The sequence below is a fragment of the Amblyomma mixtum genome, chromosome 2 (assembly GCF_055824585.1).
Source record: "Amblyomma mixtum isolate Tamu chromosome 2, ASM5582458v1, whole genome shotgun sequence".
Classification (NCBI taxonomy): domain Eukaryota; kingdom Metazoa; phylum Arthropoda; class Arachnida; order Ixodida; family Ixodidae; genus Amblyomma; species Amblyomma mixtum.
In genome coordinates, this window is record NC_143013.1 from 226,639,730 (window position 1) to 226,756,043 (window position 116,314).

Here is a 116,314-nt window from a genome sequence, read left to right on the forward strand (position 1 = left end):
TACATTTCTATGAACACTTAATTCTGGTAGAAACGCACACCGTTCAAAACAAAATATATTTATTTTTGTTTTGGGATAAAACGTATTTTTCTATCCTCGGCAGAAGGGCTACAGCGACTTCGCGAACACTGTAAAAAATTACCGGCGACCACTGAAATGTGGGACCACCATTTCATTATCGTGGCTTGGGTGTCAGTAGTGGAAATTGTTCCACCAAGAAATAAGTTCTACTACGAAAACACGCGATCCGAAATTTGTTTTAAATCTTGGCAATTTAATATAACTACGCGTGTGCGTAGTTAACACTGCGTATTATGTTTTTGATACACTAAAAACAAAAATGAAGAGCAATTTTAAACGTTTTGTTTACGTGAATCATCATCCCACTCCGTCTCGGAATAAGCTACTTCTAGCACTGAATCCTCCTACTAATCATTGCCTCCAAACACATGGCCCTTAGTATTGGGAACAATTCATCTGGATGTTCCACGAAAATGCCATGTAAAGAGGAATTCTCCGGCTCGTACCATCATCACCAAATAAAAGTTCCTTTCAGCTGTTGCTTTGCAGGACACATCTGCCGGGTATACATGGAGCCCGCCGAAGTGAAATAACGAGCATGTCCTATGTCTACACCAGCGCAGGCGAGCATCGCACACGTTGCTTACTAATTCACCACAGTGAAGAGCAAGCTCTCCGTAAAAGTTGTCGGAGCTTTTTAAAATGTGGCTGTGTGCGTCACAGAACTGCTGCATTTCGTCACAAACGTCAAGGGACGCGATTTTATTTGATGGGGCAGTAAATAGCATTGCAGTTTCAGCAAGGTGCATAGGTTTCCCGGCTAAGGCTTCATTGCAGGCGCTACATTGTGTTTCGATGATTAAATAAATTACCTCTACGGGCTCTGCGTGAAATGATCTGCATGTAGCGAAGTTTGCACGGCTATGAATCTCACTGATAACCAGCCACGGGCACCTCAGTGAAAAAAAGGGGTGTGCAACGCCGCGAGAAGTAACATACGCATTCCAAGGCAGGCTGAGGCATACCTTGCATCCTTTGATCGCTTTTTAATGTTACATGCTTTGCTAATATCTGCAGCAAGGCCGGCACAGTGAACAAGGGAGGTCTCACATGTTCATTATGTGATAGCAGAGGCGCCACAACCGCAACAGTACCTGCAAAAACAGTGGAGAAAACTGCCCTTTTGCTCTCACTGTAAACAATGGAATGCGGGGTTGAACAATAAGTGCGATAAAGCTGCGCACTGTCGCTTGGCGAAAGAGCGCTGGCGCTGGCGGACGCCGGAGCCGGAGGCGGCCAGGGATATGCCGTCAGCGGCGCCGTCTGCTGTAGTACGTGGTTTATTTCATACGGTTTCCGTGGCGTTTGAGAACTGCTTTTTCAGGTAACGCTGACTAGGCTGTCTTGTTTGAAGGTTTGTGTTGGTGAGCAAATGTAGCGCACACAGCAGCACGACGGACTACACGCGAAGCATGCACTCGTTGTGGAAGCACCGAGCGAATAGAGCGCATTTTGGGAGTATGTGCGGCTTCGCAAAACACGTTTATCGTGACATATTAATGGGAAATGATTATTAGCTTAAAGTCCGTCTTTCGGAGGCTGCGTTGCCAACATTCCATGCTACCCATAAAAGATGGTGTCCTCATGCAACCTTGTAGGTGGCTGGGAAATGAATGATTGATCGCGTGAGTTTGCGCGAGACAACATGGATCGCACAAATTCCACCGGTAGCATCAGTTTCTACGATCTCAGTGCAGTGGCACACCGGTTAGCAGCTCCACCACTTCGCCAGGACTGCTATGAGGGCTCACAGGAACCTATGAATGTTAAGCAGAGTAAGTCTATTCCTTCATATATGCGCATTAGCCGGTTAGGTATCGGTACGTTAAGCCGCACCGCGGGCCGCGGTAAGGCGGCGTCTTCCTTTACTAAGTTAGCTCGCAGATCAGAAGGGTTGCAGCGGCGTCGCGATTTGCATTTGCGGACATTTGCGGATACATTGCGGCCCCAAAGAGTAATGCTTTTGTATTCTCACACGCAGGTGGCCCTAACTGCCTCTACCGAATGTTTTGAAAAGATAACTTCGAAATAACGTAACATACTTTCTGACACTCTTCTTGAAAGCACTCGCGAACTGTTAACAAACAGCCGCCTTCAAACAGCCGCCTTCATCGGCAACCTGTGAGATGAGAAAAAATATTTTTGAAAGTTTTTTTCTTTGCATGTCTTTTAATTGGTCACGCTCCCGTTACGTACCCTGAGCCCGAAATCGCCCAGACGCGCACTTAAAGCGTTGTCGTGAAAAACTATCAAACGACAATTACGATACTCCCTAGTGCGAAATTTGAGCGCAGCTCTGTTGGTGTCTCAGCTTCTGTAAGCTCACTATTTTGTTTTGCTGGGTCGTCGGCGCGTATGGCGACTGAGTTCGATAATAGTATTATTTGATGGAGACGACGATGTGCAATGCACAGCACTTGAGCCGCTCTGACCTCTCCCGCCTGGACACTCTCGCCTCTAAAGATGATGTAGTTTGTTCCATGTGTGAATGCAAAGACCTGCATGCCACAGGTAGCGCTTTAGCTACTCCGGCCTATTTTACCGAGGATTATACGCAGCATACCCATATCTTCTCCGATGGTTTAACTACTCCAGAAACTCCTTCCTGTGCCCTTCATGTGTTCTCAGCAAATCATGCGTTTTCTTAACGGCTGCAGCGGAAGACAACCTCCCCAATCGCTGAGTTTCACGGCATTAAAGAAGCTCTTTCCTTTATCCTACGCCGAGCCGCCGGCCGATGGGTTATCTTTACTGACTCGAAAGCATCTCCGCACATCCTGTTCATCATGTTGCAGAAAACCAATCATCAGACCGACCATTTCCTTGGACATCGGGTATCTACATCATTTGGATATTGTCGCAGGCCACTGCATATTTCAGTCGACACCAGCACACTGTGGTATTCTGGCCAATGAAAAAGCAGATGAAGCGGCCCGTAGAGACCATCAACATCAGAGATACATTCGGCCTTTCTTCACGAAATCTGATGCGCCCCAACTGGCTAAATGATGTGCTTCCGAAGAAAAATATCAGCTATGGAGCTCGCAAACACATCACTACCGATATCTTTGCTCAGTTTACTCAGAGTTTTTCTATCATAGGTGCAATGGGAAATCAGAAAAATGTGTTGACGCCGCAGGTGTTACACGACAAACCACAGCGTGCTGCCAAATTTGAAAATCCATCAATGCCAGGGAAGCTGGGAGTCTGCGATGGTATCGGCATTGGTATTGACAGTATCGTCATCGTGGAGCGCCAGTGTCAGGTGGTTAGATGACCTAAATAAAACCTAAAATAAATGATCTGAAATAAATCAGCACTGACCAAAAGTAATAACCTCGAATACTAAATAAATAAGCAAACAAAACACTTAATGGCTGGGAGCGGGATCTGAATCTCCAGCGGCGCGAACAGGCTAGCTTCGCTGACGACAGCATTAGACTACCACACATTCGTCGCAGCGGGGTAAACCGCGTGTTTAACTACCTTTCTCTGGTATTGTTGAATGACAAGCTGACTGTTCTCCTCACCGCTTCTCCGTTTCTCTTCTCAATCCCCTCATAAGGTGCAAGGTTGCCAACCGGAACACACTTCTCGTTGATATCTCTGCCTTCCGTCATCCCCTTTATCTTTCTCTTTTTTTTTTCTCTGGAGCTGTGCTGTGAAGGTCGTCGTCTTCATCAACGTCAATCCGTGTGACACGGACCAGAACACACCGCTATCTCAATGCACACTTAAGCTGACGTAAGCACGTCTTGATACATGACTTAAAACATACGGTCCGCTTATAACGCCGTTTTTTGCGTAAGAAATAGGATCGAGTCAAGCGTGTATTAACATAAAGTGCTTCGTAACCAGCGGTTTCGTGATCGTCGCAAAGTCCTTTCTTCTTTAGCTTTGCTTGTGTTCCGTCATGCGGGTCGTGGCTCGCGAACTCCTAAAAGGGAAGGTGGGAACCCTGAGAATTAGTTGCCCAGATATAACTAAATGTCAAGTCTAGGCACACACTCATATCTCACTAAAAAGGTTTGCCAGGTGTCGTACCCTCAAGCAGCATGTATGCCTCAAGGCATTTCAAAGAACGCTGTTAATTGAATATGTTACAGCTACAGACCTCTATCTCTCAATTATTAAGTTCTTCTTTTTTTACTTTGAGAACCACCGCTAGAGTAGATACAAAATGCACGCACGCGCAATTCAGCTTTGCGATTAAGCCGCAAATTTTAAATTTATACTTGTCTAGTCCGCAAACCCTTCCTCAGAAATAACGGTGCACCGCTGTACACTAACGCACATATCCTTACATTGGAATGAGAGCATTCCCTGACTTTAGATTTTTTACTCCCAGTTTGCATGAAGGGATTTCTTACCTGCGTTCATTGTTTCTTTTAAACAAAGGAAGAGAGGACGTTTTTAGTTTAGAAATAAGGAAATACTAAAAGTAAATAAAAATGACATCGAAACAATAACTTTGCATATCCAATGCATGTGCGGTTGCTCGGTTCTGTAACTCGGTTACTCAGTCAGATTTCCTAATAGGACATATTTTTGGTACGGACCCTTACAGTTGCATTATCTGAAAGACCTTACTACAACGCTGTGTGCAGAACCTATATATTCTATAAGTTCTTAACCAGCTCGGTTTTTTGCACACCTTTCACTCTAGAAGCTTTCTAAAAAGCTGCAAGAAATGAACACTTTAATTGCAAGAAACATTCCCGACCTCTACGATTTTGTCATATACTCCCTATGCATTTTCACTGTTTTCTTGCTGAATAAAGTTATCGGATGGTTTAAATGATTTTTTATATCATCGTTGTTTCTCACCTACTTGTGGGACAGAAACGCAGTAAGGGAGAGTTATTGATGAAAATTTGTTAGGATTAATGGGATGTTATAGTACCCAAGAGCACCACCTGTAATGGCCACATTAGTACACAAGGTATTTTTTAATACATATGAGTTACGCACCCTCTCAAAACGCTCGTTGAACTCTCTGGTAAATATATTCTCTGAGAGAGGCTACCATAAAAGTTTCTGACCTCAGTAGTAATACGGATCCAATGGGAAGTAGCCATCTTCTTGAATCATGATCGTTGACAGCGCATGACATCGCAATCACAGTAAGTTTTGACGTCCGTCTGATTCTCCTTTTGACTTCATTCGTCCCTAATTACGAGCGAGCCGTTATCTGATAGCTCGTGAACCTCTCCGCTAACACCATTTACACCTAATGTTGACTACGATTGCGCGCTCATGAAGAAGTGATATATCGTTTAGAAGCGGTTATAAGGTCGTGAGCAATTTTTTTCAGAACGGTCGTGCACACTTAAGACACTAAGAATTTCTTTAGTAGGCCCTCATATACTATAGTCTCAGTTTGTCCACGCTTCCATGGCCTCATGATGATGGCTGACTTTACATCTTCACCAAGGCGAAAACTTTCGCCATGGAGAGGGAGTCCTCATCAGCCTTCCACCTACTCAAGTGTCTTCAATATCTGGAGGGGCTAGTTAGCCGTTTAGTCTGATGTTAATTTCACAACTTTTTGCAAAGACTAGAGAGTTCAGACAAGCATTTGGAAATTTTATTCCTTTTATTTTCGGTTTCCTCTGACGCCTTAAACACCCTTGAAAAAAAAAACCGATAATTGGGACCTTATAACAAAAAAAAAATAGATCGTGGGGCTTTCTGTGGAGAGGCAGTCCAGCGCCAGCCCTTATTCGTGTTCACATACGACGACATATCATTCGCGCAGACACTAGTGCGGAACGACCTGTACAAATCAAACTTTTTGCTGAGGTTTATTTAATTAATGGATCGGTAACTCATATGGATCACCAGGTCAGAATTAAGCAACGTGTTCATAAATTCGTTGAGTAGTGTCACGAACATAAAATGCAAAAATAATAACGAAAGCCTATTCCCACATACTACAAGAAAAAAAATCCACATTCGTCCTAGTACTCTCTATGTAACTATATTCCTTCACAACTACAAATGTCTAAATATTTCGGGTAACTATTGCCCATGACAATTATTAGCATAGGCGCGTTGAATCGGTTCATCAGCAGCTTTCAAAAGGTATGTTTTTCTTTGAGAAAAATTGGAAAGCCACCGGCGAACGTCAAGCTGTCGGCCTATAGAACATTTAGTCGAGCCCTGCTGGAGTATGTTTCTGTTGCCTTGAATCCTCTGCACTACGTGCTGCAGTGTAATCGGGAGAAAAAATGCAAAAACCTGCCGGCCGTTTTGACAGTGGCAGGTATTCGGTGAGCGGAATGTTGCAGCAATGTCAATTTTAGCATCTAGAAAAAAGAAGAACGCGAACAAATGTACAAGGTAATGTACAATGTAATGTACAGGTAATGTACAGTTAGAATTTTGTAGTTAGGCGCACGGACTTGCATGCTGCGGCTACACTTAGCGCTCTATTGAACCATGATGTAACATCAGTCCTTAATTCGCGCCTGCGGTTATCTTTTGTTTCGGCTTCTTTCCTGATGCTACACAGCCGTAGAACCAAATAGGTACGCATACTGGGCCCGTTACCAGTGCGACAGCCTTTCAAACAACTCATGACGAACATTGTATTCAGAGCTAATCTTTTGTTTTCTGTGTGGCGTATTGCAATATAGGTCTCAATTTTTTCTTTATTTGTCATTAGCTTCAGCATCATAGTATTGCAAAGTTCTGCTGCCGTTACTATAACTCGAAATTTTCGTAATTTTAACATCTCATGATTGATGTTTTTTTATTTATTGGTGTAATGTCTAGATCTTTTGAATTCCCTTTGTATCATTAGCCTCCAAGGAGGATTAACTGTATGATTAATTTAATAAACATTGTGCATTTCCGCCCCTAATCACGGTTGCTGCGTGAGCCAAATATCAGTCCTTCCTCAAGAAGAACTCTAGTTTGGGCTAGTTGGTTCATGATTCAACAGGAAAATGGCGCAAAAGACGTGGACAAAAGAGACAAACACGACAGGACCAGCGCCAACTTACAACTGAATTTTATTTCGCACCAAACCCGCCTTTATGTAGGCCAACACGCCCTAACATCCGTGTAATCACGCATCTTTTCTACTGCCTGTGCGACTCGGATCCCGGTCAACCTTTTGACGGGTGTCAATAAATGTTATTTCTCTCTCTCTCTTGAATGCCCCGCCGCGGTGGCTCAGTGGTTACGGCGCCCGGCTGCTGACCCGAAAGACGCGGGGTCGATCCCGGCCGCGTCTGCTGAATTTCTTGAAGGCGAAATTCTAGAGGCCGTGTGCTGTGCGATGTCAGTGCACGTTAAAGAACCCCAGGTGGTCGAAATTTCCGGAGCCTTTCACTACGGCGTCTCTCATAGCCTCAGTCGATTTGGGACGTTAAACCCCAATAAACCAAACCAAACCAAACCAAACTGTTTTCGTGTGACCATTTGTATACATCTGTGATCATTGGTCGTGACAGTGCCGTCGTCAGTCGTGAGCGATAAACCGGTTCCTCTGCGCTCGAAAATTCTTCCCATCGCCCATCCACCACTGAAGTCGTGGTCGAGTTGTGGTATATCACTCGAAATCAGCGAACAGACAAAAACAAATATCGACGGCAGCACCCGCACCGTAAGCACCTAGCGATTGCATACTGACTCCTTCCCAAAGCGCTTGGAAATTGTTATGAAGCAAAGCGGAACTATGTTGATCCCGAATGTCATTCGAACTGTCGAATGCAATTCGACAGAAATGCAATTAAATTATCCGCGTAGCACGGACATTATAATATAATCGCAGTACTAGTAGTAGCAGAGTTACCACACTGCGCTACTACTCTAAACTGCATTATATGCTATTTATTTATTTATTTATTTATTTACCGAATACCTGCGTCGCCTCGAAGGCATTATTGCAGGGGAGACAGTTTCAAAACAATGTATTCATTTTCACACAAAAAGCAACAAGAACATTAAGCGAAGTTAACATCAATGTAAAACAAAACAATAAGTGAACATTATTAAAGGTAACAGAAATCTTGAACAATAGTAGGAAAGGATTAGATTGTCAGGAATACAGTCGACAGTAAAAATCGCGATTATCAAAGACTGAAACACACTCTTCCGGCAGCAAGTTCCAGTCTTTCACAGTTTGTGGATGATTTAGAAAAACTGTTTGTGTTAGTATTGTATTCGCGCACCTTCTTGGAGTGGTCGTGCCGAGTCGAGACGTAAGTTGCGTCTCAAGAACATATGTTTTGACGTGAAGGATGCAAGCAAAATATCTACTTCGGCAACCTATTACATGCGAATTCTACTTCAGCTAAGATGCGACAGGTTTATGCAGGTATCATGCCTCGTCGAGAGCGCAAGTAAGTTTTTACGAGATGGTGCTCGTTACAAATATAATTATTTTCTTTCTCTCTTGTCAGAGTATTTTGAAAGTTATCTTGCCAATCTAGCAGGCGATACAACGTTGACCAACGTTTGCCTGTAGACTTTCAACACAGGATTGGTGATAGCAAACCGAGGATGATATAACCAGCTTTTTAAAATAGTATATTCTATTGCATCGTGGGAGGGAACAGCGCGAACAAGACGACAGACGAAGCATGAGGACACAAAGACGAGCGCTGACTCGAAACTGAATTTTTTATTGAAAAAAGAAAACATATATGCATCATAATCATGTGAACAAACAGAGCAACGAGCATTGGTCCGATATAAAGATCACATCGACAGCTGCGGGAGAACTTAGGGCCACGCTTTGCCACCAGATTTCTAATATTGACACAATACCATGTGCTTCCTGGAGCGCTATTAGAAGATATCTCAGTTGGTAAATAATACTATTTATGGCAGTGCTCCTGCCGCATTACTGTAAATTTTTAACGACTCCCTAACACAAGCACTCATTAGATGAGAACTTCGACCACACTGCCAATTGTAATGACTACTGGAAAAGCTTAGCTAGATTTTCAGTCGTAGAGGTTTCGTATTCATAGCCTATTAATGTGAAACTTGCAAATGCTTTCAAGTTCACTTGCAAATGGTCTGCATCAGCTGCCACGGAGGAACTCCCTCACTTTGCAGTCTTTTTTTACTTCTTGATCGAAATTATATTGTGCGCTTTTTCTTATCATTTATTTTTCTGTCTGTAATTTTTCAGTACAAATTAATCCTTTATACATGTTTTTCGTCCCAACCATTTTTGACTAATGGTTTGTGCTTACTACGGCTGCCGGATGAAATATATTTAATATTCGACCATTTAGTAGCCACATGGCTCTCAGTCACGGCATTCGTTTTTCCCGCCGTTGCACGAGCTGCCAACTAACGCTACTAGATTACCTGGTCAATTTGCAAACTCCGCTGCAGTTCGGCGCCCAAACGTGGCCCCATTCGGCTCCCTTTCGTGAGGTGGCGCTTTCGACGCTGTTGGCCCGCTCCGGCCGGTCTCTCGTCACACGAACTATCGCTACGAGAAGAGCCCACCGTGTTTCACACCACTTTATGCCGGTAATTCCTGTTCAGCGAAGATATTTCCACGAAAGGACACGAATATTATTATGAATGTGCAACTGCAGTGGCATTAAGGCTACGCGAACGGTCCTGGGCGGTAGAGGTACAGCCGGCCAAATCTTTAGCTGGCGTGAGCGATGGCCGCGTTTGCGGTGGTCCTGCTGCTTATAACGGAGCAAACTTGCGAAAATATGAAATCTAAACACAGGCTCATTAAGCCTGTGCTTAATATTGAACTTTCCGCAAGTTTGCTTCGTCGTGAAGCACTGGCGCGCAGAAAAAGCGGTCGTAGCGCACGCCAGCTAAAGACTTGGCCGGCTACATGATCGCGATGTCTGATTCATTAGCTATTTCGATGAGACATCTGGTTCTTGGTCGGGTATAGTTTTTTCTTTCATTTACTTCTCTACAAACTAAATGACTCTTTGCTTACGGCGAGCCACGACACGGTAAATGAGTCGCATGTCGCCGAAAATATCGAAACCTAAGGCCAAGTACCATCGGTTTGAAGCAAGACAGCCAACGAGGCATACGTGCTTTTTAAAGGGAGATGCAGGACTACCACCGTGAAACTTCGACGTTATTAAGGTCATAAAACGCGAAAAATGACGGTAATAGCAACAGGTCAGATTGAAAGCAGTTTATTCAATTCATATAGGAAAAAAAAACATACATTTTATTGGGAGCCACTTTTAATGGGCCAGTTACAAGAGACGTGCTTTTACAAGAGACGCGCTAGAGAAGAAGTGCATTCTTGTAGCCAAAACAAAATTCAGTATCTGACAAGTGAATGCCGACACGTGCTCAGCACAACCCAAGCGAGCAAGGCTGCACTTAACTAGCTCTCCCAGCACTTTCCAGAAAATGTCTGCAGCCATGGCGATGCTCAGTGTGAACTGCGGTCGCACATTACGTAGAAAGCTTATCTTGCCTTGGTTTGGGAGCAGACAGGTCGACAGCTCGGCCGCACTGACTCACGGACGCACAGCTCGCATGCATCGGCGCTGTTGCGCTTCTGTGTTGAGTTGCAGCCGGAGCCAACGCCGCACGAGCTGCGTCGCTCGAAACGCGATTATATAAATATGGCAAGGACACAGAGAAGCAGCGATCAACTTGCAGCGCAGTTTAACCCAAAAAGAAACGCCTGGCAAAAAAACGCTTCACTGCAGTCCTCGCTGACGTGGTCAGCGCGGCTACTTTATCGAGAAGCCGGTCAAACAGCTACGAGAGCGCCCCCGATCGGCGGTACAGGCAAGGGCGACATCCAGGGCGTCGAAGTTTGCAAACTGGGAGAGTAATCTAGTAACGTTGCTGCCAACTTCCGAGACAGCTGCGAAGGCGAGGCTGTTATCGGTTTATCGCGTGGGTGTTATTCTCGGCCGGCTTGTGCGCTTTGGCAGCTATGGAGCTTGGACGCTGACAAGACGCGCCTCTGTATTTATAGGTTGGTGAAATACCTTATTTGCCTTTTAAAAGAACGTACAGTCATGGAAAAATTTGGCGACACGCCGCAGCGCCGTTCTAAAGCTGCCTCTGGGACACTATGTGATGCGGTATGCGCGTCGAGGCTGCGCTGGACGACGAATAAGCGCATTCGCGTTTCATACGCGTTCGCTTGTCTTCCTGGTCAATGGTATAGCGTGATGCGCTGCTTATTGCGCTCTTTTCCGCGGGTGGCTGCTTTTCGCTGCTCGCGTTGCCCGAGCAATGTGCCTGTCGTGCTCGGCGCGGAGCCAGTCGACAATGACCACAGCGCACATGCACGGAGATCGCTGCCTTCATATCGCGTATTTTAGAAAAGTGGAGCATGTTCTGTTTTTCTTTCGGTAATAATTTCTAACTCGTGCTAGCGATAGCGGTCTCGTTTCCGCAAACTGCCCGCAGCGATGAAAACCTCTTCTCGACGAAGAAACTCGGTCCGTATGCTTCATCTGCGAGAGTTAGCGTGCACTTAAACGCATTCATAGTTTTCATGTCGACTGAAAGCCTAAATGAGAGAAAGAGTCATAAGCAACATACCATTGTCATGAAACATAAAACTGAGAAGGAGAAACAAACACGATCCAGGCATGAGGGTCATAGGGACAATTCTTAGTACTTGGTGAAATCGCCATCAACAGCGACCAACGCTTGCCACATGGCGTGACATCGATTCAAACAGGGAACGTAGCACATTTGTTTCCGTGCGAAGCCTTTGCCATCCTCTTTTCATCGCTTCCCACAGCGTGCATGCGCTGGCATTCCAAAAGTGGGAGCTGCTTAGGTTAGCTTTCATTAGGCCCCACATATTTTCAATGGGGTTCTTGTCGGCTCCCTTTGGAGGCCCCAGTTTCATCGTAAAGAGGATGTTTTCCTCACAGTGAGCAGTTCGCACAAACGAAGCCCCTGTCACATGCAAGTAGCTAGCAAATATGAGCGAAAGAAAAAAAAACAGACCGTTCTCCACTTCAATCCTAAAACACGCGATAAAAAGCCGGCGGGCCCCGTGAACGCGGGCTTTTATCGCTGGCGACTGGCTGCGCGCCGAGCGCGACGGCCGCATGGCTCGAGCAGCGTGAGCTGTTAACAGCGACTATCCACGCTCAAGCGCGGAATAAGCAGTGCTTCACGCAAAACGATCGACCAGGAAGGCAAGCGGACGCATGTAAGACGCCTAATCATCGTCCAACGCAGCCTCGACGCGCGCATCGCGCCGCCTAGTGTCCCAGAGGCGGCTTTGGAACGGCGCTCCAGCGTATGGCAAAATTTTGTCCATGGCTGTATGTACCTGTACTCGCCTGTAGCGCTTGCTGCGAAAAGTGCGTGGTGATGTTTTTGCCCTATGTTGCTTATCAGTTGTTGAGAGTTTTGAAAGCAGAGTTCGACGTGCAGCGACTGAGCTCAGGTAGGAATGGAAAAAACCGAGGAGAGCTTGGTGACATCGCGAAAACTCTAGGAGAGAAGGAGCCTAAGAGTATAAAAGAAATTGTTGAAGTGTAACAGACCTGGATACGAAACTTGATGCATTTGCTAAAGACCTTAAAATGTGGCAGGTTTCAAAGGTGACAGGTTCCAACGCCGAAATATGAAATTTGTTGAAGCCTGTGAATCTGTTAACCACCGTTAGCCAGTTCGATGAATTTAGAAAAATGTGGAAGGCTTACGGAAATAGCTAGCTGAGGTGAGACGTCTGGGCACCAATTGCAATACGGAAATCCAATGGCTCACCCTAGAGCTTCGAGAAGCTAAGCAGGAGATTGTAGAATTGAAGCAGTATAGCAGTAGCATAGATGCCAAAATCCGGGGACTACCGGTCATCGAAAACGACTTGAGTAAAACACGTTTTTGGGCAAGTTGGTAACATTCTTGATTCATATTGCAGCGAAGAAGCACACACACACACAAAGAAGAAACACGCAAAAAAAAAGCAGCGTTCATCCGTGTTTTTTTTACGTGTTCCTTCTCTGTGTGTGTGTGTGCTACTTCGCTCCAATATGAATCAAAAACATGAAAAACGAAGGCACGAGAAAGAAGGTCGGGATCATTGCCCTCACCCTGCCTCCATCACGGAAGATATCGATGTAGTGCGCCGTCTGCGATCGAAAGATAAAGGCAAGCTTATTGTAGTAGGGAATTTCTGTACAAAGGCGGTCCGGAAGAGGTTAATTGCTGCGGCTAAAAAAAAAAAGATTGAATCCTAGAGATCTTCGCTTTGAGGATGACGAACCTGTGTACATCACTGAGCATCTCTGAGCAAAAAAGAAGCCCTTGCTCAGCAAAGCTTGTCACCATAAGAAGGGAAAGAGCTGAGAGTTTGGATAGATATGGAGAAAATCTTGATGCGGAAATCTTAGAAATCACCTATCCTAGATATCACGTCAGAAGACGAACTGGTGAGAGTGAATTGAGTTAAGCAGGGGTAAGATTTTGTTCCCGTAGAAAACAAAACAAACAAACGAACCTTACACAATTACTGAAATAGAAAAACTAATATAAAACGAAGATACACTCTCGATACTGCATTGTAATGTGCGCAGCCTACGTAAAAATTACAAAGCATTGATTGGGTATATGTGGCGCCATAACTCTAGTTTTGATTTAATAGCCGTGAGCGAAACATGGCTGAGGGACAATGAGACTGTCTTATTACCCGGCTATAAATTTTCCTCCTTCCCACGTGATTCACGCGTAAGTGGTGGTGGTGTAGGAATATACATAACACAAGACATTGCTTTTCAGGTAGTGTCTACAGCTTCAGTTAGTGACCTTGCTAAAGAATCACTTTTATCAAACTTTCAGGTGGCGCAATAGTCGCAGTGATACACCGCCTCCTAAGTTCCCCATTAACAGTCTTCACTGAGAAGTTTGAAACAAGCCTTACTGTTTACTCTAAGCCTTACTAAGCAAGCCTTAAGAAAAAAAGATAATTACTCCTTTCTAATCCAACAAGCTGATGGTAATACTGCAAAAATGCGGAATGTAGTGAATGATGCCAGCGGCCTTCGATATAGGCAATACATATTACTTTATGTAATCGACCAGGCTGTGATGGACACGTTCAACAATAACTTTACAAACATGGGGCCTCTCTTAGCAAAGCAGTTAGCTTCCATATCTGATCCTAATATTCCAAAAACCTTTGTTATAAACACTTTTGTAATGAAGGAGCTCTAGTTCAGCGAAATAGTAAATGTGGTTAACGGACTTCAAGTAAATGAAGACGTGGCACTCGAAGGTATCCCTGTAAAAATATTTAATGAAAACATTGATATTTTAGTCGTGCATCTATTACACCTGTTGAGTCACTGTATTGAGAGCTGAATTTATTCTGAAAAACAAAAGGTAGCTAATGTGATGCCTATTCGTAAAGATGGAGAACGGACGGGATCAAGTAACAATAGACCAGTTTCGGTCCTCGGTATTATCAATACAATTTTTGAAAAATCTCTGTGTGCACATGTACGAAAATTCTAAAGCAGGTATAGTACTGCAATAAGGGAGTAATTACTCCCTTATTACAAGTCTACTCCACCTTGCGGGATTCCCCTAAATATTTGACAAAAGTACAGTACTATGAGCGCCAGCCAGCACGGCTTCAGACGGCAGAGATCAAGAGAATCTGCTGTCCTGGTCTTAATGGAAACCTCGAACAGAGGGCTCCACGACAACAAGCTTGCTTTAGATAATAAGAAGGCCTTCAATACCGTTAATTTTGCCCTCGTTCTTCATGAGCTTTATAATTACCGTTTTGGAGAAAATAGCAAGCTGATTTACCACTTATCTCACGAACCTCGAATAGTATGTTCTAATGAACAACTTGATCTCGGTACGACAGGTCCTGGTGGCTGGGGTGCCACGGGGCTGAGTACTGGGACCAATCTTTTTTGCCCTATACGCAAGACGACTTTCCGTCAACCTTAAAACGTTCCCAAGCATTATTGTACGCTGATGACACGGCGTCAATATTTAGAAGAGACTCAATAGCAAAACTAAACAGAAAAATAAACGACGATCTAGTTATGGTCCTGGTGACCATAATTATGGCGGCCATTAGTCATGGTGACCAACCAGCTCACTGTTAATACTCAGAAAAGAAAATACACTGTGCTCAATTCCAGGGGAAAAATATTAACTACAACGTTATCACCTTGTATGTAAACAATGAGCCGATGCAACATGTAACAAGTTTTCAATACCTAGCCTGCATTTCGATTCTTATATGCACTGGAAATATCATGTAAAACAAGTTCTTCAAAGCGCGAGAATGATTTCATTTCCGTATTCTCTGTATACTACATTTTGCTTTTATACACAGCCAGTTAAATTAGTGCATAAAATCTTGGGCCAACAAGCAATCCACGTATCATGAACCCGTAGTACAACTACAAAATAGACGCTAAGAATTACGACATATTCGATATACACTTGCCTCTGCAAGCCACTTTTCAATGAGCCTGTATTTTACTTCTATAATATATTTATACTCTAAAAGCAGAAGAGACAAGTTCACAAAATAGTGAAATTCAATGACCCATTTCACCATAGTATCTTTGTAACTCCTAAAAGGGACACTAGAGCAGCAAGTACAAACCATTTTAATTAATGTGCGGCAACAGTTACGGGAAAAGACTGATTGAATTCAATGGTCCCCTAGTGGGGATTGGCATTCCTAATGATGTTGAAATAAAAATTTAATTTTCACAATTTTCACAATTTAATTTTCGCAGATGACACTACGCTCGTCTGAACTTACCCGAGCTTACCCGAGTTACTACCCGAGCTTACCCCAGTAACTCGATCGTCTAAGCTCGGGCAGCAACTCGGGTTGCTAGGCAACGACACAGGATCATACGTGCCGTTTTTGCCAATATGCTTGTGGTGTTAGCTTGTGGTTAAGCGGTTGGTTTAGCTCGTGCCGGCTCCCTGGCCGGCACGGCGCACGGCGCCGTTATGAGCTGTGAACCCCAGCGCCTCTGCGAAGGTGGTGCCCTCTGGGTGTGTAGGCGACAGGCAGCAGCGCCGCGGCGCCATCTGTTGGAGCGCAGCTGATGTGGTTGCTAACCAATAGCGACTGAAGGTCGTTCGGTAGCCGCACCGCCGCAAGCACACGCGACCAGCCGAGCTGGGCTCCAGTATTGTTGCTTTCGCAACAAAAATATATATGGGGGTAAAACGACATCTCAGGGCTAACTGTGCAGACGCAGTTTACCTTCAATTATCCTTTGTGTTCTCATATTGCTTCATATCAATGGCACAGGGACTGCGGGGGAAAAACGAGTAAAAATCAAACGATTAGCTAAATATCGCTTAGTCTATGATTCAGCAGCTCGTTACAGTTAGCTAGTGTCTTCATTCCTTCAGTAGATGGCGTGAGAAAATGCAAATGCAAAAATAATTCTGAACCCATTACCACGATTATAAAATAATTTACTTTCGTTCCAGCGCGCTATTTGTAAAAGTTCGTTTATAAATGTATGTAGCATTAAATATGTATTGGTGACTAAAGCTCATGCCATAAATTGGGACTCGAATGTCGAATCGGTACATCAGGAGCTTTTAGAGCCTATGTTTTTTAAAAGCATTGTTGGCAAAAGCACCTAATGACGTCAAGCGATTGGCCTAAAAAACTTTCGACCAGTGCTGGAGTAGGGTTCAGCTGCCTAGAATCTTCAACAAAGGACGCGGCGAAGCAATCTAATGAAGCTACAAACACTTTCCGCTAGTTTTGATGTAGCAGGTATAGGCGGCCCGATTTTGTTGCCGAAATACGCATGTCTGTAAACTTGAGCTGCTCAAAACTAAGAGAAAAAAAAAAACAAACATTTTATTTATTGTACAAATTACTGCGTTAGGAATTAAAGGCAAATAGGTACGGGTACTTGTATCCTTCGGTTAAATTTCGCTCGAAATTCGACTTTGATGTAACAATGCGGCCTTACTTTTGCGCACAGTGTGATATTTAATTTCTTATTTTTATTCGTGTTGTACATGTTTACAGTATTACAGCCCTTGAAACAAATCGTGAGCTACTTTTTTATCCCAGATAATCTGTTGTTCACTATGTTCCGTACTGCGATGTATATCTTTTGAATCTTTTTCATTAGCTCCAGCGACATTGCTTTTGAATGTAACGTTTGCATTACTCTAATGTCTGTTTCACATGCAAGCGAAAACGCTAGCGAATCCTGCCGCTACGGCGAAAAAACCTGTTGCGAGTCGTCGTGGCGATGAGCGCCGAGGTTCCAACAAGTTGGAAATTTTCGCTGTTACGCGCTGCTCAATCGTTCACTCGCTTTCATGTCAACCAGCGTTAAGTCTAAATTTTCGTCGTTGTCGCGTCTCGTATTTGAAGTTTTACCATTAACTACTGTTCTTGACTTTTGAATTGTTAGCTCTACTGGTCGTGTTTCCATCTTCCGAGTTATGCTGATTCCACGCATAGAATCCAAGGTGGCGGGCCCCATAGCAACGACATTGTGTTAGAGCGTTAAGCTCTATTTCTCGTGTTTCAGGTCTCAGCGTTATGCGTTAAACAGAAATCGTAACCAAGTTGTTGCCATGGTAACCGAGGTGGTTACATAGTGGAATACATTAAGGAGAGGCGGCAGCGTGGTGCTCAAGCACGACAAATAGAAATTAATTTCTGTTGATCCATTATATAGTGTATGCCTGTCAAGCAGGTATCAAAGTCGGGCCACTTAGTGCCGACGCCCGTGTAAAGCTTGTGGGCTGACCATTTGAGGCAGAATGTTCCAGATGGTTTCGTACAATTCAGCATTTCGTGCAACGTAAACTCACTCGTTAAGTTAGGACCTGGCTCGCAGCACGGACTCTAACCGGCGGCATATGTTAGTTCTATTAACGCTCGACATTCGATCGCTGCCTTGGCGTCGGCTCAATTTTTTTTGCTAGTTACATGCACAGGAAAGGTTGCTTTGCCGGAATACTTTGAAAAAAGCGCACGTACTTTGGCACGATATATCGAAATTTTATTGAGCCACAGCACTGAGGATAATTGCGTCTTAGAAATTCTAAAACTACTACTAACGACGGGGTGCAAATCTCTAATTGCAGTGAGGAGCCTAACTCTGCTAGTTAAAAAAATAATTCTTTAAAGTTAGTTAACCAGATTACTGAAGGCAATTCTCAAGTTTTCTCATGGCCGCCAACATTGCTAATACTATGCCATAATCGTCATATTTTTACCATAAAAAGCCTATTTCGAAAATTTTTGAAAGTCTTGAGTAAAACATTTGCTATATGCCAGTTGCCGTCTTCCTGGCTCCGGTATCGATAACCTACAAAGCCTCAATCGCATGACTTTTGAAAATAACTTTAGTTCTTCAGTTTTTATCTGTGTCCATGATTTTAATTCACCAGACATTCATTGGCCGCCTATGCAGTGTTCCACGAGAGAAACCAGAGTATGTAGAGAGCTTCTTAACTTCTCGCTAATCTTCGAACTTATCCAGGCAAATAGTTAAGCGAGTCGGAATTATGCGCTCCTAGATTTCGTTTTTCTATCTTCTGATCTAATTAATAAAGGTTACAAGTATGATTTATTCACGACATCTCTGATCTAAAATCAATTCTTTTCTCTAACACATGTGCCCTTAATAACGCACAGTTTTTCTTACTTCAGTTCGCTACTTTAGCAGAGCTGAGGATGTTTCAATCACTGACTATCTGGCTGATTGCTTTAATGATTTCTTGCTCTTGACTTGCTACAAATGACGTCGATGCCCTTGATCATTGCTTTGAGAAAATTGTCAAAACATGTATTGATCACTTTGTTCCCATTAAGACAAACAGAAAATTCCTAAATTGCGATAGATAAACCAAGAAATTTTACACTTCCCTTATCGGCTGCAAATACGACGTTTGAAATCGTTCAGAAAACCGGAGAGCATAAATCGTATTTAACCAGCAAAGGAAGAACTTCTCGTCTCGATCAATTCAGCTATGAACTGCTATGGCGTTGGGCTAAAAATTTTTCTAACGATTAATCCTAAGAAGTTTTGGTGTACTGTTTCGCGAAAGGCCACTCCATCCAATATGTTGATACAAAATGACTTAGATTATTCAGTGCCCTAAGAAAATTTCAGACGCCTTCACATTTTTCCAGTCCCTTTTTACCCCCCCCCCCATGTAGTGCCCGAAAGGGCCCTTAGGGTAAATAAATGAAATGAAATGATAATCGCGTATTCCCGTCGTTACTTGTACTTCTTCTCCAATTAGTAATTTAGAACTTTCTCGACAGGGAGTCTTACATTATATTAGGCTTCGGTACTATGAAATAAATTTTATGGCCATTGCGGCATTCCTAATACATTTTTATTTCGGTATTTGTTATGGACAGTTTGCTGTTTGCAAACCAAATTCAATGAATCCCTTGCTTTTGATACCGTTGTTGCCTCTTGGAAGTTGGTGTAAGTGCACCCTTTATTTAAATCTGGTGACAAAGAACTTCTATGCAACTATAGGCCCATTTCGCTAACATCCTTGTTGTGTAAAATTCTGGGAAATATCATTCACAAACAAATCACAGAGTTACAGAAACGAATAACATTTTATCTGGTGTTCAACATGGCTTTAGGCGGTGGTTTAGCACAGAAACAAAATTAGCTTATTTCGTCCATAACATTTCTTCTAACTCAGATTGTGGTAATGAAGCTTATGTAATATTTATAGACGTCTGTAAAGCTTTTGGTACTGTCATTTGTTCTAAACTCTTGTTCAATTCAAAGCTCACATAAAAAAGTCTAAGTTTGGTAAACTGGATAACTATTTTTTTTTCTGCCCGCTCTCTGTGAACGACATTCAGCGCAGGCGAATCCTAAATGGTTCCACTCTCTTCTTGTATTGACCAAAAGTTTAGGGGAATCCCCTAAGGTGGAGTAGATTTGTAAATAAGGGAGTAATTGTTCGTTGACGTCCACCCCAGCGCAGCTGTGCTTGGGTGGACGTCAATGAGTAATTTCTCCCTTATTCTCTTCTTGTGTGCCTCAAGGTTCTGTCGTAGGAACCTTACTCTTTGCTTTAATTAATGATCTTCCGAATATTATCAAATCTAAAATTCACCCGCATGCAGGCGATTGCGTCATATATGACATCATTCATTCCTCCGAGGATATCACTGATCACATTTTCACAATAGGACAAGGACTGGCAAATAAGCATTTATCGTAAGTCATATCATGACATTTTGTAACAACTCGCGCTCTGTTTTTGCCTGTTCATATGATAGCCTATCAGTAGAAGGGTATTTGAATATAAGCATTTGCGCATAAATTTTACGCCTAACACATTTCGGTGGAAGCGTATTAAGTTCATTTTGCAGGAAAGCCCTCCTGAAACTAAGGTATTTAAGAGCTACTTTAGCTGAAGCTGCAAGAGAACAAAAGTTCTCTTTGATGTAAGAATTGATGTAAGAATCCTTAATCTACCCCCTAATTGATTACGCCTACGTTACATGGAACACTCATAAACAAAAAATATTACCAAGATCGAAAGGGCTAAAAAAACGTTGCCTTCGTTTCTTATCAGTGCCGTATCAATTTTTTGCCAAGTGCCGTCCTTCCTTCATTGCATAACTGCGTATTTTATGATGTCATTGGCACTTATATTAAATAAGTTGATTGACCTCACTGAATTATAATTATTTTGTTTCTTTGCTGGAATTGTTGCATTTTGGTGGCTAATTGATTGCAGTCTTTACATATCTTTCTTTTTCTATGTACACCCATCCCTCCTGCTGCAGCTGCGAATGGAGCTGCAGGCTGTAAAAATAAAAAAAATATAATATATGCATATATTAAAGCGCACGTCACTCTGTATACAAAAGAGTCGAGAATGCCAGCCAGCTTTTTCTACAAAGAGGACCGTGTGCTGGTGTTTGCACACAAAGAGTTCTCTGCTGGGTCCTCATTTATTTTTGTAGATGAATTTCCATTGACGGCTTACTTCTGCGCTTGTGCTTCCTGTTGCAGTTATCTGAATACCAGCAATGAGCAGGACGGCCAACGAGAAGCCTTCAGACCAAAAGCTGCCAGAGTTCCTGGAGGTTAGGTTGCTTATTTATTTATTCGTCCTTTTTTAAGCAGCATGTGCTTCCAGGGCACATTCTTGGCATTCGAACGATCATCGTTCCTGACCAGCAGGCAGGCCGATGCTCGAACTTGACCCGAACCTGAAACTAAAAATTGCCGAAACATTGGAATTTCCATGAACAGAGAATTTGGGAAAGCAAATCTTCACTCCGCTAAAGCCTATTGAAGCGAAATCAAGTGCGCTGACACCGGGCATATTGTTATACATGGCTCTCTGCTCGGCACGAATATGCAAAAAAGATGTTGAGGTTTTGCCGACCACGCTGAATACGTAGGTATGTCTTACAGCGTTTTTCATGGTGAAGGTGAAGTTTCACGCTGATTCCAGCTACTCGGCATAGTTAGTTAACAACGCTAATAAAGCATTACATTTTTGGTTCGGGCTTTTTTATTCACAAAATTCGGGTGAAGTGTTCTCTCTTTTTATGACTGCAACCTGACTACCAGCTTGCAAAGCTGACGTGAGAAATGCAGACTGCGTATGCGGAAGCCAGTTCTGTTGCTGAGAAGTTATGGTCTATTCGGGTTCACAAAGATCAAATAACCGCCTTTGACTTGGCACGTGTTATGCAGGCGACCCTGGGAGGACCCGCGAACCGCCAAGGAAAGAATAGATTCCCACAGTTTCGCCAATATTTTGAAAAAAGTGCAAATGCAAATTTGAGTCCTTTGAAAACCTCCCGCCATTGTTTGCTCGTGGTCTAAGCACAATCTAATCCATGCAATGCTTTTATCTAAATCTGTAAAGGTTTGTTTTATTACTGGTTTGTGGCACGCTCTCGTCTGTAAAAAGAAAGTCAGTCGATTTGGGTAATTAGGCCAAATGCGGCCAGATGCGCTAGCTTGATGCGTTTTGGTTCTGCTCTGCTCTGCTAGGGTAAGTTGGTTGCTGGTGCATGTTCTATCGTACACAAGTGAAGCGAGGACATGGCAACACCTGTCATAGCACCTGCCTTATGCCACTCCACCCCTGCTCACCTGCCACCAGCTACGCCTTCCAAGTAAGCCACCCGGAGGTCAGGTGAGCAGTGGCACAAGGCAGGTGCTATGACAGGTGTTGCCAACACTGGGACTTGGGTTTTGTTGCGACCCAGGTTGATATTCCCGAGCAGCCTCTAGCAATTAAATGGGCGTCCGCCTGCCACGCTGGGCAGGTGAGCAGCCTGCCAGAAAACGTATTTCACACATACAGAGAAAGACAGACAAACACACAGCGGCCATATGCAGGGAATGGCCACTATAAGTGGTAGCGCACTAAAAAGCGATCTTTTTTTTCTAAACATATTCTCTTCCATGAAACATTCTCGTCCTTCTTTTTACGCACATAACCAGGCCCCGGAATGGTATTCTATCGCATTCACTGAAGTTATCTGGAATGACTCATGCCCCAGTTGTCGGATTAGAAACCGACCGCGGCGACCGCGTTTCGATGGAGGCGGAACGCAAAAGGCGCCCCTATGCTGTGCGATATCAGTGCACGATACAGATCCCCCGGTGGTCGAAATTATTCCGGAGCCCTGCATATGGAACCTATCTTATTTCACTCCTTCCTTTATATCTTTCCTTGCGGCGCGGTTCAGGTCTCCACCAAGACGTGAGACAGATGCTGCACCATTTCGTTTTATTAAAAAGCGATTTTCGCGCAGTATTTCGTGCTTAGCGCTTCTAAAGCACCGGAAATTTTTCTTTCGTCTTTGAAATCTCAGACGTGGGAGCATGGAGCTCACACTTCAGAAGCATGACTATTGTTTCTGTGTGGTGTAAAAGAACATTTTTTCTTCGGCTTTTGACAAGTGGATCAAGACAGTGTATAAGATTTTTTCGTGCCAATTTTTTCGGCTGTGTTTAGAGAGTGTCACTTATATAATAAGCACTTCTGAAATTCTCCAGATTAGCGGCGGGCAACAGCTATATTTTGGTAAAGGCTTGTATGGTATTTACAAACTGTTCTCATGCTCTTTTTCAGGAGAAACTAAAAAATCATGTACATTTCTTGGATAATTTGTATATGCAAAGCGGCTTTTACAAGGAGTGCTTAGCTTGGAATACGTTCAAGCACATGTCGCCTCATTTCCCAGTATTGCCTCTCTCTTGTGACGAACCGAAATTCGATGATACTATGAAAGAAGGAAGACACTGCCACTTTGATGATGCCCTTGGTGAGTTGATTTTGCGCTTAAGTTGCGAGTATACGGTAATTAATTTTCCTATTAGAGATATACCACTATGAAAGAGCAGGCGCTAATCTTTTCAAGAGATACTAAAACTCTTTGACGTTGTCAAATGTGTTTCTTTGTTGCAGCCACTGTTGTTTTTCACTAAATATCTGATCCTTTTGGCTATTATCTGATATATCATTACTCTCATGTTTACTATAGCGGCGAAAAAATTTATCATCTGCTGGACAGTTTTGCAGCAGTTCTTTCACATCGTTTTGTGCATGTCAAATTTCATCTCAAAAAAGCCCTAAAGAGAGTTTTTTTTTTGAAATCCGTGATAATAAGGAGTTACCCAGGCAAAGTCACTTCTAGCGGTACGTAGAATTGGATGAATTGGGGCAAAGCCAGTCATGTCAGTGAATCTGACGCCAAGTGTTTCGACGTTAAAAAGCCCTCCGCAGAAGGAATAGTGCACTTTGACCCCACCACCCCGTAGAAGCCAAGTGAATGCACCGGCGGTAATCAGCAGTTGCTGTACTTATCTCCCTTCTCACCTCTGGCTTTGCTGTCTGCTCTTGCCTTCAGCTCATTCCTTCGTTCCTTGTGCCTAACGTTAGTATTGCAGGGAAAGAAACTTTAGTGATATCGTACTGAGCTTAAGCGACGCTCATAGTTAGCAGTGCAAAAAAACGAGGACCAAAGCGAACAAGGAGACACAACACAAGCGCAGTGTAAAATTTGTGTCTCCATGCGCTGCGCTTGTGTTGTGTCTCCTTGTTCGCTTTGGTGCTTGTTTTTTTGCGCTGCTAAGTATGAATCCACACCAACTAGCCCAACTTTCTGTACTTATTAACTACATTTCTTGTTCAATGGGTTCTTTTTCTTGTGTAACTTTAAAAAAAAAATAAAAAAACTGCGCTTGTGTTGTGTCTCCTTGTTCGCTTTGGTCCTCGTTTTCTTTTGCGCTGCTAAGTATGAATCCACACCAACTAGCCCAACTTTCTGTACTTATTGACGCTCTGGAGCTCGCCTTGCGAGGACCTGAGATCCTGTCACGCTCTCCCGTTGGAATCCGTAGTGAATGGCTGCCTCTGCTGCTAATATCATTTGTCTATAGGCTGCCCCTTCTAGTGTGAAACATTGCCGCCCTCTCGAAAGTGGAACACCTGTGGAAATTCTTGGTTTTTTACAGCACCCGTTCCTGAATTTCGCGTCGTAAAAGTATGTTATGGGGGTCGGCGCAACCGGTTTTCGGTTTGCATTGGGAACCAGATGGAGGGTGGTTACAGTGCAACGAGGTAGGTATGACGTGAGCAGAGAAATGCATATTTGGAATGGGATTACCAGACGAACCATCCGGAGGTTGGTTTAGCTGGAACTGGAAAGAGTAGGGTACTAGGAGAGTGCAGGAAACTCCAACCGCAGAACTGTTGCCCTGGAAGGAGCAGAGCGTTGCAAGGATCGGTGGTTGCAACGGAAATCACCCGGAGGGTATTTACCTCCGGTTTTGGAAGGACGAGGTCGATTGCTGTGGAAGGAGGCTTTATAGCGAGAGTGTAGGAAGGCGTAGAGGATGGTTACAATGGCAATGGCTCACACGGTGGTTACCGTAGAGGGAGTAGGGTGTGAAGAAAGCAGAGATATCCCCAACCGGCGGATGATGCCCATGGAAGAAGCAGGGCATGGCAAGTGCGTAAGAACACACCACTGCTGCATGGTTGCCATGGGAAGCAACCGGACGGAGGGTTTCGTAGAGGCAGAAGGGTCGTTGCCGTTGAAGGACCGTGCGACGAGATGAGGAGAGTATGGCGAGAGTATAGGAAGCCGCACCACCGTAAAGATGCTGACCATGGTAACTGTAGAAGGAGGAGTAAGGGTGTGGTAAGAGCGGTGGAATGCAGTATTATTCATCTGTGGCAGTTGCTGCGAAACGCGTCGTCCCAGGAGAGGATCATCGGCAGCGCTGCGCTTCTAGAGCGGCGGTCTGGAGAGGGGACCTAGGCTAAAAATGACGATGTGTGGAAGACTCAAAACAGCGCCTTAGAGCTATGCAGATGTAAGGTCGCCCTCAACTTCTCTACCAGAACGTGCTGTAAACTATGGTTGCCTTAACAGCTGTCACTGAATGTCGCGTTAACTAATAGTAACTGTCCTAACAATTTTAGAGCGCAGCTCTTAGGCGCCCGTTTCTGCGTTTCGCGGCGTAGCCGTCGCCTTTGCCGTCACCGTCGCTGTTGTCCGTTGTACCCAGCAGTGGACACCCTTTAAGCTGCGAAAGCAATGGAGCGGGAGCTTGGAAAGGAGAAAGTAAAAGCGCAACCTCCTCCCCTCCTCAGCTACCGGCGCGCCAGTGGGGGGCGCTGCTGTGCATAGCAAGTGTGACGTCACACGGTGGTGGTAGAACGAGCGCACGCGCGTCGGCGGTGGTAGCTAGAGATGTGAAGGCCTGAAAAAAACATTGCAATTTTGAAAAAAAAAACGTTTTTTTTCGTTTTTTTCAGACGAGGAGAAATGGAAAGAAACATCGAAAATTTCACAATGCAATTGCAAGGTTTTATGATTGCTTGCTTTTAGTTTAGGTTTTTGTTCTTGCTTTGAAAACCATTACAGCGTGCATCGTTGAACAATTGGAGAGCAGTCGTGATCGCTGTTGTCAGGTAGTGCTTTTAAATTGTTCGTGCTGCGTACGCGGGTTGAAGGCCAGGTCACGTATAAGATCCAGGCTTGACTTAAAAACATACTAATACTTGAACTCATGGCTAAAGTAGAACAAAATGGCTGCAAATTCTACAGCGCTACACATATGGCATAAATAACATAAGCTGCTGTGCACGTAAGCGGTTTTAGCCAAATACAAGCCTAGCTTCTTGATTTACACCGCAGCAGAGTACAGGACATCTGCAGGAATTTGGTCCAGGACAGGGGTCTTCAGCGAAGCACGTGGCCCCATCTACCTGGTGGCAAGACCTTTGCACCAACCAGCCGCTAACTTGTCTGGCTTGCCGACTGCTGCAGATACCACCATCATCCGCCAGCTGCGAACGAAACTAGTCCCGTTTCGGAAACGTCCATACAAGTATTCGCTACAGGCTTTCAGGGGAACGCGTTCAAAAGCTTGTGTATGTGCAGTCGAACCTAGCTGTGGACGCAGCTTCAATCCATGCTGCTGCGCGTAGTGCCGCATCCAGCTACAGTGACTCTGAGTCCGTTATAAAGTGACTTATAGATCAGTTTTTATGTTCCCTTCTTTGGCGTAATAGTACAACAAGTTCGTTCCACAAATATGATATTTATGTCTCCATATTCGCCCGAAGTGCAAATCATTATTTATCTTCTCGGTGCAATAGAACAAGAAGTTCGTTTCACAATATTGACATCTATAACTGCATATTCGACTGAACTTTGGAGCACTAATATTGATCGTTGTGCTGTTGCAAATAAATCTGTTCTTGTCACGTTTTGCAAAATTTCCTATTTTTCATGAAAAAAACCCTGAAAAAAAAACGGTTTTTTTTTTCATGCCATTCAAAATTTCTTGAAATTTTACATCTCTAGTGGCAGCTACACTGCCGCTCATTCGGCAGACGTCTCTTTGCAGTCGAGTTAGTGAGATGCATGGCTCCGAAGCGACCCAGTGATTCCGCGCCAAGCGGTTCGGGGAAGCGGCAGTGGGTTGACCACAAGGCTTTAGCCAAGCACCCATTAGAATTTCCGAAGTGACTTCGGTATTTTTTTGAGGAAAGGAAATGCGCAGTTTCTTCCACAGCTGCGAAACCAATAGAGCTGGGGCTTGGAAAGCAGAGGTAAAATTTGTGAATTGGTGTTTGAGGTAAGGACATGCGCAGTATCTGTCTCGCACATCTCGGTGGACACCGGAACCAGAGGGAAGGCGCATGACTGCCCTCTTGGAACAGTCGAGACCTCAATCGTGCTTTAAGCTACGTGGCGGTAGTGACAGATGTTCGCTGCATGCTTTAGCATTGACAACGTTGTGCCAGAAACGCTGCCACCTGCCAGGGGGCAGGGTGGGTGAGGGCTTTAATGTAGATACAAAGACAAGCGGGAATTTCTTACCACTTATGCGTTAGAACATCCCGTTCCTCTCGCTCGTAACGGCTCCTACAGCTATGACAACCTCTCGAAATACTTGCGCAGACCTCGTCTTTGAGAACCAGGCATTGGTGCAGCAAATCGAGCATATATCCATCTATTTTTCCGACCACAAAGCTTTCTTCATGACAGCCAAGAACTGTTAGTGGAGTGTTTCTTGAAGAAGGAATATGTGTGAAAAATAGCAAGTTGTGTGTAATTGTACATACATTTCTTGCTCGAATTCTTTGCCTCAATCAATCGAAAAGCTGAAACAGCTGATGAGCTGCGCCCACATTTTGCATTAGGAAGTAACCTAATCGTCGGCATTTTTTTTTTAGTACAAGAAAACTTCCCGCGCCTGAGTTGCTTTGGGACGTTAAACACGAATAAACCAAACCAAACCATATCTCATCCACAGTGACACAGAATACAAACTTGGTAGACTTCTAAGCGTTCCTAAAATCAAAATTCCCTAAATACAGAATTGAATAAGCTTACAGGGTGATTAAAATGAGCAGCACGAATGTTCTCGTACAAGTCCGGTATCAACCACGATGCACAATAGCTTCAAAACTAGAATGCTTCAAAAACATCACAGCAATTACAAGAGGTACCCCCTTCCTCTTTCTAGTTAGAACTCAGTGAGTGTTGCCTCTCCCTCCCCCCAGCCGCTATCGCACTGGCAGCCTGGAGCTGACGGAATCAATCTTTATTATCAGCATAAATACGTCCATTGAAATACAAAGGCCATCTTTCATAACAATCAAAAAACCTTTCCACTTATCGCTGTAGACTTTGAAATCTTCAAAACAGTTCACGACTGGAAGAGTTGATACATGTCACTACACAGAGCGTTTAATTCTCTCCGCCCATTTCAATCTCTGTTACGCTTAGCCTCAGTTTTAACCCATTCTATTAGCTTAAGACATCTCCGTTTTTTTTCCTTCGAAATACATACCTTCCAATGGCAATTTCTTCTGCTTGACTTCAAGTAGTATACCACTTCGCTGCTTTTCTTTTCTTGGTGAATTCTGCTATTTCCACATTTTTGGATTTACAACCATCATTTTTACTTTGAACAGCTCACTGCGTTATCCGCCTTCTTGAGTTCAATCATTTTTCATAGCCTTCAGGTTTTTTCCCCCTAGGCAACGTAGGTAAGTACATGTAAGGTATAGATGTTAAATACTTTAATCTTCAGGCAGTAAATTTCAGGTCCTCTTTCCTCCTTCCTCGCACCAGAGGTGCCCCGCCAGAGACGGTTTGTTCCAACTGGAAAACTGAAGCGTTCCTTTGCACCAGGGGTCCCCGTCAGAGACGGTCTCAATATCAGTTGAGATGCAGGGGTAAGGCGAACACTTGAAGTTTATGTACAGCTATTTACATTGCATACAAGTTCAGGCACTAGAGACAAATTAAACAGCAAAGAGAGACAAAACATCAAAAAGGTGGAACTGGCTAACACTAGGGGAGGCCCCTACTCGGCATAGCCGAAGATGCATAGCATCTCACCTTAGCCCAGAACCCCGCTTCCGGCTCCGGGGCCCGGTTTTAAAGCCCTAAAGGCCCGGCCCACCTTTGGTAGCTTCCAATCATGTTGCACTCTTAACATGATTGGCTCTTCGAGGGCATGGCCAGCCCTCCGGCTTCTACAAGGTGAACCACCCTCTCTACCACAAAAAAAAAAACACATACACATTCGTGCCAGCACGTGCGCGAATCGGTACCGCGGAGCGGGGGGACACCCGTAGTTCCCGGCGCGTTCGCGAGCGGCCGCGTTCCAAGAAAGGAGACGCTTCGCTTTGAACGCCCCCAGCCACATTCCGATGACCCCGCGTACACTATCAATCCCTTACACGCCCTTCCCAAGATTCTACAAAGGGCTCAAATGCCACTTTTAGAATTACAGCAACCAGGGATCGGTCCAACTCATGAAATCGCCGCGAGGGCGACGTGCACAGAGCAGTTACATATCGTGTCATCACAGGCAAACAAAACCTGACGCAAAATGCACACGCGCAAGAACAAAACAAGCGAAATGCACACATTCAAGTACGCGTGTCACACAATCAAGTACAGCGCCTTGACTGAAGTCCAAGTTGCCGCGCTGCGACGAGTTGCACCTGCATGCACACACTCGTGCTCGCGAATGAGCACACATGCACACAGACACTCGCAACCGGAGCGTTCACTGGCACTTATATGGGGTCCGAAAGCAGCCACGTGAGCCTCCTTGGTCGCACCGAGCGTCCCCGTGTGCGTTCGAGCCACTACGTGTTAATCAACCCGATTAACGCCTGACGGTCACTCACTCATTAGGCTGGTGCCACAACGGGGCAAGAATTAAAAAATTGCTGCCCACTAGGATCGAAAACGTCCTGATCCTCGAAAAGTCCAAATACCTCTGCACGCGACACACTTGAGGGCAAGCTTTCTCCGGCGCGCCGGTTCGAACCGCGTACTGCGTAAGGAACATAGCCCCTGTCCAGTCTAATCATATCAGTGCGACCACTTTTGCCACACGTGATTTGGCGTTCTGCAGCACGGAACGTACTGTTCCCCGCGACGACTTGAAAGTGAATGCCACGCACCTTCCTCCTGTTACTCTGCCTCGCTTGGAGCCATTTGCACCCTTCCTGCACGGGCAAACCTTGAAATTGCCGCTCCCTGCTTGATCGGCGCTTGCCGACTTCGTGGCATCGTCTAACTCTGAGGCTGCATGAGATCCCTCGCAGTCACTTGACCCGAGCTTGCCTTGCGGCAAGTCGCCACTCATTTCCGGGTCCTCAAATGACCTGGCCGGACACACACCGGGTGCGTTCGACAACTGCGCTGCGCTCTGCCCGGTCGGCCCAGCAGGCCCACCTCCGCTCTCTGCCTAGGATGAAGGGCTCCAGCCACCAGTAACGCTACGGGGCACTTCATACCCTATGGCCGGCACAGTGTGTGTTTGAAGCAACGCCAGATTTTCACCTGTTACTAGCTCCGTGTCAGAGGTCAAAATCTTTGTCATAGAGCCTGCAGGAATTCCACCGCTGTCCTGTTTCTTATCGGACACCTTGGTCTCGATTGGCCCTAGATCATGATAATTGGGCTGCTCCTGTTCTTTGGAAGCCGCCCGCGGTGGCGGAAAAACTTTGATATTTCCGCGTCCTTCAGCAATCCTGTTTTCACTTCCTGAACCTTTTGCGGCCTTTCCTAACAAAGATGCGTTCCCGCATACCGGCTGATTGCTTTCAGCGTCCTGACTGCTATTTCCTCCACCTGTGCTTGAGAAACATAAGCCTTTATCTTCCAGCACAGGCGGCCTCACCTCTCGGTACTCAGAGCAGTTCTCTCTGGATGATTCACTGGCTCTTCTACTCTCCTTGATCTTAGAGATCTCGAGCTCTACCTGCTGGCGTCTTGCTTCTATTACCTTCAAGACATACTTAATATCCTGAGGTTCTTCCTCGCGAAGCAGCGCCTTTCCGCCATTTACTTTCGCAAGTTGAGCGTGAAGGTCCGCTAAGCGCGCCTTCGCTAACTCAACCTGGTACCTCACATCGAGTGAGGGCCGGCATGGATAACCCTCCATACCGCTGTCTGTACCCCTCAACTGTCCTACCGGCTCGAACACATAAGCAGGGACGTGAACAATGCGACGAAGGAAACTCACAGTTGCGATGCGTCGATCCGCATTGCCAGCTCCTTGGCGTCGGAGTCCACCGCCACTTTCACCGGACGCTGCGATGAGCTGTCGCACGCCGCTGGTCCTGTGCCCGCTGTCGTCACTTGCTGCTACCAGCCGGTGACCGTCGAGTTCTCGACGCGCTGCTTTCCTTGACCGGATGCAGTGCCGCGTCGCTGTACTCCTGCCGTGGTCCTTGCGTCCTTGCCGCCGTCTCTCCGCAGGTCCTTTCTCGAACGCTGCTATTGCCTGATCGTCGCCTTTCTCCCTGCGTTCAATCTTTTTCCTGCGCCTTCTTCCGATGGCCGCAGGATCCTGTTGACTGCGCCAGTAAAATTCACAGGTTCTTTATCTTCCTCGCACCAGAGGTGCCCCGCCAGAGACGGTTTGTTCGAACTGGAAGACTGAAACGTTCCTTTGCACCAGGGGTGCCCCGTCAGAGACGGTCTCAATATCAGTTGAGATGCAGGGGTAAGGCGAACACTTGAAGTTTATGTACAGCTATTTACATTGCATACAAGTTCAGGCACTAGAGACAAATTAAACAGCAAAGAGAGACAAAACATCAAAAAGGTGGAACTGGCTAACACTAGGGGAGGCCCCTACTCGGCATAGCCGAAGATGCATAGCATCTCACTTTAGCCCAGAACCCCGCTTCCGGCTCCGGGGCCTGGTTTTAAAACCCTAAAGGCCCGGCCCACCTTTGGTAGCTTCCAATCATGTTGCACTCTTAATATGATTGGCTCTTCGAGGGCATGGCCAGCCCTCCGGCCTCTACAAGGTGAACCACCCTCTCTACCACAAAATAAAAAAAAAACACATACACATTCGTGCCAGCAAGTGCGCGAATCGGTACCGCGTAGCGGGGGGACACCCGTAGTTCCCGGCGCGTTTGCGAGCGGCCGCGTTCCAAGAAAGGAGACGCTTCGCTTTAAACGCCCCCAGCCGCATTCTGATGACCCCGCGTACACTACCGATCCCTTACACAGGCACACATGCGAACTGAGATTTGTGACATCATGGCTCCTGTTGAATGCAGTCCGGGCCATTCTCATTTTCTTAGTTATTTAACTCCGAATGTCCATATCAGTGGTACTACCTCCCATAAGTTACATAACTGTTGCCGCCAGCTAAAGAGAGAACGCTTTAGTGTAAAACCCAGCAACGCCATCTGCAGACTTTTCAGGCACGCGAAGATACAGTTCGTTATCTGTTGCCAAGAAAGTTAGCGAGAAGGGTTCGTTTTTTTCCCGCCACGGAAATAGCCTTTCTACCGCAGGAGCATGGCTGAAGCTGAGGCACCACTTACTCCTATTCTGAAAGGTCTCACGCTTCCGCTACATGATGCGCAGTTGTTGTTGCTTGTGGAAGCGTTTATCCGCTTGAAGAAGTAAAGGTCACATGATGAAGTTGCAATGACCGCATGTGGCTGGATTTGAGGAAGCACAATGGCTGAATCAAAAAGACACCTTGAAAGCATGTTTCTCCTTAGCAGCTTTCTCATAATTCGTGACATACTCGCTGCTACATGTGGTTCCTATAGGTCTGGCTATCTAAATATACCTGTGCTGAATTATAACTTCGTGCCCTTACATGTTCAAAACAGAGATTATTTCCTAGTGATACCAAAAAACACCAAGGAATACTGGCTAAAAGTTTGGGCGCCAACTTTTTGCACCATATTTTCTTTTTATCCAATTGAAACACGCCATTGCTGGTGGCGTTGCGCAATTTGCTATTTGGGGCGTGTGCAATATGCATCTTGTGCATTTTGAACACCCGTTCCAAGGCTTCGCTTCTGCATCAGGGGCGATCCTTTTTCATCTTCTCTGTGTCCCTGCTGTGAATGCTTGTCGAGATTGGCTTCTATACACAATTTAAAAATTTTTTTTCCGGTATGCGTTCTTTTCTAGGTCACTTTTTATCGTCTCAAGCTCGACTTCAGGCTTTGCTTATCGGAACACATGTATATTGCCAGATCCACCAGTGAGGTTACAACTGAGCTTTGGTGGGCTAGTGGATGCACTGATTTGAAGTCGAGGTACATTCCGGAGTGCTTAGGCTTCTTATGTACACTAAACGTTAGGACAGTAGGAGTGCGTGTTATCAGGGCGTCCAACCGCAAATATATTCTTTAACCGTAAAGTTAATGGATATCTCTAGGCTATAGACGTTATTCAAGAAGCCTCGTATTTCTCTCTTTACAGGAGGCGGAAGGAGTGGTTGACATCTTTCAAAAAGTCTTTCAGTTGAGAGTCGAAGATCACAAGTGTTTTTTCCTCACTTGCGTCAATTACTAAGTTAGCTGCTATAACGGAGGTTGATGCCCGTAGCGATGCGAATTTTTGCTTGTAGGTGGGTTCATAGTATGTGAAGTACTTATTAGTTGAGCAAAAGCTGAAAAAATCGCAAGGCTATGTGACGTCAAATGGAGTGCGGGCTTGAAGAGATATTTCCTTGTTTAGACGTTCTCTCAAATGCGTTAATAGGAAGGCTGAGTGGGACGCTTGTGAAGAACGAGCACAATTTTTAGGACACTAGCATATTATCGTCTTCCAAACGGCGCCGTTTACCTTTCTAATGTAGTTAGCTGTGTTGCGGACGTGGCTGTCTGTCTTTCCGACCAACAAAGCGGGGACCTTGTGTAGATATCCCAGAGCCGTTGAAAAACTTCTCTTGTAAAGTCAACTTCTGGCTATAACGGAGTTTTTGCATTGTCGGTCTCTGGGAGACCATATATTGCCGGCGCGGACCCATTCAAGCAAAGCAGGCGGTAATAGCATTCAGCACTCAGCCTATGTATCAAGATCTGGCTTCATTCATGGCATGTTTCTGGCTGGGTCACTGAATGATACGTATGAAAAAAATTTTCGCTCCTTTATTTTTTAAAGGGGCACTGCGCAGAAATTGAAATTGATCTACATTTATAGGGTACCGCTTTCTGATATCAAAGGGACTGCCTTCAAGGAAAACAGAGCTGTGTTTGGCAGCAAAATACCAAAGAAATCAAATACAGATGTCGTCTTCACAAGCCTAGTTTGCAAGTAACTCACTTAGCCGAAAATAAATTGTTTGTGCGGATCCAAGGCTATTGTTAAAAACGATGGCAACAAGACTTTCTTAGTAAAGACGTCACGACTGTCATTATAGTGTGAGGAATGTTTTTAAGTTCAGTTTTATTGGCCACAAAATGCTTGCGAAAAAGATGCAGAGTAATAATTCTGAGAACACAACTAGATAGGGATGTCTGCGTCGTCGCCTTTAACTAGCTGATAACTGCGCTGTCTCTCTTGTTTCTTGTTTCGTATTCCTGAGCATGTTTTTACTGTCGTATGTTGGTTTGTCCTTTTGGCGAAGATTTCGATAAATGGGGGAACAACCCTGACTTCAACTGTGGCTTGGCTGTTGCTTCAGAAGAGAGATGGAAGAAAAGAAAGGAAGTAAGTTTATTCCTGTGTACTTCAACCAGTGTCTTCTCCGTGTGCCATGTCTCGCAGGCGAGGTCATAATAGGCTATGTGTATTGGATCAATTTCTGTCACCGTGTAAACACTCAGGCGTGATATCAGAAATAGGGCTGCGGAGTTGGCCGGCACAGGTCAGAATACTACGCCTTTCGGCTACACACGACTTATTCATTGCCATCGAGGTTTTACGTAACACACGCTTATCTCTGCGGACACCTGCTCTCCACTTAGGGCGCTAAAAACTGTCTCGTGATAAAGGTAGTCATACTGCTGGGCACACGCCATGTCGCGCGTGTGTCCAGCAAACATTAGACTGCGCTAGATTTTAGACAGATTTCAACTTGAATGTATGCTGATTCTTCACGTCACTACGAAATAGCTGGCAGAGAGTAGGGCGGCCGGAACTTCCAAGTATAGTTCTCTGCGTTGCCGACCTCTTTGGCAATCCAAATACAAACTGGAGTTTCAAGAATAAACTGCTTTCAGCTCCCATGGTAAGCGACCTCATTCGAACATCGCCCGAAAACAGCGTCACATTTTGAGACCCACCTTAAATCACGACAAAAAATGAATAAAGAGAATATTTTCAATCTGCAATAAATTATTATACAGAAAAGTGGGGCAAAATGCGCAAGAAGTGTGCAGAACTCTGCGAAACGAGAAATATATTTATCTATGTTTAGCTTACGTCTGTTGCTACTGGCCTCGCTTGCGCCTTGTACCTCCAGCCAGGAATCAACCCCATGCGCACTTAATGCGATGTCCTAAAATACACTGGCTTCGAAATTACATTTCAAACGTTTAAAATGTGTTCTATGATGAATTTTGCTATTCTTCACGAAGAGATGACATCGTAGACGCCGCGTGAAATCAGAAAATTACTTTGGAAAATTTTGTTTACGTGCATTCCTGTAGCCGCTGACACTATATTTCACCCCCAGTTTTCCCAGTTGCCGACCGCGGCACCACCGCATCTTGCTTCTGCCCCAGATCCGTGTTAGAGCATAAAAAATTACTCTTGGGTTTTTAATAGAAGCATAACGCTGCCCTCAAAGCCAAGCTAAGACAAATTCTAAAACACCATTTAGTAGCACTTATAATGCTCCGTAGAATGTGTGGTACCCGGGTTCAGTACTGAACCTTGAAGTTTTATGCAAAAGTGAGTGAGCCATTCGGGACTCTACCCATTTCTATATGGTAAGCGCATTCTGCTTCCAGTGGCCGTCGTGAGCTATTTCAGCGGTTGTGTGTGGTCCTTCTGCGTCACACAAACACAAAAAGAAATCACGGGAAAGAAAAGCCCGCCGAGTCGGCTTCGAAGACAGCAATTTCATGCGGGAAAAGGATGCAGAGAATAACAGCCACGAGGAGTGCCATGCTACTTAATGGATAAAGGTGAACATTGTCCGCCGGGAAAGGCAGCAGCAGAGGCGGCGGAAATTTATGTGACATCATAGTAGGTGGCATGAGCGAATAGAAGATGGATGACACGTACAAAACCCACCGCCGTTGACGTCAAGGACAGCTACCGCGCGCCGCACACTCTACCGGCCTCGAGCCAAACTTGGATCAAGAAAAAAAAGGGCAATGCCTTAGCGTGTCAAAAAAATTCTCTGAAACACGCCAGTACTGAGAATAAAAACAACAGTAGAAGAAGAGGCGGTGTGGACAAGACAGTGGTGGCAGTGGTGTCCGTGGTTCAGGAGAAGTTTTGTGAATAAAAAAATTGGCAGTGGTTTAGCTCTGGTTAAACCGGGTAAAGTGCATTAGCAATGGAGCGCGCGTTCTTCTCGCGATTCATCGGCGCGTTTTCGTCGCCTGGGAGCATTGCGGCGTTCCTAAGCAGTCAGGTGTTGAGATTCATCGGTGACCTATGAGGTGGAACCACTCTGCGAGGTAGAACGTTGTCGCCGATCTGCATCCTTAGCACGACGCCTTGCAAGACGTTCTTCACGCTGTTCTGGCGTCTCTTGTGCACGTTGTCGTCTACTCGCTTCTTCCTGTCGCTGCCACTTCTCCTTGGAGAACTGCATAGCAAAGCATATGCAGTTCTCTAGACGCTACTTTGTTCATTCCAAATCATCGAGCTGGCATGGCGGAGTGGTTAGCGTGCTCGTTTCGCACTCTGGAGACCCTGGTTTGATTCCCCAACTCGACTAATTTCCTGCTCGGTGTTATTTATTTATGTGGTGTGAATAGAAATTAGGCTAATTACAGCTGGGTTGTTTAAGAGTCACTTGACGTTCGTACATAAGCTCTGCAGCAGCGTTCGGACTGCGCGCCAATGCTGCTGACGCCGGCTTCGATGACCAGAAGTGGCGGACCTCCAGGTGGCGTCATCTGTCGCAGACAGAGCAAACTGCTCGGCGCCACCGCCGCGCGGCGCGCCGACGGCGCTGCCATCTTGCGGAACGCGGCTAAAGCAACGCTGTTTAAGGTCATCCGTCCCTGGGGCCACGCGACGAGGCGTAACCTACAGTAGTATTGGTAACGGAATAAAAGGTGTTGGCAGTAGCCAGCAAAAAGCGTTTGCAGTGGTTTAATAGATAGCAAAGTAGTCGTTAGTGTGCTCAGCTGATTGGTAGCGCATTCAAACCTTGCAAAACAAGAGCATGACGCTTTATTTGTTAGATGAACATGGTAATCTCTTTTTCTGATGTTTCATGTGCGTGTCTAAAACGCTGTTTCTTTGACACACATTAAGGCTTACAGAATGGAGCGCTTGCCGAGAGGATATTGCGTCATCATCGGTAACATTGAGTTCGGGAGCTCAATGGAAGAACGAAAATGCTGCATGGAGGACGTGCAACGCATGAAGCGACTATTCTCGGCGCTTCACTTTGACTGCATTGTCGCAGTGAACCTCACAGCTCAGGTGAGGCTCCAGACCTTTTTGTGCTCCTTAAAAGCGGTTGCTAGCTTATCCTATAAAGGCGCCCTCAATCTACATGAGATTGTTCGCAGTGAGTTTTGCAGTCTAGTTCATAAATTATTGTCGAAAATATTGGGTCATTGTTACGAACAACAAAGTACGCATGCTACCTCTGTCCAAGTACGCATACGAGTGTGTTTTTCAAAACGTGAAGCTTTTTTGTATGTTCGCACTTGGGCTGGCACTCTATGTCCATTGAATGTTTTTAGGGTAGTCATGCGTACAGGAATCTAAAGCTTTTGCAATGACCATGCGCTAGGCAACGCTTCAGAAATGTTTATATGTATCTGATGGATGTGTCGTTACACTTGCAGTTTATTGTTTCTTTTTAATTTCTTGAATTTCTCGATTTTATAACACCTACTGTGATTGGTAAATATAGGCTAGCTAATAGTTTATCCCGATTTTATGTCACCGGGTAATATAATTACGTTAGCATTTCTGGCTTCCCCGTTGTATTATTAAGGCGAGAGCCTTTAATGATGCATCGTTATCGACAAACGGTTGTCAGCAGAAGGTTGTCATCAGAGGTCTCACGGTTTCCGGTCGGTCGAAGTGGTTGGGACGTCAGAGTGCGCTGAATCGGTGTAATGAGGTCATTCACAGAAATAAAAAAAAAATTAGGAAAGATAACAAGATAAAAATTAAAAAGTCAAAGAAAAATCAAAGCAAATCAAAATAAAAAATAATAAAGATAATAATTTAAAAAAAAATTACAATAAAAATAGAAGTATAAATTAACAAATAAATGCAAAATAGTGCACCAGGAAAGGCTTTCGCTTTGCAGCATTTTATAGAGCCAAAGTGCCCCCTGGAATTTTTATCTTATGAATTGTGTTCGTTGGAGCATTGCGTTGTTCAGTGTTATAACACCAGTTCCAGCGTGTTTCGTCAGTTATGTGCAAAGGAGTACCGGCGCTATAATCAGGCACCAGCATCTCCTTCTATGTTCATATAAAAAATGCTATCTGCTACGTCAGCGCTTTGTACGAACTCTAAAAAAAACATCATTGCACCAATAGAGGTACTTAGGAGTTGAACACACTTGGATGAAAACAAATTAGACAAAACGGTGAGAGAAGAGGCTGGATTTGAAAGCACTGCACTTGATGACGTGAAACAGAACACCCTTGGCGAGACACATGCACCACATAGTATTGTCTTGAACTTTTTTATGTGTATGAAAGTAAAGAGGTTTCTTGCTAAGAACGTTCTGTTATCTTTTATGCATAGGATGCATGCCACAACTGATGGTTCATGGTCTTGTAGAACAAGATACGTTAGTACACTGACGACCTTTCTTAAATCCCTGCATAAAAGAAAAATTAAGTGCAAGCTTAATGTCATGTCACGTTATGAATGTGATGGCCTCACACTCGAAGATACAGAGAATTCTATTTTGTTAATGGAAAGGCAGCTTGGCAGGAATGCGCAATGTCTAGCACTGCTTGTCCTGCAGGATGTCCGTACAATGCGTGTGTATAGCCCACAGGTCTTAGTGCTGGCTAAAAAAATTATGGATGACTAGTATAGTTAGGTCAAATATAATTTATGTGCGCTAGCATTTCGGTCTTAGTTATTGTTGCGAAAGCAACACTACGCCCACCATTTCGCCTCTTCCGCCTGTATGCACTTTTGCCGTGGCGTCGACTCCATGAATGGCCTTGAGCCGTCGCTTAGCAACCGTAGCAGCTGACGCTTCCGTGCTTCGCCAGATGGCGCCACTGCCGCTCGTTTCGCGGCTCCGTCAGCGCTCGCTTCGCCAGATGGCGCTGCCGTCGCCGCCGTCGCCGCCGCTCGCTTCGCCAGTTGGGGGCAGTAGAGGGGGAGGAGGTGTCGTTTCGAGGGTAAATATATGGTTTGCCTCAGCTCTATCTGCACGAGGCAGCGGTGGTGGCTCGGCTTGAGCCAGTAGGCAGGCCCGTGCAATTTCCTTTTCATCCTTCTCTCAGTCACAACAACAACAGACTAGTCGTTATGGAGAGCACGGAGTTGGGTCGAGACAAGCGAAACCTATGGAACGAATCAAGGAGGAGACAACGCGCTCAAAAGGCAGCAGAAGAGCACTCTGCACGACTGGAGAAGTGCTAAACGCCTAACCACAAGCCAATCCTAAGCGTAGCCAGGCAGCCGTTGCTTTCGTAACACAGTCAGGCTTAAGTAGAGATAAACCACTGCCATTTGTGAGGAAACGAACCGGTGCAGTCAATGTTCCATATATTGGTGGACACCAAACCGCGCCACATGGGAAGGGAGGAAGGTGTGAATGAAATAAAAAAATCTCTGCCTCTCCTGTAACCGACAGTAAAGCAAGCATGAAATGTTTACGGGCATAACACGTTGGTGGTAGACGGTACTAGTCAAAATCTTGAGATGGGTCTAGTGTTCAACAAACCACACCACATCACACTGCACCCCACTCTTCTTGTTGCGTCAGAGCGATCGCCTGCAATAGGGCGGGCTTAGGTAGGCAGCTGCGAACCGTGGCGGCCTTGTCGCTTTCGGGAGCGTCCGCATAACCATGGCGTTGTCGGCAGAGGCGAGCAGTCTTCTGCTGTGCCGTATCATTCGCAAAGCCATCGCTTTCGGCAAGACGCTTCCTACCTCTCCTTTCATCAGGCTCCATTGCTCGGCTTAAGCAGCTGAGGCGGGGGCGGCATTGAAATCCAGGACGATGCATAAGCGTACGCGGACACGACGAGACGCAGGCCTGACAAGCATATATACGCAGCGCGTTCGAATACTCCGCGAGCGTGTATACATCTTCCTGCCAAAGGGGGAAACGTCATGAGCTGAAGGCCCAGCGGTCGGTCTTTTACATGCGGGAGTGTGGGACCGCAGCGCCATCTTTGGAGACGGCGCGAAAGCAGTTTTTGCGCCCAAAGCCCTTCTCGCCCTGCAGCTCCCCTCTTGCTCTAAGCGGCCCTCTCTCTTAGAGAGTCTCGTTAAATCTCGTACGGTGCCCGAATGCCCTAGTTTCAGTGCCCGGATGAGTGGAATTCAGTGCCCGAATGGTGGCTCTCGGTCTCGGCGTGACGTCACCACACTGCCGACAACGGGAGCTAAAAGCATTTCATGCTTAATAAAAAGAGAAAGAGTTGCGTTACTGTAGGGCTCCGTTATAATTTCGACCGCCTGGGGATCTTCAACGTGCACAGACATCGCGTAGCACACGAGAGCCTTTGCGTGTCACCTCCACTGAAACGCGGCCGCCATGGCTGGGTTCCAACCTAGGAACTCGGACTCAGTAGCCGAGCGCCCTATCCACTGAGCCACGGCGGCGGTTGCAGTTCGGCTTTCACTTCAGCACCAGTGTTCAGATCCGGTTTTCACGGATGGCAGTTGTTCGGGTAGCGATAACAGGTAATGTCCATATATGCGGGATTGGAGGTTCTCTACATTCGCTGATACTAGGGGGTCTTGCTACCACCCCAGACGCAGTGGCGCAGCGGTTAAGAGGTGCCCCACTGCCCTTCAATGGCAGATGCTGCCATCGGTGGGGCTTGGGTTGCGACTGAGGTTGCTCTTCCCGAGCAAACTCTGACGAACTATTGAGCTGCCGCCTGGCATACAGTTACGGGGCAGCCAGCCAAAGAATGAGGCGTGATGACTGATTGCAAAAAGATGATATCGTTGGCCGGTGGACTAGCGCGAGCGCTGCATTCCGCGCCACTGCCAGCTTTGTCTTCTTCGTGACACTATCCGGGACTACAGAGTGATTGGTTTGGTTGGTTTAGGGAGTTTAACGTCCCAAAGCGGCTCAGGCTATGAGAGACGCCATAGTGAAGGGCTGCGGAAATTTCGCCCACCTGGGGTTCTTTAACGTGCACTGACATCGCACAGTACACGGGCCTCTAGAATTTCGCCCCCATCGAAATTCAACCGCGGCGGCCGGGATCGAAGCCGCGTATTTTGGGTCAGTAGCCGAGCGCCACAGCCACTTGCCATCGCGGCGATCGTCCCGATTGTGAACGCAAGAGACTGGCGGTACAACAGAAATGGCACGGTGGTGGTGTGCTGGCCGACACGATGAAAGAGATGATCGAAGATCGAATGAGTACTATTTCACGATTCATCTGGGCCGCAGGTCACCAGGAGCTGAGGCCCTTGGACGTGCCGAATGACATGGGCAGGGGGACGGTGTCACCACATTTAATCAGCGTATCGGGTCGGTGGGGCCGGTAGGTCGGGTCATTGCGTCAACAACAGTTCGTCGTATCGGGTGTTCGGGGCGGAGGGACAGGGCGGAAGAGTAACGGCGAGGTCTGTTCGGGTGTAGCAGGCTGGAGAACGGCTGGCAAGCGCGGACCAGGAGTATAGGGCCGGCGAATTGGAGGACCAGAATGGCAATGTTACTCCGCACCTCACACGAAATGTTATGTGGCGGCCGGCCGAAGATTTTGGCGTAATGATTCACTGTAAAAGGTTTTATTAGTCGGAAAGAGTTTGGGGCTAATAGATCGCGTTAAGTGGTCGAGAGTACATAGCCCTCGACGACCTTGTCAGCCCGCTGCACCGTCAGAACTTGGTTTCTTAGGTCCGAGCTAGCCAGCACGGTCTCCTACCGCTTCAGAGAAGAATCGATAACGGGATCACCCGGTGGAGCTCTATTTTCTAATCCCATAAGGTGCATTCCTAGTTGGCTCGTTGGCCGCAGTGTATATAATTCGGGTTGTAGTGATCAGGACAAATATGCGTGAGGAGATTTGTGGTGCATACCAATCTGGTCCACAGACGACGCTACGCAACCTCTTGTTCTGTAGTCATGCTTTTGTGCGGAGGGGGGAAAGTTCTCTCTAGTTTAAAATGATTGTCTAGACCGTGATTCCTGCTCATGGAGTCCTTCGTGAAATTAAGGAGACCAGATTCATCGACTGCCTGGTCGAAGAATCCTCGAGCAAAAAAGCAGGCAACCTCGTTCCCCGGAATCCCCGAATGCGCTGGGAGCCATATGAATTCAGAGTAATTTGCTCAGAGTTTGGCACCGTTAAGAATTTAAGGAAAATGTTTGTAATCCACCCTTTTTCGAAATTATTCATAGCCATTTTAGAGTCCCTAATAATGGTGCTCTCTTGGGTGTACGCTAGGGCGAGGGCTATAGCTGCCTCTTGTGCCGTTTCAGAGAATATGGTTTTGAAGGTTGAAGGGACGATGTGGTCACCGTTCCCGTTCACAGCCACAATTGGAAAGGCATTTTTTGTTTGTGTTCCGCCGCGTCTACATAAATTGTTCCAGAGCGCTGTCCGCATTTATTACGCAAGGTTTTGGCTCGTGCTTGTCTTTCACCTTTATTGTGAATAAGGGCCATGTTTTCGGGAAGGGATTTGATTCGTAGGGCTGGCCTATGGGCGCGGGTCAAGTCTTCTTTAGCGTCTTTATTCGTAGGTTGAAAGTTCATTCGAAGCCTGGTTCAAATACTCCTGCCAGTTCCGGTATTGGCTAATCGCGTCTTTTCAACCACTAAATGGGCTTCTTTCGGTTCATAGTAGGGGTTGTGTAATCCTAACCTCATAAGCCTCTTGGTTGAAACATTTAGTGGGAGTCCTAAAGCGTTTTTGTAGGCGTGCAATGCCATGCTGTCCAGTTTGTATTTTTCCGCTCTCCCAGATTTGAGTTACGAGGTGTCATAGCGTATCCTGCTTACCGCAAAGCCCTGCAATAGTCGGCATAGATCTCTTTCCCTCATCCTTTCTCTTTGATTAGCTATACGGCGGATTAATCGCGCCGTCGCTTCTACCGTTAACTTTAGCTTAGTGAGTTGGCTGATATTCTTTATTAAAACTTCCTGTTGGGCGAGTTTGTGGTTCATCTTGAAGTAGAAATGTTATAACGCAAACAAAGACACGGACAAGAGAGACGAAACACACACACAAGCGCTTCTGTGTGTTTCGTCTCTCTTTTCCGTGTTTTTGTTTGCGCTATAACAATTCTACTTCAAGATGATGTTCTTTCATTTTGCTTGGAAACACAACCACAGTTTTCTCATGGTTTGTACCTCTTTGACGGATCATCTATTGGCATAAAGGCGTGATGACCGATGTTAAATGAATGATTTTAATGGCCGCCCTCCGAAAGCTCGTGCTGCGTCCAGGGCCACTGCCTGCTCCGTCTTATTTATTTATTTCATTTTATTTAAATGGAGCGATGCCGCGAGTGGCTGGCATTCGTAGCTCGACGACTGACGAGCACGTTTGTTGCTTACGGCGCCGCCGAGTGATTCAGTTCTTTTGCGGGCGGAAGTCAGCCCAAATAAAGAGCTTCGTTTGCAAGCCTTGTTGCTGCATTACTGATCGCTGGACTGCCGTCAATCCAAAGCGACATCTGGTGGAGGTGCGGGGTAGCCTTTCATGTTCCGGACACCCCCTACAAGTCGTGACGCCAGCCCTCTGAGTCATCTACCGCAGGACCTGAGTCCAGTCCACCGCGCAAGCCGACGCCTACAAGGGGACGCACCTGAGTTCGGGATTCTGCCCGACCATACCCAGAAGCGAAAGCCAGCAGCAACGTCTACCATGAGTTTGCCCCAGACGATGACTCCAATCATTCTTCAGCAGCCCCGGGTGCCACCAACCTTCGACGCTTCGCCTGGTGCCGACCCCGAAGAATGGCTGGAACAGTTCGACCGTGTGGCTGTCTTTCACAACTGGGACGATGCCATGAAAATTAGGTACGTCTTCTTCGCCCTTGAGGGACCAGCAAGAGTGTGGTTTGAGAATGAGGAAGCCAGCCTTGCGAACTGGGGAACCTTCAAGGAGCGGCTTTTCAAGACTTTCACAAACGTCGTGAGAAAGGAGAGAGCCCAGCTTCTGCTACACTGCAGTCTCGCATTCAACACCCAAACGAGACCGTTGCAATGTACACTCAGGAAATGAAGCGTCTCTTCCGGCTTGCCGACGCGAGCATGAAGGAAGAAGACAAGGTGAAGTTGCTTATGCGAGGAGTTGAAGAGCAACTCTTTGCCGGCCTCGTCCGCAACCCACCGAAAACCGCCGCGGAAATCGTAGAAGAGGCATCCACGATGCAAAAAACTCTTAATGCCCGAGCCCGCCAGTATGACCGCCAGCAACGATTTTTGTCAGCAAGCTGCCTGGACACCGCTAACAACGATAATCTGCGGGAGGTTATACGGCAAGTTGTGCGAGCAGATCTCTGATGATTGCTGCCAACGGGAACGCAGCCGCAGCTTACATCGCTCAGCGACGTCATCCGGGACGACGTTCAACAAGCCTTAGGTGTGGCGTCGACAGCCACGCAGCCTCTGCAGCCCCAAGCCATGACTTACGCCGCAGCAGTGCGGCGTCCTGCCCCTCGACGACGGGACCCGAGCCCTTATTGCCCTCAGCCAGCTGCGTTGGACCGCCGCCCTCTCGCCCCAACTCGCCCGTACTCCAAGCGTCGCACACAGCCGAGGAAATGCGACGAGTGGAGAACTCCCGACCAGCGCCATCCACTATGCTTCCACTGTGGTGAAGCCGGTCACATTCTCCGGTACTGCCCATACAGGAGAATGGGCATCCGAGGGTTTTTTTACGACACCCCGCGACCCCGACCCGGCCAGCGACCAGTCGAAATGAGTTTTTGCGTCGGGAAGAATGCTCGTCGACAAGCCGCCTATCACGTTCCTCGTTGCCATCGTCACCACGCTATGTATCTCCTAGCCGAGGCTACGCAGTGCGGGGACGCTCCACCAGCCCCCGAAGGTTAAGCTGAGTAAAGCAGCCTCTGGAGGTGAGGTTGCTTCTGAGCAAAATAACAAAGATCCTCCATCGACGAAAACGGAAGACCACGCCTCAACTACGGCGTCAACGCCTAAGACGACGACAACGACGACGCGGCCAGACTTGAAGCTTTTACCATCGCCTATGAGAAGTAACGTCGGAGTACGCCTACCGCAGCATCACTACTCGACGAAGCCAAGATCGTACACCGAAGACGACGTGTAATACGGAAACGCGAACAAGTAACCTTGAAGTTACGGTCGACGGTCACGCGGTTACTGCCTTCGTCGACACGGGAGCTGAATACTCCGTGATGAGCGGGCCATTCGCTGTCCGACTAAGGAAAGTGACAACTTGGGATGGCCCGCTGATCCGCACCGCAGGTGGTAACCTTATTACGCCGTCAGGACGCTTCACCGCGAGAGTTACAGTAAATGGGCGAACCTATGCTACAATCTTCCTGGTCCTACGGAAATGCTTGCAAGACGTGATTTTGGGAATGGACTTCCTGAATGAACATCGGGGATCATCGACCTTCGATCTAAGTCGATCAAGCTTTCCACGGACAAAGCCATATCTGCAGCGACGACAGCGACTCATCACGTTGCCTTAAACGTCCTCGACGAAGCATTGAGCGTGCCGCCCCGATCAAGTGTCGTTGCCTCCATAGGTACTGGAGACAGGGAAACTGCCGAAGGCGTCGTCGAGGGGAACACCCAGTTACTCCTGGATCGAGGACTGGGCGTCGCAAGGGGAGTCGCCCAAATCTGGAATGGCCAAGCCCAGGTGCTGCTAACCAACCGTAGAATACAGGCATCTAAACAAAGGTACGACGATTGTTTTTCTCGACGAGCTGGAAGGCATCACAGACATACAGGGTCTGTTCTGAAAGTAGTAGGACTCATTTTTTTAAATAAAATTTATTCATGAGAGTAGTAAAAATGATTATAATTTTTCAAAGTAGCAACCTTTCGCACATACACGCTGCTGCTAATCAGTTTTCCAATTTTCGTACGCCTCCAGTAACGCCTGGACCGGAATGCTGTTTAACTCCCCCGTCACGGCCTGTTGAACCGCCTCTACCAATCCGTAATGTTTCCTCTTGAGCGCCGATTTTATTTTAGGGAATAGAAAAAAGTCTGGCGGGGCCAAGTCGGTGCTGTAGGGGGGCTGAGGCAGCGTTGCCGCCATGTGCTGGGCAAAAAATCGAGGTGCACATTCACATGATGAATAAGATCCTGGCACATCGCTTTCCGGTTGGCCTTTTGCTCCTTTGACAGCGCTCCCGGCACCACCCTTATAAAAATGGTCTATAGACTTTCTATAGACTTTTTATAGACTCTATAGCCATCCTATAGACTTTTCCTTTTGTCTATAGACAGTCTATAGAAAATCTATGGACTAAAGTCTATAGCTGCTTCAATTTCCTTTTGTCTATAGACTCTCTATAGACTAAGGTCTATAGCCGCCTCAATTTCCTTTCGTCTATAGACTGTCTATAGACCCTCTATAGACTAAGGTCTATAGCCGCCTCAATTTCCTTTCGTCTATAGACTGTCTATAGACCCTCTATAGACTAAGGTCTATAGCTGCCTGAATTTCCTTTCGTCTATAGACTCTCTATAGACTCTCTATAGACTAAGGTCTATAGCTGCCTCAATTTCCTTTCGTCTATAGGCTGTCTATAGACATTTTATAGACTAAAGTCTATAGCTGACTCAATTTCCTTTTGTCTATAGACGGTCTATAGACTCTCTATAGACTGAAGTCTATAACTACCTCTATTTCCTTTTGTCTATAGACGGTCTATAGACTCGCTATAGCCTAGGGTCTATAGCTGCCTCAATTTCCTTTTGTCTATAGACTGTCTATAGACTAAAGTCTATAACTGCTTCAATTTCCTTTCGTCTATAGACGGTCTATAGACTCGCTATAGACTAAGGTCTATAGCTGCCTCAATTTCCTTCTGTCTATAGACTGTCTATAGACTTAAGTCTATAACTGCTTCAATTTCCTTTCGTCTATAGACGGTCTATAGACTAAGGTCTATAGCTGTCACAATTTACTTTCGTCTATAGACGGTCTATAGACTCTCTATAGACTACGGTCTATAGCTGCTTCAATTTCCTTTCGTCTATAGACGGTCTATAGACTCTCTATAGACTACGGTCTATAGCTGCTTCAATTTCCTTTCGTCTATAGACGGTCTATAGACTCTCTACAGACTACAGTCTACAACTACCTCAATTTGCTTTCGTCTATAGACTGTACACTATAGATAGTCTACTGCCTATAGACCAGTCTATAACAATCGTAATTTTATCTAACAATGTTCGATACACTGACCTTCGACTAAGTCCAGAACAATGTCAATTTCTTTTTGCACTGTATGTTGAGGGGACCTGCATCTAGTGACCGCAATTATGTCGGGATTCCCCCACCTCCTTCGCTATTACGGAAATTAAAATGTATTGCGTAAGGCCATTACAACACCCTCCTGTATATTGTTTTCAGGAGCCTTGACAAGCTCCTTTTCGTTATACCGTGACGTATATTGTCAATACAATTAAATATTTAATGCTAACAAGTAAGCCGAGGAAAAGCAGCCGTTCTTGAAGTAAGGGCACCCGCAAACTGTACTACATCGAACGAATACGCTGTCCCTTAAAGGAATCGCTCGACAAAATTCCATTCCATCTTTCAATCGTTATTGTCCAACGTGCTGAAATCAGAAACATTTTATCAACGGATCTACATTTCTCTTTAGAACGTCCTGAATATAAAGGGGGAAATACGGGTGTGAGAATTCAAGGAAGCGCCCATGCCTTAGAAACATCTTAGATTAATCTCAAAGAGCCTGGTCCTTTCTGCGATTAACATCTGCCATTTCTACATTTGCAGTTTGTATTCACGTGAATAAGTGCTGCGACGCAACAATCACAAAGCCAGTATTTTTTCGTTCCTACCCTTGCACCTGTTGCTTCGGAGCCGATGACACGCTGATGTGGCGCATATCAGTTTTCTAAACACGAACACACGCAAAAAAGACGTTATGCTATGTAACCTTATAATTATTATTTGAGAATTGTACCACATACTATTCGATGGGAGATGCGGCGCGTATACCGACAAGAAGTTAGATTTCGGTTGTGTTTTCACGAAAACAATAAAATTTTTAGGGGGAAAGCGAAGAATTTAAGCTTATAAACCGATTGCCTTCTGTGGTCTTAGATATCAGATCAAGCTGCACGCGGCAAGAGTGCGAGCGATAAAGATACGACCGTGAAATGGGTTTCTGTTTCACGTTTTACCCATTTTACCGCGAGACGGCGGAAAATCATTCGGGCTGCAAACAACCCTGTGCGTGGCTGCATCAATGGCGGTGGCGTGTTTTTCGCGGATTACGTTTTCTTCAAAATCCAGCTTCATCGTCCCCTTACGGTAAGTCTACACGTTTATATTTTATTCATTTGGTCTCCTAAACCACTCTAAGCAGAGCTGTGTGTGCAGAACAGATTATGTGCGCATGCTACAAACGTCCTATCTTCGCTTCTAAGGCGGAAGCCATCGGGCTCTCGACTAATGCCTCTTATCTCTGTGCCGCTGTCTTTACTAACGCGCGGAAAGGCAGTCTGTGCGATGCCCTTGATGATAAGCCGCTCCTCGCGAGCTGTCTACTAGATTTTTCGTGTTTCAAGGTAGATGCGCGGCCAGAAATGTCGTTTAGCCTGTGAATGACGGCCGAAATGGAACTGTGTGTTAGTTAGCGCCGTGTGAGCTCTATTTACTTTGCACCTCCGAAAACGTACTTACATACAGTCTCGTTCAGTGGTGGATTACATTTATTTTCTTATCTTTGTGTTATCGCCTGTCTGGACCATGGAGTGCTGTTCTTTTGGAGGTGTGCATTGCTTGCTACGTATGGACGCTCGCTCGGTGCGCGTCGTGGACGCCGACGTTTCAGCAAAGTTGTCTTGTAACGCTATAGACTGGAGCGCGAGACGTTTGTCAAAGTTGTAGTCAATCGGCGCTGGAGGAATGCTTGTAGTGTGATGGGTGACTAAAATTCGTTGCCGGCGCGAATGGACGGCGTGCTCAAACACCGCGAAGAACCCACGAGCTCCATCCCATCTCCCCTTCGTTGCACACGTATGGATTCGTCCGTGTCTGTCATCAGAGCCGTTGGCCGCCGCCGCTGGCTTGCGGGCACTTCATTTTGAAAGCTGGGTAAAGGTCGGCTCGACAAGAGGTGGCTTGCATTTCGTTCCGAGTGGTTCGTTCATGACTCCCGCTCACGCGTGCACAGATTTCTCGAATACCATTTGCGCGAGAGGCAAAGTATGTGTTTCTGATTTAAGACTTCTACGTTACGAAAGCGCCGATGTGACTCGCCGCTTATTTGCGCCTAAAATTAAATTAAGCTCTCGTGTTATTATAGCTGCGCCTGTAATTGTTTTATTGAAATACTTCCTACTTTGAGCACGTTCAATGCTTTCGCTGATTTTTCTAGCAGCGTTGGGTTAGGCTACCTCCATGCAATAAACACACCTCTTTACTGCGCTGTTGGGGCTGCACTTGAAGGAAAAACTAAGTGAATTTCAGACGGTATTTTATCATGACAGTAATTTGCTGTCTCAACCTCGCGACTGCTTTTGAAACGGCGCAGCTGCAGCCTCTGTGTGCTGTATTAGTATTCTGAATAATGAGCGCGGCATGGAAGCGCTGCAACCCGCTTGTTTCTAAGAGCGCGCGCAGATGTATGAGTATGCTGTTCCGTCTTTGTGCTTCAAGTTATAGGCGAAAATCTGTGGTGAACTGGTTGCTTCTGCCTGCTGGTTTTGTATAGCTTGTGCCCGTCTGAGTATCAGCTTACGTACACTCGGCCAAATCTTTAACTGGCTCAGGTGTTGCATCGCTAAATGCACCTTGTAAAAAGGTGCCTTTTGGCTACACTGCTGGCATATTCATGTTGTAATTTGACGCGTGAGATGGCATTTCATAGTTTCTTTTTGTTAATATAATGTTTGAGTGGAGTACGTGCATGTTTAGATCAAAGTTATCAGAAATATTCATCGTCTGCCGCTATACGAAGAGCCGAAACAAGCGGAATACGAAGCAATGGTTCTGGTGGCGCATTTGCACTAATCTGGCTAAACGACTTGTCCGCCATGAAAGGAGTGGTACTTTACCTAAAGAATGAGGCCATATGGACCAGATCCATTTCTGCGTATGCCGCTTGTTTCAGCTGTGCGTAGTGGCAGACGAATGTTTCTGATAACGTTGATCTAAACACGCAAGTACTGCACTCAAACATTATATGAACAAAAAGGAAGCACGAAATGACATTTCACTCGTTAAATTACAGCATGAATATGCCAGCAGTGTAGCCGAAAGGCACCTTTTTTACAAGGTGCATTTAGCGATGCAACACCCGAGGCAGTTAAAAATTTGGCCGGGTGTACCAGGCTTCACGCAGGGTATTTTGAAGCGCTTCTTCTATAGCGGTTATAAGAATAAATGCTGCAATATTCTCCTTTTTGGATCCCTGTGTGAGGTGCACTGAATCTGTATTTTATGGAGGTGGCATTCTTAACAGCTCCTTGCGAGTCAATGCAGATATGTGGCACAATTGTTCGAAGTCTTCTGTCACAAATAAAGTAAAAGGATTGCCATAAAGAGGTCAGTATTGGCTGTAACAGTATTGCCATACAGAAATCAGTATCAGTACTGGATTCAGAGTAGAGTGCTCCAGGGATTAAGGTTCTTTTTACAATGTTTTATGACGACGCATATAATCTTTCGTGTATTTACTGATATGATTGAGCCGGCGTGATAGCTCAGTGGCTATCATGTTCGTATGGCGACCTGAAAGATGCAGGTTCGATTCCGGCCTAGGCGGTCGCATTTTAATAGAGGCAAAATGCTAAAGGCCTGTGTACTCTGCACAGGTGGCCGAAATTATTCCCCAGCCTTTCACTTCAGCGTCTCGTAGCCTGTGTCGCCTTGGGTTTTTGAACCCCATAAAACCAAACCAAAAGATCAAGATTGCCTTTCTAGAATGGCATAGCCAGGATATGCCTTGCATTGTAAAGCACATGTGTAGAGATGGAATGGGAATTTTTTTTTCAGTTCCTCTTATATTATTTTTTTTCCTTTGTGCTGTACAGGTAAACGTGCCCGGACGATTTACTGCAGACAACAGGCCACAAGAATGCTTCTGAGGAAACTAGCCGGACTGTTACTTTCAACTTTTATGTAACTGTGGTGCATTCTTATGGTGCATGTATTGCATATTCCCAGCCTGGATAGCTTGGAAATAAACTAAATTTGTAAGTATATTGATTGTTTCATGTGTGAACTCTGTCTGGTGACCTTTTTCAATGATTGTAGACAGTCGATATGCAGTCTATAGATAATGGTCTACTAACAGTTTAGTAGACAGAGGTCTATAGACTGTCTATAGACAAAGGTCTATAGCACTGCCAGGCCACACACCTATGGAATGTCTATAGACAGTCTATATACATATGTCTACTGGACCAGTAGACTTTTGTCTGTAGACTGTCTATAGACGGTAATCTACAGGAAGTATATGGCCATAAGTCTATAGGTCGTCTATAGTCCGTCTATAGACAAGTGTCTATAGACGGTCTATAGACACCTCTATAGGAAATGTATGACCATAAGTCTATAGATCGTCTATGGACTGTCTATAGACCTGTGTCTATAGACTTCCTATAGACCCATAGACTTTCAGTAGACATTTGTCTATAGACTGTCTATAGACAAAAGTCTACTAAAAGTGTATGGCCATAAATCTATAGAGTGTCTATAGACCAGTCTAAAGGATTTGTCTATAGACAGTCTATAGACTTCATAGACTAAAGTCTATAGACAGTCTATGGACTGTCTATAGAAATTTTTATAAGGGCAGTTTCGCGCACACTTTCCTCATGGCTAAGTTTTCTGTCACGATCTCCAAAACTTGGGTTTCGGGAATGCGCAAGTCATCAGCAATCATTCTGATACTCATACTACAATCACTGTTCAGTAAATGTTTAACTCGCTACACAGTTTCGTTGGTCTTCCTGGTCGAAGGGCGTCCTGAGCGGTCGTCGTCTTCCACTCTTTCCTCACCTTCTCGGAGCAGCTTGTGCCACTCAAAAAATGCCTGGCCTACCCATGGCAGCTTCACCGTAGGCCTCCTTAATCATGCCGTGAGTCTCGTTGCCCGTTTCACCAAGATTTACACAAAATTTGATAGCGTATCGCTGATCCGGTAAACACTTCATGATTTTTCGTGACGAGACATTTCGACAAGGGTGCACAGTACAAGCAATCTGCTCTCTTCAACGGGCGAGAGCCGACTGGAGATTTTCCCCAGCATTCCCAATATCCCCCTTCAACGAGCCTGCACGCGTAGACCGCCTCTCGTTCGCCCGTTCCCCAAGAAAAATCCAGTCCTACTACTTTCAGAACAGACCCTGTATTTGCCGTACCCTACCAACCCGTAGAACCATCTGACCAAGGCCATCAACCCACGTTTGATATCAGCCCAGCATTAGCCCGGAGCAGACAAGACCAAATACGCAGTCTTCTTCCACAGTCTTCTTCAAAAGTACAGCGACTGCATCTCATCAGCATCGAATGTGTGACGAACCAGGCTTGCCAAGCACCACATTGTCACAGACGAACACGCCCGACCACTGCAACAGAGCCCCTACAGCGTATCGCCGATAGAACGCCAAGCTATCCGCAAGCAAGTTGAGGAAATGCTTCGTGACGATGTCATCCAGTCATCGAGAAGCCCCTGGGCTGCACCAGTAGTCCTAGTGAAAAAGAAAGACGGCACCCTTCGCTTCTGCGTCGATTACCGCCGCCTGAACAGCATTACGAAGAAGGATGCCTACCCCGCACCTCCACCAGATGTCACGTTGTAGTGACGGCAGTCCAGCGGTCAGTAATACAGCAGCAAGGCTTGCAAACGAAGCTCTTTATTTGGGCTGACTTGCGCCCGCGAAAGAACTGAATCACTCGGTGACGGCGGCGTAAGCAACAAACGTGCTCGTCAGTCGTCGAACTACGAATGCCAGCCACTCCCGGCATCGCTCAATTTAAAGCCCGGAAGGAAACTTGGAGATAACAGGTCAAGATCATCTACAGTAATCTGGAAACACGTAGATGCAGCTCTACAATTTCTGTGATCAATCGAGATTAGTCAGGTCGCTTCTCGCGCCATGAACAAAAATGATAACACCCCTTACCTGCGGCTTTGAGCGCGAACGAACGGACACTACAATGATAGGTGGCAATACGCCTGAGGGCCCTCGTGCGAGGCTATTACAGTAGGGGTGGGGGGGGGGGGATACAAGCTTGAAAATACGGCACAGGCGCTTGAAACAAAATACATGTAATAAAGAAGTATGAAATAAAGCTAGTAATGTACACAAGACACAACAAACAACGTAGAATAATATACTCACTTTAACGAATGCTGAAAGGATTGTAAGTTAATCTCAGTACCTATGTGCGATGGCAGGTTATTCCAGTCTGTTATACTCCGAGGAATGAAGGTTTTCGAGTAAAGCGATGAACGGCATCTTATGCGTTTTATTTTGTTATCGTGGTCACGGCGAGGAAAGACTGCAGGGTGTGGCAAAAGAAGTCGTCGTGGAGGGTGGGATGATCATACAGTTTGTGAAGTAAGTTTAGGCGAGCGAAATGGCGTAGACTTGATAGTGGTTCCAACTCCGCACGTTGTTTTAATGCTGTGACACTGGTGAATAATCTGTAAAGATGAAGCGCAGCATGGTTTACAAGGATTCAGTGTTGCTTACGATGTATGCTTTTTGAGAGTCCCATATGGCAGAAGAATACTCAACTTTCGGGCGGATTAGCGTGATGTAAACAAGTTATTTTAAGTTTGAAGGCGCGTGTTTGAGATTACGCCTAAGAAGGCCGAGTGCGCGATATGCTGATGCTAAGATTGCCTTAATATGGTAATGCCAAGTTAGGTCAGACTTAAAGTGAGCTCCTAGGTACTTGTAAGTTCTACGCTGTCGCTATTGAGGAAGTAGGCTGTAGGAATTCGAGTGGAACGGTTAGTAAACGAAATTAACTTTGTTTTAGATGCATTTAGAGACAGACAGGAGGAACACCAAACCGTTACAGCTTCAAAATCAGCTTGAAGGGAATGGCGGTCGGTTTCATTAATAATATTAAGATATACAACACAATCATCCGCGAATAACCCAATTTGAGATGATGCACACCTGGGCAGATCGTTAATAAAAATTTAAAAAAGCAGATGACTAAGAACACTGCCGTGGGGGACTCCAGATGTTACGGCGACAAATGACGAGTTAAAGCCGTTGACAGAGATGAATTGTTTTCTATTGAAGAGGAATTGTTTTGTGCATAAAATAAAGTTTGCATGAAGACTTAAGTTCGTCAATTTGGTTAGGAGCCTGTGATGGGGAACGCGCTCGAAAGCTTTAGAATAGTCTAAAAATACTGCGTCAATCCATCTGTAAGCCTGCGTCTACAGCGCAAAATATGTCGTTAGTAAATCCAGCTTGTTGGGTGTCGCATGAATAACCCCTGCGAAAACCCCTGGTATTTGAAAATAATATCGTGCTCATCTAGATAAATAACGAGTTGAGTATGAATTATGTGCTCAAGGAGTTTACAGATGTAGCTGGTTAATGAGATAGGGCGATAGTTAAGTGGAATAGTGTGGTCTCCGGATTTGAAAATGGGAATTACTTTCGCTGTACGCCAGCAATCAGGAATTGTACCAGATGATAATGATTGTCAAAAAAGTGATATCATTACTTGATGGAGGCTTAGAGAGGCATTTTTTAGTACTTTGTTATTAAAACTAAAGTTATCAGAGCTAATAGTAATTTTGAGGTTATTCAAAAGTGCAAGAAAGCCTGATTCACTAATGACAATTTCTGGCATGGAAGTGACGGAAGATGGCTGTAATGGTACCAGAGCGAGGTTACGATCCACGGACCTCTGGGTTATGTGCCCAGCACGCTTCCACTGCTTCTTCGTGATCATACAGGGTGTCCAGGCTAACTTTAGCCAAGGGTTAAAAAATTCGATATTTGAGGTAGGCCAATTAAGGAAACCACTTACATACAGCTACCAGCCGGCTTGCGCATCATAGGCAGTTTTTTGTTTCGCAATTAATTAATTAGCAATTAAGAATGTTTCTAAATGCGTAAATATTGACTTTAGACAAAAGATGTGAATAGCGAAGTTGGAGAGCACATTCAGAAACCTGCATTCCATTTATTTGCGACAAAGGAAGCCTCACGTGTATCTATTTTCCGAGCTCCAAAGAAAGCCCGGGAAATACAAAAAATCCCGTGACTAGCGCATTCGCGCGCCACGATTGTGCTGCTCTCAACCGTGGCTTGAGTGAACGAAATCAGCTTCTGGCAAGACGCGACGACCTCATTGCCCCGGTAGGCCGATATGTCGACGGTGGTTGCGGCGCCCGCGGGAGGTAGTCTGCAAGCGCGACGGTGCAACTTGCAACTTATATACAGGGTGTCCCAGCTAACTTGGACCAAGTTTTATAAAAAAACTAAGCATTCTTCAAAACTGAAATCGCGTGGATGTTGTTCAGGTTTATCTAAAGTTACAGTACCATATTTTCGCTCCTCCTATTTGAATAATTAGTCGAGACAACCAAATTAACTTTTTAAATATAGCTTGAAACGTTCAGGCGTCAACAGGAAAGTTGTGGAACTCCACAAATATCGTCGAACCCAGGCACTTCCAACGAGATAGACGTAGCGTGGCCATTTTTATTCGGGAAAAACGAAAGCCAGTGGAGTTTAAAAAATACCACGTGACAGCGCGCTCCGTGCACCCGGATGCGCCGCGATTACAGCGCTCTCATCCGTGCTTCTTAAGAAACATCATCTGTTTCTGGCCTTTCGTGCTGCCCAAGACAGGGCTTCGCGATGTGCTTGGTTCCAAGATAAGCGCCAGTGGGTACGGGCGGCAATGGAAAGAAAGTGCGGCTCCTGTTTTTTTAGCGTAATTCACACGACGTTATCATGATTGTTATATGCGTCTTTGCTTCTTGGGATCTTGCTCTCAACTTCAAACTCATGAGATTGTCATCGTTCCTCTGCATGCATTCTGCTACCGTGAGTGTGCAGTTATTGCCGCAGAAACGGGAGCCGCGCTTTCTTTCAACTCCCGCCCGAACCCACTGGCGCTTATCTTGGAACCAAGCACATCGCGAAGCCCTGTCTTGGGCAGCACGAAAGGCCCGAAGCGGCTGATGTTTCTTACAAAGCACGGATGAGAGCGCTGTAATCGCGGCGCATCCGGGCTCACGGAGCGCGCCGTCACGTGGTATTTTTTAAACTCCGCGGGCTTTCGTTTTTCCCAAATAAACACGGCCACGCTAAGTCTATCTCGTTGGAAGTGCCTGGGTTGGACGATATTTGTGGAGCTCCACAACTTTCCTATTGACGCCTGAACGTTTCAAGCTATATTTAAAAAGTTAATTTATTTATCTCGACTAATTATTCAAATAGGAGAAGCGAAAAAATGGTACTGTAACTTTAGATGAACCTCAACAACATCCACGTGATTTCAGTTCAGTAGAACGCTTAGTTTCTTTATAAACTTTGGTCCAAGTTAGCAGGGACACCAAGTATATACCGGGTGTTTCAGCGAACACTTTCAAAAGCTTTATAAATAGGCTTCTTGGGGTAAAAATATGGCTTTTGCGGCACAGTCTTACCAGTGTTGCCGGGCACCAGTAAAGCGGTGTATTGTTTTAAGTAGTGAGCTGGTTAACCAACTTCTAATATTTAACTTCTTAACTAGTACAGTTAGGCACCTAGTTGCAAGTAGAGATTTGTAACCGGTCGTTACTAGTAGCCATATCAGTTTTTAGAATTTCGAAAACGCGGTTACCTTCGCCGCTGTGAGTCGACAAAATCTGGCTGCATCGTGCAAAAATACATGGACTTTTCGAAAGCATGCAGGCAAAGCAACCCCACCAGTGCACGTAACTAGTCAAAAAGCCAAATTTCTTCGAGCCACAGCTCCAACGCTGATCGCATTTTCTAATTTCTAAAAATTGGTATGGCTATTACTAAAGATCGGCTACCAGTCTCTAATGGCAACTAGGCGCCTGAGTCAGCTAGTTAAAAAGTTATTTATTAAAAATTGGTTAACCAACTCACTACTTAAGACGATTCACCAGTTTTCTGGTGTCCGCCAACACTGGTATTACTGTGCCGCAAAAGCCATATTTTTATCCCAAAAAGCCTGTCTATAAAAATTTCTGAACGTGTTCGCTGAAACACTTAGTATATATATATATATATATATATATATATATATATATATATATATATATATATATATATATATATATATATATATATGAGAGAAGCCAACAGCTAAAGAAACCAAGGGGCACAGGGGATTTTTAATTAATTTATTTATTTTGTGGTGTTGATCAATTTACAATTTTACTGAATATGTTATCGCTCAAAGCTAATTGATTAGAAAAACAGAAGAAAACAGAACCACATGCCGCCAGTGGGATCCGAGCCCACGACCTCCGAATTACGCGTCTGATGCTCTACCGCTGAGCTACGGCGACGGCTGTCAAATCTGCTTTCGGGGTTATTTATGTTTACAAATAACCTAACCTTGGGTGTTAAACAAGCAAGGGAAAGGGAATGAGGAGCTCGTTATTAATATGAGAGAAAAAAACAGCCACAGAAACCAAGGAGCACAGGGTGCTCCTTGGTTTCTGTGGCTGTTGGCTTCTCTCATAACCTTGGGAGTGTTCACCCGGCGGACGTAGCACGTCCTGAGTTACCGCTGATGTGACGTAGATGTGACGTATATATATATATATATATATATATATATATATATGTCAGGTGAGCAGCCTGCCAAAAAACAAGCTTCAGACAGCCAGACGAACACGCCACGGCTAAATGTGGTTAAAGTGCCAGCGCACTGCAACTGCATACCACACCTTAAGGTACTCCACAAAGGGCAAAATTGAATTTTTTCGCATGCATAACACGAGGACTGTATACAGGAGTTATGGAAATTGTGGTACTCACCTTGCGTTTCAAATCGGTCTCTTATTTATGCGATATCTCTCGGCAAAACACCCCCGTCTTACTTGACTTTCGGTGCTGCCCTTGTGCAATCGTTCCGGTTCTGCAATTGTCCTGTTATTTTAGTACGAAAGCCCTACCTGACAAGGTCTAACCGGCTCACCGAGTGTATGCGAAGCTAGACCTTGAAGGTGACCTTGGCCTAGCCTTGCACAGCAACAGTCCATCCATAAATAAAATAAACAGTGCAGCGACAGCGTGTCGAACCCGCGGCAGTGCGAACAGAGTAGCTTCGCTGGTCACAGCACGCGAGAAATATGCTATCGCCGGAGCCGATCACGCCGGCTGTTAAACTGCTGCGCATCCTCGCGCTGTGCATTTCATGCCGTCGTCTTCATCAACTACTTTTGTTGTCCAACTAATATCGTCGTCAGACGTGCGGACCACCCAGGAGAACACAACCACGAGCCGTGGTTGTGTTCTTCAGTTCAGTCCTCCAGCAGCGCTGCCCCCTACTCCGATGTGCTGTTTTGTCGTCGTGCTGTTTTAAGCATGAAATGCTTTTAGCTCCCGTTGTCGGCAGTGTGGTGACGTCACGCCGAGACCGAGAGCCAACATCCGGGCACTGAATTCAACTCATCCTGGCACTGAAACGAGAACATACGGGCACCGTACGAGCTTTAACGAGACTCGTACGTTACCTGTTCGGGCCTTTGATCGAGGGCCGCTTAGAGCAAGAGGGGAGCTCTGGGGCGAGAGTGGCCTTGGGGCTGAAAAACTGCTTCCGCGCCGTCCCCAAGGATGGCGCTGCGGTCCCACACTCACGCATGTAAAAGACCGGCCGCTGGGCCTTCTGCTCATGACGTTTCCCCCTTTGGCAGGCAGACGTATACACGCCCGCGGAGTATTCGAACGCGCTGCACATACATTCTTGTCAGGCCTGCGTCTGGTCGTGTCCGCGTACGCTTCTGCATCGTCCTGCATTTCAATGCCACCACCGTCACAGCTGCTTAAGCCGAGCAATTGAGCCTGATGAAAGGAGAGGTAGGAAGCGTCTTGCGGAAAGCGATTGCGTTGCGAGTGATACGCCACAGTAGACTGCTCGCCCCTGCCGACAACGCCATGATTATGCGCCTGCTCACGAAAGCGACAAGAACGCCACTGTTCTTATGCCCGTAAACATTTCATGCTTACTCTACTCTCAGTTACGGGAGAGGCAGAGATTTTTTCCCTGCGCTCTTATGTCGTCATGCTGTTTTTTCGCTGCGCTGTTTTCTGGCTGTGCAGCTTTGTCAGGCGTGCTGTTTTCACGCGTGCTTGTTTTTTCCCTGTGCTGTTCGGCCCTCATGCTGTTTTTCCCTGTGCTGTTTGGTCGCTGTGCTATTTTTTCCCTATGCTGTTTTATCGATGTGCTGTTTTTTTGCGCTGTTTTGACGCATACTTTTTAACATGTTATGTTCTTCCGTGTCCTCTATTTCTAAGTCTACTCACTTTAGCAGTATTCAGAGTGGTGTTTGAAGCATTTGTGTGTCCTGTTTATCGTTGCAAGAAGGCATTTTACCAAATTATTGAAGAACTGCTAGAATTAAGCCTTTACATAAAGGTTGAGACAGGACGTGTATGGAGAACTATGATTTCAGCGGTGTGCAAATCATTAGAACGTATCATTTATAGCATCTGAGTAATATCATCTATGAACACGAGGTACTAACCAACGTTCAACATGGGTTCAGGCGAGGGAACTCAGCATACAATCAGCTTGTCGAAGCAATTCCCAATTTCGCGACAGCAATCAATGAAGTAGAGCAAACAGATGTTATAATCATAGACTTTCGTAAAGTTTTATTTAATAAGGCTTCACACAAAAAAATTGCTTTGTAAATTTAATCAGGTCCTAAGAAATAAAATATTACTAGCACGGTTTCTATCGTACCTGTCTAAACGATGTCATTTTGTAGCTCTTCATAAAGTCTGCTGGGATCACGTTCCTGTCAGTTCTAATCTTCCCCAAGGATCCGTTCGCGGCTTGCTATTATTTCTGTTATTTGTAATGATATTGTAACAAACTTGAACATACGTGTTAGGTTAAATGCCGACGACTGCATCCTCTATGAGAAATTAATTTAAACTGAAGGTCAAGTCTGGCTGCATAACTCCACAATAATTTCCAATATTTTCTTTCGCCAAAATAATATCTCCTTGTGAGAGGTGGCATATGTAAACTTTGAAAAACGGGATACATGAGAATACCACTAAAACAGAACCTGCTTTTTTATCGCTACGCTGCGATTAGTAATTTTCTTCATCAGGCTACATAAGTACCTGGGCCTATGGATGTCCAATAAACTCTCTTAGACCAAGCATGTTGACCATGTTCTAGCAAACGATCTCTGATGGCTTTTTTTTGTTACGACGCTCGCTCTTGTTAGCGACCCTTCGTACACGCCTCCTTGCTTGCAGCACCATTATTAAGCCAATCATAGAAAATGGGGTAATTATTAGGGACCCTTTTACAAAAGCAAACGTTAATAAAATGGAATGCATTTAAAAAAAGGAGTACGGCATATGTGTAATTAATGTCGGTGAACATCGGTCAGTGACCTCCTTAATTAAAAGAAACGGCTTTCCTTATATTCTAAACAGAAATCGCGCATATCGGTTGAAATTCCTCTTTCATTTAATTACTAACACTTTTAATGTGAACATCTCTGATATCCTTACCTATTCCTATGGGTACCGAACTAGAAATCGTCGTTTTCTTGCAGTGACCCCCTTAGACACGGTAGTTAATGGTTTTCAATAATCCTTTTTTCCTTGGTCCTCCACTGATTTTAATAATCTCACCTATGTTTTGTCGCACAGAAATCATTTTAATTATTTGAAAAATAACTAAGCTGACCGATAATACTTAGAGTGCCTCGTTTTTTGCTCTTTTCGAGCTTTTATTTTAATCATTGTTTTTGTTTTGGCATATGCCTGTATTTTTGTATTTTCAGATCTATATTTTGTACCTTCTGTGACCTAGTACGCGAGGTTCCAGTATTAATAAATAAACAAATAAAACAACGTTTAGACCCTACCACTTTTTATAGGAAAGAGCTGTTACCGACATTCCTACGAATACAAATGTTTATCCACAGGATATGAACGATCTCCTTACCTGGGTGGCCAAACTGGAGACACTGCAGAACGTTGACTGCATGGTGGTGGGTCTCATGTCTCATGGGGACCGAGACATTATTTACGACGTGAACGGTGATGAAGTCTTGCTTTACGAGGATGTCTACAATCTATTCAACAACGAGAACTGCCCAGGACTTCAGGGGAAGCCCAAGCTGTTTTTTGTGCAAGCCTGTCGAGGACGTGAGCATTTTACTTTGTTTTTGTTAGCGAGGGTTTCGAAAAGCACATATATTCCAGTTGCTGGCGCGTTCAGTAGCTGCGGCTTCTCAGAGAGCAGCAGTGAACACGCATCCGTATTGCCTTCGCCAGTGGGTTCCGCGTACTGAGAAAAACATAATCTGTTATTGGCTCAAAACAGCGTTCGTCTTGACTTTTCATTTATTGCGCTATGATAAGTTTAGCTATGTCACACAGCTCCTCGTTTTATTAAACAAATTTAGCCTTACGAAGGTCACTGCGCAGTGATCCGCGTTTTCAAATTAGACATCGAAAAATGCCTTATTCTCAATGCCGATTTCCTTCAACCTATTCTCAGAAATTCCACAAAAATTTTAAGTACATGAACACCAGGTGCTGGAGCAGTTCGTTTTGTACCTTCGTGTAGTTGGTGTCAGAGCAAGTTTGCGCAAAATAATGTAATGAACATATCCAAGAATTCTCTCCCTTGAGGCTGATTCCTGAAGCCTTGTCCAGCGATAATTTGTTTTTCGGAAAGCCTCGTACATTTTCCCAAACCTGCTTGCCAGGAAGCACGAGGCCCTTAACTTCAATTGTTAGGCCTTTTGTCATGTGCCCGCAGTTGCTGCAACGGGTATTTTCAGTGGATGGACCGATGCTTTCAGGTTTTTAACCTTAAGTGTCCCATGTGAAGCTCAGAAAGTGTTGAGACTCTGGCGCTGTGATGTTTAAAGCAGCCTGAAACTGGATCTTTCTCCTGGCCAGCTAGTCTCTTGCCGTTAAGAGGCAATGCATTCAATCCTCTGATAAAATAACGCACAAATAATGAATTATACCCTAACCTGAACTACGCTGAGAGCAATTTTGCGCTGGAAAAATCAACACGGGCTGGCGTTAATATTACTTTCGCCAGTAGAAGCCGCGTCAATTGCCTTTGATATCAAAATATTCCTTTCCTGCACAAGGCACTGCCAGTAGTCAACTTCCGATTTCCATTGGGCCGCCTGAATCTGAAGCCGGTTTGAACTCTTTTAAAAGTAAATGTATGGAGGTCGTGCGTAAAGTACTCAAATTCTTAAGCGGCCCATGACTGTAAGTATTTTAATGCGTGAATAATCAGCAGCAACTCATTTATTATGCCGCTACTAGATTCACTAAATCTAAGCATAAATCTAAGCACAAATTGACGATTTAACCGGCTATAGAGTGACTGCAGAATTTTTAGACTTATATGTAGGTCATACTTATGAAGAATTATTTGCCCAAAGATGAAACCCTCGCTAAAAACGATACTACTAGATTCATGGTAGAAAAAAACTCACTGGATGATTACGCATGTTCCTGTTTGCGATGCTGTCGCGATGCTGTTGCGAATTTGCGGTGCTGTTGACATCAAGAAAGTTAGGAACAAGTTGTTTTCAGAAAGTTGTTGTGTATATTCTGGAAGTGGGACTGCCACTTCTTGTCGAGTTGCTTATAATGGCGAACGCGGCCTTGTGGTCCTAGCATTGGCATATTACGCACTAAGACGTACTCGAATTGATTTACGATTGGTTTGCTTTGAAGGACTAGATCTAGGGAGTATACGGCAGTGAGGGAAATGACTAGCGAGATGAGCGGTGCAGTGGGAGAACAGGTTGTCACAGTGTCTGGTCTTTTTCCGTACTACCTTCCCTCCCCTCTATTACTCATTAGCGTCCACCTGAGCACAGCAGCACGACTACAAAAAACAAAAGGGTGAATGTTTCTTCATCCTATTGCCAGTTCAAAAAATTCGGCCAATGCCTCTACGGGCACCTCTTAACGGTTGTGACAATAGATCTCGATTCATATTGGCTGTCTAGCCTTAAAAATCGAACTTTACATATCGGCTGTTTGGCTCCTCGCCTCTACGAACATAGTTTCGACGTTACCTACAAGCTGGGTCCCAAGCGCCAAAACGCCCATGCGCCTTCTCGCAGCAGCTACCGCTGTCTTTAGGCCTTCCTCCTACTACTCCTTCACCAGAATGCCATGCCACCCCATTAAGTACCTGTTCTGCATATCGGCGCAGTGGTGACTGCGGCTTTTGTCCAACACCATACTCTTTTGCCATTTGTCACTTCCTCCACTCTACGGCGCGTTGCCACTTTCAGCCCTCTGCAAATTTACGCACGCAAAGTCATTGCCGAAACAGTCGGTCACTCAACGTGAATAATAGAGTGTCGTTTAAAGTAGAAGCCCGGTTCACATATGCCCCATTCAGGTTTCTAACATAATTTTCATAACGCAAAGAAATGTTTGTATCTATGACACATTGCACGTAGTACGGGAAAAACGGTAGCGGAACAAGGAGAGCACCAGTCAGCGTGAATCGATGCCTAACCATGCGATACGAAATCTCTTGTTAAGACTTCACGTGACGTGCGGATTAGGAATGGAGAGATATCCTGCTGTTTCTTCTTCCTTCCTGGGTAATCTTTTGGAGTTAATGCTTCCTTGAACGTTTCTTCGGAATGCAGGCTCACTATTAAAATTTTACTCTCCCCGGGTCTTCCCGTGCATTCGCACACTAAGGGCGCTTGATTTTGTTTCATTTGGTCTGCGTAACTTAAAGCTGCATTGACGAAGACGTCTACTCTCTGTGCGTTTTAAAAGGCAGCCCTAATTTCACCGGGAAAGTGCAGCGGAATTTACAGTATCCTTATGTCATTCACGCACTCTAGGTGACTAGCTCGTTCTCAAATGGTGCAAATTTTCTCCTTGCACCAGCTGGTTAGTTCGGAAACCTCTTGTTAAAACAGTACTCTTTCTGTCACTATTCCGAGAGATCACTGCAGTGGTTCTCAACTAATCAATTTTGGGTTTGGTTAAAATGTTCCAATATTGCCTCTTTTTAATCAAATCAAATCAAATCAAATATTTATTTCCATCAGGTGCTACAGATGGAGGGCTACGGAAAAAAGCTGCCACTTGGCGGCTTGGCGAGTCCGCAGCCCATATATAAGGCAGCATAATGTGCAGGCATATTTAGTGTGACCTAAACAGAATGTACACAATTTTGGCACAACTGATTACTGGCAATCTAGGGTACTAAAGAACGGCTCTCAAACATAGAGCTATAACTATACCTATAACTGTCCCTTTTTGGCATTAAGACATAGCTTGGCTTATATGTACGGTAAACGCGGGAAATGGAGAGCACCACATGAAGCAAAGACGAAGGAAAGGTAAACATTGAACTCAAACCACTAAACATAGCGCGGGTAGTCTGCGGTCGTCGTGCATTCTTTCTTCGTCTTTGTCTCGTGTGTCGCGCCGGACCCCATGACGTTGACGGGTTTTTTTCTACCGCCAAATATAGGCTGCTACAACGTCACGTTTTTTTAGATTTTTTAATCATGGCATCATTGTTTAGTTATCCGCACACTTCGAAGCGTATGAAATGAAATTAGTTTTCTAAGTGTCTATCGACCACTATGTCAAGGGTACAGGGGCGCGTGCTAAAAACCTAAAGATTATACGGGAATACAACCCTGAGTCCTTTAAGAATCTGAGGTGTGTTTTCCCCACTTTTCTTTTGAGGAAGGTTGTGTCCGGTCTCTCTCGAAGACTATGGACAACCACGGTCTCCGCACCGTAAGCCGCCATGCTTTGAACGTTAATTTCCACTAAGCTGCGCTACCACTCTGTACCTATCTTGAATGCAAAGCATGAATGAACCAGCAAGCGCAACTTACAATTCACTCAATAGAATTAAAAACATTATCTTGACGATGATGAGGAAGAAATGGGCTGAGGCAGGGCATGTAATGCGAAGTCAAGATGACTGTTGGTCCTTAAGGGCAACAGACTGGCTTCCAAAGAAAGAGAAGTGTAGCAGGGCGCCTCAGAAAGTTAGGCGGGTGGATGAGATTAAGTTTGCTAGAATAGGGTGGCAGCAGCTGACACCGGACAGGGTTAATTGAAAAGATATGGAAGAGACCATTGTGCTGCATTGTGCATCGTCTGGCTGATGATCATAATTAGGAAGATTTCAAACGAGTGATGCCGATCCTCTTTTCCACCTGACGAATTAGTTAGAAGCCTGTTACTTGACATGTTGAGAAGCGTGTGGTACAGATGATGCTTTACGAATCCTAATGTTCTATAAACTGGTGATGTCGCGCTAGTTAGTTGCAAACTACAAAACAGATCACTAAAAAGTGCTATACCTAAACACTTATTTAACTGGAGTGCTTCTATGTGCGCGTCAGAGATTACGTAGAAAACTAAGGAATTGCGATGACGGTGGAAGAAAGCTGAGTAAATTAATTTGTGTTATGTTCAATTACCCTATTGTAACACCAATTCTGGGCAGCATTAAGATCTCTTTGATTCGATGGATGATCTGTGGAGCAGTAATAGCACGACAAAGTAAAAAACAGTCAGCAAACATACATTTACAGGAGTTCGGATTTGTCGGAAAGTGATTAATACTGATCAGAAAAAGGAGAGGGCCAAGTACAGATACCTGAAGAAGGTGTCATATCATTAGGAGGGATTTAGAGAATGGGCGTGGGCACGGCATATAATAAGAAAGCAAGATAACCGATGGTCATTAAGAGTAATGCACTGGACTTCAAAAGAAGGCAGGTGCAACAGGGGGTGGCGAAAGTTAGGTCGGCGGATGAGATTAAGAATTAACAGGATAGGGTTAACTGGAGAGATATCGGAGAGGCGTTTCCCCTACAATGGGTGTAATCAGGTTGCTACAGCTGATGATGACGACAGCTTTTGTTGGTTACAGAAACTTTCTGCGAGCGCTTGGCTTGAAACCGTTCAATTCATTTCAAATAGTTGGGATTCGGATTTAATCGGGAAAGTTTTATCACTGTGCGTTGATGGGGTACCTTCTCGAAGGAATCAAAATTTTAAAATGTGACTTTGGTTTGTTGATTAGCGTCAGTGTTCATGAAAAGATCGAGTTAAGAGTGGAACCACTTCCCCGCGCTTGTCGCTTCTACTACTCACTTTAAAGGGACACTGAGGAGAGCACTATTAATATATTTTTTATAGCAAAATCCGATAGTTCGGCATGTCATGGCTTTGTTGCCACTTGGCCGGCAGCGAAAAATGCATTTATTTCTAAGAAATTTGGATTAGAAGTTGAAAAGGTTTTTCCCGTCGCTGTGATTCAAACTTGGGATTCGGCTATGACGACAGAGGACTAAGTGACGTGAAACATGACGTGATGCAGACTCCGTGATTTCTGGCTGCCAGCAGTGCGGCCTAGCAGCAGCCGAAAAGAAAGCTACCGCCGGCCGCACGTTGAAGGCATCTATCGGCTATTGCGGCCGTCGCTACAGTCGCTTCGCTTACGTTTGCACCGGCGTTTTGCGAGCGTTACGATGGATCTCGTTCTCGAAGTCGTCAACGAAGTTCTCGCAAATAGACACCTTTAGCATACCGTGTACCTTGACACCGCTAGCGGAATACCGGGAGCCCGCCTAACGCCGGCGAGCAGGCGCTGATTGGTCCCGATGCTTCAGGCGAGCGCGTAGCTGCCCGGCACGTGGCGCCATCTGGCGACGTCAAGGAGATTTGCGCATGCATTGGCTGCGCCTCAGTGATTTGTGCTTCTCGTGTCCTAGCGTTGCTAGAACCATTGGTTCCAGCAACACTGTTTTGGCCTATGATCTCATCACGCTTGTACTTGCGAGTTTGGCCTGTGGCGGCGATACCTGTATTTTGGTTCTTGCTCTTTTCTACGTTACAAGAGCTTTGTTGTCAGTATGAGTGGCGTTTTTGTAATCAGGAGCTTGTATTCTGTTGATACAAGCCAACTTCAATTTCTCCTCAGTGTCCCTTTAACGTCTTCGAAGCAAAGAATAGAAGTGTTCTGTAATGCGCGCGCTGGGTCATAAAATTGTAAAATCTCCACCATAGTTTTCTTTTTTCGTTGATTTTCTCCGACTCCGCCCTACAATGCCATGGCCTTGCGAGTACAAAGCATATGATCGAGACTTATTTTCCTTGAACAAATTCGATTTTCTGCTGAGCCATACACATGCAGCTTTACTTGCGAACATTTTGCATGCAATGAAGTCGCGCGATGCTAGACGCGCAAACAACCTTGAGCTTCATACTTTACGCTGAGGTGGAAGCTGCTTTTCAAGAGATCCAATAAAAAATTACTTATCCTCTCTTCATTTAGACCTTTCTTCTTTCCCCATAATTGCATACCTGTCTACGTTTCCAAGAAAATGCTTGTTTAAGTTGGAAAGTCCTTTAGAAGCGATATAAATGTAGTGACAGCCTTGGGAATTGTGGCCATTGATCATGGTCGAATAGTTTCTCTGACGACAAGGACTGCCACATCACTTTTACAGCAAACACCTAGTCTGCAAAGCATTTTGCCTTGTGGCGTTGAGAGCGAGATACGAAATGTTCCTGGCTTCGCAAGCCAGCCAGTCGGCCTCCATGAACATTTTTTATGTTGGATTTTGAGAACCGCCAGCAAAGTTCTGGCTCGCAGGGTAATTTGATCTCTTTCTGAGTGTTGAGATCGGCATTACCATGCGGAAAGATAAAACTGGGTTTCACACAAGGAGTATACTACCATCATTAATTGAATATTGTAACCAGCGCCTGTCGCCTGTGATTCAATATTCTAACCAACGCCCATCGGGTGGCCGCGAATATTCGTTTTGGGCTCGTGTATTTCATTCATTTCTGCGATAGATTCCCAATTTCCTCCAATTTACCGCAGCATACACTCGTAAAAGGGATAGAAATGCTTTCGCGTATGAGAAGTGAAAATGAATGAGAACATAGAGAATTTAGTTTGAATTTTTTTCCGAAAGGCAGCCGCCTTCTCACATAGAAAGAACAAGAACTCTAGTATTGCTCTCCTTTTTGCATTTCAGCAATGGAACCGCTAACTTTTACAGAACGACCTTGAACAGAGAAACGATGAACAGAACAAAAACTCTGTTGGTTGTATGTGTCCCAGTTTGTTCTGTCAAAGGTAGCGCTCCCCGTTAAAAATTATATACCAAACTAGTCCCAATTGTCGATTTACTGTCACTGGTAGTGCTCACCAACGACAATCCTTCAGTCTCTACGTTGCTGTTTCCAATCGTATTTTCTTTCATTGTCAGTTTAAAACCATTTTCGGCTGAAGCTTTCCAGGCATAATAAAAATACAGCCCATAGTGGTCGCAGTTGTTTCTAAAATTCTCTTTTCTTAAAGAGGGTTTGTAAGAGTTCTTAAACCGGTCTTAAGAGTGCTGAAAATTGTCACGCTTACTATGGCGCCCTGTCTGTGGTGGACTGAGTTTCCATTCGAAGGATGTCTGATCTAGATGCATAGTTCGAGCTGCTAAATCACCCCCCCCCCCCCAAACCCTGACGCACGTTTCTGGTGACAGTATTGTTCTTAGCCCCCTTGTCTCTAGCTCTTCTATAGCAAAAACTGTCGTTTACCCAAGCATTCTGGCTTTTACGCAGAAAACTACAGCTGCGGAACCCCAGCCGTTGCCAGTAGGGTTGCCAACACCGTTGCCAACGCTGCTGACACCTGCCCCAGATCCGCTGACACCATCCCCAGGTTGAACAACTCAGCCGACGGGTCAAGCACCTTGGCAGAACCAGGTCGCGCGGCTTCGTGGTCAGACATGTATATCGCGTATGCAACGATTCCAGACTACGTGGCGCTTCAAAATGAACTAACTGGCTCGTGGTTGCTGTCGGCGATGCTTGAAGTGTTCACTGCAAATGCCCATGACAAGAGCCTGGACTGGCTTATGCGCCAAGTTCACGAAGCTATAGTGAACCGAGCCTCCAGTGATGGCAGCCGTCAGACGCCATGCACGATGCAACTGGGATGGAGGAAGAAGCTGTTTTTCTACCCCGGCCGCAAGTGCTAGCTGCACAAGGAGAATCACTGGCATGTCCACTTTGGCAATGAAACAAGTACATGCAGAAATATACCATAGAGCTGCGTGGTTTCTGTGCATGGCAGTAGTCTAGAGGGAAGTTTGCTGTTCTAGCCGCTGTTACAAAATTTAAAAAAAAGCAGAAACGCGAAGGAAAAGACATAGAGAGGGCTGGCACTGCTTCCATATGTATCTTTTCTTCAGGAGAACCAGCACTGCAAGTGTTCCAGGATACCCGGCCGCAAACGAAAAAAAAAAACGATTTTTGCAATAAAAAGATAGCTTTTACGGCAAAATAATGGGTGGACGTCACAAAACAGGGGAATCATGGTAACTATTAAGCAGGTTCAGTAAATAGTAGTGAATTACTTCTTAACTGTTACAGATAAGCACCTCATTCCAATTAGAATTTTGTAGACGACTATTAGTAATAGCCATATATGCTGTTTCGAATGATGGGATGAATGGCCAGAAAGTGTATAGCCACTGATATGGCTGTTACTAATTTTCAACTACTTATCTCTACTTGCAACCAGGTGCCTATATTTAATAGTTAAGAACTCAACCATACGACTTACTTGACGTTCTTACTGTGGTGCAAAAGCCAAGTGCTAATCTAAAAAAGATCACTTTTTAAAAATTAGTGGCCGATTTTCTGGAAGCAGCTGGTAGACTATAGACAAGCGCCGGCAGGAGCCAGAACAAACGGCCGGTATCTTTCTAGCGAAATTTCAAAATATTCCTTGTCTCATCATTCCAGGTCTGTGGTGTGTTTAAAAAAAAACAGATAAGTGTGTTGTGGGTGGCGTAACGGTAGATATTTTTCCGTTGTGTAATTCATTATTTAGTGTTTTTTGAAGGCCACAGCTTCACAGTCACCTAGGACACGTTCTAGACACCTTCTGGAGAGCGAAAGAAGGTCCAGCTTTCCTTTGAAACTATCTCAATGAGCAAAGAGCATTCTCTGCATCCATATGTATAAATGAAGCATCATAGTGTCAGTTTATGTTGCTACAGTGGTCTGTAAAACCACTCGTTCATTTGCGCACAGTGCATTCGAAGAAAGTGTAGCGTACCATCGTGGTCCGGCAGCAGAAGACGACGACAGCCCTAGCACGCATGCCAAGCACGCGCAGACTGAATTACGTGGCTGCTTAACTGCATGCCGGCGGCACGCTGTCCCGTTCCCGCCTGGCTGAACGCGTCGTGCCAAATATATTTGTGGAGACCCGACGACGACTCGCGTCTGCAATTCATCTCCTTAAATTTGGTGATCCGGACGTGATGCGGTGCCGGCAGAACAAGGCCTCGGTGGTGAGGAACCAAAGTTCCGAGTCCGATGGCCAGAAGTCTGGAAGATTGAGGGCGGAGACCGCGGACTCAGGAGGTGAGAGCGTGAGAGGAGACGGATACGGTACATGAGTGGAGGGATCCATGGCCAGGGCTTACACGATGGAAGGTAGGCGGGGTCTCAAGCTCCGGGCGGTGGTAGCCCTAGCGAAGCGGCTGATGCAAGCGCAGGACAGGACCAGAGAACAAAGACGCGAAGTCCGGAGTCACCAAATTTGTGGAGAGGAATCGCAGACGCGAGTCGTCGTCGGGTCTCCACAAATATATTTGGCAGGACGCGCTCAGCCAGGTGGGAACGGGACAGCGTGCTGCCGGCATGCAGTTAAGCAGACACGAAATCGAGTCTGCGCGTGCTTGGCAGGCGTGCTGGGGCTGTCGTCGTCTTCTGCGGCCGGACCACGATGACACGCTATGAAAGTAAACATGGTTTTGCCGTAGTTTCTGTGTGTTCCGCGTTTTCCATGTCATGCGCTGAATAAATGAACGGAAACTTAACTGCGCAGGCTCGCAGACTGAAGTCACCAGCTTTTACAGATGAAGTAACATTCGTGCTTGCATTGAAGGGCGGAAAAAATATAAACGAATGAAGCACTTGTTGGCCTCTGAGACAAGAAATAAAATTAAAATGTTGTAGTATTTTCTTGATACATTAATCAGATTCATCATGAGTTAGAGCACGTAGGGAGCCGATGTGGCATATATTTTGTATTCCTGAGCCTAGAAATCTGGGCAGAGTGTGCACTATTTTGGAATTGGAGTTCTTACGAAGAAGGTCACCGGAAGAAAAGGCGGCGCAAACTGAATCATGCTTCAAAATAATCCTTTGCACACATGCGGCTTGTATTGTATTGTCTTCAAGTGCGAAATGTACTATTATCGTGTGTAAGCGATCGTACGACGCAATTCCACATCGGCGTCTATATTCCCGCCCAGACGGCGGCGGTCGTCTCCTCGAGTGGCGCTCAAGTGAATCTGGCTCGGTGCGCTTGTCCGCCCTGAGTGCTTACTGCATCAGCTGCCTAGCCTCTTTCCTCTCTTCCCGGCGCCGTCTGGATGCCGGTTGTGTTTATGATGGTTGTTTTTCGCGAGTGTGCGGCGCGTCGACAAATCAGCGTTGGCGGCGGGAAGCGCAACGCAGTGTGTGTGGTGCGCGAGCGATCTGAGCGGACATGTGCAAGACAGTGCGAGCCCCATTGAAGTGCGCGAACAAGAATTGAGTTCTAACTGCAATATATCCGTTGTTCATTCTCACTAATTTGTGTATGCTTCGCGTGTTCTTACTCGATCCCCTTCCCTTTCCTTTTTTTTTCTGTCATCTCTAACATGTGCACTCGATAATGTAAAATAAGAGTCAATTGCTTGTGGACAATTTTGAATTTAAAGAAAGGTATAATGCGTCCTCGCAATTTCTCTTCCCTGCAACCAATGTAACTGAACATGGGGGTGGTTCTCATTTAAATTAGGCAATATATTGTTGAAACATAACATCAACACGAGAAAATATTGAGGAATTTGTTATCCACGGCAAGAAAGGCGCGAACCGAAGACATTATTCTAGTCCCTTACTTCGCATTAAGCATACGCGCTAAATACCGGCTCTAACAGGTTGTTTCCGTTCACCAATAGTACCTCCTGTCGAGTGTATGTTTGTTTTGTTTTTTGTTGAATAAAGTTCATATTGAAATCAGCGCTTAGTAAAAGTACCTGTTTTTATTTATTTGTTTAATTATATGCCCTTTCCTTAGGTTCAAATACATAATAAAGAAAAGAGCCAGTATATGTGATCAGAAAAACTGAGGAAATCATAAAAGCGCATAGTAATATCACCAGAAACACAAAGTGGTTATTGTGTTGGAAACTGCATAGCAAAAAAAGCAAGAAGATACGCTGTACACACTCGTTGACAGAAAGAAAGCACAAAAATTAGGGGCCTAACAGTGGTCAAAAACAAAGATGAATGGTAGAACAGTCGATCAGTATATCTAATACAACAAATGAAAGGAATGAAAATGGCATATTCAAGAACCGGCTTAGAAATTTTCGAGGTACTTTTAAGGAGGACATGGTCATTATTGCGTATAAATGATGCAGGCAATTTATTCTATTGTTTTTTAAGCTGTAGAGCACACGTCAGCGCCTTGTTTGTGCGTTGAGTGGTGTCCCGTCGCCGTTGTCTATCGGTGTAACCGAGAGCGCCCGGAGCACCGCAGAAGATGAAAGCGCGCGAAAGTAGAGCGCAACGGAGCGTGGAAGACAGCGATAGCCTGAAGGCGGGCTCCGCGGCAGCTGCCCGCCAAGAGGTGACGCCAGCTCTGCGCGTGCCGCCATCCGTTCGCCCAAGGCGAGCCTCAGAGGCGACGAGTAGCTTTGCGCGCCGCTCATGACAAAACCCAGAGTCGAAACCTTACGTTCGGCACTGTGCGTTCCGTATGCAGTCACCTAAGGTTACAGGCCCGAAGCAGCTGCGCTCATAATTCGCATTACCGAGAATGGGAATCGTCGAGAGTGGCTCGTTATGATAATATATTTTCTCTAAAAGAGGGAGTGTTATGGACCTTAGGAACATAAACATTTGAGTGCAGTGGGGTCGTGCGGGGACCCTGGGGCGTGCCCCGAATTCCTGTTGAAATAAAGTTTTTTCTCTCTCTCTCTCTCTAAAAGACGGATGCATGCTATCGTCCTGCGGGTAGCGAGCCGTTGAAGTGTTACAGCTGCTTTCATTTCTGACACTGGTAGTGCGTTACAGTTAACCAACGTAAAACGCACTGATCTGTTCTGTGCTGCTTCTAGTGCTCGAGTTAATTTTGTGTGATGGCGGTCCCATACTAACGTGGAAGGTTGTAAATTAAACATCTTATGCAAAAAAGCTGTCTAAAGTTGCCTTTACAATGATGATGGTGCAAGATAAAAATTACATTTTAGTTAACCTAGGTTTCTAGTGCTTAGGATGCAATGAACATAATTTGTGATTTACACGGCATTCAGTTAGTTATCTAACAGCAAGGGTGCGACATCATGGCACGTAGTCTAAAGGCAGTTTGTTGTCGGAAACCTCCGCTATGCGCTGGTCAAGGAGCGGATGCCCTCCATCGTTACCCGCTTTCCAACTACGGAGCCCTGAGACACAATAATTTCATTAGGCCAAATAACCTCTGCGTCGTGCGAATCTCAAGAAAAAGTCTAATATGCTGCGGTTTTCACGTAAAAGAACAGGAATATTTGTAGAAAACAAAAATCTATAATCTTAGAATAACACAATAAAGCTGCACAAAAAGAACTAGCACTGAACGACAGGAATAATTACAAACAATTTCACAGAAATATCCAGTAGCATACAAGTAGCGCTAAAATACAGAGGGCTACAAAGGCAAAAACAGCAAAAGCAAGACAACGAGAAATAAAACTTCCGGGCTATACGAATGGCCAAAATATCAGTCTCACGTCACGAAGGCAATCAAAGGGAGACCTGTTTGACGGCGAGTCAGCTGGCAGGGTCACAAACGAAGGACCACGGTTGATCAGCTCCACAGGAGGCACCCGAGAGGTTGAACCTCCCCAAAGCGCGCTGCCCTCACGGGCCGGTGCTCACCAGTTTATCTCCTTCCTCGGGGTTGCGCTGCTCGGCCGCCGTGGACACGAGCCACCGGGTCAGTGCGCCGACGAGCCCACCGGAAGGTTTCCGAATGTACTGGTGGCCCGCCAGCAGTTTCCGGGTTTTGGGAAGCGGCTTGTTACAGTTCTTTGACATTAATCTAGGACATTAATCAGCTGATACTTAACCTACAGAATGATCTTAATTCTCTTGAGCGCTGGTGCCACATTAACCGCCTGTCCGTGAACGTCACTAAAACTTGTTTTCAGATTTTCCATCCCCCTCAGAAGCCATTGCCCATCACACCACTTCTATACCTCAATTCTGCTCCTATTTCGTCGCAAGATCGAGTTTCTTTTCTGGGTGTTGTCATTGACCCTCACTTAAAATTCCATCATCATGTAGCTGAAACGTGCAAGAAAATTTCTTATGGGTTACGCGCACTAATTAAAGCCCGGAGCTATTTTCCAGTCCAAACTTTATTATCTCTTTACTACGCATTCATCCACAGCCACTTAAACTACGGTATCTCATCTTGGGGTAACGCCTATCATATTCATCTCTGGCCTTTAATAAAACTGCAAAAGCAAGCCATGCGCATCATAACCTATACCCCTCGAATGTCACCCTCCCGCATTTTGTTCATAGATTTAAACGTTCTACCTATCTCGGCCCTTTATTTTTACAACATTGGTATCCTATTCTTTAAGATTCTTCATCATCATCTCCCGCTAAGCATATTTTCTCCCGGCACGATCATGAGCAACATCGTCACACGTTTTGCGCTGCGTACTAACTTTTTACTACCTAAGGCCAGAACTAACTACGGGAAACAATGCCTTCATTTTTCATCCGTATCATTTTGGGACTCTTTGAACATAGACATCAAACAAACTAATACGCTTTCGTTATTCAAGGTCAAGCTAAAGCTTTTCCTTCTTAATTTGTAACTTTTTTTTTGTTATTGATCCTATATATCGCGGCATCTGTGAGTGTTTTACTGTACATTATCCTGCAGTACATTGTTTGTATTTAAATATTTCAATAACTAATATTACACTATGTACCTATATTTATACTGTGCGTCATTAAATAATGTGTTGTGTATTTTATATTATGTTGCATATTAAAATTTATTTTCATGGGAGGTCCCGCCCGCGGTCTTGTACCATGGGACCTCTCGCTGTATACAATTGCAACTTTGGTTGTATTCCTCAATAAACTTTCAACTTTCATCTTTAGTTGGCATATAGGAAACACTGTCTTAGAACGGCAAATGAGCATCGCTTTGAATTTTTCATTGTTGGATTCCATATTCCATGAGTGGCACCAGTTAAAGACGTTACGTATTCAGGTCGGCCTGATGTCAAGGAGCTAAGGTGCTGTTCGAATCACTGCTTTTTTTTTAGTATATTACGCACTAACCAGCAAACAAACGCATTTGGGAAGAAACTACATAGAGTAAGTCGTTTATACATATTAGGAAAGAGATAGGACCGAGAACTGGTCCTTGTGATTCTCGCAATTTGACGAATTCCTGAAGCATCTAGTGCCGTTAACAGTGACAAGCTGTACAGGCTTATAAGGAAAGCATGAAAGTCGTCCAATGCAGTTGGGTAGGTATTTAGAGAAAGTCATCATCATCAGGCCGACTACGCGCAGTGCAGGACAAAGGCCTCTCCCATCTCTCCAATTAAATCTGTCCTGTGCCAGCTGCGGCCATCCTGGTATTCCAGCAAACTCCGTGATCTCATCCGCCCACCTAACTTTCTGCCGCCCCTTGCTACGCTTGCCTTCTCGTGGTATTCACTCCGTTACCCTTAAGGACCAGCAGTTATCTTGCCTTCGCATTACATGGCTTGTCCATGCCTATTTCTTCCTCGTGACTTCGACTAGAATACTATTAACCAGCGTTTGTTCTCTGATCCACTCTGCCCTCTTCCTGTCTCTTAAAACTCGCTGCGGGCTCCTCAATTTAAATTGAACCCTTTTCGTTATCCTTCACGCTTGTGCCCTAGAGAAAACGTAGTTTAGGCAAAAGAGGAGAGTCCTTAACAGTGAGAAAGTCCTATTTAGCACGATCCCGACCAAGAATCTTGTGTGACGCTTGGAGAAACTTGGGTAAGCTCGGTTAGTTCGCACGAGCGTGCGCCAGCTGTAGAAAAATGGAGGGTGACCTTGAGGAGGGTCTTGGCCAAACCTTGCCTACCAGCCACCCATGCGGAAATAAAATAAATATTGCCAAGACTGGGTAACGAACCCCAGACGGCGCGAACAGATCAGCTTCGCTGGCCACCGCATGAGAGCACTATGCCATCGCCGCTTTTTTTTTATCGACTTCGCAGCTAATCACGCGTAGTTTAAACTTTTCACCACTTTCCACTTTCCAAGCAGTTCCAACCAGTTCTATAGCCAACCAGCCAAAGACATGCTGCTTGATGTAAACTCGGTTTAGCTACATTATAACACTACAACTTTCTTTTTCTTCAATAGCTTCATAGAAGTCAAGAAAGATGAAGTCAGGACTGCTTAATCTAGAAGCATGCGCATGTTGTGGGTAGAGGAAAAAAGTCGTATATCACATGAAAATTTCTTGCGAAATCAAAGTTGTAATGTGGAAAAAACTACATCTTCTAGGAAGTTGACAAGTTGAATGACGACGACATGCGCCATTAATTTCCAAGATATCTATGTATATATTGTTACGGGGAAATACTATTTACATTTATTTACAAGCAATCGGTGAATAGTTCCTAGCGGCGAGCATCAGGAAGCACCAACGCCAGCAGGAAGCACCAGCAACCTCTTCTTCTTCGTGCGACCCTTTCACGCGAGAGACCACTTCGACTTCCACTTCCTCTTCGTCGTAGCAATATTATGTGTCTGCAAATGTATGGCTCATGCGTTTCTCCTATTTCATGAATAGGAACTATCCTTCCGGTCGTTTAGCCTTTGGGTAGTGAGGCAGAATGGAGAGTCTGCGTGAAAAGGGCTGATAACGGAGAGGTTTCACTTTGCACTTATGTAAAGGAATACATTTGGTGAATTTAAATAATATTTATGAAAAACCTGAATTTAGAACAGCATGCTGTACTGCAATCAAATGCTTATTTAGGGCACTATAACATAACTTTTTTATATTAATGAAATGCAGATTACGCTACAGCATACTACACGTGATGTAAAACTATTTCTTACAACACTTATACAGGGCCAGCGCTTCATTCTCCATCAGTTCTATAAAACTCTCATTACAATAATATAAAAACAGAAACAATTCAGAGCCAAGCCGCGGGCTGGACCTCCTCTGGACACCGAAGACCACACTCTATTGCAGAAATGTGGAGTTTCAGCCCCTTGGAGCTCTTAGAAACTGGCACGGATAATATCCCCTGAAACTACCATTCCGGGTACTCCAAGGACAATTCAATGTAAGGAACGCAACGTCCAATGTCTTGCAGCGCGGATCCTCCACAACAAATACAATCACGTTACGCGCAAGTAGAAAAAATGTATAAATATAAATTTGATGCATTCCTTCATATCCCACGTGATTTAAATGCGGAATATGTTGGCAATGCGCATGGTAGAACAGAGTTGTCTGCCTCAATTCAACCTGTGGAAAACAGGGCAAGTTGAACGAGACACAAAAGAAAGAACACCCCACCCGCGCTGACGCCTCATCATACCAAACACACCACACCACAGCCAGCGCATGTGGTGCACCCTTATTTCATTTCTAGAGCAATTGGCGCTGTGTTTGACCGTTATGAATTTTTGCCAGAAGGCACACACTTCTGCTTTGTCAAATCTGCGTGCAGATGTTTTCGAATGTATAGCTTCATGTCGATGTGTTCAGCATTTCTGAATATTTCTTTTTTTTTAACTTCTGTTTACTTCATGCCCTCTTCGTTAAAACCCTCGCAGAGGGCGGACAGTATAGTTACATGAATAATTAACGCAGAATGAAGGTGACATGTCCAACCTTTAAGCCACGCCATGGAATCCGTTTTTCTGCCGACAAACATTGCTCCCTTCGCCGAGCAACACTTGCTTTGTTGAAAAGAGCCCGAAAAGATTAGCCTCTCGTCGCGCACTGACAAGCCTATCTGGGGCTGCCTTCTTATCGACAACCCACTCCGCACATGCGCGCGGACGAAAGCGGCGGTTGTTTTTCTTCAGTGATATTCCTCTCCTGCTGCAAATGCCTTATACCTGACAAGCCATCGAACTTTTCCCGTGGTCGTATGCCCAAGTCTTTATTTCTACCTGCCCCTTGGCAGCTGGCTCAAGGTGCGTATCTATATTTCATTTGTTTTTGTTTTTGTTGTTTTATCCGTGTTGTGAATTTTTCTCTTTATTGCGTATTTGTACTTCAGTGTCTGTTGTCAATTTTGCAAAAAGATTTTCAGTTTGCTAGTATTAGTTGTGTTGTATTTTTCTGATTAGGCAGTTCGGGCGTAACGCTGTCATGTGTCTGTTTTTTAAGATTTTAGCAGTGTCTTTCTTTGTGTGTCTTTGTGATTAGGCTTGCTACCCTAAAGTATGCTGTTCTTTTCCTGTCAAGCGTTCTGTTTTTTATTATTGCATATGTGGTTTGCCGTTTACTCACCTGTCTCCTGTTATGTTAGCCGGGGTGTAGGCCCCGTCAGGAGGCATGCTTTGTCTGCCTCCTTTAGCCTCCCCGCGGGGGCATATTGTAATTATGGCCGAATAAACTTTTCAATTCTGGCGTGTTCTTAAGCACGCGACGTTAGTAAGCTGCCGTCACAAAGGCCTAATTAAGGAGGGCTGATTCAGAACGCCGTTGAGTTTGTTTGCGTTATTTTTCTTTGATCTTTCTTTGTTTCAGATGTCGTTCAGTTTCGCCATGCTGTTTTGCAAATCTTTTAATTGTAATTTTGTAGAATAAAAGAAGGTGTTGTGATACCCGGAGCTCCGATTGCCAACTAATGTTTGGTTAACACCTTGCACTTATGTGATAAAATAGCAACATAGTAATACGGGTATTAACTTTTTATCAGCCTTTTTAAGAGCACTCGAAGTATTGATGCGCGATACAATCTGCTAATTATTTTACCTCCTCCTAGTACTAATATTATTAAACATTTTTTATTAAAGCAATTATTATTAATCTAGCAACTGGAATTAGAAGTGTGAAAACACGTCCTGAAAAACCAACTAAACCGGTTAGTCGCTTGTTTGTTAGGCTGAAAGATTAATTTTTCAGGAACTACAAATTGTTCCGTACCAGTACTCGACTCTTCAAAGACGATGAACGGACTAGGTCCCCACGGATCACCTGTGTCCTAGGCCTACAGGCGTGTCTTCCATGCACATCTCACCGTGACAATCACAAAGACGGAATACTCGCCTCCCATTTGTCACCCACCAACAGTTCACTCATATATTATTAGCCTCTTCGGTCGAGCCCCATATCATCCTACAGCCAACTAACTACCTGCTACCATCTGCGCAAGTATTTATGCCCGTGATAGCAGCGCTTGCGCTGACACCGCCCGTGTTATTGGTGCCAACAGGCTCTGTACCTCCCAATACACTCAATCTTCATTGTGACTCTCGCTACCGTGACGTCCACCACTCTCCGGGATTCAGTGTGTGACTATGAGCAGCGGCTCACCCCTTGAGCCTCAGTGAAAAACGTCTTCCTCGCTAAACCGACCGTTACTGCGTTTTACGCAAAGCTAATTAATCTGCACCATAAGTCCTTCTCCTCTCCACCGTGCATTGAGGTCGTCCATGCCTCACGTATAAAGCCTTATTCAAACTCCAGCGTACAAGTAACGTACTCACAGGGACTGTTCTCTTGAAGCGAAGGGCAGTACTACGTACGAGTATTTAGTTTTTAGAGAACAGCGGAGTCCTTGGTCCTCATGTCGAAGGTTACGACGCATTTGCGCCTGCGCGTATCATCAGATTTGGTTTTTGAGGCCACGGGCTTTTAAATTGCTCTATACAGTTATACTTTTCGGCAATGAATATATGAATACCTTGCAGTTTTCTCAGACAAAAGCACCTCACTTCCCAATTTGCCTTTCGGCTAAGAGTATCAGTAAGTTTTTGTTCTCTAAGCTTGTGTTTTTAAGAAAAAATACAAAAGTTAGAGGCTAGCTTACCGATGATAGGGCACTACTTATCCTGCTGTCTTCGCGTATCACATATCTCTGTAGCTCGGTTGTCTCCCAGCAGTGCGTAGATTTGACCACTGAAGCTATTTGAAGCTATGTAGGAACTGCTTCTAAGCAATGGTTAACACCGAAGATATCTTCATCCAATTTTTGTTATTAAAAATGTTTAAACTATTTGGCTGCTTCCGGATAGCATGACATTTGTCCGGCAACAAAAAAACGCGGTTATTGGAGAGAAAAATAGTTAAACAATTCTGTCTACCTCGATTAAATTCGTGACGCCGTCAACGAAAAATGGTTGTTTCGACCAATTAGTTTCAACGCAAACGGTATTGTTATGTAGCTTCAGGGATCTGCACGATGATATACGTGTCGACGCACTGCAGCTTTCATACCAAATCTATCGCTAGTGGCGACAGCTGTATTAGTGTGCAACCGTTATTGCGACGGGCAAACCCCGGCCAAGATCTTGCGATGATTGTGGCTTTGTGCCAAGTTAAATAAATAAATAAATAAAAAATTAATGAAAGAAATATTTCCGCAACGAGGATTCCACTCCGCAGCTTCACGAACAGTTCAGCTGCACTGGCCGAAGCCCGAGAGCGCTAGGCTCAAGTCACTTTTTTTCGTTACTGAAACTAGGCTAGAGCCGCACCCGTTTACGCCTCGTTTTGAACTGCAACGCAGTCTCGCGATATGCATTGCACATCATCTTCCTCATCCAGTAATACTAGTATAGCACAATTCGCGCTTTGAGCAACGCGGCGGTAGTGACCCAGACATGTGCGCTGTATGCGTTCTCGTGGACAATCTTGTGGCACAAACACGGCACTTCAGCAATACGCGTTGGCGTTGACAACACTGCTGCAGAAACGCGGCACTGGAGCATATATGCCGCTGGCATACATTGAGTAAATTGGCTTTTACAATGAAAAAGTTGAAGTCGCTCATATCTGGCTCACTGGTTAAGTGGACACCTCAATCACGCTTTCAATCACGCTTTCCACCTGCAAAAAAAAATCCGTGCTTTTCAAAATGCTTCGTGTTTGGCAATGCTAAACTGCCAGTTAGTTTTTTCTTTATTTTTACACCTCTTCTTCCATAGAAGGGCTGCGGTTTTAGTGAAATTAACCTCTTTCTCGAGAAAACGCACTAAAGAATCAACATAGGCTAACTTCAATTTATCATATTTGATATCTTAACATTTTTACGAGCTGAGTATGTCCGGTAACAAATCTTAATTGCACTACTCTAACACATTTAATCTAGGAAGTAATTATATATCGTTCATAAATTCCTGCTGCCTAATTACTCTTTTCGTTCTAGAAAATAGATATCCTTCTAAAGGAGCACACCTCATCTATTAAAAAGTCATGCAGAAAATATTGATGAGTATATAACACCCAAAACCTTCATACGCACTGTGCAGTGCCTCAGTAGACCATAAGAAGAACTTCCATATAGATTTTAGCAGGATTTTACTGTCATGAATCTGTAAATTGCTGGTGCATCGCGCTGTTCTTTTCCTCGGGAAATATGCGCGCGGCCACACACTAAACTGGCCCCTTCAAAGGATGTGTTCCCTTTAGTGGACTGCGATTCAGATCTGCGCCGAAGTTTCCAAAAAGTATAATTTTTATGGGTTTGTAAATTTCCAAAATTATCATTGAAATTAAATGAACAAGTCTAGAATGAACTCCGCTCCACTGAAGACTGACGTCATGGTACCGACAAAAACTGAAAATATTAGTCTTTCGAAAAGGTTATTGCTGCTCTAAGTAACACTCTATGCTGTAATCTAAGTGTATCTAAGTAGCACTCTATACTCTCATGTTTTTGCATAAATCATATTAAGAGCCGTAAAACTAATACAACAGGTCACATTTGAAGAACGAGTCGGAATGAGTTAACTAAAAAGCTTAAAATTATTAACTAACAGAGTGTAAGTCAATTCTTACCAGTGGTCAATGACCATACACTGGTGGCATATGCAGGCCAAAATATTTTTTCCTGTTGTACTCCAATTCTCTTCCCTTGCATGTACGCAGTTTTTATAATATGAACACAAATGCATCATTCAGAAGCTTAATTCACTTTCTTGATCACGGCTTACCAATGCTTACGATCAAACCTAAAGCAGTGGAGGTTTTGCATGTGGAGGCTTGCAAGCATGGACGGCGGATGGTAGATTTGTGCTTGATCTAAAACTTCATTAAAAGTCACTCGCAACAGTTATGTCAACTTATGACGCCATGGTTCCTCTTTGGCTCCATGTGACCATCAAGTGGAAGTGTTGCGAAGAAAATCGCCCCAAAATCTTTTCTGCGTTATCAGGGCACCTGAGCCTGCACTTTCCATGCGAATTGAAGGTCGCAAAACTACTCAATATGAGAGTAAACAAGCTATGAAAGTAAAAAGATACGCAACGATGTTGACGTGTATTCCCACATTAGGAGCCCTTGCCCCCTGTGAGCCCTTTGTGTATCAAAATCTTCAGAAGCTCGTTAAACGGCTGTCATTTCGTAGTAAAGAGCTCCAAAAAGCCACTGAAAACAACGTCCAAGATTACGACCAAAGACTCTGTCACAGAATGCAGAGAACATTGAGAGCAATGTGGGTATTGCGGCTGGAAACTAAGGAGTGGATTTAGAAATAAAAAATATTCTTAGTTGATATTGCTCGCTTCTTTTTCAGAACTTAATAACAAGCGTCTATTTACATACCGCTACTTTTTACGTAACCACCGTTTTAGCCATGCGTCACACAACAGAAGGAACTTTAACACAAAGGATGAGAGCCGAGTAAATAAAGGGCCACCACAGTAAAACCACTAAATGTAAGCCTACATAGACATGGCAGACTATGGGGATAATATATGGCCTTTTGTGGTAAGGGAGTATATTCGAAGTTAACGCAAATCTAGCACCCAGCAGATAGGCAGCAGGAGGAATCAGAATAGGTAATTTGTGGGGATATGGAGTGATAGCTCTTGCAAAACATTTTAATTCGAGCTTAATAAGAGAGGCTTTGTCCTGCAGATATTACAGTCTGATGATTGAGATACACAGAAACGATGATCATAACATTTTGTATTGTGGCTTTGAAAATCACAATTTTTATCAAGCATATCTGTTGGGATTTTGAGCCACATAATTTTTTTTGCCCGAAAACCCTCTTCCGGCACCCAGGATGGGGCCTGGCCAGAGGCTCCTGAGACTTATCCGCATGCGACGCACGCACGATTGTATCATCGCCCCTGCCTGCGAGCCCTGTGCTTGTCAGCTCGTATATACAGACCGAAGGCTGGCACAATCCACCACCACACCTTACTGTGAGGAAAATACTCTAGCCATGATAGATCGCTGTACAACAGGAATACTATGAATGCGGAGTAAAACAAATGTTTAGAAAATAAAAAAATCAGGTAAGCTTTGTTTGCTTCGTCACTTCTAGAAACTGTTTTTCTTTTAACGTACACAATAAATTAAATCTAATAAGGTTAGTCTTCTAGCATTCATTAATCTAGAGTACTTTAGGCAGCGTCAATTTATATAGGCCGGGTACAATTTATTGTAGTGTGAGTGCAGCGTTGAGTTCCCAGCAAAACAGCCACACATTAAGCTCCCTGCAATTAATACAAGAATTATTCAAGTGCGCATGCAGCATTTTTCGAAAAAGTGCTTCTAGTGAAGTTATGTGTTCAAAACAAAGACTCTTACGGCACACCTACGTAGGAATGGGTCACTATTTTCACATAATTAATGGTTTGCGTTTTTCCTTCCCCTTTCAATTGCAGCGGCACAGGGATACCATGCTCAGCACTATCGACAGCTGCGGCTCTTGCAAAGAGGAGGTGTCGGAGGAAGAATACCGAAGGAGACTTGATGTATGATTTTTATTTATTTGCATGTTTGTTTGCTTATATTTGTACTGAGCCTTGCATTCTTTCAGCTGCCATTGTTCACTCGGCTTCAGATTCAGGCAGTATCTGAAGCTGTAACTTTCTGAAACGTTCCATTCAAATGATATCGATAGTTTTAGTCCGAAGAGTGCGTAGAAAAAAATTGCACAGGAGATCATTGTATCTGTTGCTACAAATTTAAGTTAGCAGTAGTGGTTGTACATTACGTTTTAGTTTGATCTGCTTCCCATGATCTGTTTTAATTGGATTTATCCGTCACTTTTCTCTTCCGTGCTGAGTCAGCTTTTAGAGGTGGGTGGAGACTGCTGAAGCGTGCAGCTGGTGGGTAATATCTAGAAGCAGGAGGCGAGTTGTGGGTGAGGCTTTATCATGGATGGAGATGAGTGTGTGGGGGCGACTGGAGTTTCTGGATGATGAAGAGGGGTGTTTGCTGCCAGTGGATTGAGCTTCGGAAAGATACAGGTTGAAGGATGGTCGCATTTTTACTAGGTGGTCCGTGGCGTGGACCCACCATAGCGTGAAAGCATCACAAGCAGACTCACTCACGCGCAACCACACACGCACGCGCAGACGTGTCCACGCACGCACACACATACACGCACATACAGGGTCTGTTCTGAAAGTAGCAGGACTGATTTTTTCCTGGGTGAACGGGCGGACGAAAGGCCGTCTGCGCGTGCAGGATCGTTGAAGGGGGATATTGGGAATGCTGGGGAAAATCGGCAGTCGGCTCTCGGCCGTTGAAGAGAGGAGGTCGCTTGTACTGTGAACCCCTGTCGAAACGTCTCGTCACGCAGAATCGTCGAGCGTTTACTGAATCGGCGATAGGCGATCAAATTTTGAGTAAATATTGGCAAAACGGGCAAAGAGACTCACAACATGATTAAGGAGGCCTACGGTGACGCTTCCATGGGTAGATCAGGTGTTTTTTGAGTGGCACAAGCTTTTCCCAGAAGGTAAGGAAAGACTGGAGGAAGACGACCACTCCAAATGCCCTTCGACCAGCAAGACCAACGAAAATGTGTAGCGACTGAAATGTGTAGAGTTTACCTAACAGTGATCTAGAGTGAGTATCAGAATGATTGCGGATGACTTGAGCATTCCTAAAACCAAAGTTTTTGAGATCGTGACAGAAAACTTATCCATGAGGAAAGCGTGCGCGAATTTGGTGCCGGGAGTGTTGTCAGAGGAGGAAAAGGCCAACCGGTAGGATCTTCATCATGTGAATGAGGACCCCGATTTTTTGCCCAGCACAAGGCGGCAACGCTGCTTCAGCCCCTCTACAGCCTCGACCTGGCCCCGCCAGACTTTTTTCTATTCCCGAGAATAAAATCAGCGCTCAAGGGGAAACATCACGGATCGGTAGAGGTGGTTCAACAGACCGTGACGAGGGATCTAAAGAACATTCCGGTCCAGGCGTTCCTGAAGGCGTACGAAAACTGTAAAACTCATTGGCAGCAGCGTGTAGGCAATCGTTTGTACTATTCTTGTAATCGTTTGTACTTGAAAAATTGTAATCGTTTGTACTATTCTCTTGAATAAATTAAAAAAAAAATGAGTCCTACTACTTTCAGAACAGACCATGTATATACCCACACGCGCTCACGCAAACACAGAGAGACCACGGATATTCGGGGGAAAGTAAACTCTTCTGTTAAGGCAGTAAAAATGCGCTGGACAATTACCATTTCGGGCGCGAACTTTAGCAATTATGTGATAGCGTACGGGGCACGCTCTACTGATAACCCGTTGTCGGCCTACGAACCGCGTCAGGCGGAAAAAATCCCAGAATATAAAAAAACATGAATTTAGAAGGCCACTGAAAGAAAGTAGATGACGCTGCGTTTCGAACCGAGGCTCTCTGTGTGCCAGGCTGGCACGCAACGCATAGGCCATGAAGGCTTCTTTGTTTCTGCATGGTATTTACTACATGCTTTTATGTGCGGCAAAGAGCGTATACATTATTTGCAAAGTAATCAGCCAGTAGCCGAACAAGTCGAAAGGAAACACAAAACCACACAGCAAAACCCTTAACGGAACTTAATTAAAACGGTGGCATGGAAAGATAAGACACCAATAACAGGAACCAGTCCGGTAGAGAGTCACTGTCTTCATTTCTTTCAGCTGGCTCACCATCTGGCCGAAATGCGTGCTGGAGGAGACGACAGGCTAGCATGTCGGCCCAACATGCGCGTTTTCCACAGGCTGTGTAGTCCGAGCAGGAAACTCCTGTCACGCACACACATGTTTTGTCACATGACCACAAATCCTTATTCGTGGTGATGTTGGGTGACCATTAGGTAACGCACACTGGGAGAATTTGAAACGAATACTTTTTTCAGTGACTTTTATAGAATATCCCCTAATAATATTGCCTCTTTGCAGCCAATAAAGCAGTTTTCGGTGGTTTCAGGTGGATCTCATAGGCGACAATTAACAGATGAAAGAAAAATATTTATTTGTGAAGCCACATTTAAACGGGTAGAACTTCGGCATGAAGTTTAGGAAAACAACGTTGTAGTGCAACGCCAAATCGGCATTTTACATACTCGTCTAAGCACATCGTAACCAATACAATTAGAGTAGAGAGAGCGATACAGTGTATGCGGAAAGAGGAGGGATATCAATGCTTTGTATATTTTTTTACGTGAAGCAGACAATAAGTAGCCACAAGAAAAACGAAATGCCAGAAAACGCACTGAGTCATAAACTTCCATCATAAAGCCAAATTGTAGGGGCGGCTTCATAAAATTACAAGGGACCAAACCAGTTTGGCAAGAAGATTCAAAAGGTTAGTTTGTTCAAGTATGCGGAGGGGAACCTTGTAAACGTATTGTTTTGTGTACGACTTGATAACGTGTGTTTTTGATGAGGACTGAAGTTTTAGTAGTTTAACAAACAAAACCAATTATAGTATGCTAATCATGCGTGAGAAACTGCACGGAATCAAAAGACGCTGTCGTCGTGCTCCATTGTACTGAAAAAAATGGTGTGTGCGTGTATGAGTAGTGGCGTAGTATGTTATGTAGTGTATCCTAGGTCGTGCCTGGTGATTGTGGATTGTTGATCGGTAAGTAATCAGAACGAAAAAAAAAGAGAAAGAAAGCGGGGAGAAGGATCTACCGCGTTAACTATTAAGGCGACTATTGATCCTCCACCTAAATTTTAATTAGCCGTTCAGCTGAACGTTTTGAGCGGAAACTTTATATGACGACATGAAACAACATGAAAATTTCAGAACATTTAACAATAAAATTATAATTGTCTTTAATGGGCAAGCTGTAAAAAACAAAACTAAAGAAAAGTAGCCTGAATGCATGTACCGAGTAGAATGCGTAGCTTCCAATTTGACGCCGAAACTTTTAGCGGAAATCTCATAGTAAAAGACGATTGATATTCGACACAATCTGCCGGCACTTAAATGGTTGCAGCATGAGTGCGCGGAAAATATATTTCCAAACCGAATCTGACTATAAACAGTCTTGCCAAAAATCTCATCGAATACTGAGGGAACAGTAATCGAACAGATAGAGGCAAAACTGAATACATTTATCCGTCTTCGCCCTTTTGGCCGCCGTGGTGGCACAGTGGTTGTAGTGCTTGGCTGACGGCCCGCAAGGCTCGGGTTTGATCTCGGCCACGACGGTCGCATTTCCATGTAGGCGAAATGACACAGGCCTGTGTACTGTGCGATGTCTGTGCACGTGAAGGAACCCCAGATGGTCGAGCCCATACAGAGCCCTTCACTATGGCGTGCCTCGTAGGCTTAGTCGCTTTGAGAAAATAAAACCCTAGAAATCATAAATCATAAACAATTATTCAACCTTTTGGAAAGTTTTCCTCGAAAACGATTATTCGTGCGGGTTAGCCGACCTCTAGAAGTGGCGCTGCGGTACAGAACTATAGCTTATTCATTGATAGCTGCAGCTCTCTAATGACGAGCAATATCTACCCAAGTTGGTACGCAACACGAAATAATATATTCGTTGAGGTACCGTCACGTTGTACCATGAAAAAATTACCATTTCGTACATGGAGAATAATCGGGCGTGAAATCTTTGTAGATAATGGAAGCGAGAGCCACGTATGAGCCACGGCATCCGATATGGGGCATGGATGGAGAGTTGGCCGAAGCTGCCTGCGCTCTACAGTGTATCGCAATCTTTGAGGCTATATATTAGGATTTGGAACGCTGCAATTCGAATGGACTGCGTCGTGGTACTGAACACTTCCTCCCACGGAGACGGATAATAGAAACACGCTTGCTGTGTGGCCTCGAAGTGGAACTTGCTTTTGAGGCAACTCTGGAAGAAAACAACAGCGTGCCTTATTGGAACTTCGTGCCGTTTGTTTAGTAAAACTGAAATTTTGAGAGCAGAACGGAATCCCTTAAAATAAGTTTGAACATGCCTATTTGATTCGCTCGTAGAAATTTATTTTATTTATTTATTTTATTTACAAAATACTGCAGCCCGAGGGCCAAGCAGAGTGGGCAATTTAACAACAGCCAAAGATCATACCAAACTTCAAAAAAGAAAGAAAGAAAACAGACAAACACTACAAAACACCTGAATGATCAACATAAAGGCAGTCAAAAGTAAAAGGATGCTGTATGAACAACATTGTCAAAAAGAAAAAAAAAAACAGGAAGAAATATTATAAAACACCAGACGTAGGATTACAAACAGAACTCAGATGATAGGGGACAAGCGTTCTTCAAAATCATGAACATTACGCGCGGAAAAGACGAAAGCTGGCAAGCTGTTCCACTGAGCGATAGTGCGAACAAAAAAAGAGTTTTTAAAAAGGTTTGTACGGGCAAAGAACGGCGTAAGGCTGTGGTCATGAACGTTCCTAGTATGCCGGGTTAAGCGTGGGCGCAGGTAGTCCTTGGAAGAAAAATTGAACTGTTGATGATAAAGTGAAAAAAGAAATTTTAACCTAGCGAGTGCTCTTCTTTTTTCCAAGGATGGAATATTATTTACAGACATGATGGCGGACGGTGAAGCATTCCGATGATAACTGTTGAAAATGAACCGGATTGCTTTTCTTTGTATCATCTCTAGTGAATGTATATCTTTTTTGAGAAATGGATCCCATGACACACTAGCATATTCAAGTTTAGGTCGAATGTACGTGTTGTATGCTAATAGCTTCACGGACTGTGGGGAAGACTTTAATTTGTGGCGGAGAAAGCCAAGTTTCCTTGCAGCAGCAGCGCAAATTTTGTCGACGTGACTAGTCCAACTAAGGTGCTTATTTAATGTTACGCCGAGGTACTTGTAGTTGTCAACTTGCAGTAGGTTTTTGTGGTTCAGTGTGTATGTAAACTGGAAGGGATTCTTCTTTTTCGTGACCCGTAGGAGAACAGTTTTATCAGTATTTACTTCCATTAACCATTCCGCGCACCAATCTGCAACTGCATTAAGGTTTATCTGTATAGCAACTGCATTAAGGTTTATCTGTATAGCAAATGAATAGCACGTAATGAGATTCGCATTTCAGAAATCTAGAATATTCGAGCCCATGTGTACATAAAATGTACACCTACATTCATTCCGTTCTGTTTCGTTTGTATATTCCGCCCAAGTGCTTCTCTGAAAATGGATATGTTTTCAAAGAAACTTACTCACCTGAGCTCACTGACAGCTTTCCGTTCATTCTCAATTATCCATGACGTTTTGTTCCACCTCCTTGAGAAAGCAGCCCTAGAATCTCACGTCCCTCATAGCTGAGGAGCTCTCGGTACGGTTTTATATATGGCCTTATATTCAGCGTTCTAATAGAGCGTTTCCGCAAGTTCTCAAAATTCTCAGATGTGTGCGGTAAAAAGTCATATCGTGCGATTGGTTCGGGCCCGAATCAAATCGTCTTTTTTCTGCTATCTCATTTCTTTTCAGATTCAAATTCAGGAAATGCGTGAAAAGTCTGACAATACCTCGAAAGCTGGCTTGTCGTTGGCACATACCTGCTTGTCCTACCAAATATGCAAAAGACGGCCGGACATTCCTGAACTGCCGTTCAACTGCTACAAATTCAAAAGCGGTGATTCCCTTTTGCAGCAAAGACACTGCCACTTCAGCAAAACAGCTAGTGAGTATCGCTAGAGTGTGCGGCAGAACGTAGAGCCTGGTTCCGCTGCATAACACAAATATGACTGCAGAAGCCTTCTGCTCCTTAGGTTTTAAAATATTTGCACGCTACCTTCACACACAAGGATCCTGTGCTTCGGCCACGCATCTGCTCTATGTAACAATGCGTTATGTTCTTTTTGGGAATTTTAATATTTCGCTATAACCAAAATTCTCATAGGGTTGCTGAATGGGAGATTCTCACGACCCAGCAGGTTCGCCTTAATTGATGAAGTATATTGGCGTTACGCAGGACTTCTTCTCGGGATAGCCTAGGTAGAATGAAGCTTTATTTATATTTTGGCAATAAACTCTGGTAGTTCGTTGCTAATGCAAAAAGTAATAAAAGAAAAAAATGAACAGCTGTCTTTTTGTAGCTTCAAAACAGCCGTCATGAGAGTTGAGGAATAGGTGGGCGGCAGGCGTTTTGGACAGAATTTAAAATCAGGGAAATCGTCCGCGAAGATTATTGCACAACGGCGAATGACAAAACAAGAAGCGCAACACTTTTGATTTAGCACCCCAGGTAAGCAATACCCAAAGGAACTAATGCCGCTCAAGTTGAAAACTTGCTTAAAAGTTTTCAACGCTGTTGTCTGAGTTTTAAGTGAAAAACACCTGCGTCGTTTTGCCTTTTATGTCCTCACAAATTTTTTCAACCGCGAGAAACTATGATTCCAGATTAATATCTCGAAGTTTGTGTATTCATGGAAAGCGAAAAAAAGGTGGGGTCTTTTTCCATGCGCGGTTTTCTAGCGCCAATTCATCGCGTATTCTGCTCCCAGTTTATTCGCAAGCATTAGCAGGAATGCATATTCAGAATGTAAGGCCGTTATGACTTAATTCTTTCCGTCAGGTTCTGTTCTATTAATAACATCTGCCTGTCGGACTGATTGATTCCAGGAACAGTTGCAACATTTACATCGACCCGACAGAACTCGAGTCGACTACACTCTTTCATGGAAACTGAAAAAAACTTCAGGGGCAGAGAGTGCAGAACAATTCAGACTTTTTCTACTTAAAAGTCTCTCTTTCTTTCGATTACCTAGTTCGACAAGAAAATTGTCGAGTTTGTTACAGCGTTAATAAGTTCGTACGGTGATAACGAAGCGCAAAAAGAATCACAATGAACAGCACTAGAATAAATATTGGCTTCGGTTCAACCTGCCTGAAGCTAGTACGACGAACGAAAAGTTCGGCCAGGTCTGGTTAGGCAAGGTTAAGCACGCTTTTGCTTCGCTTTTGCTTCGTGTTTCTTTGTCTCCGAGCTATACCAGCCAGATGATCATACGCCTTCGATTTCAAGGCACAGCTGTTATGCACAACGATGGCACAGGTGTTACTCAGTGCGACGGAGATAGCGGCGAGCGAGACTCGTGATCTGACGTCACAGACACACCTCCGCCCCACCTAGTGGTTGAAGGTCGCTGTCAAGTGGTTTTGACCTTGTGCTTTACATGCGTAGAGTATGTCTTCTCTCTCTAAAATCATACCGCCCATCACCCTCAGTCGATAACAAAGATCCAATATATCACAATACACGCATGCCGTATTGAGGTCTGCCGGCCGCTAATAGGAACAATCACGCGCAAACCGCTTCCTGCTTGAGACGCCTCTATCAATCACGTGTGCTCAACGTTGTTCATAAAAAAAAATGGTGTCTCTTGTTTCCGTAATCCATTATAGACCGTCCGGATAGACTTTAAAAAAGAAAGGCTTGGTGCCCGATGAGTAGTGCGCTGCTGCGGTCATGCGAGCCTTCCGCTACAGCGTTGACTTTCCTGTCCCCGTGTTCTTTGCGTTTTGCAGGGCTTACAAAACTCACGCAATGCCTTTTAGAGGCTCTTTTATCTCGGTATCGTAAAAAACTTCTTTTAAGAGCGCCCCTAAGACGCGTTGTCTTCGAGCACAACGTCGGAATGTACCAGCGATCCACTTACGAAACGCAGCTAACGGCGGTGTGCCCGGCGCTCGATATTTTGAGTGGCAGAGTCGCTAGCATTTCTAATACCACAAATGCGGAAGCCGTTTTTCGCTTTGATGCCGTAGAAGCAGTTAACGTGATTTTCTCGACAATACTTCGCCCAGCGTCTTCATTTTAAAAGTTCCCATTGCGGGAAGGCGGTTTAAGAGCTAACCAATGCGTATTTCTGGCGCTAAATGTTTCGAAATGCGTTGCCGATAAATAAAAGTTGAAAACTGGGCTCAGCTTCTTTATAGACAGCCTTCAGTTCCTTAATATGATGTGCTTGAAATATAAAGCAAAAAAGTTTATTAGTTAATTTTGGTTAATCTTATAATCACTGAGCTCTATCACGTACCTAATCCCCTACTTTCTGTACAATCCACCTGCCCAGACCGCGCCAACGTATCTTTCGCAGTGTTTAAAATAACGATCTGTAAACAGCTCAAAGAAACACCCGGTATATTCACTTTGGGGGCTCGCACATTTCAAAAGCCTCTCAGCTTAGCAAGGCTCACGCAGATTTTCGCAGCTTCACGTTAGGTGCAGAAACGCATATTCTTGTGCAAAAAAAAAACAGCAATCAAAGAAAACGTCTCTACGTGTGAGTGAGAAGTCAAACGCTTGAGTTTTATCTTAGCATTTTTACATAACCTCCCTCCTTGCTAAAATACTCAGCGATGATCACTTAGGTGATGACCTCTTCCGGCATGGCTATACCATTTCAAGCCTATGAAATAATTTTTAGTGTGCTCACGTGCTTCTTTATGCTTTCTCAAAACAAACTGTAGTATGTCTACTCTTAGTTTTCTTCTGACCATTCTGGCCAAGTCGCGCGCTATGCCCATTTTTTATTCAGGTCCAGAATTCTGGAGGACAAACCCAAGCTGCAACTTAGGACTGCGTGCCACACCAAATGAGAAATGGGACCAGAGACATGAAGTGAGTTTGTCCTTTATTGTGATTTCTATTGCGCTCTCGTCCCAACAATCCACGTTCGTGCCACGCACCTCGACATTGTGTGTATGCCATTTCTATTTGCTTCTGCCTGCTGAACATCTCACAAAGCATCAACTGCCAAAAAGCATTGTTGTTCTTGTCACGTTGCACGTGGTTGTGATTAGGGGGAGGGGGGGGGGGGGGTAGGTAGATAGAGAAAGGAAAGAAAACTTCGAACTTCTTTAACAGAACTAGCCGTGTTGTACGCCCTACGCAGCGGAACGTGCCTTCCGTGGCGAAAAGGAAAGGTAGAAAGCAATCCCCGGCAGCGCAGAGCAACAAAACTGGAATAAATATCAGCAAAGCAGAACAAAACGTAGCCAGTGAAATTATTATTGCATAGTAATGAACCGCAGCGGTGGTTAGAGCGCTCTGCTACTGAGCCGGAGTTCCCGGGTTCGAACTCAGCCGTGGCGACCGCGGTGCTCTGCGATATCACTCCGTGGTAAAAATCCCAAGGAGGACTGCTACCTTCCACTACATCACCTCTTTATTCATTTGATCTTTCATTCCCTTCTTTATCTATTTGCTTACGCCGTGGTTCAGGTGTCCATTGTAATGTGAAACAGTTACTGCGTCATTTTCTTCTAAAACCAGGTTTTCATAGTAAGGCTTCAATAGGACATCATGCATTAGTTACACGAGAAATATTTGGTGCTGTAAGAGCGCAACAAGTTCTTAAGAGGGAACTATTTCGATACACTGACGTTGCAAAAGTTATCTTCGCCGTTGCAAATAAAGCCTAACTATTGAATAACGGCTGATGAGGCTTTTATGCGAGCAACATCTCGATGTCTAGTTTTTTACCGCTTTCTTGCTCACCGCAGTAAAGCAACAGTTTGCATTGTTTTCTTAAGCCCGCATGTACAAAAACTTATTGAGATCAGCTTCGTTTTTTTTTTTTTGAACACCGACATTTGTAGAGGAAATGTACAGGACGAACAAAGTGTGAGAAATTGTATTCTCGACGACGAAAGTGAAAGTAAGCAAGCCGGTGGTTGTTTCAAAAAATTTTGGGGACACTTAGCGGACCATTAAAGTGGATTGCGTTACCATTAGAAATCGCTACTGTCACTACTTCCGTGCAGATTAAAGATTTTTTAGCTTCATTTCAGTTTTTCTATTTTAAGATCTTTATGCCTTCGCTTTTTTCTTTATCAACCAGCTGGTGTGATATCGCCAAAGGGTCAAACGACCTCTCTTTACCAATCGTTAATTTCATTCCTGCCTGCCCCGGTGGGCAAGATGTGAGGACGTCAGAGGGGTACGTGGCCTCTCGGTCTGAAGGGCGCGTTGTTACGAGGGGCACATTGAGGTGGAGTCATAAGGTTCCGTGACCGTTCACGGCCAACGGGAAAATTTTGTGACTAATCCCTATTTTTGCAGAATATGAACTCTTATGTTATCACATTAACAAGCACATTTTAGGGCTGATGCTCTTGAATTGGAAGGCAGGAGCCTACTACTACCTCTCTTGACATTTGTTCAGAATAATCTCCGGAATCTTGACTGCCAAAAGCTGTGAGCTCTGCGCAATGAAAATATGCTGTGATATATCCTCAGGTGATGCAGTGATATTATTTTATGATTACAACACTTTGCGTTTTTTAGAATATGAAAACCTATTTTGTATCCAGTCTTGCCCTGTTCACTAGCTTTTCCGTGCCTGCTGTTCCCGCTCTGACTTCCTATTTGTGCACAGAAAAATTGTTAGCATCTAATTTTTAAATAAGCTGGCCACTTTCTGGAGAGTCCTCAAATTTTTGTCAACAATAGCAAGAACATTCTGGAGCACATCACGCAGTGAAGTTTTTCTCACTTTCATTTCTTTTTTTTTATTCGAGATCTTTGCTATTAGGCATAATGTAAATGTGAAAGAAAGTTATAAGAAGGAGTGTAAACAAGCCTCGCTTAAAAAGTGGCAAAATTTCACGATAAAGCGATAATCATGAATCCACTTGCGATAGTCGCCTGCAACGTCCCATCGCAGGCCTACCTCCTTTAGGAATCGTCGTCTCACGGCAGCTGTAGCCGGGCAAGTCCACAGCAGGTGTTTTTCGTCACACTGGTCTGGCGTAGCGCCACAATGAGGACACTTTTCAGTCACTTAGAAACGTTTGTCACGCCACCGATGACGCACAGAAGGAGTCAGCGCCGCTCCTGCCTGAATCCGGCGCACAAATACCTCCTTCTCCCGAGTGAGACTCCGGGGAGAGGTACGAACACGCAGGAACTAGAGCGCGTGTTCGCTGACTCAAAGCCTTTTTCTCGGAAACATGGGACAGGAACTTTTCTTGCCTATTCAAACACTTCGGTTCTACAACAGCGTGATTCATGACCGCGATAAAATCCATAGAGACGGGCTGGTTCCGACTAGTCTGGCTTCCGTTCTAGAAGTGTAGTCTCGATTCGAATCTCTGTCGGTCGTGAGCAATGATTATGTTCTTAGTGTTCAAATGCCAGTATGCCTTCGCGAAAGGTCCAATAGGTTGCTCGGCCTAAAAAGCCAGGAACGGGTACAAAACATAAAATGTCATGAAATAGGGTGAACATTATTTAATTCCTAACTTGATGATATATGGAGATTTCACAGAGCACTAATATAACATATATGAGAACTCATTTCCGTCACAATGAATCCTTTCCAAATCTCTAGAATTCAGGTTGCCCTCATAGCGCGAAACCTCTTGACAAAACAGTTTTCGGTGAAGAAATAGGGAGCAGCGCTGGAGACATCTATTGTGAGATACATACCGGACTCCTTTCTTGCATGCTTGCGTCTTTTGTTGCTGCTGTGATAAAGAGACCAAGCGCCCAAGCTGTTGCTTTGAAATACCTTATTCGTGTACACTTCAGCCTCCGCACTCGAGTGCGGAGGCTGAAGCGGGCCTCTCCCAAGCGGGCCTGCAACCCGCTCCGGAGAAATCAGAACTTTTACTCATAACACGCAGTAAATATCAACGGATGATGAACCCCTCCATCTCCCTCACCCTTGCCGGACAGCGCATCCCCCGCGTCGAATCTTGTCGCATCCTGGGTATGCCACTCAACTCCAACACTTTCACCTCTGCCATCAATCAGTCCATACGCACATGCCACTCAGTAACACACTTACAGCGCCGCGTAGTTTTAAAACATGCCGGCCTCGCCGAGACACACGCCAGCCGCCTTGCTCAAGCGCTGGCTGTGAACAAATTCCTGTACTACATACCTTACTGCCCACTTACAAGCACACAAGACAAACTAACCCGGGCCCTCAATACACTATATAAAGCAACACTAGGACTCACCCATCAGGCTCCTACAGACACCCTGTACAGAACAGGCCTCTTCCACCCTCTTCAAGCCCTCCTTAACCTGCACCGGGAGAGACAAATCATCCGCCTGTCCAGTACACCAGCTGGACGGTGGATACTTTCCCAGACTCCCTACACACCCATCTCTTTCCCAGACCCACCGCAGTCTCCGATCTATCCCCCTAACCTCCGCCTCGCACCCATTCCACGCAACATGTCCGCACACACACACGGAGGCCGCCGCCAGGCATACGCATACAACCACAAGCCACCTTTGGACGCTGCGGCTGTGGCCTACACAGACGCCTGTCTCACGGAAACCGCGGGCTCCACAGCAGCCTTCTTCCTCCACCCTTCCCTCTCTACAACCAGCACTCACACAACCGGTCCATACACCTCCCCACCCTCCACGCTCGCCCTAGAAGTACACGGGATCGCCGATGACATCACACACTTTGCCACCCTACCCCCCGCCCCCCAATACGTTGTCTATATAGACTCGCAGGCAGCTCTGCGTGCCTTCCATGAAAGAGCCCTCCCTTTTCCCTACTCGATCGGCCTTAGATGCCGCCCTCTTAGCATTAAGCCCTTGACCGCTGACGCTTCGGTGGATCCCTGGTCACATGGGCATCCCCGGCAATGAGCTGGCTCACCAGCTTGCCTGCGAAACTATACACCGGGCGCCGGGGATCCCATGGACGAGCCCACCGACGGAGCAGGCGGTCAGGGCTTACAAACGTACTGTCGACGAATACTACGCGCAGAAAAATTGGATTTAGCTGATTTACCACCACCGCACCCATCCTTATCGACCCGTGAAGCTCGGATTCTTCGCCGAATACAGTTTAATCTCCTACATACACCAGCCAAACTTTACCTATACCGGTACACTTCCCCACCTCAGTGCCCAAACTGTCCACACACATATGCAGACATAGAACACTGCCTTACACAGTGCCACACAGCCTTCCAGTCCCCCCCCCCCCCTATCCTTTCCCCCCACCTCCACCGTGACCCATCTGGCTCGCCTCCCTGGATCTGAGACTGCAACGTACCCTCGTCGCCTTGGCCCAGGATGTACTGAACGCCTAACAGAAAGGATGTTCGAATAAAAATGTCACACCACCACCACCTTTATCGGACAAAGGTATGATATGGTTCATTCTGCTGAGAGGTGAAACATTTGCGACGACAAATTTTCGTTGATTAATACTTTTTCCCTTTTTCGTGGCTCTTCTCCATGTTTTCTTGTTTGGTCCTCAACCTGCCTATAAAAGTGGGCTTCCTTTCAACAAGTCGCCAGTTGCAAATGAGCGCTCGTGTGCACGTCTATTTGCGTCAGTGCCTTTTCCGATCTCTTTTAAGAATGATCCGCCACCAACTCGCCAATTAGAATTTTTGCACTTTTTGCTTTGGAGCGAAGCTGACTTACGGAGTTTTGGAAAGGGTCCATACATTTCTCTGCAAGTCGATCTCAATCATCAATGATTCATGCTGTTCTGTCAAGTCTGTGCTTCACCTTCCGTCTGTATGGGTTGTTGTTTTCAGCGATGCAGTAGCAACTGCCTCAACCGTCAGTATTCATGTTTCATAAAGTCAGAAGGCGCTCATTCCTTACCTGTTACTATTACCTGCCGCTAGACAGGTAATAGGTTTAGGGGAATCCTGCAAGGTGGAGTAGTGTAGTAAGGAGTAATTTCCCATTGACATACACCCAAGCGCAGCCATACAGACACAAAGATATACAGCTTCCGCAGATACTTCGTAGTTACAGAAAAACTCGTCCTGGTCCGGGGTTCTAACCTTGACCGCCGCTTCACCGGAGCAGTTGCTATACCAGCTGAGGTCATCGGGACGGCTAGCATATGGTCGGCGAGAGCGAAATGATTAATAACGTGATGTGGGAACAGTGTTTGTCAAATGTTTAACGGAATCGCAGATTCTGGAAGGTGTTTGTTCGTTTGTTATACTAGACGCCGTCCAGTTCTTTTTGGTGGGGACGGCACAGGTAACATCCGGAAACCTGATTTATGCTGTGAAACATTTCCTTCCCTTCCCCTCATCCAGGCATACAGAATGCAGAACTGGCCGAGAGGGCGCTGCATAATCATCGGCAACATTGCATTCGGAGGTTTGGCCGAGGAGCGCCACTGCTCCTTTGGGGACGTGATGCGCATGCGTAGGCTCTTCATGGCTCTTCATTTTGACTGCACCGTTGCGATCAACCTCACAGCTGATGTAAGCGTGCATGTCTACTTATGCTCCTGCATTGTATCTTGCTTCATTTCAGCCAGTTGTAAAAACTTCCATGACCACGGTCTTAATCGGTACCGTGGTCTTGATATCATGCGAAAACTACGAAGTCATCCACCATCGAAGGGACGCGAAAGTTGACCACTAGAGCAAGCTACATTTAGAGTTACTATATGGTACCTCGAGTTGCGCGTACGTCTGCCTGATTGCTCTCCCTAGCATCCAAATTTTAAGGGAACTTTTCCATGTAGGAGGTAGACTTCATGATGTGGATTCAGCGAGTGGAGGCTCAATCCGTTTCATTCTGCCTGTCGAACTTGCGTTATTCTAGGAAGATTACACTTTCATTGAATTACACAGCTTGGTAGTAATGCATCGACTGCACTAAAGCCTGTATCAACCACTTGCAGGTAGGAACAATATACTCGTGATGCGGTGGATCGGTGGCGTCATCTGTTAGAAATTCTGGAAATCACAAATGTTTTTTTTAACCATTCGCGAACACTTGTGATAAAATTTCATGTTATTGATAAAAAAACAACGTTTTCTGGGGAAATGTGCACTCGGACAGAATAAGATACCTTAGAGCACGAGAACAGTGGGTACACGATAAGACTGTCAGCTACGGTCTGGTGCTAAACGATGGTCTGCAATGCATGGATCCTATAAAGCCGATAAAGGCGCGTGCGGCGCAGGGAAAAGTAACTTGCAACTCTTATTACTTATGCATTATCTCTAGCTACTTTGAGTAGTTAGCGCCTCGTGAGGGCAAGTACATCATTGTTACCGGAAGCAGTCCTCTGATAAGCGAGAAAATTTGATAAAAATAAATTTCACGTGGCAGCGCTCCTCGCGGATTTATAACACTTCTCCTGATGACGGGCTTTCAGCCGACTAGAATTCGTTCATCGCGTTCTTATACAGCGCTAGTGTGACGGAAATGAATAAGTGTCGTCGGAGAACGAATTCCCTAATTGTATCGCGTCTTACTTGCAGCGTACTTGTATCATCATCAGTATCAGCAGCCTCACCACGCCCAGTGGAGGGCAGAGGCCTCTGCCATGTCTTTCCAATTAACCCTCTCATTTGCCAGCTGGGACCACCGTATCCCCGCCAAATTCTATTCTCATCCCCCTACCTGAATTTTGCCGTCCGCTGCTACGCTTGCCTTCTCTAGCAATCCACTGCGTTACCGTTAAGAACAAGCGGATATCTTGCCTTCGCATTACTTTAAATGCCCAAGCCCGTTTCTTCCTCTTGATATCGACACGGATGTCATTAACCTGCCTTTGTTCCCTCACCCACTCTTCCCGCTTCCTGTCTCTTAACAGCACACCTATCATTTCTTTCCATAGCCCGTCGCGTTTTCATTAAGATGAACCCTTTCCGTTAGCCTCTACGTTTTTGCCTCATAGGTGATTACCGGCAATATACATCTTTTGTACACTTTTCTCTTGAGCCATATTGGCAAACACTCATTCATAATCTGAGAGAACTTGCAGTATGCACTCCACCTCATTCTCATTGCTGTAGTTATTTCCTTCTCATGATCTAGATCAGTGGCCACTATCTGACATGAGTGCACTTATTTACTTACCATTTCAAGCACATCGCTACCAATTGGGAAGTGCTGTTCCCTCTCGAGACTGTTGAATATTACTTTGGGTTTCTCGGCGTTAATTTTAAGGCCTACCCGTCTGCCCTCCTGTTTAACTCATTGGTCATGCTTTGCAGCTCACCTCCTGTGTGACTTAGCAAGTCAATGTCATCAGCGAATTTCAAATGACTTAGGTATTCGACGTTAACTCTGATCCCAATTGTTTACAATCCAAGCCTAAAAACACCTCCTCTAAACAGGCGGTGAATAGCAGCGGCAAGATCGTGTCTCCCTGCTTGACACTTTTCCTTCTTGGAATCTTATTGCTGACTTTTGAAGGACTATGGCGGCTGTGCAGTTGTTATAGGCCTCGTCCAGTATTTAGACACTCCTACACCCTGATTTCGCAATGCCTGCGTGACATCTCAGGTTTCCACTGAATCAAAAGTTTCTTGTAATCAGTGAACGCTATACGTATATAGGGGTTGTTTATATTCTGCTCATTTCTCTATCACCTGGCTGATAGAGTAAATATTGTCTATTGTCGAGTGTCCTTTACGAAACCTGTATGACTATTTTGTTGATTGAACTGTAAGGTTGTCCTTGCTATAATTACCAATACTTTAGTAAAGAACTTGTAGGCAACGGACAGTAAACTAAATTAATCTGTAATTTTTCAAGTCCTTGCCGTCCCCTTTGTTTTGAATTAAGGTAATATTAACATTCTTCCAAGCTTCTGGTACTCTACAGGTAATTAGGCATTGCGTATAGAGTGTGCCTAGTTTTTCTAGCACTATCTCCCCTTCGTCCTTCAAGAGATCTGCTGTTACTTGATCCGCACCAGCTGCTATCCCCTTTTACTTTGTTCCTAAGGCTTCCTTTACTCCCTCTTTTGTTACTGACGGATGTCCCATTGCTTTGCTTTACTGCCACTCTCGTTAATGTTCTGATTGCATTCATCATTACCCCCACCTCCATGGCTGCCGCCACGGCGGTGGATGGTGGGTATTAGAAAATTTCCGGAGGTATGATGTACACAGCTGGCGCAGGACAGGGTTCATTGCACGGATATAGGAGAAGTCTTTGTGCTGCAGTGTACGGTGTTGGGACGCTACTTCTAGTGGTGCTGATGATGGGTAAGACGTTGGTCGATTTTTATTGTTTCCTAGCTTTTGATGTACTTGAACTCTTAGCATTGACTGGTCAATGCGAGAACCTAACGCACAACGCTACCTGATCAAATCCTAAAGCAGAACGTAAGCAACAGGACGGGCTGATCATAACGTAAGCAAAGGTAGCGCAGGCTTACACTTTTGACAAAATCCGGTTCTCGTCCATAAATCAAGGGATCTGCGGCAAGAGTAAATCGTTCAGGAACAACTAATGAATCACGCCGCAGACGTCCAGCTAATGCGCTACAACACTCATTTTCCCTTACTGAGCATGCAGACGGGTTCCCATCGTGACGAGTAGAAATCACTAAAAGGTTTCCGTACTCAATATCTCATTGGGTGTTTTAAATTATTCTTTTTTAGTCTCTTTTTTTTGGTTCACTGTGTCCGCTACAGCACGGCATCATGAAATGATAAGGGATCGTTCATCTTTCTAGCTATCACGAGGAATTTCCTGTAAGCCTCTCCAAATAGCAAAATGCGAAGTAAATATCTTATTTGATCTGAGGGTAATTCCACTTGCCTATATTCTGCACTGAGCGTGACTTTTTGCTCATGGCAACAAATATCGAAGAGTTGGGGGCTACTACATTAACACAGTCTACATTGCTACATGGTGCTTGCCATCCGGATTTGTGATCTTGTTAACAGCCATAATCCATAACACATGATTACGGAATTAATACATCGGTAGGTGCGTACTACCGTGGTGTGTTTTTTGTTACATTGACAGCATTATTTACTTTTCCCCAGTTCAAAACCATCTGAGAAATCATCTCGGCGTCTCTTTCAAACGCGGCCGCGAAAAAAAGAAACCTTTGCGTTAATATAAGTTTGGCAAAATAAGGAAACTGCTCCACAGCTTGACTTGATACTCCGGATGTACATCACCTTCACTATGATAAAAGCCTTTTTTATTCCGACAAACTGATCATGTTCGCGTGTATAAAGGCCCCTGGGGAAGCAAGAGAAAGCCCTGCAGCAGCCTTTGCAATGGAAGCAAAATGCGAAGACTATACGATGGGTAACCATTAAGTGCTGCTGGAAACATTAGGGACATGTGAATACTCAGACATTTTGAACGGAAATTGAGCTTTACGCATATATTATCTGTTTTCTTCGAAACCTGTATCTGGTCCTTCTCTGAATATCCAAGAGCGCAACATATTCCACCGAAGTTCATTATCCGACACTGGTTTACCAAACATTATTTTCTTTTTTGAAACGAAAGACGAAGAGCGCTTCATCGACTGTTATGTAGCAATTCAACGGCTGCTATCACCAACATGCGGGCATGATATTTGCACATAACATATATTACCTGAAGAACATGATTTTGTTAACGAGAAAATGTAAACTAGCTTTATTCCTTTTAGCATTGTGCCGTTCAGAATTTATCATAGTAAACATATTTTCAGCTTGCCGACCTGGGCAACTGGGCAAGGAGGATGATGGACCAAGAAGATTTAGCTCGACATGGCAAAACATTTAGCTAGGAAATAAATAATGAAATAAAACAATGAAAGTGCTTGTGCTGTACGGCTGTACGTAAATGCAAAGTACAATTGGTTGATGTGCCACTGTGGCAGTTCATTGATTGGCAGATGCTTCTCTATACCTGGTAATGTCTGTGATTATCGTGTAATATGTTTTTTTAGCTGTAGACAGCAGTACAACTAAATATATCAACGATTTGTTTTGAGCTAATCCTGCTTCTGTGATACATTTCCCGTATATTCTGCAAGTATTCGTGTAGGTTTTTTAAAGTTGGTTTCAAACATCGGTAGAGTTAGCAAAGTCACCGTAAAAGTTAGCTAATCCAGCGATACCATTCTATTCAACATGATTTAGGTCATTCAGCATTTGTTTTCAAAACGTTTCCTTTCTTTCCCCCAAAAGGTAGGATTGGTTGGTAACAACTTTATTCATAGTCCTGCTGAGCTTTCGCCGACGGGGCCTTAGGTCTCCCACGTGGGGACGTCGAGGCGCTGCCTCGCCGTCGCCTCGCGGGCCTGCTGGACAGCCCAGAGTTGGTCCCCGAAGCTGGGGCTGCGCAAGGCAGCGGCCAACCGCGGCGGGAGGGTTCCGGAATTAGCACCGTGAAGGTTTTTGTTGCAGTCCCAGAGCATGTGAGTTAAAGTGGATACATTGGCGTTGCAGACCTTGCATATATTTGTCGGGTATGTACCGGGGTAAAGCCTGTGGTATAGTTCCGGGTTGGGGTACGTGAGCGTCTGCAGTTGTCTGAGGGTCACCGCGTGCGCCATGTCCAGCTTGTCGCTGGGCGGAGGGAAGGTTCGGCGGGCCAGGCAGAGGGCCTTGGTAATTTCGTTGTAGCTGGTCAAGCAGTCTTTAGTGCTATTCCACGAACGACGGTCGCCGGCGCGGTTCGCGAGCTCGCGCGCCTTGGCGTGTGCCGTCTCGTTGCGGTTGCGATACGTCCTCGATACTTCTCCCATGTGCGCCGGGAACCATTGAATTCTGGTTTGGAATTCTACCTCCTGCTCGACTTGTCGGTTCCTCAGGACTCGGGCCGCTCTCTGTGAGATCCATCCTTTGGCGAAGTTTCTAACCGTCTGACGCGAGTCGCAGAGAACCACGGTGCACGTCGGATCCGTGAGGGCGAGTGCACCGCCGCTTCCTCCGCCTCTTCGTACCCTCTAGGTATTCCTCTATTGTCTCGATTGCTAGTTGCAGTGCCGTTTCGATGTGACCGTCGCTGCCTTTGTGCACCCAAAGGGTTATATCGTCGGCATATATTGTGTGCCGGACGTCTTTCAGTTCTTGTAGCTTTTCTGCTAGGCCGATCATGACCAGGTTGAAGAGCGTGGGCGAGATGACGGAGCCTTGCGGGGTGCCGGTGCTCCCCAGCGTTTGCTCTTCTAGCTGGAGGTCCCCTGCCACTAAAACAGCTCGCCTGTCTGTCAAGAAATCTTTAACGTAGTTGTACGTGCGTACACCTAGGTTATGCTGCGATATCTGGTGTAAGATGGCCGAGTACGCGATTCTATCGAACGCGCTTTCAAGGTCGAGGCCGAGAATTGCTTTGGTGCCTCTCGTCTTGCCATCAAGAACGTGGTGCTTCAGTTGTATCATTGCGTCCTGCGTGGTGTTGGGACTGGGAGTCCGAGCCAGGAAACGGTCGGGGCGACGGTGAGTAAAATGACTTTTATGTACAGTATGTACAAGGGCTTTTACATGATACAAGGGTCAAGAGCACCACGGGCAGGCACACAGAAGAAGGGCGGCCCCGGCGGCGAGCGTAGCTCCGGCGTGATGGCTCTTCTGCTGCCCGTCTGCTGCTCGGGTTCAGCGCGGCTCTGTTTTTATAGCCGCTGGTAACGGTTACGGCAGCCAGCCGTTCAAATCCTCCAATCACTGGCCACCGTTCAAATTAGACCAATGGTCGAGAGCCGGCGAGCGTCGGAGGAGTTCGCACCGACGGAGAGGAGGAGAGGAGGAAGGGTCCGTGTCGGCGCCGCGGCGGCGGGATGAGTCACGCTGCATGTCGCGACTTGTCCGAGAAAGTCTGGGCCTGCTTTGAGCGCCGGCGGGCGCGCAGCGCTGGTTTAGACAGGCCAACCAGCGAAATGTGGGCTCTGGCACTACAGTGGACAATTGTGGGCGGAATCCTATGATGGATGGTGGGTATGCCCCTTTGTGCTCTAAGTGGGCTTGCCAGCGGTTAAGCAATGCGTGCTCCATGGTCTTGCCGACGCAGGACGTCAGCGATATGGGGCGAAGGTTTTTGAGGCTCGGTGCTTTTCCGGGTTTCGGGATTAGTATCATTTTCGCAGTTTTCCATTGTTGCGGGAGGGTGCCGCGCTGCCAGCAGTCATTGATAAATGCCGTTAACTGTTCCACGGATTTGTCGTCAAGATTCTTCAGGGCGCGATTCGACACATCGTCAGGGCCTGGCGCCGATCTGCTGTGTAGGTTGTGCAGCGCCGTCCTGATCTCTTCTGCACTAAAGTCCTTATCCAATTCTACATTCGGATCCCCATAAAGGTAGGATCCCTCTGAAATTTTCCCCGTGCTACAAGAGCAGTCTACGAGAAACGAGAAAAAATTATTTCTTACCTTTCCGTATGTTTGCATCTTATTAATCTGCAGGAGATGAAAGAGCTTCTGGAATGGGCTGCCCACCCTGAGCAACAAAAGAATGCGGACTGCTTGGTAGTGGTACTGATGTCTCATGGAAGACAGAACTACATTTATGGGGTGGATTTCAAGCCTGTGCATCTTTACGAAGACATCTACGAGCGATTCAACAATGAAAACTGCCCTCCACTCCAGGGGAAGCCTAAGCTGTTTTTCGTACAGGCCTGTCGTGGAGGTGAGCAGAGTTTTTATCTTTGCTTCCCGAGGAACTGTCATCAAATTTACAGAGCAGGCAATGAGATCTGACCAAGCAGCTTAAATGCGCCACTTATACAGAGACAAATAGCAAACTAAGAGAGGGTTAATCGTCGGCCAGCCATGTTCGGTCCGATGATTGGCCAGTCTCTGGGGCTGCTGTTTGAGTACTCCCCTTTTGGCACCAGGTTGGCGTACATGACCAGGCCGGAGTCGGCGAGCACCCTCATATCGATGTGCATGGCAGTTTATGTCAGCACGTGCACTTGCCGAGCTCTGATCGTCCACTGCACGGTACCCTGCTATTAGCAGAGGTCGGGCCGACGGTAGGCCCTCAGCCAACATCGCTCGCAAAATACACTTCGCATTCATAGCGCGAGCTCACAACCCTTTATTCCACATGTTTTTCTTTCAGTTAATGGTCTCCTCAGGGATGATCTGTCCAATCCTTTTTGTCATTAACATACACACATCGGTACCCTTTTTCTCAGCAGTTTATTTCCATTTTATTCGGTTTTTCAATGCCTGTCAATGATATGAAAGGGTCCTAGATCCAGGTGTTACCATATCCCACCACGGTTTCGTAGAATTGAACTGGCGAGGGTAAGGATGTAACTGGCTCGTTACGACATTCATATGAAGGAAGAGAACAGTCTCTGAAGCCAACAAAAACAGTAGAGAAATTTTCCTTTTTTTCGGTGAGGTGCTTGTCATTTAGAATTAGTAGTGCAGTTATTTTTTCTCCCGAAAGAAAATTCAAGCAGAAATAGGTGAATAGACAACCACAGTGTCACCGTTGTGATCCAGACACACCACCACCGCATGTCGCATACGGTGCTCCACCAACTGAGCAATGGCGGTGGTTTTCCAGTGTTGCACTTCCTATTGTAATTAATAAGCTTGTAGCCTAATCATGACTGTGTTCACCCGTAGTGCCTGCTCCTTTAGCGGCGGACGAGAAACCTCGATTAATACTGAAGCTGCCGCGTTGAAGGTGATTGCATGTTGAGGGCACGAGCTAAGCGAGAACCCAAGACTGCCGCAACCGACGCCCTCGTTAAGCCATTCAGTTGAAAGGGATTAACAAATGAGCGGCTCCTTACAATATACGCGAACATATGAAAGAAGCCAGCGGTTACTGGAAGCACACAAAGCAAATAGCAACGTTTTTCTTTTCTTTTCTTTGCTGAAAAACAAAACATTGTCCTATGCCTTGATTGCCTTCAGTGGCTCCACCTTTGCTTCATATGCTCGTAGAATAGACTGCGTTGCAGAATTGGCCCGGATGCGATGGGAGGTTAGCTGATTCATGTGTGTACACATTAGCCCGAGTAGCCTATTTTAAACTTTTCCGCATAAGAATAAAGGTTTGTAAATGATGTATTTCTCACAACCTTTGCATTTTCTCCAGTTGGCGATAGCACGCTCAAGCTTTCTGTCTTGTTTTCATTATTCCCTCCTCTTATTCCCCCTATATATATTTCGTACACCTTTTGACGTTCAGGGCAGAGCAGTGGTACCAGTTTTTGCGCTATTTTTCCCGAAGCATGAAATATCTAGCGAATGCCATACAACGCAAAAGAACTTAGCTTTAAATTCCTGTTCAAACACTGACCTTGTCGTGTGGCGCAATACTTTTCTCATCTTCGTCTCTTTGTCTTTTTCCTTTAATCATTTACCAACTAGCGCATATCTCGATTCCCGTGTAGCATATTAGGGTATTCGTTGTTTTATGTATGCTTGTGTAATCGAGTTTCAAGAGTCTTGTGGTCGCTAGGATTCCACGCACCTGGCTAATGCACTAAACCTAGCTTGTTATAAAACGTTTTGAGTCCCATAAACAATCTCAAAAGACTTTTAGAGCGCAAGCTGTGCTTCACGACCAAAAGCCTTAACAAAGAGATAAAGAAACGAGATAAATATTGCCGAAACTGGGATTTAAACCCACGGTAGCGCCAAGAAATCAGCTTCGCAGGCCTCTGCACGAAAGCACTATGCTACTGCCGCAGCCGATCACGCTTCGTGTAAACCTGCAACACACTCTCGCGCTGTTCATAACACGTCGTCGTTTTCATCAAGCAGTTTTACAAACGGGCTGATATCGTCGTCAGACGTGCCGTGCCTATGAAGATTGCTACCGAGTGATTACTACGTAGCTAAAGGAGCTAAACAGATATAAATCAAGATGAACTAAGGAAAGGAGATCTTTCGGTACGACAACTTCGGTTGCATTGCGTCATAACGCTACCATTTCAAGTTCACTGCGCCGCTGAAAGAAGACAGAGAAGAAGGGGTGACAACAAGCGAAATGGGCAGGTTTGTCAGGTCATCCTCCCGTTGCTGCCAAGATGGACTAGCTGCTCCACGATAAAACGAGCAAAACAGACCTTTCTCTCGACAACTTCAGTTTGAATACCTTAAAACCCTGCCATTTCTTGTCCACCTTTTGTGCACGACTACCAAGCATGGCTAGCAGCTGCTTCTTAGTGTCCAAAAAAACATTTTTTATTTCTGAAGGAATTCGTAGGTACAATCTAGGCATGTTCTTCACATCAAAGAAGTATGATACCAGCAGATTTTTGTTTGTAGATTCCATTTGATCTTATGAACACCGTACTAGGCACAAGTCTTGTATCCTAGGCTTCGACTGATCGAATGGTATTTCTTTTCAATGTTCCAATGTTATCTTCATTTTCTATCTAGCTTTTTTTATAAGGTAGCATGAGAGCCCCATGTCCCCACGTCCACCACCGGTAGCACAGAGTAATGCTAATGTTCTCTAACTCTTAGTTTTAGAAAAGCGTGTGGCTAGTTCTGTCCTTTTTGGTTGACTTGTTTGATTGATTGAAAGCATTTTAACATGCGTTTTCTTGCTGCTCAAATATTGCTTTTAGGTGGCATTCATTTTTTTGACAATATACATCCGCCTTTTCTTGCCATTCATACTGCTAATCTATCCTTTTCATTTCCGTTTGCTCTCGGCTTGGCCTATCGCAGATTACTACTCTTCGCACACGTTTAACCACATAGCACGTCTCTCATAAACCGCATTCTGGCAACCCGAGCCAATAACTCGTCCGCGGTTGCGTACCCGCCTGGGTTAAGCCATCATGACATCTTAAACAGCGCGTTCACTTCGATGCAGTCCGCAGCACGCCAACGGAGAAACATATTTATGAATTATGAGAAAGCTCACAGTACTATCAATAAAAACGTACTCTGCAGAATTTTTCGTCCTTGTTATCGCTTAAGCTAAAATGATCCGCAAAAACAAACGAGTCTTTTCATAGCCGCTATCTCAACGTTAATCACTGCTCAAGTTGCGCTGAGACTCTTCTGCACTAATAACAAAGAACATTGCTTCAACAAATATCCAAATCAGCTATATTTGGCTATATTTCAGCTGCTAAACGTTCTTCCCGAGATTAGTGAATTTATAGCCTCTAAGGAAGGTATTAAACTTGGGAGAGCATAAAGTTCGGCAAGTTGGTTGATATGCATACTGAAAAAATTGCGCAGAAAAAATGAGGACGAAGCAAAGACAAGACGAGGACTAGCGCTCGTTCTCATCGTGTCTTTGCTTCGTCCTCGTTTTTTCGGCGCAATTTTTTTAGTATACATAAGGTATTAAAGTTCAATTTAGTAATGTAAGGTCAGGTTTATGTCATTACTCGATAACTGTACTTCCCCGCTTGTGGTAAACGGTAATTTTATTAAAAATGTTTGTAGGGCGATAAATGATTTTAGCGCAACCCAGCCACTGCATGTTGTCTATGGAACGGGGAGGATTACCTTTCGAAATAAATTGCTTCTACCAACTGCGAAAATCTATTTCATCCTACAAAGTGCTGCGCCGGCTACAGTCATTCCACAATAATTTTGTCACCTGTCGTATGGGAAAGTCGCGTGCCGGCGGCACAAAACACAATGTGCAGAAATAAACATTGCAAAGTACGGCGGAGTAACCCTCAAAACAATCATCGACCCAACACTTAGAACCTAAGCAAAGTTAGGGAATTAAAATTTAGGAACGTAAAACACCAGCGTCCACAAGCACACGCAGTAGGGCTTCTTGTGTACGATACAAGGTGTGTGCAAAAAGTAATGCAACTATTTTTTCCTGAACTTCTATTGGTCTCTGCATATACGGACCAGTCTAGTTAGGTGGGAATGACTCTTAGCTTTTCAGCGGTGTTTAGCTCAATTTACTCTTTGCTCTGGGATCATCATGATCGCTGTTCTCGCAGACTTCCCGATAGTGCATGTGTCACGGCTTGCAATGGAGTCAACACTCCAACAACTTTACGCGGTCAGGCTATGTGCTGAACTCAACAAAATTCTTGTCGAAACCCACCAAACGAATAGGCAATTCTATGGGGACTCTGCCTCGCCGTTTCTATTTAAAGCTGGGTAAAGTCGTGTATGGAGAGCCAGGGAGAGGTGGACGAATAATCCCGCTCTAGACAGCCACCAGTCAGCAGAAGTGGCTGGTCTCATAATGCTACAGGATGAGCTGTAAAGGCAGTTCTCCTGTCCGTGATGAGCACCTCGGGCGCACGGTGACGAAAGGATTTTTTGTACGCAAACCTTTTATTCCTCCGGGGCAGAAGAACGCGTGGACTAGTCTGTTGCAAGAATTAACCACTTGTTTCCAAACGCCAAATTCAGGAAACATCGAATAAGGCCATACTATTTCCCTGGAAACGCCTTGTTGAAAGTTTTCTCCGCAAATCATGCTGATTTGTTGGTAGAGTTTTGCGGCGTTTTCTGGCGTTTACATTATTGAAAAGTCACGGCCTAGTGTGCGACATCAGCGTTTAAACGGGGCCTGTAGCGATTTAACCTTAGCGGGGACTTTAGCGTGTATACCTGTCGACCACAAAAGAAGGCAAGCAATAAAAGCGATCAACTTCGTTCCAACAAACCAAGCGCTGCAAAAAGTACAAAATGCGTCAACCATCATGTGCACTGCGCCATTTAGCATGCAGGAAAAAATTCATTCTGTATTGCGAATGGCTGTCCTTAATAACATACAGTACATGACCCGTCCTTGCGTCTTATTGGGCAACACAAACATGCAAGGCGCATGAAGCTGATCTGAACGTAATATTAAAACATTTCGGGAATGTCGCCTGACATCAGCAACAATAAATGCCTCAAAAATTCGTGCTCCGATCAGCAGATTCGACAGAAGAAATTTCCAATTCGTTGATCCAGCTTTGTTTCAATCGGTGTGCATTGCTTTACTTTGTGTTTTAAGGCCTCATGACCAATATTCGAATAGCGGGCGCAGCAAGGTGCTGCCACTGTAGCAGACTCCACGAGGAATTCTCTGGAACACGCCACACATTGTGTCAGCCTATAAAGATTAGGGGAAGGGTGGCTGGCCATGATCCATGTTCCAAACAAACTTACTGGCACTGAGCATAGCGAAATTATTGTATAATGCAACTTCTTTACGGCAGTTTTCGTGGGCAGGCGTAATATTTCTGCGCAATTTTAAATACTAATAATTTTTGTAAGAGTAGAAGGCAAGGCTGCGACATGCCATCGATTCGCGAGAACCCACAACATTCGCATATCTCGTGTGGTGCTTTAGCTACTGAGCTTAGACTGACGGCTGTTTCGCCTTCTAGTTTCAAAGTTATAGCCTGATTCGTATAGCTTTATCTTTACAGTGTTCACAAGCACCAACACTAATCATTGCAAGTTGTGTCGACCTCTCGAGTTTCAATAAATCCCTCATCTCTCTACATTTTTTTTTGGTCAGTAAAAGTAGCGAAAGGATTGGTTCTGAGAGCGAAAGGATTGGTTCTGAGAGCCTCAATATACACTGTTTTGTAAGCATGTTTTCGCACAGCTAGTGGCCACTCGTTCGACCACGTTCCATTTGGTGCTTTTGGCAACACAAGACTTATCACGCATTCCTTTACTACCTGATGGCTGTGTTGAACACTGCCGTCAACGCTATGCTACACATAGCAGAAATGGAATCGAAAGCTAACGGCGAGACATCTTCCGCAGTAGGTTAGTTTTTAAACCGCTGCATGTGGCCCGCGGAGTGCGCGGATTCTCACTATACAGGTGGCATGTACTTGTCCTTCCTTGAATTTTCTTGGCATCTATGTATATCGAAAAAACTGTGCACTTTGTGCCGCTAACAATTAACATCATGATGTACGAATGGAACATTCTCGGTGTATCCTCGTGCTAGTGACTTTTGCAGTCTTCCTACCCCGTATCTTCCTGCTATTTGTTTACTGTTGTGATGCCCGTGTTACCGAAACTTTCCTATTTAAGGGTTCATTGAGGTTTCTACGCAGAGAACTACAGCGGCATAGCCACCAGCGTCTCCAACACCGATGCCTGCCCCGTGACGGAGGACGCGCATGGCGTCTCCCATGCCTCCACGAGACCGGAACGCACTGCTTCATGGTCGGACATGTATATCGCGTATGCGACGATCCCCGGCTTTGTGGCGCTAAGGCATGAGAGAATAGGCTCTTGGTTTGTGTCAGCCATGTACGCTGTTTTCGTAGACGATGTTCATCACAAGAGCCTAGACGGCCTTATGCGCCGCATTCACGCTCTAATAGTGCGCCTAACCTCCCGCGATGGCGTACGACAGACGCCCTGTACGGAGCAACTGGGCTGGAGAAAGAAGCTGTACTTCTATCCTGGCCGCATGTGAACGCCACGTCGGAAAATTCGTTCTCACAAGAGTACAAGATTTAGGAGGTAGACCGACGAGCTAAGTCGCTAAGGTGGTAGAAGACGAGTAAGTGACGAGCTACTTGCACACTAGAAGCAAGAAAGAGTTCCTGTTAAGGACAGGAGTCGCACAGATTCTCACTGGGCGCTTAGTTCTACAGCAGACTGTAGGAACAAAATTAGGCAAAACACAAAAAACCAAACATTAGAAGTAGAAACGTTCTTACGAGCTACTTTGTACACTTATTAAAAGACATGGACCGGAGACATAGGCACCCAAGCTGTCGTTTTAGTTTCTATGTCTCTTGTCCTTGTCTTATTCGCACAGAGAAACCTATTAACAAAACAGCGGAAGGTTTTAATTCGAGACCTTCGAAGCCTAATACTAGAAGGTCCTCTTTAATAGCGTATAAACTGTGCACGTATCGCTGAAAAACTCCCAGCATCCTATTTCTGCCCCCCAAAGACATTCTCTGGCTGGCGAAAAAAAAATATTAGTCATCGAATCGCCCGATAAATAGGTACTACGTCACGTAGAGGCGGACTGCAGTTCACTCTGGTGACATGGCCGCCAGGATTATAACGAATAACATGGACACATTCCCTTCGCTCGAGATCAGACAACTTGGTCGATATATTACAACCAGTATTCCTCAATGCCGTTTAATTAATACTTTTCTTCAAATCGCTGTTGACAAAACTTTCGTTATTTGAAAATAACAATAATATATATACCAACCCATGACTCTTACGACTTATGAAGCTTCATTATTTTGCTATTTATTATCGCGCTGATGCTGAAAGGGCACGGTAACCTTCCGACAAACTCCTAGTGATGCAGTGTAATGTAAGTAATATCATGATACGTAACGGCTATTGCAAGCGCGGCACTGGAAGCATGGCATTTAACCCTTTCGCTGTCGGGTGTTTCTGCCCGTGACGCACCCCCAGTGTCGCACACTTCCGGGATGATGGTCCCGCCGTTTCAACGTCAGAATCTGACGATGCGGAACTCGCCTCTTCCTCGGATGAGACGCTGTCAGAGTCCGAATCCGAGCTCGGCTCGTATTTAGAATCTGCAGAGCCACCGCTCCAATGCGCAGAGGAAGGTCCCGCGCGGTCAGCCATATCCGAAAGTAACCGCGCGCAGCGGGGGTGTGCTTTCAGTGGCCCGCAAAACGGAGAGAAATGGGACGCTGTGTAATAAAGATGAGAGAGGGAGATGTAAAAAGGCTAAAACAAAGTTGAGGGGCTTTGCTTTTGCTGCTGCCAGCCGCAAGCGAGGGTGCGACGAGAGAGCGAAAGCAGCGATCGAGTCATGTGTCAGTCTCTGACTCTCGGAGTGGCAACGGCGCGCGCCCTTGAACTTGAAGCGCTGTAGCTCACACGCCGACAGAAGAAAAATAAAAACCTGCAAAACAGCGGCAGAAGGCAGAACAACCCTTGGACCCATAACCACACGCGCGCGTCATGATCCTGCGAACGCGGAGCGACCACGCCACTCAGCAAAGAGAGAGGTGTGGGATGGCAGTCGCTCCGTACTCTGCAATACACGCACCAAAACAGTAAGGGGCGGAAATACGAGCTTGTAGAAAGATTCAAGAGATGGCGCAGCTAGTCCAAGAGCGTCAGCTTTGCGCTCAAGCGCGAAATTTTGAACGCACGATAGAGAACGTACCGGTACGTCAGTGACACTGTGGGGGGAAACGCGAAAACGTACCGGTACGTCCGTGACAGTGAAAGGGTTTTAAATCCCACATATTCGTCTGCTCCTACCTTCATCCACATTTCTTGATCTCGGTAAATCCGCACGCCGCGAAAGCAAGCGCACGGAAGTTGAAGGAAATAGGGAAGCGCGATGTTCGGTAGACACTGCAAAAGACCTTTTGTTTTCCCTGCCGAAGCCATGGCGCCACGTAGCATGGTCACGTAGCATGGCCACGTAGCTTGTGTCAAACCCCGCGGCTTCCTGCTGAGTCGCTGGTCATTTAAAGCTACTTGGTTTTCGAGGGCGTACGTTCCAAAGCGCCAGGATTGTTTTAGCACAACAGCGCTAAAGGCCCCGTTTTCCAGAAAATCCGGTGTCGGCGTTGTCGGCGTTGGCCTGCCAGCAAAAAATCACGGGCATGGCTCTCGCCGGTGGTCCCCAGAAAGCAACCTAGGAGGCAGGTGGTTCTACCTAAGACCATGCGGTATCCTCACCGCGTGTCCATAGGTTAGTGACCAAACTTGCTACCATGTTAGGTTCCAGGTAAATTAATGATTGGTCGCTCAGGATGAGCAACCTTGTCCGCACAAAGCCCACTGCCAGGAGCAATTAGTATCGCAGATCAGTGGCACATCATTTAACCAGTTCACTACGCCGCCAGGAGTGACGCCGCCAGGAGTGGCATCGGACCCGCAGCGATCTATGAATTTAAAGTAGAGAACGAACTTCTGGACACAAGACAATTATTCCATTAGGCTATCACATCATATCTTTAACGCGGAGCTCATCTGTCCATTCCAAATTTTACGGCCTTCGTTAGCGCTTCTTAGCAGTTTCCTCTTTCTCTTTGCCTTCCCCTTCGATCCGTTCCTTCATATCGGTTTTGCTTACAACACGAGCGAGGCAGCTGAGGAAACGTGCGGGCCGCTCTCTTTCGCAGACCCTGTGGACGCTTCCTGACTAAAAAAAAAACCACTGCGGCTTTCCTGGAAACCTTCGCTCCCAGAGTTGCCACTCTAATACAGAGCAGCGCGTTTGTAAGCGATCGGTCTATTGCTTGTGCATTATGAAATAGGACCCTTTTACTCTACGTTTTACTCTACGTTTTCAAGATCTCGAAGTAAGGCTTCCGCTGTTTGACTTCTTACGTGAGGACCAACTTTTACTTATTCCCAATAATGAAAACAAGAACGTAGTAGGAAGTTACATGATGCGGAACCTTCGCTCCGTGTCATGTTCCGTAACAAAGAACAATAAATCAAAACTGAAAGAAATCTTCTTAAGAACCGCTGAAATATGCCGGTCTTGGTTGCCTATGCATGTATGCAAAAGACTGGGTTGCAAGGAAAAAGAACCGCCGGAACAGGCAGCGCCGACAATGCGCGAAAATAAAGCGGTGTTGTCTTACAGAAAACCTCATCGTATTGCCGACAGCGATCTGGTGTCTAGAATAACTGGGGTTTCATTGTGACAAATGCTGTGCCTATCGCATCCCTCCTTTAAATTTCCTTACATTTTGTTCCTGAGTTCCA

The 116,314-nt window shown here is 45.3% G+C and overlaps 1 protein-coding gene and 1 long non-coding RNA gene across 2 annotated transcripts; both read left to right on the forward strand.

The window, feature by feature from the left end:
* The first annotated feature begins 23,320 nt into the window (after nt 1-23,320).
* LOC149362794 (caspase-14-like) lies at nt 23,321-113,977 on the forward strand. Its single transcript, XM_089573224.1, has 7 exons — nt 23,321-23,329; nt 84,471-84,560; nt 90,497-90,689; nt 93,550-93,632; nt 99,053-99,223; nt 106,121-106,343; nt 112,687-113,977. The coding sequence occupies exons 1-7, from the start codon at nt 23,321-23,323 to the stop codon at nt 113,052-113,054; spliced, it is 1,137 nt and encodes a 378-aa protein (XP_089429350.1). The 3' UTR covers nt 113,055-113,977.
* On the forward strand, nt 48,560-51,545 carry LOC149362795 (uncharacterized). The gene is made up of 2 exons (XR_016289050.1): nt 48,560-48,648; nt 51,375-51,545. It is a non-coding gene; the product is annotated as an uncharacterized LOC149362795 (long non-coding RNA).
* Nucleotides 113,978-116,314: the final 2,337 nt, after the last annotated feature.

Coding starts and splice junctions, on each gene's coding strand:
- LOC149362794 (XM_089573224.1), top strand. Junction 90,690..93,549: donor CCACTTCAGCAAAACAGCTA/GTGAGTATCGCT, acceptor TTTTTTATTCAG/GTCCAGAATTCTGGAGGACA. Junction 106,344..112,686: donor CGTACAGGCCTGTCGTGGAG/GTGAGCAGAGTT, acceptor GTTTCTACGCAG/AGAACTACAGCGGCATAGCC.